This window comes from Pinus tabuliformis, chromosome Q (assembly GCF_031772625.1).
Source record: "Pinus tabuliformis cultivar Carrire ecotype Pingquan chromosome Q, CPIR1, whole genome shotgun sequence".
NCBI classification, from domain to species: Eukaryota; Viridiplantae; Streptophyta; class Pinopsida; order Pinales; family Pinaceae; genus Pinus; species Pinus tabuliformis.
The window spans coordinates 1330805766-1330949944 of NC_142296.1; the positions used below are offsets into that span (position 1 = coordinate 1330805766).

The 144179-nt window shown below is 36.9% G+C and overlaps 2 protein-coding genes across 2 annotated transcripts; one reads left to right on the top strand and one right to left on the bottom strand.

The window, feature by feature from the left end:
- The first annotated feature begins 7555 nt into the window (after positions 1-7555).
- On the top strand, positions 7556-112894 carry COP1 (Transducin/WD40 repeat-like superfamily protein). Its single transcript, XM_089386245.1, is given in 14 exon segments — positions 7556-7978; positions 22834-22911; positions 32749-32904; positions 44810-45169; positions 45716-45891; positions 46055-46120; positions 79767-79845; positions 79978-80133; positions 80326-80424; positions 80683-80787; positions 80877-81056; positions 111462-111572; positions 111659-112194; positions 112285-112894. Coding segments are annotated over 13 exon segments (2079 nt in total). The 5' UTR covers positions 7556-7633; the 3' UTR covers positions 111827-112194; positions 112285-112894.
- On the bottom strand, positions 33448-35331 carry LOC149224761 (uncharacterized). The gene is made up of 2 exons (XM_089386246.1): positions 35194-35331; positions 33448-35069 (listed from the first exon to the last, which is right to left on the bottom strand). The coding sequence occupies exons 1-2, from the start codon at positions 35319-35321 to the stop codon at positions 34586-34588; spliced, it is 612 nt and encodes a 203-aa protein (XP_089242372.1). The 5' UTR covers positions 35322-35331; the 3' UTR covers positions 33448-34585.
- Positions 112895-144179: the final 31285 nt, after the last annotated feature.

Here is a 144179-nt window from a genome sequence, read left to right on the forward strand (position 1 = left end):
TAATATTCCTTGGATAGTTGCAGGTGATTTCAATATGATAAAATCTCTTTCAGAAAAAAAAGGAGGCACTAGACAGCTAGGCAGAGATTCTGAAGCTTTCCAGGATTTCATTATGAACATGGGACTAGCAGATACAGAGACAATAAATGGAACCTTCACCTGGAACAACAGAAGGGGAGGGGCATCCCAAGTGGCGTCAAAACTTGATAGATTTATTGTTTTTGAGGAGCTCCTCCTAACAGGACCAGCCATCACAGCGTCCATTCTGCCCTTTGGAGGTTCGGATCATTGGCCAGTTCAGCTAGAAGCTACCTTTATGGGCACTCCGAGAAATAGGCCTTTCAGATTCGAAAATGCCTGGCTCTCGCACCCCAATTTTACCAGCAACATTGACAAATGGTGGAAGGAGGATTTGAACATTCAGGGTACTAAGATGTACATGCTTCAGCAAAGACTGAAATACCTTAAATTCAAACTCAAGAATTGGGACAAAGAGGAATTTGGAGATATCATCAAGGCCAAAATTGAAACTGAGCAAAAACTCGACGAAGTCAATTAGATTAATATCTTAGAGGGCTTCAATGAGGAAAGGCAAAAACTAACTAACACTTTGCAGGAAGAATGGGAGGATTATTGCCAACAAGAGGAAACTTTTTGGAGACAGAAATCCAGGATTCAAGGGATTAAAGAGGGAGAAAGAAATACCAAGTTCTTCCACAAATCCACTATGGCTCACAGGGTGCTTAATAGAATCACAAAAATTAAGGATTCTCAGGGTATTGAACTGGTCTCTCATAAGGATATGGAATCGAACCTAGTTCAACACTTTTCTAACATTGCAAAGGAGCCTGTGGAGGATAGACATAGGTACATTGCTCAGTTCACACAGTACATTCCCAAGTTGGTCATGAGAGAGGACAACCATAATCGCAACCGACCGGTATCGAAAGAGGAGGTCAGTGAGGTGATCAAGGAAATGCAAAGTGGAAAAGCAACAAGACTGGATGGTTTCAATGTGGATTTCTTCAAAGCCTACTGGAATACAGTCAAACAAGATATCCTTGAGGTTGTGGAAGACTCAACAAGAAATAAAAAGATTCTGAAAGCACTTAATGCTTTCTTCATAGCTTTAATCCCCAAAAAGGAAAATGCTATGACTCCGGATGGATTCAGGCCCATAGCCTTATGTAATGTGGTGTATAAAATCATCTCTAAAGTGATAGCCAATAGACTCAAGCCCCTGCTGCCTACCCTCATCTCGAAAGAGCAAACATGCTATGTGGAGGGAAGACAAATTCTCAACAACATCATCTAAGCATTTGAGGTGGTACACTCACTCAAAAGCAACAAGCAAGTAGGGATGATAATTTAGTTGGACCTTGCAAAAGCCTATGATAAACTCAGTTGGTCTTATATAAGAGCTATTCTTAAAGCCTATGGATTTGACCAAAACTGGATAAGATGGGTTATGGCACTAGTCACCACGACTAGCTTTTCCATTCTGCTCAATGGAGCTCCTTCAAAAACTTTCACACCTTCCAGAGGGCTCAGGCAAGGAGATCCGCTCTCACCTTTCCTCTTTGTCCTCATGATGGAAGGGCTAGGCAGGGCAATCAAAATGGCAAATGCTGAAGGTCAAATTCAGGGGATCAGGCTCACCCTGGACGGAGAGGCTAACACTCATCAACAATTTGTGGATGATACAACGTTGCAGGGCATATCTACAGTTAGAGGCAAGGGCAATCAAAGAAATCTTTGACAACTTTGCTATGGCCGCAGGTACAGAGGTAAGCCAAAGCAAGTCCAAAGTTTTTTTCTTTAACACTAATATTGCTATACAAAGAAACATTACCAGGATTCTTGGTTTTCAAAGGGAACAACTGCCTTCCAAATATCTTGGCATTCCTCTTACTAATAACCCTCTAAGCAAGAAAATATGGGAACCTATTTTGAATAAACTTCAGGACAAAATCAATAAATGGACATACAAAGCTCTAAACTTAGCAGGGCGACTTGTGCTCACTCAGGCGGTATTGCAGGCCATTCCCATCTTCATGTTTGCAGCTATCCCTGCTCCTCAAGGTATCAAGCAGTAGATAAGGAACATTCAAAGGGACTTTCTGTGGGGCAGAGGGGAAGAAAATAAAAAGTGGCCTTTAGTTGCCTGGGACAAGCTCTGCAAGCCTAAAAGCCATGGTGGCTTGGGGTTGCATGATCCGGAGACTCTTAGCAAAGCTTTGGGAGCTAAACTGTGGTGGCAATGGATTAAGGAGCCAAATGCCCCATGGGCCAAGATTTGGAAACAAAAGTACGCCAAATACTGGCAGGAAAAGGATCACATCAGAATGTCAGGACAAATTAGGGGTTCACACAGCTGGAACCTTGCTTGGGAGAACAAAAGCACTGTTCAACAACACTACTTCTGGGAAATCCGAGCAAGGGACCGAGCTCATTTCTGGGAGGATAGTTGGCAACAGGAACCCATCTTAAACAGGAATGACTGGGCAGCTCTCAAGAGAGACACAGACAACAAAGATCTCTTCTTGGTACAAGATTTCTGGGACCAGGGAAGTAATAATGGAAAATGGAGAAAGTGGAAGGATCTAAATTACAGTAATGAAAGTCCTTTGAAGGATATGGCTGATGCTCTCACCATGGACTTAGAGCAGAGACGGATTCTGGTCTCTTCCTCTCTCGACCAATTAATATGGGGGAAGAATAATGAAGGAAACTTTAACCTCAAAGAGGCAAAAAAGGCAATAACAGGTTTCAACTTTGTTAATACTGATATAGTCTGGAAGAAGCTTTGGCAAACCTCTCACTGGATGAAAATAAAGCTATTTATCTGGTTAGTGTACCAAAGAAAGATACTAACTTGGGAAAACCTCCTTAAGAAAGGCTTCATAGGACCTTCCAAATGTCACCTCTGTGGCTCACATGAGGAAACGATTGAGCACCTGCTCAACCTCTGCCCTTTTTCTGCCAGGGTATGGAACTGGGTGGCCTCAAGCTTCTGACAAACCGACAAGGACAATCTCAGTATCTCCAACACTTTGAAAAACTGGAGGAATAACTTCTCAGAGAATGAAATCATCAACAAAGCTTGGATGCTAGTTCCAGGCTTTGTCATTTGGAATGTTTGGAAAGAACGCAATAGGAGAATCTTCAGAAACAAAGCCAGCGGGCCACAACACATAATCAATCAGATCATGAACTAGCTCAAAGAAACGGTCAAAAGCTTGTTAAGGTCAATTCCCACTAACCCTCCTCTGCCTCACGAGGAGATCATTCTTCTCAATTTGGGTCTACAATCCATAATTCCTCAAGGAACTCGTAAGGAAGTAAGAACAATAAGCTCAGGGGCTAGCAGTTGGTAGCCCCCTCCACAGGGCTTCCTCAAAGTAAACATTGATGGAGCTTCTAAGGGTAATCCAGGGGAAGTGGGCTTTGGGGGGTCTATGTGAGATCAACAAGGGCATATAAAATTTATCTTCCATGGCCACTTGGAAAAGGGCACCAATAACATGGCTGAACTTTTGGCCTTGGAACAATGCTTGGAGATCATGGTGGAAGCTAATCTACAAAATGTTATAATTGAAGCAGATTCAGAACTGACCATCAGAGCAGCCAAGAGGATTCACAATGGAACTTCGCCAGATAAAGTGTCGAAGCACTGGAAGCTTATGCATATTTTTCATTGCATACATTCTCATCTGCAAACTCTTAAAACGATAAGATTTGTTCATGTCAGATGGAAGGCAAACATGCTTGCGGATCAGTTGGCCAATGAAGGGGTGGTCAATAAGAATAGGGATTCTCGGCATGCTTGGGAATAGGTACCTGTAGGTAAACTGAGAGAAGAGTGTCTATGCCTGGCAACCAATGATTGGGATCTGTGGTTGAACAGAACTGACCAAAGGGAGTTAGGAGACAGGGATGAGAATGGCATAACATAATTCGTCTACGTCTATGGCAACTTTCCACAATGATGTTTACTTTCAGATGAATGACGAAGATCATGAGATGGACACAGACACAGATCGGGCTGTCTGTGTGATTTTGGCTCAACGGCTCTCTGTTGGCGACTATAGACAGAAGGCTCAGAAAGACTGGTGGAATGGGCTGGACAGTCCGTGTTTGGCCAATGAGCGGACTGTTTTCTCTGCGAAACCATTGACTCAAAACCATAAATGGTTTATCGCGTGGGACTCAGATGGTATTCGCTATTTTGGCAAATGTGCGCGATTCCACTCAGAGGACACCACGTGGCAACGCGAAGCGAGTGAAAATTGTGCTCATCGTGTGATTAACACCCGAGCTTCTAGGCAGTGCGATATCCTCGCTGGCCATTGGATTGGGACATTGGTTTCGACGGCTGGGATTGGTCGGGCTGTTTGTCTCAGGGTCACGGACCTAATTTGGCCTTGTGGACCCATTCTAGAGTTGCTTTCAGGTCTAGGTGCTGGGGATAATGGGCTCCACTATGGGTCCCACTGTGGGCCCCTAACTTACCGCGATACCGCGAACACAAAACCCAAAAACCACAAGTGGTATATCGTGCGGGGCATGGGTGGTATCAGGTTTTGGGGCAGATGCATGCGATTCCATTCAGGGGTAACACGTGGCATGGAGAGGTGAGAGAAAACCACTCTCATCGCATGGTTAACCTCCTTGCTTCTTGTCTGCACGATATCCATGCTGGCCATTGGATCGGTACTCTGTTTTTGATGGCTCGGATGGATCAGGGCTTGTTGCTTGTTGGCTGATGGGTCGGGGCTTTTTACTCATAGGCGTGGTATGGTTCCTGCCGGTTGCCTGAGGGTTTCGCACCCGTTTTGTTAAGTGACCTCTTGTATTGTTGCAGGTGGGTTAGTTTATGGAATGCTCTATGCACCTTGTCTTGACTAGTAAGGTTGTTGTTTGCTTTAATTCTTGGTTTTGTCGCCCCTGCTGTCTGGGGCTCTTTGTAAATTATGTAATTTGCCCAGATTAATAGAAGGTTTGTCTCTTACTTATAAAAGAAAATGCGAAATCTTTAACACAATATTACTACTAGGACTCTAATACTATTGCAACAACTATACAAAATCCAACAAACACATTTGCGATATTCTATCACTTCCTATATCAATGTAGAGATATTTTTGAAAATGCAATCTAAGTTCTTCCTCTAAAGTCTTGCTACATTTGAGTCCATTCCTATGTTAATACAACTTCTTTAGATAAATGATCAACATTTGAGTTGAATTATATAATAGATGATCAACATTTGAGTTGAATTATATATATATATCATCGAAACTGTTTTTTACCTTCATAAATTGATTTCTAATTGGAACTAATATTAGTCTCAATTTTACATTTATTGCTTATCTAATCTATTAATAACTTAAAGTCTCCCAATAAATATTTTTCTATTGTTTTTTTCAAACAAATATAAAATGCCTAAAACTTAACTATTCCTTTACTAGCAACATATTTCAAAATAATATAATGTATTGATAAGAAACCTAAATGTTGGAAAACGTAATTCCTACTTGTCTCAGTTGTGACTTTATATGTAAAGGAGTCTATGCCTATTCCTTAGGGTTGTTATATCTAGATGTTTCTAGATTGGTGTGTGGTTGAGATATTCTCTCAACGAGGTGATTATGTGTCCAAGATAATCTACCTATATTGAGACAACACTAAATGTATTTATATGTAACCTTATTTAATGTGAAGATACAATATAGTTTGCAGTATCAAATTTTATATTGGTTATCTAATCTATTAATAACCTAAAGTCTCCCATTAAATATTTTTCTATTGCTTTTTTAATACAAATGTAAAATGCCTAAAACTTAACTATTTCTTTACTAGCATCATATTTCAAAATAATATAATGTGTTGATAAGAAACCTAAATCCAAAAGTTGAAAAAGATCTAAACTATTATAATGTCGCTTACAAAATGTAAACTTGCAAATCACAAGTTTTAATAATTAAAAAGTTTTAAGATCTTTAAACATGAATATTAAGGGAATTTTTATTTTAGATATAACAATTTTTGCTATCAATTAATTTTTACATAAGATACAAATATTAAGCAACAATATTGCATATTATATTTATCAATTTATGTCTTAAGTTTATAAAATATTTATTTTATAAATTTTATTGTGAGTTTTATTTACAACTTATATTAAATGCTATATAAATAATTTTTTTTATAAATATAAAAAAAATATTCATATATAGTTATAAAAGGCAACTGCTAACAAGCCTGCCATAGGGCATTAAATGCCTGGGGAAATGCAGGCTGGATAGCGCGCTAACACGCAAATTCCCATTTCTTATTTAGTGCCCAGTTTCTGAATTTGCGTGTTAGCGGGCTATCCAGCTTGCATCTCCTTGGGCATTTAATGCCCTATGGCAGGCTGGTTAGCCGGTGCCGTTATAAAAAAACTGGTTCAAAATAAATCATTTATTGTAATTATGACCATGATATTTAAGATTGATAAAGATGTTTTTGTCTTTTTATCAATAATTTTACCTTTTAAATTGATAAAAAATGTTTTTGTTTTTTCAGGTAAATGATATCTTATTACCAAAGTTAGTTTTACTTTATATACCATTTTAAATTTATTTTGTTTTTGTTTGGTTTATATACCATTTTTGAATGATAATTATTTTTCTAATTTTACTTACTATTTATATATAGCTTTATACTCTAATGCATGTTGCACTTTAGATATTTAACGTTTACCTTATTCTAGAAGTTTTCTAAATTAAAAAGAATTTATTTTTAATATATATATATATTTTAAATTTGTTTTAATGATAATTTTTTTAAATATATATTTTAAATTCTAAAATAAATGTAATTTAATTAGTGAAATGAGATTTGACATCACAACTTATATTCTGCATAAATAAAATGATTTTTGTCTTTACAAAATAAATAATTAAAATATAAATATTTTCATTTAATTAAAATACTATATTATAATATAAACATATTATTATGTAAAAATCACTTAAAATTAAAATAAATTCTTAATTATCTTATTATTAAATTATTTAAAATTAAGTATAATCCCAATTACTTTAATTATATTTTTAAGAAAATTAAAATTGACTTAAAATACCACTAGCATAATTAATTCACAATTTTATTGAGATACATTGCCTACTTAGCCTCTTCTAGTGAAATACACTACATCAAAGTTGCAAAGACTTTTCCTTCTTTGAGTTACAGTCCAAAAACATGTTAAATATGTTATTTCTGATTTAAAATAAAAATAAAAAATAAAAATTATGATGTGTAATTCTTATAAATAAAAAATACAAATATTGTATTTAGCAATATTATACAGTGGCTTAGATCAATTGGCATATCTCATCCTCGTGCGCATCCTCTCATTTTATAGAAAAAAAATAAAAAAGGAATGAACAGATCGTTGACGTTAACGTGTGACAATAGAGGCCTTGCATTTGTCAAAAACCAGGTGGTCGATTTCATTAACCTTGGTTACGCTGTTGGAACCGCAGTATATTATGGCAGGGTGGTCATAGATATCCGTCTAACCCTCGCTCAGCGGAAAGCGCTCGCCATGGCAATTCCACAGTGAAGAAGACCAGGTCAGGGAGCAATGGAGTCTGGGGCAGGAGGTTCAGTTGGGACTCGCGTGCCGTCTGCAAAGCCAGAGATGCTGCAGCAGCCACCGTATTCTAACAGTGATAATGATAATGATGTGGTGCGTGGAACTGCACCGGTCCCGTCTTCGAATCCCAATACTGTCTCGAAGTGGGAGCTGGACAAGGATTTTCTGTGCCCTATCTGCATGCAGACGATGAAGGATGCGTTCCTCACGGCTTGCGGCCACAGCTTCTGCTACATGTGCATCATGACGCATCTCAATAACAAGAGCAATTGCCCCTGCTGTAGCCTCTATCTCACAAACAATCAGCTCTTCCCCAATTTCTTGCTAAATAAGGTATTTAATATTAGTTCTTTTTATTAGATTCAGGATACTTTAGTCCTTATTTTTGAAGCTGGAAATGTTTGTCAAAGATGCAGAATTTAAAATCAAATTACTGATTGAGACTTTAGAAGTACAGGTAGTTAACAGCAATCTCTTTGTTAGATTGAGAACGTTCAAGTGCTTTTTTAAAGCTAGAAATGCTCGTTAAAAACGCAGAATTTAGATTCAAATTACTTATTGAAACCTTAGACATTCAGGCCCTGAAACGTGTGTTTGTTTCAGATTCTTGCAAAATTTTGTTTCAATTTTCATTTTTCTTCAGACTGGAAATCATCGCCAAACAAAGCTCGGAAGTTAATTGGAAACTGCGTGAAAATCGAAAATGCAGCAGACTTTAGTTGTCTTCGCTTACTATTTAAAGATTCATGCTGTTTTGCTATTTCTAGCTGGAAGCGACTGTTGATTGATGGAAAAAATCAGTTATAATTATGAGAACCTTTGACGTTGAAACCGCTGAAACTTGTGTTTTGGATTCTTGCAATTGTTTTTTGTTTTCATTTTGCCGTGTGAAGGTTGAAGACTGGAAATTATTATAAAACAATATCAAAATTTAACTGGAATTTGTTGCTAAAAACCGACAAATCCCGCATTTGTGTTTTCTGGTTTTCAGAAATGAAAATGTTGCCATTTTTTTTTTGGGGGGGGGGGGCAAGAAGACGCACAGAGAGAATAAGCGACAGAGGCACAAGGAGATGAGTTAATGTGGAACTTGTTAACCTCCTGAAAATACATATCTTATTTTGCATTTTTTGCCATGTTTTTCTCATCAGCACACAGGAAGCCCATGGAGCGCAGTGATTATTGCAGGTTTTGGGGGGAGACTTGGAGGCTATACACCTTGTTCTATCTTGCCAAAGAGTCCTTCCATTCATCATCCATGGGAACATTAAAGGTGTAGAGGTGGGAGGTGTTGTTGGTTTGGGGTTTTCTTTTGAAAGCATATTTCAGCATGAGGATCTATTTGGGAAAATCTGACATGTAGTTGGAAGCATGGCTACATGGCTAAGTTGCACGAAACGGGGAAACGGGGAAGCGACACGAAACGCGGAAGCGAAACGAAACGCGACCTCCCCGAATTTTGGAAACGGGGAAACGCGAATATATATAATAATATATATATATATATATATATATATATATATATATTAAAAACATTTAAAAATTATTAATATATATATGTGCAAGACTGCTGAATAGTGTGATGAGAGAATGAGAGGCACAGCTCTTTTATAACTTTAGAAACGCTTTCTAGAAGTGATTAGAAACCCTAAGCTAAACCCTAAACTAATAAAAAAAGTGTTTTTTTACAGGAAACGGGGCCCGTACGGCGTGGAAACGAGTTTCCGTCCGTACGGGCGCGTTTCCATCTCGGGAAACGCGCCCGTACGGACGGAAACTCGTTTCCACGCCGTACGGTACGGGGAAACCCGTTTCCGTTTCGTTTCCGTACGGAAACGGACCCCTGCCCAGCGTTTCCTGCTACTTAGCTACATGGCTTACATTACCTTTATTGCATCATTGATGGAGAACCTTCTTCCTAGGTTGAACTAGGGCCTAGGACAACATGGATGTAGGAGGTGAGCAAGAAGGGAGCCTTAGAAGAAGAAAGTCCTACCACAAGTTGGTTTGGAGGCTTTTTGAAGGAATATTTCAGATGAGGATATTAAAATTTCAGACAAGGTTCCATTTGGGTACATATGACATGAAGTTGGAATTATGTTTACATAGCTTACATTACCTTTGTTGTATCATTGACGAAGAACCTTGTTCCTAGGTTGAACCAAGGCCTAGGACCACATGGGAGGTGAGCAAGAAGGGAGCAGTAGAACATGAAATCCCTATCACAAAAAATGTCCAAGCCATGACTTATGGGGAGGTAAGGGTCAAACAAGGTCCAAAGGGGTAAACATCCTACCTAGTAGAAGGCTTGGATCATAACATGTGGCAAGGAAAGAGATTGAAGGAAAAACACTCTACCTTGAAGGAGGTCTAAGGTATGACATGTGGAATGGAGATAAGCTATAGGAGGAGCTTTTTGCTTACAATGAAGCCATGTGGTGCTAAAATTATTTGCATAGCAAAAATCGGTCACTTGATTAAGAGTGTTCAATTCCAAGGGTGAAAAGAATGATACTTCAGTTATTTAATTATGAACAATGTTGCGAACATCGGCATTGGGATAAGATCGTTAAAGGTCTGGAAAACCAAAAAATCATAAAAATCAGTAAATATTGGTAAAAATCGGCAAACATCGGGAAAATCAAGATACCATCAAAATATCGGTAAAACTCAACAAACATCAGCTAGGCCAAAAAATCATGATTTCGAGATAAAATCGGGATGTTATCGAGATGTTCGCAATATTGATCATGAATCCACCCTCTTAAAGAGGGATTTCCTCTTTGTGAGGGATCTAAAGTGTTCCAAAGGGTCTGCATGGGGGCATTACACATCATTGGATGTTGTTGTTCATATATTTGGAGGAATGACGCCAAGAAGAAGTTGACACATGCCAATTTTTTTTGACTAATTCAAATCTTGAAGGCAACTCTAAGAGGAGTGCTCTAACTTGAGGGTTTATAGCTCTCTTATTATTTCATTAATTATGGTTTGGTTTGAAAGATATAGATAGAGGGGAATTGTCATTTGTTAAAGGAATTCTACACCAAGCACTTAGTTGAAGATCTTTGAGGGGATTGGAGGAAAGATGATTTCAAGTGAGTTTTTCATATCTTTCTAATTGTCATGGTTGATTTGCTGATTGGAATTTACTTTTACAAATCGCTCATGTAATCTTTGAAGAAGGAAAATTTAAATACAACAAGAAGAGGTTAGGGTAGAGGTTTTACCTCCCTTATCTTTTGCTATAATTATTCTTCATTTTATGTTATTGTTGCTTTCTTTGCATATCGAGAGGCCCTTTCTTGTTCATGGTTGCATGCTATTACTTGGTTGTTTTGTATTTGTTGTGAGGTGCATCTTTGGAAGGGCTCTACTTCATTTTTTTGAATATGGAAGAAGATCCACGTGGTTAGAGCATATTGTTAATAGCTTAACTATTAGCCATGTCTTACAATCGTACTCAAACCCTATTGTTCGTTGGTCTTGACTCCATTTACCCATTTGGATATGCACAGGTCTTAATAAACTCCACCATCCATTTTATTCAAAGAAATCCAAGCAAAATTTTTTTCTAGGGTTTACCCCTTGTGCCAAAAAGGAACTAGCCTAGAGCAAGAAGTGTCGTTGAGATGACAATGAACAACCTTCCTTAAGTGCCCCTTGGGTTGCACTTGGTTAAGAGACTTTGTACTAGTTTGAGAAATAACAGAATTAAACCTGGATTCTAAACATACATGTCATTGTGTTACCCCTTAGTTTCACTTATAGAGTACCATATTTTTCGAGCATCTGAGCCCATCTCATGCATGTTTTGAGATTATGCCAATAGTAGAACTAAACTTGGATTCTAAACATACATGTCATTGTGTTACCCTTTAGTTTCACTTATAGAGTACCATATTTTTCAAGCATCTGAGCCTATTGCATGCATGTTTTGAGATGATGTCAAAGCCTAGGGTTTCGTCAGTCGCGCCATCATGATGATTGTATTATGTATCATGATTAACCAAAATTATGACTATTATATCTTATGTATTGTACTAGATCATGCTTAGCAATCTATGTAAAGTGTTTTTCTTATTTAGGTTTTTGTAGAGCGTTGTGGTTTGTCATGGCCCATCCTTTTAGTTCTCATTTCAAGATAGTCCTTACCCTTATGGCCCATACTAAGCACCTCTTGTAGGTTATTTATCACTAAGGTGGATGTGTGCAGGTGTTGAAGTGGATCTATTCACACACATGACTTAGGGAACCCCTAGGTTTCTTCACTTTACCCTTATGTAAAAGTGTTGCTAATGTTTTGTAAAGATTGTCATACCTAGAGAGCACATTTATTTTATGCCTATGCATGTTTATATTTGTTTATTTGTCACACTTTGGCCTAGGTGACTATTTCCTAGAAATCTGGGGACTCATGACATGTGTTTAGCACTTGAGATCATGTAGAACCACATCATGAGGGGTTTCTACATGTTCTTATCTAGAAAGACCTTAGGGTGTCAATTTTCACAATGCCCTAAACATTTGGGGGCTATTTTTCATGCACATGGACTGATCATGCCATGCCATGTCTGGTTCTATAAAGCGATCAACCACATCATCATTTTTGAAGGCATGACTCACTCTTCTAAAGGAGCTGCCCATGTTGGCGGTTGCATTACTTGATTGGTTGAGTATCTACTTGGCAAGTTCGGACTAGTTTGGCCTTCCTTGACTTGTGGGAGGTGGCTGGCATGAATTTGGGAGGAGGATGCACCTTGGAGACCTCACGCATGACTGTTTGGTGCTATTTTCAGTGAGTCACACCATTTTGGAGCTTTCCATGTGCCACATGTGTGGAATTTTCCTCATTTCTTCATAGTCGTTGGCCTATTTGGTGGATCGATTTTCATTGAAGGGGACGTTTGAGGTGGGTACCATGCATTGTGGAGGGACATTTGCCTCCCTCGATTCTACTTTGCTATTTTTGGTGGGATGCCTCTCTTTTGAGAGAATATTGTACACATGGCACTACTACTTCGATATTTTATTTATTTTTGACCTTTTCCTCATCATTAGTTGGAAGATAAGCTTATTTTATGATCTACTAGTTTAGATATAAGGAGAGAACATTATTGTAATGAGAGGGTTGTTGATCCTCCTATGTATATCAATGTTATTAGAACTAGATTGATCCTTGAATGGTCGACCCTAAAAATGTGAACTAGATTGGAACTAGAAAAAATCAGACCAAAAAATTAGTTCACCAAAATATACATAAAATATCCAAAATATACATAAATATATGCATTTGAAACATTATAGAAAACCATCCAAAGTTTCTCATTTATATAGCAAATAAGAGTGCATGTAACTAAAATAGCACCAAGTGCTGTACATCTCTAAACCAAAATACATCATTAAAGAGGCTACAAGTGGCTCTAAAGTCCAAAAAGAAATCATGCTACAACAAATAACTACATATCATCAAAGTCATTACCGATATTGGGACTGTCATTATCAGCATCACCTCTAAGCATTAAAATAACTAAGAAAGAACTTAACATGCCTAATCAATGATTTTGCTTGAGTGAAGGGTACATTTTTACTAGGGTGATGACAAAGGAGTTCAATAATCAGTACCACCAACATCGAGGTACATAGAGGTTTTGGTGCTCATGTTTAAATGACAGTTCCATATACTCATACATGATAGAATCTAGTGGAAACTTTGCAACATGGCCAATCCTAAAATATTGTAAACTATTAAGTTTAATAAATTCTGATTGGGATTTAAATTTTTACTTTCCTCATATGAAGTCCAATTAGGCTGGAACTACTTTGAAATATCTTGAAACAATTAATGATATTGTCAAAAATTTAAATAAAAAGACAAAAAATGAAAGATAAAAGGAGAACATAAACTTTTACTTCAAGAATTTAATATTACCATTAATTACTAGGGTGAGTGAAATGGACGGTGGGGGACCTATTACTGCAACATTTAGCACCTTAGTGCAAAGCCTCACTAAGAACTCTAGATTAGGAGCAACAATAGGATTTGTCACCATTGTCACCACTGTCAACCTAGCAACCATTCCCCTGCTATCGTATGGTCAAATACTATCCCCATAAGGGAGGCTTCTCCAACATATCCTACTAATTAGATAACCCAAGTGCTTCTATAAACTACACCTAAGGGTAAATGTGTTGAGAAATTAATGCAAGTAGATTAGGGTTTGTTTCCTCTTTCTTGATAATTACTTGTGAGTTATGTTGGCTTCTTTTACTTCTTTATCATCTTATCTTTCATCAATCAATTACCATATTATGTGTGTATGAAGATCACAAAAACACAAGACACAAGATGTACGCACTATGCAAGGGCAAAACCCCTCTCAAGGGGAAAACCTAGTAAAAAATTCTCTTCCTTCAATCTAGACAAAGTCCAAACCTTCCCTCCATAGCAAGTCAACCTTCCCAGATCTTCGACCCCTTTGCAACAACACTTCCACCCCAGCAACTTCGACTATGTAACAACTTACGACATTAGGCAACAACTGGCAGCAACAACACTTAGAAGAATTTGATCTCCCAAACTAGGGCATGGAACAGAGAGAGAGAGTAACTCCAAAAATTCGATTTCTTCCTTCTCCTTAAACTTGACTCAGGTCGTACTTCCTTTAGACTTCTTTGACCCACTTCACACTTCTCCAACTGCCTTAGAGATATCGAACTTGCTTGAGATGAGATGCTCCAAATGAATTCGACTTCCTTCTATTTATAGGCTTCAAGTGAGGTCGAATTGGTGTCCTTAGGCCGACTTGAAAATGAGGCTTACCTTGACCTTTCAATCTATCGTTTTCAAGTGCTAGATTGCGATCATAACCCCTTCTAGATTATGCTTGTGATTTGGACTAGGAAGTGAGATTGGAGTCAAAGAGACTAATTGGACCCATTCTAATCTAAGATAATTGTATTGATCTCCAAATCCAACCAGGAGCTATTTCCCTTAGAATACCTCCAACCATTGGGTCGATTATGATATTGGGTGGGATCTTGACCTTACTGAAGGAACCGCTGATAAGGGTTTGTCCAACAAAATGGATTTGATAAGCTCAATCACCAACAAAGAAAAGATGATGACTGGCGCACTAGTCTTCCTTTCCATGTGACTTGCAACCCCTTAATGGATTAACCTCCAAAGCTTTGTATGACCCAATGTTACTTGGGAGCGGGAGCGGGAGCGACCATTTTCAGAAGCTCCCGGTTTGGGAGCGAATCCCGGAGCGATTTTTTAAAAATATATATATTTTTTATATTTTTTAATTTTTGATACATATATGTCAACAAAAACATGTAGAATGATGAATTAGATATAAAAAACATAAAAAAGCATAGATTGAACCATATAACAACAATCATCTAGAAGTTATAATCTTCATCAACCACGTCCGCAAGTTAGTAACATAGTAACATACAACATATTGAGTCTCATGATTCATCAATCTTAAAGTTTCAAGCTTTCAAAATTCAATATATAACATTTATCATCATTGATCACCAAAGTTGTACTTGTAAGCTAAGTGTAACCATTACAACAAATAATATCTAACATGAAATGAAATGTTATAAAATGAAATGAAATGAAACAACTTTCAACTTTCATGAAGCATCATATTCATAATTCATTACTAATGAGTTATAATTGCCAACTTCAAACTTAAATTGTCATATATTGTTTAAAAAAATATCATAATAAATATGAAAGAGTCAATAGTTATAAAAGCTACTAGAAACTAGAAAAGAGAAGTAAATCTATTATCTATTTCTTATGCTTGGGCCTCTTGCCACCACGAGAAATGTCTAATTTTTTAGTCTTGTTGCAAAATCAGGATCTTTGTCATTAATATCACCCTCCAAGCATTAATATCCAGAGGTATCTTTGTCATTACCTTTGTATCTGTATAGGGATCTTTGTCATTAATATCACCCTCTAAGCATTAACATAAGATAGAAAAAGCATAGCATGTCAAGTCAAGATTTTGTTTGAGTGATGCGTACATTTTTAGAAGGGTCATGATAGAGGAGTTCGACAACCAATGTCACTAACATCAAGGTACATAGAGGGATTGGTACTCTTGATTAAATATGAGTTCCATACCCTAATACATGACAAAATTCAATGGAAACATTGCAATCCCCCAATCCTGAAATCCTGAAAAACTGATAAGTCTGCTGGATTTTGAATGAAATCTAAAATTCTACTTTCTCCATATGAAATCCAATGAGGACGAAACCACTCTCAAACATCCTGAGTCATTTCATGGTAATGTTAAAAATTTAAGTAAAATGATGAAAATGAAAATTAAAGAAAATGTCACTTTTACTTTAAGAATTTAACATTACCATGAATAGCATATCAATACTAGGGCCTAGACTTGATCATTAAGTTGCCCCACTCAAAAACTATTTGTTTCTTTCAAAAAAAATTGCATTTCGAACATTACTACAAAAAAAAAAATGCAAAAAAGGCAAAACGCTCTCGAAAAGGCAGGGAGCGAATTTTTTTTTAGGGAGCGCGCTCCCGACCCGCTCCCGAGTCGCTCCCGCCTGGAGCGCGGATCGGGAGCGGGAGCGAGGGGGGGGGACGCTCCCCCGCAACACTGGTATGACCTGATATACCTACAAATATCTTATGAAGCATGGTCTCTACAATAGCTAACAAGAAAAGTAATAGAAAATTCAACACACAAAAAATGTTTGCATCCAAAAATGATAGTTCTTATTATGGCATAATGATCTAAGAGTTCAACAATGTAAAAAATGGGAGGGACTAGCCTTATATAGTGCTTTTATAATGGCTAGTTGAAATCCTCTCCCAAAGAAATAATTAATTGACTTGTCATCCACAACCCAAAGACTAATTCATTTCATGAGAAAGTAATTTTCATTAACATATTTGCTTGCAAGAGGGGTTTGACTTGCTTGATTGATGAAAGCAACTAGCAAAAATGGTTGACTTGACTTGAATTGGCTCAATTTGGTTAGGAGGCTCAATTTGGTTGCAACAGAGGTCGCTCTACCTTCAAACGACTAGTTTATGTCATGATATGATCCAATGTTGCAATAGTTTGATCTTAACTACCTCAAGGTCCATTTTAAGGAGAAAACAACTAGTAGAGGGGTTCGACTTCCTTCATGAGGCCTGATCTTCAACACCTTTCAACTTTTTAACTTGAAGATTTGACTTTCCTTGAGCTCTTGATCTTCCTCAATGTTCACTTGACCATCGATGGCTAGTTTGACCTCCCAAACGACTAGTTTGACCTCACACGTGTGGAACATTAGCTTGCTTGGAGGGGTGGTTTGCTAGATCTCCAACACCCTTGCTAATTTTTGCTAAATTGAAGAATTTGACACATGGGTTTGTTCGTGGATGAATTTTTCCATAACTTTTGATGTAAAATTTTCACTTGCATGTCAAGTATGGACATTGTTTTGCCCCTCTTTACCCCCACATGCCAAAAGAGAGAGTACCAGTACAACCACCTTTGAGATGGAATATTTGCCTGATGCCTTCACTTTTTGCCAAAAGTTGTATGTGGCATGTCAAGTACATATTATTCTAGAAATTTTGAGCCTTTGTTGGTTTTTTAACCTTGAGACCCTCTACATTGGGATATGTGATTTGCCTCGATAAACATGAAATGTTGTGAGCTGTGAGACTGCCATGTTGAGAACTATAAATGAATACTATACGAAGGCCAAAGGAATGCATACAAACTCTATAACACATGGCCATGTTGAAAAGATAGGTGTACTCATGACATGTGTTGGAGTGACCTGGCATAGTGTGATCACCTCGACAAAACCAATGGCTCCCTTAAACCATGTGTCCAATTAGGTCCATATTAAGGTCTCCAACCCTATCCAGGATGAAAGGCCTTAAGAGTGTAGTCTAAAAGGACTAGGCATGGCCCACCATAATAGGCCTAGGATACCATAAGACATAACATCATGTGGTCCTCAAGGCTTTTGACTTGTATTCTTTGGAATTACATTGGTGTTGAGAAAACAAAAAATGGTTGTAGGTACCCTTGTTGAAATGAGGGGTAATAGGTCCTCTCAACTCATCATATGTAGGGGTCTTGTAGGTTAGGCCGACAATATCGACAACGCCAAACATTGGATGATAAAAAAAGGTTGTTCTGGGCAATACTAAAAGGAATGTCCCTTCATAGAAAACATTTACCCACAAGCTTATTAGCTTCTTGCTTCTCCTTTACCTTAATTATTGACTTGATTGAAGGTTGTACGCCATGTGTTTTTTCTAAGAACAAAAAATGATTAGGTCTCTGAGGGCATTGTGGAAGAAACTCCATCTCTTCTACCTCTTCCCTTCTAGGTGTTGGAAAATATAACTTGTTTCGGTCTTCATAATTGTTTATGTACTCAAATCATTATGTATATCTTATGTTACAAAAAAAGGAAGAAAGAAAAATATTATTTTTAAGCATGGGTTTCATGCTCCATTTTGATGATCTTCTAGGAAAAAAACATGTTCTTCATGCTTTTAGCATTTGTCATGTCAAAATAATATTTTTCTCGAGTCAAGACTGTCATTGTCATTTGTATAATACCTTATCGGGCAAGATGTAACATGGAAAAGATATTGATTTTGAGTCTAGAAAGTCCTAGAAACCTCCAAGCACAAGTCGGCCCAGGAAATGAGAAGTCAGCCTAAAATCAGGAATTCGAACCCCACACATGTATAAATAGAAGCAACATCGACCTCATTTGACACCAATTCAATCTCTCTCATCAAGAAGTTCGATTTGAAGTTGGGAGCATCAAGAAAGCTAGAGCGAAGGACAAGAAAGTAAGGAGTGTTGAAAATATTAGTGAGAAAAGGGTTATTTGATTTGTTCTTTAATCAAAGGAACCACTACAAGTTTCTCCTTGAGTATGCACGGGTTTCTATGAGTTAGGAGCTAATTCATAAAAATTAGGACGCATTAGTATGTGGTTAACTGATGTGTTGAAATTGAAAGTCGAGGTCTTGATTTTCTAGTGTGAGTTGATTGAGGAAAAACACAAGTGATTGAGTTTCAAGTGGTTGACTTGAAATAGGACGAGTTGCATGAGCTGTTAACTCATGCTAACTCAATCAATCACAAAATCATTCCTTAATTAGAAAACTCACAAATTTTAGCCTTTCGAATTTCCTTTAGAAGGAGGAATGAAGGCACATGTTTAATCATTGTTTTGGTGAGCACGAGTTGGTGAGACCAAGCAATGGGAAGAACGAGTTTTTGTGCGTGAAGATTTTGAGAGGAAGAGTGTGCAAGACAATCTTGTGCGCAGGTTGGTAAGAGGGTAGCAGAGATCAACAGTCTTGCAAAGATTACAAACTTAGATCAAGCAGGAAAGACAAGTGTGTCTTTCAGATTGAAACAATTGTATTTTGTAAGAGACCAATTGCTCAGTTTTTGCTCTCAATAAAACTCTCAAACAAGTAGAGGGTTTTCCCAGTTGGGTTCCCTAGAAAGTTTTGTGCCTTGATTATTTAGATGGTGTGTTTATTTCTGTTCGTATTCTACTGCAAAATTTAGTAGAGAAATTGTGTCTATATCAAAACAAAATAGTTTTCAGATTGTTCATATTAGCAGATAAAAAATTCGTGGATTTTCTACATGGTATTAGAGTTGGATCAGAATCAAGATAGCACATCCAAAATGCAAAACACATCAAGGAGACATTTGAAATAGGCCGCAGACGCTTGGAGCTCAGTGAAGAAGAGAAGGTGACTTGGTTTAGGTTGGTTTCTTATGACTGTTTGGGCAGATTCAAGAAGAGGAGCAGGGCCGAGGCTAGAAGGAGCAGTTCTGGGCAGTTTTGTGCCGAGTTGGAGGTTGGTTTTCTCATGTAAACAGGCCTGATCTATTCTGTGTGTGCCCTAGTTCAGGCCGAGTGCTGTAGGGGCAATTTTGATTGCTGGAAAGATCTTACAGGTGGCTGTAAGAGGGCAGAAAGATCAACGAGTAAAGGAGCCTGCCTAGAAGAGGAAGCCAGTGTTTGTGAGGAAATTTGGGCCAAGAACAGGGTTGTAGCAGTAGCTACAGGTAGTCCTAACCAGGGCTGAGAATCACAGAAGGAAAATGTAGGCCAAGGAGTAGAACAACTAGAGATATGTTGATTGGTGTTTCATGTTGATGTTTTGCTATGGGGATATTGTTCAGGTTGAACAATGTGTGCTTGGCATCTTAAGAGCAGTGAGGAGGACTGCTAGCAGGTGTCAAAAGGAGCCCTAAGTGAAAACCTGTGAAGGACTATTAGGTCTGCTAGGAGAGGCAGTTTTAGAGGCCCTAAGTACAGTTCTTGTGAAGGGCTACAAAATTGTTAGTGGGCAAGTTTTTAGAGAGCTCTCAAGGGAAGCAGGATGGCTTACCAAGGGTTTAGAGCAGATCACTGTCTAGAGGGAGCATCGAACTTCATAGCTTGGAAAGGGAGGATTATGATAGTGTTGGAAGATAATGGTGTGGGAGAATTCGTGAAGCAGGCTATCCCACCACCACAAGATGCCCAACAATTGGCCCAACATAATAAGAATGATATCAAGGCAAAGAGGATCATTCTAGAAGGGGTCAAAGATCATATAGTGCTTCTATCCATGAGAAGAAGATAATGTTTGAGATGTACGATACAATCCTGGAATTATATCAGAGTACCAGTGATCCCAGGGAGCTTGCTCTTACGGAGAAGTTCTATTCAACTTGTCTTGTATCCCAGTGGTTGCCTCTCCACGCTTATGTTTGTGTTTCTAAACTTTGTTACGTTGGCGTTGCTTTTCCAAATCACTGCCCTCTTGCCTTTCTATCATGCTTCCTTTACTACAATGGTGTTAAATCTTCCTCCATAAACCAATTCAATCCCTTTAATTGTCCTATTTATCTTAATATTCTAGTCTCTAGAGAGTCAATATCAATGATCTTTATAATTTGTGTTTACTAACCATCTGAATGTTGTTTCAATCATAGTTTTACTAGACTTAGAATCAAGAACAACTTGGTGACTCGAAAGAGCCAAGCATTTGACTCGGAAAATTGGGAAAACTCTAGAAAACTTGTACAAAACCCACTAGGTATGAAAATATAAACACATAAAAATATAAAGAAATACAAAAGCCCGGATTGGGAAAGCGGGGGGGTGGGGAGGCGCTTGAGAAAAAAATTGGAAAAAATCGGTGAGCAGAGTTTAACTTCTGATTAATTGTGAGTCCAACTTGTGCTGGCTGAGTAATCTTGATCAACCTTGAATTTTACTAGAGCCTAGCTTGAAAAACTCTCTTCTGATTTGATTCAAGTCAAACCTGCAATTCAAAGAGTTTAACTCGTTATTCTCACATTGGTTGGATGGCCAATATGCAAAAAAATGACAAATAATGATGTGGTTTTTCAAATATTGAATCTTGCTGCCAAATATTGATGATGGTATCTCTAACCTGAAATTCTCAGAGGCTGTCTGCAGGCAATTGTGTGGCCTTCAAGTGGTGCCTTAAAAGGTCTTTCCCATTGTGTTTGTTGGATTTGCTGAATGTTTTTTTGCCCCTGGTACAACTGTGTTATATGAATGTGGGATAACAGGGGTCTCCCCTCTCTGGGTTGAGTAGCCATGGTCCCCTATCTTGATTGGATGTTGATCTCTCCCACCATGAAAAATTAACAAAACATAGCAGAACCAATCGTATGTTATAAAAGAAAAATTGAAGCTACTGTTTAAGCTGCTTAGAAGTTCTTTCATTTCCTTACAATATACTGATCTAGATCTCTTTCCAATTTTTTGAGAAATGCATCATATATTACTTCATGGGTCAAAGTGTTAAATCATAGAACACAGAGTTACAACAATCAAACAACATGATTACAAGGAAATCCTTGTCTTGAAAATGCTAGCATATGAGCATGTGCCCCAATAGGAAGGGTTTCTCATTCAACATCTTTATGGACCGAAATAAATTTGATTTTAACAAGCAAAGATTCCTGCTGAAAAACCTTCCTTGCCCCTTAAGCTAAGGGGGAATGGCTCATCATGAAAGGTAGCCTTAGAATAGTATTTTCACAGAAAGGCAATAGCCTACAGCCAAATTGTGCGCCATAAAGAGTTGTGGCTATCCCTAATGCAAAAGTCCCCAAGGAGAGAACCTTTCCAAGAAAGTGGGGCAGCATAAAAAATTGAAATTTTACATGAAACCATGCCCGAAAGGTCTTGGCAGATGGGCATATCCAAAATACATGCTCAACCATTTTATCCCTACCACAAAGTGTGCATGAAACACCAATTATTATTGATAGCCATGCTGTGAACTCCTTTATGAAGATCTCTAAATTTCCACGTGATGTTGTTCCATACAATTTAAATTGATTTTTGGCATGATGACTACTTTCAGCATTGTATGCTTACGGTGCAGTTGAACCAAAACACTTCTTTATTTCCAGTTGAAACATACTTCATTTTATTGAACTCTTTAAACTTATCATGGTAGTGAAATGTTTGCTGGAAATTGTAAAATCTAAAGGCAAATCATGTCCAAAATTTAGGTTCCTTTCCTTTCCACCCTTCTCTTTCTATACCATTTCATGATTAAGTGAGGATAATGCAGTTTTATGTGCCTGTACAAGTTAAAAAAATTATCTTCCAGTTCCATTTCATGATTATGTGAGCATAATGCAGTTTTATGTACCTGCACAAGATAAAAAATAATATCTTTCAGTCCCCTTTCATGATTATCTGAACATAATTTTCTGGGAAAACCTTGTGTGGAATGGCACCCCTGGTAAATTATTGGCATAGGACTAGTGTTTCTAACCCATGGGGATTTGAACTAGGCATTTGCTGGCATGGAAGTAACCGAATGGCAGCAACATTGACCCCTCGGGCCACAGACATACTTTACACACATAGCTGTTTATAAAATCTCTAAAATTATTAATATCATAATATTCTAATATCTATGATCATGATGAACTCAATTTTGAAAGATTGAAGTTTATGGTGAATTAAGTGGTTCTGATTACATTCATGTTAGATGAATGCTTGAACAGAGAGAGTAAATTTAACTTTCTCATGATTTTCTTGTAGCTTTTGAAGAAGACATCTGCTTGAACAGAGAGAGTAAATTTAACTTTCTCATGATTTTCTTGTAGCTTTTGAAGAAGACATCTGCATGTCAAATGGCAAGCACTGCTTCGCCGGTAGAGAATCTCTGCTTGTCGCTACAACAGGTTACTGCCATTCCTGACTGTTTTTTAATTTCCATGATTGTATCTAAATATCTGAATCACATTTGTTGTCTGTTTATGGATTCTTGTTCTATCTCCATGCAATGTCTGATTTTGTTTGATACTTTGTAAATTGTCCGATATTGTCTTGAAGCATTTGAAGAATAATCAATTGTTTAAATAAGTCATTCATTCTTCTGGGGTTTCTTCCTAATTTTTTTTTTTTACATTTCGTGAAAAGTTGTTCGGACATGTTTATTCTAGTCTGGCATTAAACATTGTTATAAGTCTCCTTGGCATCAGGATTACTTGTGGTATGCCTTTCTCTATTTTGTTGCATTTTCCCTCTTATTGTGTGCTATATACATTTTTTTAGAGTCTAGAATCTAGATGACCTTATACTTGCATCAAGTGTCTTTGTACTTATATTTATTATTTGTGAGAGAAACTAATGCTAATGGTTAGCCTTGTGACTTGCCTAATACGACCAGTAAAGGTTTTCTTATCATGGCATACATCATTATAATAGTTTGCTGTTTTATTGACACAGTTTCTCACATGGAGGTTGGTATGCCACATAATGCATTGAAATGTGGCAGTATGCCTTGTTATAAATTTTCTTGGCATTATGACCTCTTTGGGTAGGGTTTGTTTTGTTTTCTTGCAACCCATCTCACTGTGTGCCAGGTAAATTTATTTAGACACTAGATGATCTGAGACTGAGGTCAAAATTTAAATGCTTCTGTGTTTTCTGTTTATCATGTTTTAGAGTAGCTACTGTTAATAGCTAGCTCTTAAGGTTTCGTTATCATTGCATATGCCATTAATGATGAAACATTATAAAAATTTGCTTCCTTTTTTTATATATTTTCTCAGTTGGAGGTTAGTGCATTCCTTTCTGCTTTCTTTTTAAAATGATTTTTTCTTTTCACTCCCATGTCTTCTTGCTGTGCAAAACTTTTCCTTTTTTTTACTAGAATGAAAAATTCCAACGAGTACTTCTTGGGGACTCCATTCTAATGGTCACATGCCCTAATTTTATATATTCAGCAGTCATTTCTGTTAATATTTGGATTCATTCCTACTAAGGAATCTGGATACAATCCATGAAAACAAATAATCCTTGCCATCATAATTGAGATCTAGCATTCACCAAGATCTGGAAGACTTGAGCCTTTGGGGGTGAAATTATCCCTTCTTCAAAATATTCAGTTTCAGTATGAATTAGAGTTTTCCCCATCATTAGCATTTAAAGGAGTGGCATAACTTTTCCAAGCTGTTAGCAAAAGTTTCTGTCATAAGGTTAGCTGACTGCTTTTACCTGAGTTCACAGAAGATAAGATAATTTTATTAATGTCTGAGAAATGACCACAAAAGTAGGTCAATGGGTCTGAAGAGTACAAACAGTATGAATACACTGTGGGAGTGCTAGGGCAACTCCTAGAAAATGCCAAAAATAATACAAAGAAAGAAACCTACATAAGTATAACATCAGAAAATATGTATAAGATCATGACAAAGCTACGATGGTACAAAACATTAAGTGAGTTTGTCCAGGGCTCGAAAGTTGGACAACCCAACCTAAGAACCTGTCAAGAGAGAGAGAGTGAGAGAGGGAGTTCAGATGATGAGACCAATGATGTGAAGAGCTCTTGAGTTTAATGGCCGAGGGCAGGGGGGGCGAATTAGAAATTGGCTTGTTGTCAAAGTCTTTTGGAACCGTTACCTACCACCTGTGGGTGATATCCATAGGGGAATTTTTTTCTCCTAGATGGTCGTCAGCCAACAGTCAGCAGCCCCTTGCAGCCAGTAGATAGCTTGATGTGCCACCGTCTCTGCTACCTGAGCTAGGCATTGTGCTCCCTCGCCCATCTGTTATGATTGTATGTTTGAAGGTGGCCTTCCAACCCCAAAGGTATGCCTTTCATTATGTAGTTGGGTATTTTGGCTTACTTATCATGGACACTTCTAGGCATGGATTAGTGTGGGGCTTTGGTGGAAAGAATGGACTTGGTTTGTACTCTTGTCTCCTTTGTCCAACTTGGTGGCTAACCTTGTATCCTAGTTCCGTGGAATCTCCTTTATTGGCTACTAGCTTTAGGAGTGCCACTACATGGGAAATCCTGATTTTGGTTGCGTGGTCCCACTTCCGAAACCATATACATCACTCCCCTCCGCTCATTATAACCCCCTTTTCATATTTTCCCCATCCGGGTCCACAAGGTGTTAGCCTCCCCCTCCCCGTGTCCACACTCTGGGTTTGGCCTGGAACGATGCCTTGGAGGTTGATGCAACTAAAAAGAAAGTAAAAAGCATAATTTGGTCACTATAAACAAGAAATGTACCACAAAATGCAAAAGATGGCTGAGACATACAAATTTAGCACGTGGGAAAAAGCCAACATGAGCTCTATCCCCTATCATTATGGCCATCACCCTAGTTCCTAGGGCCCCTATATGAGCCCCCCTACATCATTAAGGAACTCATGATTCTCCCAACCCCTAGTGGGCGATGAATTGCCCAACCTTAAGGGGGTATTCACTGCTATATCATGCACAACATGCTCTCATCCTCTAGAGCCATGAGCAATTATAAAAAGAAAAAATCAATAAAAGGCAAAAGCCATATGAAAAAGGGTGGAAAAACAAAGGCCATAGTAACTCATGTACCATAATTTCTCTCTTCTGCATCTATACACCCAAGTGTGGACTTCCCTTATCCTAGCTACCCTTGTACTGTGGCATGTGGCTTGGAGCCTTCCCCTGATGCCCAACTCCATTCCATCATTATATCACATGACACTTGCCACTTGATGGATGTACCATGGACCAATTACTCCCTTAGAGGTTGAAACCACCTAATAGGGTCCTTGATTAACCTCCTTCTTGAACTTGGGAGACACTTGTACATTCTAAAGCCCATTATGGAAGGGCGTGCCACTATGACGTGTCCACTTGGTTCCATGATTTGCAAGCTCATTTACTCAATTGCACTAATGATTTGTTGTACTGGAAGGTGAGGAGACGCACTGAATCTTATACAGGATTGCAGGTGGGTCTTCACCTTGGGGTTTGGTCTCCCTATACGAGGTCTAAGACCTCCAAAGGGTCATATAGGCATTTTTAGGGTGAGTGTTGAGAGCCATGGGCCTCCACTATAGTAGAGAGAAAATAGCCACCAAATGGGATCCTTCAGCTCCACTCATTGTTCGCTCGTGTTTCATTTATTTGACGATGATGATGCACTTGGACCACCTTGCCCAGCCAACTACACTTGCACCACACACTTGGCAGTTGTTCTAGGGCACAGATGATGATGTGTCTCACCATGGGAGACAAAGGGAGGGCTTGCATCATTGTTCCAACCCTTACAGATGGGATACATGCTTGTTTGATCCACTTGGAGACCCATGAGTATGTTTTTGTGCCCCCACAACCACTTGGGAGCACTGCAGGTCATTTGCTTGGAGATCAAGGGGCCATCCCCTTTGTCACTATATTTGGTTCCCTTCCACTCATTTTGGCACATATTGAACTCCATTTGGCTTTTCAATGGCCTTTCTAGCTACTTGTTTATCATTTCAGACCTCTTGAAAGGCTTATTTTTCATGTAATGGACCTATCTTGGTGGGCTTGTCACCAAATAATGTTATTTTGTGCATTATTTTATTATTAGGGGCATCGTTAGGCCTAATTGGGAAAATCAAATCCTTAGAGGATGATATATGTTGATGATAGGTTCATTCACTTCTCATCATCACTTGGATTTGGATCATTATTTCTTCTAGAATTTGGCCATAGCTATTGGAGGATGAATTGATAATCTTTGATGCATTTTGATATTTGGAAATCTTGTCTTGATCTTGGAGCTTCGATTTTCTCTCTTTGATGATTGGATATATTCGCTATACTTGTAAGTGCTCTTCATGGTATATCTCTCTATTTTATATAGTGCTCTTTCATTGTATATTTCTCTATTTTATGTCACATGTGTAACGTATGGAATTTTTGCTCATGGAATCTATGTTTCTACCCTAATTGAAGTGCGAATATGATTTTGTGAAGGTTTTGCATATGCTACATGTCTAATATGGTGAATGAATGTCCCTATGGTTTATTATCTAAGTAATTGCCTTGATAAGCCATCAAATTGCAGCAATAAGAAGTATAAATTTTCTTGGTAACCTAGTTGATGCCCTTAGGGCTATGTGAAGTTGCTGGGTAACTCCTTGATTGGGCATAAAATTCTCCATAGATAGAAATCTCATTGACTCCATTTTCCCAATAGACTAGGCACTAGTCTAATCCTTGGTGATCACTTCAATGAAAATCTTTTCACCTCCCTCTCTCTTTTTCTAAGCCCTAACCCTAGTGTCTCTTAGGGCATCACACAAAATCTATTGTAACCATCCATTTGGTGAGCGAGTTGGAGCACAAGCGTGCTGGGGTGTCCTCTAGGCCCTCACAAATTTTGAGAGAATTCCTGTGGCTAGATTTGGAATTATCTAAGAAGTTTTCCCCCTTATCCAAGCATTTGTCCTTTATCTTTTGAAGTAGCCCAAAGGACTATCACCCAAGTAGGATTAGGCACTAACAACATTTGTGTTGATCAAATTTTTTGAGAAACTTAATATTTTTACTTTTTTTTTTCTTTCTATTTTGTAAACCTTTTAAGGCAAGCCACTAGGGCATTTAGCTACCGCTAAGTGAGTTTAGGGCTCATATGGATGAGCGTTTGTGGAAATAGAGCCTAAGTCTTACCTTGAGGATCCTTCTAACTCAAAATCAAGCCTTTTGCATGGTAAAACTTCCCCTTGGAAGGTTGATGTCATCCTTCTCTAGACATTTTTTGTGCCCTAGAAACCCTAACCCTAGTAGGGCTTCAACTTGAGGCTTAATTGGAGGGTTTTCTTTGTTATTTTATTGATTCTACCTTTTAGTAAACCCTTTCTTTGACTCATATGTGCCTAGGTACTCCTTTGTTGCTACATATCAAAAAATCTTAGGTCATAAAGGCCTTTGCTAGTCTTGGTGCATAATATGCTTTTCCTTTATTAAAGAGTCTCGAGCCCTTTTCCATCATTGAAGTATCTCCACCTAGCCTATGCTTTTATCACCTTGAGCCATATAACATAGAATATCCTCTTAGGTGATAACTGGAAAGCCTCCCTTATGGTAAAATTCCACTAAATAGCAAGAAGAATATTGCTAAGGTAATAGCGGTAATCTACCTAATTGTTGCAACAAGGTCTAGCCCTTGTCTTGTGAGCCCCCTCACAAGGCTTGCTAGATTTTGAGGCATCAATACCCTAACAATTTGGGACAAATCAATAAGAATGAAGAGAAAGAAGGGTCTTATTGTAATCACTGAAAATCATGATTGTTCACAATGGCTTGAATGGGTTTCCAAGGGCTCTAAGGCTTAAAGTCTCAGAAGCTTTCAGACTAACTTTCTTCACCCCAGAACCATGAATTTATATGAGAAAATAGTGCTTATGGGTGCATGGTGGCTTCATCAGTTCCATACATTTGTTTAGGTCCCATGTCACCCTCTTAGGATTCCATATCATATGGAATTTTCTATATTTTTACATGTTTTCCATAGTGATAGCATGTTGCAAATTGGTAAAGTGCTTGCTAACTGCATGTGCTCTGTCATGCATTACATAGGGCCATGATTGGATCACATATTGTTTTAAGGCGAGGAGCAATTGAGTGATACTAATAACCATCGGCCATTGGACATATAGACAATGAGGAAAACAAAGATATTTGCTCAGATGCTTGAACTAGGGTTTAATCAACAAGTAGGAGTGATACAATGAACAAATTAAATTGTACCCATGATTTGGTATAAGAATACCCAAACTGAGGTAATGAAACATGCCCTCGACAATGCACCTATTCAACACATTTATGAAACCTAGTATTCTCTATGGTTATGAGGTTTGTGGAATGTATTGCTAGTTGGTTGGATAGGATTGGAGAGAGTCCAATGCATCATGCTCTAGCGTATAATCTGTTGCAAACAAAAGTTCCTCAAGTCATTATACATCTTGAGTTTGTTTCCCATCCCTTGCACCTTAAGAGCATTTCTAGGCTTGTCGGGGTTGTCTCCTTGTTTACATGATTTACACTTTGGGTGATTCAGCTATTGGATAGGAGAGGTATCCACATTTTCCCATCATTCCTTGGAGGAGATTGCCTCCATGGATCTCCTAGGGCGAAGGCAATGCTAGTTCTTCAATCCATTGACATCTCTTTCAAACATCTTCCTACCTTTATGGATGTCCCAAGTCACCTTCTACCTTCAAAAGGAGAGAAAATAAGGTGATCAAAGAAGACACATATCGATTATTCATTTAGGTGTTTTCGATGCCTTATTCCCCACGTAGTTTCTTGAAACTAAGAGGGCCTTCTTTGAACATTTTGTGCCATAAACTCTTCATTGCCTATCTAGACTATGTTTAGTGCCATTGGTTACATGGTCTTAAGATCTATGTGATCAATTGAGGGCCTATTCTCATTAGTTGCATTTTGAGTCTGATCACCATATCCCACATAGGGATAGGATATGTTGACTTTATCTTACTATAAGAAGCTGAGTTAGAGCTGCACTTCGTTTCTAGTTTGTTCCTTGTATTGTGAGATCCTTGAGAGATTTCACTATTCATTTTGAGATTTAGGAGAGTTCCTTGTTATCTTTCACAATATCCATACTAGACTTGTTTCTATCTATATCCAAAAGGCAGTCACTCATAGATGTTAGATTGCGGGAGATTTTAATTTATCTAAACCTAGTTCCACTAGATTTATCACTTCTTTCTTTTGTCTTGTTTGGGTGTTTTGGGGGGAACAAATATGCCTACAGATCCTCCAACAATGGATAGAGATGATGGTTGGTGTGATGGCGTCTGCTTTCCCATTCTGCCAGGATACAACCCACTTTCATTTAGCTAGCGAGACATGCCCACTCCCGTGGGTTTCGACTGCCTACCATCTTAGATTGAGCAGTCTGGTGTCTATGACTAAATATCTATTCTCGGCCTTGGATGTCAGAAGAGCTCTTTTGTGGAGCACACTAGCTCCAAAGATTACGCAAGCTAACCCACTTAGTCCTGACCATTCTCTGCAGGACATTATTAGACTTTGCATTGGTTACCTTCATAATATTTGATGATTGTCAAAAATCAAACTGTGGTGACAGATACTAATCTCTAAAATTTAACCTCAAACTAAAGATTGCTAAAGCTAAAAAGATGAACTTGTAGCAAATGTAATCTACAAACTCATACTGCTGGGAAATGAATGGCAAAGGCACTTATCTGGACACTCAAAACAACATCTGATTTTTCTTATTAATTCTGAAAACATGGACTAAAACTAAAGCTCAGAGCTCACACTCTCCAGTGTGAAAGACTTGTGTCCTGCTTCTCCCTTATAGCTAAGTTACCGGAAACTCCTGAAGAATTTTCCGGAAATGCGGAGCCTCGTTTTCGATACATAAACGGATACGATTCTTGTCGGAAACTCTGTAAAAACGTTTTTGTGCCGTTTCAAAAAATCGGAAACTTTAGATTTGGAATTGGATACGTTTCCAAGGGATTTAAATTTTTTTGGATCCGTTACGAAAATTGTGATCAGAATCCACTCTTAAAATGTTAAAAAGCTTGAAAATTTGTATAGCCATAAATAAATAATAAAAATGAAGAAATCAGATTTGCAAATAAACTCACTATAAACAGAGTCTCATAAAGTCTTTTCTAAATCTTTAGAAACAACGACACTCCATATATTTATCAAGGATTCTTACTAAGAAAAAGATAGATGTTCAAAAATGCAAATAAAAGGGTTTGATGAATGTCTTCGTAAAGAGATTTATTTGAGCGATTAATTTTCATTTTGGTTAAGGTTTTGTTAATTGTCATTGATTTTGCTCTTGATTTCATAAATCCCTCCAATATAACAAATCTTCTCTAGCCAATCTTGTGCCTGCATATAGTCATGAGACCAAGCTGACATTGAGAAGATTGAAATGTTCAAATAGGTCTTGATGGAATATCCCAATGATCCCATGGGCCTTTTAATTGTCATGCAAGGAAGATAGATATCATCTGCCATGCATGACACGTTCTTTGAAGGAGTTGGACCCGAAAGCACAAAGGCTGTAGCATTTCTGATTACATTATTAATGATGATGATAATATGTTGAATGTTATAATAATCATTAATGATGATGACAATGTTTATGTTGAATTGATGATGATGATTTGTTTATGTTGAATTCATGACGATGACTATGCATATTTAGATATAGGTTCTAGATTATAAAAGATGAATGGTAATATGAAATATATATATATATATATATATATATATATGCCGTTTCCTTGCCGTATCGTATCTTGATATTTTGAAAATTTGTCGTATCCGTTTCAAATCCCGTATCCGTATCCGTTCCCATATCCGTTTCAGTGCAACTTAGCTTTATAGACTAGGAAGAAGAGAGGTACCATGAATTTAGACACATGTGCAACAGCGCCACTGGAGGCACTGTAAATCCTAATTCTAGTGCACCCGCCTGCATGGATCACTGCGCCAAGTTAAGGTGCACCCTCGTAGAGATCTGTGCTTTTCACCTCAGCTGGAAAATCCTCATGCAAGAGCACTTTGCCTCACCTAGGGAACTGGATCTCTATCTTAGTGCATGCGAATCTAAATAAGACAAAACCAAATGAGTACTAAACTGCTAAATTTAGAAAAAGCTAGTGAAACTGGAAACATACTGAAGATGGCACATGCATGCTTAGACATGCATGCGCCCTTCATATCTCACTGTCCTCCATAAGAACTACAGCACCCTTGTCATTGCTGTATGGACTGCTGAAAGAAGAAAGAGGGTTATTCTGTACGGAACTCTGCTGGAAGAAGAAAGAGGGTTGTAGTGGGACCACTGTTCCAGCTACACAGTAACCCAACAGTGATGATGGAGATAGTTTCTCTTCTACTTCTCCGTTTGGTGCAGAGTAGTGGCACTCTTCTTTTCTCCTCTTTCTAGGACTTACCTTCTGGGTTAGCCCCTTTAAATTGTATTTTTATTTTGTATTTCTTTCTGCACCTAAGATTTATTGACAATCCTACATTGCTATTGAGACCTGTACTTTCTAGTGCCATTGACCTATCTTTTGGTCATTTGTGGAAATTAGTAACATCATTGTGTGTAGATATCCATCAGATTATGACCTCCTTTCTCCTTCAGGAGACTGCTATATGCCATGAGCTTTTTAAATTGTTATAGTTGTAAATTCCAAGATGAGCAAGTTCAGTTCCAATGTAGAAGGCACTTTGGTCTACTTGCCTATTCTAGCATTATCATTCAATAGGAAGTGGCCTGAGTCATTGATATTACTGAGTGTCTTTTTACCAGCCCATTCAGTGCTAATATCTTTTCTGAGGTTTATGTGAAACTGTAAATATTCATGAAATGCAACAATACCCAATTTCAAGGCGAGGCCATTTATGCGGCTTAATGTGATCATATGTAATTGACGATTAACATACTTGTTATATATTTTTTTACACTATTGTCCTTTCTCAGTGCATGCTATTAGTCTTGTGTATTCTGAGAGTTCCTCTTTTAATGGCTCTGATTAGTTTAGCAGAAATGTTTGTTTTTATGACTTACGTGCTTGCAGTATCTATGTTTCATAAGCTACTGAGAAATCTCTTCCCAAATAAATCATGTCTTGATTTGTTATCCAAAATGAAAACTTTTCCCTCTTATAAAAGCATATATTGGTCTGTCCAACTTTTAATTCACATTTTTTTCTTCTTCATACAGGGAGCAGAAGTCTCAGTGAAGGAGCTGGATTTTCTCTTGACTCTTCTTGCTGAGAAGAAGCGGAAGATGGAACAAGAGGAAGCTGAAACTAATATGGAGATACTCCTGGACTTCTTGCAACGATTGAGGCAGCAGAAACAGGCAGAGTTGAATGAGGTCCATAATGTTTTATAGGATGCTATATAGCAATACTGTAATAGTTTTTCTTAATTGTTATGTCCAGTTTCATTGTTCCACATGCTTGAAATATGCAACATCTTGGGAGTGTTTTAAAATAAAGAATGGACTGGATTGACTGATTGTTGGAGTCTGGACTATGGGGGTTCTGAAATATAAAACTTCTACTTATGCCAACTTCAAAGAATGATGACATTGGTAACAATGGAAAAAATATTTCAGTTAAATGTGCAGGCCCTCTCTTCAGCGCTCTTACACTCCAAGTACTTGAGGCCATTAAAGGGGCGTCTCTATATCTTATAAGCAGTATTCACAAGCCTAACGGGGCCTTATTGCAGAGATTGATGCCTATCAAGGAATTGATAATTCATTCCTTACACAAGTGCTGCTCAGATCAATGGTTGTATCACCACTGAAATTCATCCTGATTAGCAATTTGCTGCAATTGTGTATTTGGCCACAGTTTTAACTACATTGTAGTCATAGGCTAGTGTATATTTAAAACGAGCTCATAACTATCAAGATTAGTTACAATATATTCATCAACTATCAATCCATAGCAAAGTCATATGAGTATATATGTTATATTCAATGAGCATACTGCTTTGTTACTTGATGCCACATTGATTGCTGAATGAAGCACAGAACCACAGTGGACTCTTTTGGATGAAATTTTTTCTCTTTCTCTCAAATAGGAGTGGACATATGAAAGAAAGGCTGTGTGTGAAGGAGACACAAGAGTTCAAGGTTGTTGAAAAGGCAAATTTCTCATGGGAAAATTTATGGAAGAGGCTAAATAGCTGCCATTGTATTTTTGTGAAGTGGCAAGAATTAGCTTTTAACATTGGGGCTAATGTCTACTCTATTTGTACAGGAAAGCATAATGTTCTGCATTATTGTTTCCTTACCAGCAGGTTTTAAGTGTAGCCAGAATGGGATTGATGTTCTAAAAAATTCCTAGCTTTTGTGGGGCAAGCTGTGGTTGGCCTCTAATTCTTTGGTAGAATGCATAAGCAACTTCAAAAATACAATTGTAAAAAATTTTCATTTCCCACCCCGGTTTTCAGTTTCACCTTATTTCTCCAAAATAGTTAAATGTCTTTTCCCATATCCATATATTTAACAACTGAAAAATAAATTTTGCTGAAAACACAAATTCTGGAAATTTTACAGAATGCTGGAAAATGCAGAAATATAAAAATCAGCACATACAAACAACCATTTAACTCATTTAAACACAGTGATTTTTGGTCAAGGTGACCCTGGAAAAACCAGTGTTGCACACATCGCGATCGGGATTTAATCGGCGCCGGGAAAAAAGCGGAAAAAATCGTTAAAATCGGGAAAAAATCGGAAAAAAGCGGGAAAAAATCGTTTGGCACAAAAATATTCATTTTTTTTCAATTTTTTTCAATTTTTTTAATATCTAAACCATCTACAACATAAAATAAATACATTGACACATAAATATGATAAAAAAACTAATATATAAGATGTTTAATATCATTTCTAGCGCTAAAATCACACATAACATTGAATCATGTCCTGAATAGTAAGTCCTGAGTCCCAAGTCCAACTCAGCCTCAAAATATCAACAAAAAATATGATAATGTATCTCATCATGTCATAATGTCATATACAATAAAATGAAAGTCTAATCCTATTGATTTCCTCTGCCCCTCTTGCGAGAAAATGGCACAACTTTCTCTTTCCCTCTAGATGTAGAAGCTGGTGCCTGTGGTGGTGGAAATGGCAGTGGAGTCTGACGTGCTCTAGAAGCTGAAGAACTAGTAGTAGCAGCTACAGGAGGCTGAGGTGGATGGAGACCACGTCCTCTACTGGTGGTAGTGGTAGCCCGGGTAGCCCTGGTAGGCGGTGTCACCTCCTCCTCCTGCTCCTCCAACTCCTCCTCCTCCTGCTCCTGCTCCTGCTCCTGCTCCTCCTCCTCCTCCCCCTCATCCTGCACTAACCAATCCTCAGTGGGATCCATGAGAGGCCTCTCGGTCTCAACCCTCCATTCAGCAGTGGTGTCAATCCCATCCAATGAGATGGCTTCCGTATCAGGTGTCTTCTCTAGTTGTTTCACCCACAATCGAAGATTGTAGTAGACATAGACCATGTCATTAAGTCTATGGGACTCCAACCTGTACAAAGTTCATGAAATAATAAATTAATAATTAATATTATAAAAAAAATATTGTTTAAAACTTTAATGAATTCAAAAATTTATTTGGAAATTTGCAATATTTTAAATGTTTAAGTGTTAACCTATTGCGCTTCTTGTTGTGTATTTTTTCAAATACACTCCAATTGCGCTCACATCCCGAGGAGCTGCATGTTTGGCTGAGGATGCGTATGGCAAGATTTTGCAAAAGGGGTACTCTGCCACCATACATCTTCCACCATGCGTCTACAACAAAATTACAAATAAAATTTTAAATAAACATAAGAAAAAAATGGAATTTGAAGAAACAATGAAATTTGAAACAAAGTACATACTACAAACTAAAAAATACCTGGCATTTTAACCGTCCTATCAATGACAGCCATCTCAAAGCCAAATAAGCCACCTGACAACTTATATTGCTCAATTTGTCTAGAGATCTCCATACGTTCTTCTGAAGATCTCACCATCTTCTGGACACAGGTTAATAATCCTTCCATGACCTCAACATCAAAATTAAACCCACATGCATAAGAAAATGCAGGGTTCAGGAAAAGCCCAGCAGCATGAATGGGACGATGGAGTGTGTTGTTCCATCGCTCATCAATGACGTTCCATAGAAGGAGTTGTCTCTGGAACCCATCATCTCCCTTGTCATCATAGTAGGACCGAATGGCTTCTTTGGCCCTATCCATGGCTTCATACAAATAGCCCATTGCGGGCTTCTCACCATCAACCAACCGAAGAACCTTTACCAAAGGTTCTGTAACAGCGCACACCTCCTGCACTCCCGCCCAGAAGTCCTCCTGGTATGAAACTACTCTGCAGACGGCCTCTTCTTCTGGTTTGCGGCTCATTGACGAAGCACGCCACTCCTCTGAAAGAAACATTCTCTTCAAATCCCACATAGAATTCAAGAGGGATTGAAGAGATATGAAACTCGTCGCAAACCGTGTAATGGCGGGGCGCACCAACTCTTTGTTGTTGGTGCATTTTCTCATCAAGCTAAGCACAGATGTGTGATTGTAAATAAATTTTGTGATGCTTTTTGATGAGTCAACAACCTCTTTGACAAAGGGAATTTTCCCAATGTCCTCTAACATCAAATCAATACAATGGGCAGCACAAGGTGTCCAAAATAAAGCAGGATGCCTGTCCATAAGCATTCTACCAGCAGCAACATAATTTGCAGCATTGTCCGTTATGACTTGGACAACATTTTCTGCACCCACCTCCAAAATAAACACATCCAGCAAATCACATAAAGTTCTTGCATCTTTGATTTGATGAGTTGCATCAACAGATTTGATAAACATAGTCCCCAAGGGACAACTAACCAAGAAGTTTATAAGGGTTCTCCCCTTTTGGTCAGTCCAACCATCTGACATAACAGTGCATCCTGTTTGTGCCCATGATGCCCTAAAATCCTCCAATCTTTGGGTGCAGTCACGCTTTTCATCTTGAAGAAGCCGGCCTCTGAAATCATGAAGAGAAGGGAGTTTGTACCCCGGGCCAACACTGGCAATAGCATCAACAGTAGGTTGGAAAAATGGATTATTCCTTATAATGCTGAAAGGAATATCACTCCAGAGGAGAAATTTTGTCATCAACTTGTCAGCTTTTTCTTTTTCAGTTCTTTTTAGCATTGAACCAATAGTTGGTTGTGAACCAGGTGTGGTTCGAGGAACAAAATATGATGATGCAGCTACCGGATTGACTGACGCTGCAGTAGAACCTGTGCCACTTGGCCCACTTCCTTCAGCTGACCTTTTTAGTTGCCTTTTGAGTTCTTCTTTGGCGTCTCTAGTGTGCTCTAATTCTCCCAATGCTCTCATGGCTTTTTGGATAATTTCAGCATTTGTCTTTAGACAGGGCCCCACATCACGTCCAGGGATTTGTGCAAGGTGGAACTTCAACCTGTACACCCCCCCGAATATTTCCTTTCCACACAACTTGCAATACAAGTTTTGTCTATCATTCGGAGTTTTAGGGTCACCATATTCCCAGAAAGGATCCAATTTCCTTGGCATGTTTGTTTTTGAATTTTGAATTTGCAAACCTATGGAAAAATAAGGATTAGGAAATAGGAATTTAGGATTACATAAATGATAATAGTAAATACAAATTACAATTTAGCATTTGCAAAATTACAAGCTAATTATTTCCAAAATCCCAATTTCTAAACCCAAGTTACCCAACCAAATGCCAAAAAACAATGAAAAATAAAAAAAAATAAACAATGTTTAAAGAAAATGAGAAAATAAAAATAAAAAATTGGTTCTCATAGTCATAACAAATAACCCATCCCAAATCAATGAAAAATTTCCAAAAATTCTTTAAAAACAATGAAAAACAAAGTTTTTATAGAACCAAAACAAAAAAAAATTAATCTACATACCTGGTTTATGGACAAATTGGTGATCTTGGCTTGGATTCCTCCTAAAATCGCTTGGATTCGCTCCCAAATCCGACGGCAACCCTCTCCCTCACTTCTTCTCCTCCTCCTCCGCGCGGACTGCTGAATGAAATAAAAGAAAAATCGATTTTCTATATAAAACGCCCGCTGGCCGCGCCTCTGGCGATTTTAACATAAAAAATCGCGATTTTTTCAAAAAATCGCGATTTTTTCGATAAAAATCGTTATAAAAAAAAGTGGCGATTTTTATGTATAAAAATCGCGATTTGAATCGGCTAAATGAAAAAATCGCGCTTTTACGATAAAATCGCGATTTTATCACGATTTTAACAACACTGGGAAAAACCCCCTACAACTTTTGGGGAAAACCAATTCGAGAGCTCTTTCTTATTTCTGGAAAATGCCTTTTACAGTGAGAAATATTCAGCCAAAAATCAGCAAGTAAATTTTACAACTTATCTCATTTTCCGTGCCTCACAGCCAACTGGAAAAACTTGCCAACAGCAAAACAGAACAACAATAAATGCTGTATGGCCTCCTAGAAAAGCGTGCAAGCTGCCATTAAATGTGCTATACGGATTTCCTCGATTTGCGTGTAGAAAAAAATAGCAATACAGTTGTACGGATTTGCCTCAATTTGCGTGCCAAGGTACAACCACTTGCTGTACGGATTTCTGCTCCTCAATTTCTTTGCACTTGCTGTACGGATTTCTAGAAAATCGTGCCCAATATCTGCCTTTCACTATGTGCTCACTCAGCTGTACGGATTTGCTAAAACGCTGCCTTGGAATGTGTGCCAAGCTGCTGCCTCCTTCTCCTCCCTGTCCAGAAATCTCCCTTGCTCTCTTGCTCTCTCTCTCTCTCAATCTGCTCATGAAAGAATGAATGACCTTTTCCTCCTTTTCCTTCCTTAATCTAACCCTAAGTGACTTTTGGGTAATCCCTAAATCCAATGGCTGAAATAGATTGAAATCTAGGGCTGAGATTAAATGCTCATTTAAATCTCACTTTCTATTTTTTAATTCACCCCACTTTAATAAAGACCGACTTAGTCATTTATTTCCAAAGTCAATTTTCCTTTCTAATTTTACATTGACTTTATTAAAGTCACTTTAAAATTAGACTTTAGTAACTTTATCACTTAAGTCACTTTTAAATTAGATTTGACTTTATAAAAATTATAAAGTCACTTTATTAGACACTTTTCCCTAGGCCAAAGATCAAAGCTTTAGGGAACCACTTGTCCTCCGGTACCAAATTTCAACACTCCCTCTTACCGAGGAAGGTGTTCCTCACCACACCCATCTTGTCTCTGAAGTAGTCATGCTTGCCCCGTGGTAAGGCTTTGGTAAGAATATCTGCAACCTGCTCATCAGTGGGAATATACTCAAGCTTCACAGTGCCCTTCTAAACACAGTCTCTGATGAAATGATATTTGATCCCGATATGCTTTGACCTGTCATGAAATACTGGATTTTCCGTGAGTTTAATGCAACTCTGATTATCACAATAAATCACTGAAGGTCTCAATGGCTGACCAAATAAGCCAAACAACATCTTGCGAAGCCAGAGGGCCTCACAACTAGCTAGACTGGTTGCCATATACTCTGCTTCCACTGAACTCAATGCTACTGCTTGCTGCTTCCGGCTGAACCATGACACTACTGCCGAACCCAACCCAAAACAGCACCCTGAAGTGCTCTTCCTATCAAAAGCACAACCTGCCCAATCAGAATTAGTATAACCTGCCAATCTCACTCCATCCCCCTGCCTATAGTCCAAACCATAATCCACTGTCCCCTGCAAGTACCGCAAAATGTGTTTTGCAGCCACCCAATGAACCTTCCTATGCTCACACATAAACTGACTCATCGTGTTGACTGCAAAACAAATATCTGGTCTAGTGTTGACAAAATACATCAAGGAACCAATCAGTTGCCTGTACAATGTGGGATCCACCAACTCGGAATCCGAAGCATGAAGCTTCTTCTAGTTGGTAATCATCGGTGTCGACATGGGTTTACAATCCTCCATGTGAAATCTGCCAAGAATGTCCACAATATACTTCCCCTGCCCCAGGAAGAAATGCCCCTCCTCCTGCCATACCTCCAAACCCAAAAAGTAATGCATCAAGCCGATGTCCTTCATCTCAAACTTCGCTGCAAGATCTCTCTTGCAGTGCTCTATGAGTCTCTCTGCACCTATAATGACTAAGTCATCCACATACAACACCAGAATGAGAGGCTCCTCACCTATCACAATAAAGTAACGGTTCGGATCTGCCTCACTCTTTGTGAAACCCATCCCCTGCAAGTATGTATCTATCCTGGAGTACCAAGCTCTGGGAGCTTGCTTCAGTTCATAAAGGGCCTTCTTCAGTCTGCACACATGGGACTCCTTCCCATGCACCACAAAGCCCTGTGGCTGCTCAATGTACACCTCCTGTATGAAGCCATTGAGAAATGTAGTCTTCACATCCATTTGGTGGATCTTCCAACCCATCTCTGCTGCGCCTGCTATCAATATAATGGAGCGGATCGAAGTATATCGAGCCACGGGAGTGAAAGTCTCCTCATAATCAACTCCCTCAACCTGGGAGAACCCTCTAGCGACAAACCTCGCTTTGAATTTCTCAATGCTGCCATCTGCAGCATGCTTTACCTTGTAAAGCCATCTGGAAGTAACCACGGATTTGCCCTCAGACCTCAGCACCACCTCCCAAACATCATTCTTCATGATAGAAGAATACTCCTCCTGCATGGCCTCTTTCCAGACCTGCTGGCTAGCTGCCTCCTCATAGCTAGAAGGCTCAGAGTCAAGGATGTTGGTAACCATTGCCATATAGCTACAAAACCTCTCAGGTGGTCTACTCTCTCTGACCGACCTCTTAGGCTCAGCAACAGATGTGGCATCTCTCAAGGTGTCCTGAAGCCACTTGGGCTTCCTCTTCCCTGAGCGCACTTCTCCCATAGGATAATGAAACTCCTCCTCCTCATCATCATTAGGAGCCTGAACTCTTGACTGTCTGTCTGCTGTCCTCCTGCCTGCACCTGAACCTGTAGAAACTGAGGTACCCTAGTGAACTGCTCTGCATGCTGCCTGGAGCACCACCCCTCTGGCTCGGCGAGCCACTGCTCACTGACGGACCCGACATCCTCATAGATGTACCTTCGGATCCTCCTGATCCCTGCCCATTGGATCCTTGCGACTGACTCAACTGCTGCTGAGGGTCTGGCTGATCCAGATACTCACTCCCGTGACCTCCTAAAGGCCCTGTCCTCTTCGAACTTCACATCCCGCCTGACAACAACTTTCCTCTGTGCAGGAATGTAAATCCGAAAGGCCTTTGAGGTCTCACTGTAGCCCACAAAGATACCCTTCTTTGCGGTGGGCTCTAGTTTGGTACTCTTCTCTTTGGGTATGTAGGAGTATGTAATGCACCCAAAGATACAAAGATGACCAATATCAGGCTTCTTCCCAGAAAAAGCCTCCTCCAGAGTCATGTGCCCCAAGGCACGATGCGGACTCCTGTTTTGCAAATAAACAACTGTGTTGCAAGCCTCTGCCCATAAGAACAATGGCAACCCCTGATCATGTAACATGGCTTTGGCAGCCCCTACGATGGATCTGTTCTTCCTCTCCGCAACCCCGTTCTGCTGGGGGTTGTAAGGAACAATGAACTCCCTCCTAATGTCTACCTTCGCACAATAGTCAACAAACTCTCCAAGGGTGTACTCTCCCCCATTGTCCGACCTCAGGGACTTGATCTTCCGACCTGTCTGTGTCTCCACAAGAGCTCTAAACTCCTGAAACCGCTTGAAGACCTCACTCTTGGTCTTCAAGAAATAAATCCAGGTCCTCTTAGAGTGATCATTAATGAATAAAACATAGTACTCATATCCACTCAAGGAAACATGAGACATCCGACCGTTCACATCAGAATGAATCAAATCAAGTATCCCAGTCGCTCTGCTGTCACTGCTGGGAAAAGGGGATTTGGCAAACTTGCCCATTGCACATCCTCTGCAAGTATCAAAATGATCAGCACTGAAATCTGGCACACCTGTAGTGATCTCCCGTAAGGTCCTCAAGGCTCCATGATACATATGCCCCATCCTGCGGTGCCAAATCTCACACAGCTCAGAACTGCTAGCTCTGCTGTCGATACTACTGCTCAATGCCAAAAGGGGCTGGAATGCAAACTTGTACACGTTTGCATGGCGTACACCTATCACTCTAACTGAATCAGCTGGAGTGCCCCTGGGATACATCAACCCTTGTCCTCCCCTGAACAGTACCTCATATCCTCTGTCCTCTAAAGTTGAGACAGATATGAGGTTCTTCCTCATCCCTGGCACATAAAGAACATCTGACACCTTCAAGGAAGGTTTGGATTCTCTCTGAAATGTCAGTGTCCCCACCTCGACTGCTCTAACAACTCTGTCATCACCGAGTACTACCTCTATATCAGTGCCACTCTCTGAAAGCTCTGAGAAGTACTCACAGACTCCTGTCATGTGACGTGAAGCCCCACTGTCCACATACCAGATACCTGAAGATGCTCCGCTAATCAAGGGAAAAGCATGCTCCCTCTGAACCTGTGTGGCAGGTGATCTTGCACTAGAGGACTTACACGCAGTGAACGCAAACTCCCGGTCAAAACGATCTGCAAAGTCCTCAACCTCTGCTGAAGCTGCCATGCTCTGGTTCTTCCCCTTCTTCTTCTTCTTCTCCGGACACACAACTGCATAGTGTCCCATCTTTTGACAATTCCAACACTTCACCTTGGAATAGTCCTTCTGTGTGTTATCCTGTTTACCTTTACCTTTGCCTTTGCCCCCACCATTGCTTGTGGAAGCCTGCTTCTTCCCTTTGCCTTTCTTGCCTCCTGCCACCAGTGCTACATCCTCATCCTGCTCAGCTGGTTTGGCTGCCCCAAGCTGACCTTTCCTGATCTCTGTCTGAATGCAATCATCCCAAAACCTCTCCCATGTGGGAAGGGTCTCACGTGCATAAACCCCATCAGCAAAGTTCATCCATGAATGAGGGTGACCATTCACTGCAATCCGCACCAACTCAGTGGGTGGAATGACCTTTTCAATTGCTGCCAACTCATCTCTCACATTAGTAATCTTGGTGAGATATCCAGCTGCATTATCATTACCCATCTTAATAGTCTTCAGCTTCTCCTTCAGGACCATTTTCCGGTTCTCATTGGTACTCTGGTAGAGATTGGACAATGCTGTCCACATCTCATGGACATTTCTCTTTCCTCTCACATGAGGAATGCAATGGTCTTTGACTCCGTCTAGAATCAGTCTTTTACCATTGTTGTTCTTTTTATTATACTTAGCCAACTGAGTAGCATCAGTAGGCACAACAACAGGGTTCTGTGTGGTATGCACCATGATGTCTCAGACTTCTGCCTCCTCAAAGATACTCTGCATTCTCTCCTTCCAAACGCTGTAATTGCTATGCCCATCCAACCTATCCTCCACCTTCAATCCCAATGACATCCTGCTGTCCTAAAACTGAAAAATAGCACTGCTGTAGTAAGGATAAAACTGCTGTTTGTGAAAAATCAGCTTGCTGGAATTTTCTGAGTGAAAAATCAGTAGGCTGTAATTTTCCTCCTTGCTGTCCCAAACTGCACTTCAGCACTCAAGCTCTGATACCATGTAAAAAATTTTCATTTCCCACCCCAGTTTTCAGTTTCACTTTATTTCTCCAAAATAGTTAAATGCCCTTTCCCATATCCATACATTTAACAACTGAAAAATAAATTTGGCTGAAAACACAAATTCTGGAAATTTTACAGAATGCTGGAAAATGCAGAAATATAAAAATCAGCACATACAAACAGCGATTTAACTCATTTAAACACAGTGATTTTTGGTCAAGGTGACCCTGGAAAAACCCCCTACAACTCTTGGGGAAAACCAGTTCGAGAGCTCTTTCTTTTTTCTAGAAAATTCCTTTTATAGTGAGAAATATTCAGCAAAAGATCAGCGAGTAAATTTTACAACTTATCTCGTTTTCCGTACCTCACAGCCAACTGGTAAAACTTGCCAACAGCAAAATAGAACAACAATAAATGTTGTACGACCTCCTAGAAAAGCGTGCAAGCTGCCATTAAATACGTTGTATGGATTTCATCGATTTGCGTGTAGAAAAAAACCAGCAATACAGTTCTATGGATTTGCCTCGATTTGCGTGCCAAGGTACAGCCACTTGCTGTACGGATTTCTGCTCCTCGATTTCTGTGCACTTGCTGTACGGATTTCTAGAAAATCGTGCCCAATATCTGCCTTTCACTGTGTGCTCACTCAGCTGTACGGATTTGCTAAAATGCTGCCTTGGAATGTGTGCCAAGCCGCTGCCTCCTTCTCCTCCCTGTCCAGAAATCTCCCTTGCTCTCTTGCTCTCTCTCTCTCAATCTGCTCATGAAAGAATGAATGACCTTTTCCTCCTTTTCCTCCCTTAATCTAACCCTAAGTGACTTTTGGGTAATCCCTAAATCCAATGGCTGAAATAGATTGAGATCTAGGGCTGAGATTAAATGCTCATTTAAATCTCACTTTCTATTTTTTAATTTATCCCACTTTAATAAAGACCGACTTAGTCATTTATTTCCAAAGTCACTTTTCTTTTCTAATTTGACATTGACTTTATTAAAGTCACTTTAAAATTAAACTTTAGTAACTTTATTACTTAAAGTCACTTTTAAATTAGATTTGACTTTATAAAAATTATAAAATCACTTTAGGAGAAAAATTAAATTCTTTTGGACACTTTTCCCTAGGCCAAAGATCAAAGCCTTAGGGAACCATCTGTCCTCTGGTACCAAATTTCAACAACGATTTCTTTTTTATTATGATACTATAATCTTACTGCAATTAGTTAAAAAAGCATTGGAATTTTACCTCAAAAAGGTTTGAAATAACTCATAGTATTACAGATTGAAGAAGAATGGTGAAACAATGAATGGATTTTTATCCAATTTTTACCACACATTTATTATGTATTCTATTCTTATAAAATGGATTCTCATCTTATCATTGACATTTGCAAACTGCAACTACAAATTGCTTGCTATTAGTTTCCAATATCTGACGATGACTTCGTCTCATGACTTACATTTCATCTCCAATAGTCTCTGTAGGGATAAACTGTTCTGGATTCTCTTCCTTATATTTACAAAGTTTACCTAATGTGAAGTATCTTACTAATTAAAGTAATTTGATTTCAGAACTGCAAAATTGTTTTGATAACATATGCTTCACATATTTGTTATTTTTTGACAGGTGCAAGCTGATCTCCATTATATCAAGGATGACATATTAGCATTGGAGAAACGAAGACTGGAATTATCTAGAGCTAGAGAACGATATTCTAGGAAATTACATATGCTTTTAGATGAGCCAATGGACACTACATTAGGTCATGCTGCAATTGATGATGGAAATAATGTTCGCACAGCTTTTGTACGTGGTGGCCAAGGTGATGCTATGCCAGGGAAATTTCAGCAGAAAAAGGCTGAAATCAAAGCACAAGCTAGTTCTTAAGGGATGCAAAAGAGAGCTAATTTTTGTCATTTTGATTCCCAGGTTTTGCCTACTTTGTCAGGACTGACAATCGCAAGGAAAAGAAGAGTCCTTGCACAGGTAACTTAAATATCATGGTGGTTGTTAAAAGAAAGCTGGAATTGATGCTATAGATGCAGTTCATGCCTTTGTGATTGAGACTGTTGTCAATAATTTTCATTTTGTATTTTATAAGCTCAAAGATTTCAACTCTAATCTCTATCAGTTAATATAAATTGGAAGACGTGTTTTTAGTATTCTGATACAAAGATGATACATCTTAACATAATTTTTCAATTTTGCAGAGCACTGTTTTATTCTAATATGAATTTATTACTGGATTTTGCAAATTCTTCAAAATTCTTGATAAAAGGAAGTATAGCTTGTCCTTGTTCACATCATCGAATAGAAAATCAGAAGAGAGAGGGAGAGATCTTGAGGGGCAAATTTAAGTTTTGGGCTAAAATATATTTTATGGTTATGTATTTTCTTGTCTTGGGTGGACTATTCCAAGAAGACAATGACAGACAGTTTTCTATTGTTTTTCATGTTTACTAGTATTTTGTGTGGACAGAGATATTTTACCACTCTTTTAAAGTCCCATGCTATCTTTCTTTTTTCAAACAGTTCGATGATTTACAAGAGTGCTACTTGCAAAAAAGGCGACGCTGGGCCACTCAATTACGAAAACAATGTGATGGTGGCTTGCGAAAAGAAAGGGATGGGAACAGTATTAGTAGAGAAGGCTATCACGCAGGCCTCGAGGAATTCCAATCTATTCTCACAACATTTACTCGTTACAGGTTTTACTTTTTGTTTTTTCTGTATGCTGATAATTGTTCTTAGATCTCAATTTGACTGGCTCTGAATGTGGATTATTTGCCTATTAACTTTTTGTCATATTGATTGTCTCACTTAGTAATATTTTATTACCAATAATCCATATTTTCCTTGCGTATTTTGTAGCCGTTTGCGGGTCATTTCAGAACTTCGACACAGGGATCTTTTCCACTCTGCAAATATTGTATCGAGGTGGGTATTGTTGTCTATTGGGATAATATTTCTTGTGTTTAAGGGGCTTCCATTTTTCACTTATTGCTGACTGGTAAGTTTGTATCAAATTATCATGTCTTTTGCCATTGAAATAGTCGGTGGCCATGAGGACATAGGAATCTGTAAATTATCTATTGATATATTTTCTTGGCTGGTGTTTAGATTAGAATATCCTGAATTCTAAAAACAGGCATAATAATTAAGAATTAAGTTATTAGTAGCTACACTCTATGAAGAACCGAGATATTATACTGAACCATTTGTGATCAAGGGTGGGTTAACCTATCCTATCTCTGGTAGTACAGGATCACAGCGAAAGTCTCACAAGTGTAAGGAGGTCTCTTGTCCTATTTGTATAGACAAGACTCGAGGAAGTGGCAGGGGGGTGCTCTTGTCCTATTTGTATAGACAAGACTCGAGGAAGTGGCAGGGGGGTGCTCTTGTCCCATGTGTATAGACAAGACTCGAGGAAGTGGCAGGGGGTGCTTTAGCACTAAGCTATGGTTGATATCGTACAAGGATGCATTGGTTCACTCGTGCCTAATCAAGGAACCTCCACCCTTGGGGATGCATTGGTTCACTCTTGCCTAATCAAAGAACCTCCACCCTTGGAGGAATTTGAGATGGATAACTAATAGATTAGTTTAGGAGTTCATCTTCTTAAATGAAGCCTTTTTTATTGTCTTGGACATCTTCTTGAATGATGCTTTTCATATTGTCCTGGAATTTAACATTACGATGACTGCTATTTGAAAGTAGAATAATTGTGGTGCTTTGCAAAGATTTAGGTTGGATTTAATTTTCTCACAGGATGTTAAATCCACTAGTTTTAAGGCTTGGATTTGGATGAAATATTTTCAGAATGGCCCTTTTTGGAATTTCGATCACTGTTAGTTGAGCGAGGGTGTGGTGATTGCCTTATCTTCCTATTTGTAGAACTTTGTGGTGGTCTTGAGGATCCTTGTGTTTGGGTCATATTGATGGTTCAAGACTGTTTTCTAGGGTTTGTGTTGTCTGTACTCCCATGATAGGGGGTGCTTTAGTAGTAAGCCATGGGTCAAATCATATAAGGATGCATTTGTTCACTCTTCCCTAATCAATGGACCCCCCTTGCATGGGGAGTTTGAGATGGATAACTAATATAGTAGTTTAGGACTTCATCTTCTTGTATGAAGCTTTTCCCACAGTCTTGTAATGATCACATGATGACAGTTTCTAATTGAAAGTAGATTAATTATGGTGCTTTGTAGTGATTTAGATTAGATTTGATTTTTTAGCAAGATGTTAAATGCACAAGTCTTGAACTTTGAAACTCGGTGAACTATTTTCAAAATGGCCCTTTTAGAAATCATGATCATTGCTAGGGGTGATGATGTGTTGTTTTCCCAATCTTCCTATTTGCAAAACTTTGTGGTAGATCATGGTTCGGATCTTGAGGATCATTGTGTTTAGGTCACATTGATGTTTGGGGACTGTTGTCTCACAAAATGTCTAGGCACCACGACAACGACTCATATCTGGGGTTGTCACCCTAATCCCCAATCTCTTCGTTTAAATTGTCTCCCAATAGCAGACTAAGGGGGGTAGACCCCACAGAAATGGAATGAAGGAGCACTAGTTGGGAACCAACCAGTGCAGGAGACATAGTTAAGCAACCAAGTACTTGTTTTAGATTTAGCAAGACTTACATGATTTGATTAGATTTAAACAATTGATACCAGTGCCTTATGGAGTCAACTATCTTGCTAAGAAATTTAGGACCAAGTATAGGATGGACCACTGCTGCTAAAGAAAATGTTATTATGATGAAAAGAGATGCAAGATGCGATTAGCAAAGGGATGAGTGAGTAGTCTTGAGGTGAGATCGTTTAAAGCTCAAGTACTCAGTATTAACTTTATGACAAGAGTACTTAATGAAATAAAGAGACAATCTTATACAAAAGAAAGTGCCAAATACCTCAAGTGACAATAAGATACACAAGATAACCAAGATGACCACACGATATATGCTTTTAAAAAAAAATCACTAATATGCCAAAAAATTTATAATAACCGCAAGCCAATAATGATATTAATGTCAAGAAAGAGAACTAGAGCATTTATCCAATTTTTGCTTCAACGAAAATTCTTCAATAAGATAATCAACGCTCCCCTTAGACAATTAGGATTCTTCCAAGATAATGCTAAAGATAATTAGATTCAAACCATTCAATTATCTTCACATTACTCAATATTATGCAAATGGAGTAAATCACCTTCAATGCTACTTAGTTCAAAGAGAATTATATTTCAATGCAATTACCATTCACAAGTCAAGGCATGAGAAATGTTTTAGAAAGATAAATATTGACTATTCCCAACTTAAATGTGTTTTAGGGCAGCAAGCTTGTATATGTGCTTTTGAAGTAGGAAATCAAAAGATAATAGACACTTAGACTCAAAATCCAAAATCCAAAAAACCACTCAAATTTGTTGATGTAATCTTATGCAAACCACTGCCTTTACAAATGAAACAAAAACACTTATTTTCAAATATGATATCTATGACAACAGTTATGTTTTCAGAGAAAATAAGAGCACCAAAAAAGAAAAAAATATTTATGACAACAAAGAAATGCTTGTTGCAAACAAATATATCAGTCCTCTGAAAACTTGTGACAGTCACCTTCACAATGATGTTAGAGCACTTAATTTTTAGAAATTGTTTTTTAGGACAACAATAAGAAAAACTTTAGGACAACAACAAACAAATGTTATGACAACAACAATATGACAACGAAAACAATAAGCTTTCAATGCTATCTTTATGTAAAAAAATTACTGAAAATTTTCCAAACTTGCCCACACAAATTATCAAATTTTTTTAGCCTGTTATGATGTGATTTCTAGAATTATATCAGATCTGATATAGTTATTATAGTCAACAATTAAAATATGAAATAGGCTTAATGATGGATGCCCAATTCAAGAAATTAATTCCTTAATGTATTAGACAACGTAAGAATTGATTTTAGGCCAGCCCACATGAAATTTTGCCACTGTTATATTTTAGACTTAAGAAGCAGAATTATTCGGAGATAACAATCACCCAAAAATGTAGATCTAGGCCAAATTTTTGATACCCATCAAACAAAAGTGACTTATTAATGTATTTAGCAATTTTTTCAATTAATTTCAAGCCACTTGGATGTGTTTTTCACCACTATTAGAAAGGTATATGACTGTTGTAGCAAACAGGTAGGAAAAAGAGGGTTTAGAGATCAAACCCTTAGGCCCTAGGCTTTGAAGATCACTTGCTCAAGTTGCCAAAAAAATTTCAATACCTGAAAAATAGATTTTTACCAATTTTTTGCAAAAAACCACCAATGATAAGCTTTAGAAAATCTAAATATTCAGATTAGAAATGGAGCAAGGGGAATCTAGGGTCAATGAGGGTTAGCACTAGGCCAAATAGGGCTAGCGTTGGGCTAGGAGAAAGGCAGATCTGGGCTTGGGAGCCCCAAATCTTCAGACTTGTTGCAAAATCTTCAATGACTAGCCTTGCAAAAATTTTGGAAATTAGATCTTATTCTCTAGGGTCTAGATCTATCTTAAAAGCCAAAACTTTCCTCAAATAATCTCAGATCTGAAGCCTTTAATGAAAGATCTTATCGTTTCTTCCTTGCAAACAAAAGTTTGAGGCTAGATCTTGCCCTCCAGGGTCTAGATCTAGCTCAAATTTGAAAATTTCCTTAGCTGATTTCTCAGATCTATTCCTGCAAACAATCTTTGAGTCCAGATCTTGCTCTCTAGGGTCTAGATCTAGCTCAGATCTGAAGATTTCCTTGGCTGATTTCTCAGATCTATTTGAGGAAATTCGAATTTTTCATTTAATTGAATTTTAATCGACTCAAAATTTCCTCAAAAAATTGACTTTGATTTTACTACCAAGGCCCAAGGGTCTAAAATCTCCTGAAATTTTCAATATTCCCTTGGCCAGGGACCTCCAAAAATTAATTTCTCTGACCTGCGAATTTTTTAATTTGGAGAATTAATTTTTCCTAGGACACAAAATTAATTAAATTTCTGGCTTAGTATTTTAATTTATTTTTGCCAGAAAATTTAATTAATTAACTTAAATTTGACTCTAATTAATTAAATTTCTGGCTTAGGATTTTTTTAATTTATTTTTGCTAGAAAATTTAATTAATTGACACATGAGGGAAAACCCGTTTGTTATAGACCCTCAACATTTGCCCATTTCTACGACACAAAAAAGATAATCTAGTAGACCAAGTGGACTTGTAATAAAATAATTTAGCTAATTAGCTAAAATTATTCCCAAGTCACTTCTACAAAAACTCGATCTAAAATGTTAGGACTCGCCTAAGATCTTGACGACAAAATCACCCTAGCTTTGGGGTGAGGGTGGAGGGAAAAACTCTGTCGATCATTTGTGTCAAGAGACACAGATGAATCAATGAGACAAAAACCCTCTAAGAATGGAAATCGTCAACAAAACAATAGGTTTCCCTAGGCTGTTACATACAGACGTATCATATATTTACATTATACATATGCAAAATGGGTTGACATCTTTACAAAACTTCCGATTGATGATGAAATTTGAAAGGCACGAACACTCGAAAGCGATAGATCCCATTTGTGAAAAAAGGGGTGTACTGCTATGGGGTCGTTGACACAGAGTGGTCAACATGGACTATTTGCTAGGGTATCGTGTTGTCTATGCTTCCATCCTTAGTTTGCTATGTGGTCAACTTTGGGATTGGATAGCTTCACTTTTGCTTGTGGTTTGGGTTGTCCGCGGGTGAGTTTAATGTGGTTGAATGGGAAGGTGTTTGCGGCAGTGGCATGGTTTGTGCAATTAGTAGAGTTGAGAATTAAGCATGGTCTTGATACAAGGGCTATCCTAAGCTGTTTGATGCTAGTTGGAAACAAAAGGGTGTTGATTATGGTGGTTGGTTCACTTGGACCGATTACAAGCAAGGTTGAGACAAAGTTCAAGGTAGGTTGGATTGGGTCTATGGCTACAGGGATGGCATGTCATTTTTAGGCAAGCTTCCACTAGTTTATATGTTGATGGGTGTTATGGTTCAAATCATTTTCTTATTCAAATTGTGATCTTGATGGTTAACTCGTTGAATTGATACCTTAAACTTTGTTTAGGTTGAACTTGTCTTAGTTGAAGCTAGTGGATTTTTGTGTCCTAGTTTAGAGGGTCTGTGACTTTTCCCTTAGGTCAGTGGGAGAGCAAGGTCGACTTCTTTGGTGGGAGGTTGTTGTGTGTTGCATTGTCAATTTCATTAGAGGGTGGGGCATGGCGATGGCTCGTAAAAGGAGATGATGGGGCATGATGATGGATTGTGAGAGGTGTAGCTTAGACTTGAGGTATACATCTTACTTGAAGAGGATCTTCATAATGTGGTCCTTCAAGAGGATGTTGCACAATTGGAGATGGTTGTTGATAAGGGAGAGGGCAATAGTGCTAGGGGCACTTGAGACGTTTGTTCTTGATTGCATTGAATTCAAGAGGGGGATGAGGGTTCAAAATTCTACTTTGACCACTTGAAGAGAATAATGGCTGCTAATAACATTCTTGGTTTGTACAAGGTGTATGGATCTCTTGTAGAGGGTCCCATAGAGGTTAAACGTATGGTTGAGCTTCATTTTCAAGATATTTTTTCTCCTTATGCTTTAACAGAATACATGGTGGATGCTAGGAATGCTTGTTGTAGGCTTATTCCATACACCATTTCTAGTAGTGATCTGAATAGGTTGGATAAAGACTTCTCAAAAAGGAGTGTTTTGCAACTCTTAGGTTTATGCATAATGGGAAGCCTTTAGGTATGGATGTTCCTCGTGAATTTTACAAGGCTATGTAGGACACAATAGGGGATGAGGTTTGTTGTTTGGCAGTTGAAGTCTTCTCTTTTGGTAGTTTTTTTTGAATCTTTCAAGAAAGGCTTGATCAAGTTCATTCCCAAGAATGCTGATAGGAACAACAATGGGGGTTGTAGGCCCATTACATTGCTTATTGTTGCATACAAGATTATGGCTAAGGCAGTGGTTGTGAGGATCCCTTTTCTTGTATGGAAGGTAGTTCAAAAGGAACATACATGTTTGTTCAAGGGTGGTCTATTCTAGACATTGTGATCTCAACATGGGAGGCTCTGGACTAGGCTTGTGGAAATGGCTAGCGATCTCCTTTTCTTTGGATATTGATTTTGACAAAACATATGATTGGGTAAATTGGTCTTTCATCGTAGGGATGTTGACATGCCTAGGGTTTAAACTTTCAACCTAGGTGAATGGCCACTCTCACTAATGCATCAACATTTGTCATGGTTAATAATTTTTTGCCCCTTTGGATCTCGTTGCATCATTCTATTTGCTAGGGCTTCTCCTTGGCCCTATATTTGTATGTTTTAACGATAGATGCCTTAGGTTACTCGTTGGATGTTACACATCTTAAGGGTTAAGTGCGGTGCATCTTGCTCCTTGATGGCTTTTAGATGGTCAACAATCATCTTGTGGAGGATTCTCTCTTTTTTGCAAGGTTGAGCAAAGTTTGGTTGATGGTGCTCATGCTTGTTTGGACACTTTCTGTTTAGCTTCAGGTGTTGTGTTTAGGGACCACAAGATAATTTTTTGTTGTTGGTTAGGTTTGATTTTTCCCTTAACTAAATTCCTCCAATTTGGACCTATATTCAACCTAGGGTAATCATCAAATATTTGCGCATTGCAATTGCGGTGGGTCTGTTTTTGTTGTCAATTTCTTTAGAGTGAGCTTCATGTCTAACATTACAAGGACCTCTTATAGTTGTTGGATGCATCCTTTAATCCTAGCACATATTGTTGATTTCTGTAGCATCGGATGTGCTCTAGCCTCGAGATTTTGCAAAGAGGATAAGGCATTTGTATTCTCCAAGACCCCAAAATCGTTTGGGAAAATTCGACCTAGAGATGGTTTAATTAAAATACTTAATCATTTTTAATGTATTCCTAAGTCTAAACTTAGGAAATGTGATTAATTAAAGGGTATTAATTAAATCTGGTGTGAATTTTCTAGATAAAGACGAGGATCAACTCCCAGTTAATCTTAGCCCTTAATTATGTTTTAATCTTGGCTGTTGGTGCTCCAATGAGAGATTATAAGGAGGAGCTTGATGGGCACTTGGAGAACACATTGAGATAGTGAGATCTAGAGATAGAATTTCGCAAGAGTAGTAAAACTGAGTTGTCGGAGAGAGACCGAGTGATCTTCTTGCAGTGAGGGGCATGGATAGTAGACCAGAGGGGATTTTTCTAGTTCCGGGGAGTGCAAGGCAGTGAAGGCATCTAGAGGTTCAGAGAGGCAACACAATGCTTTAGAGGGAGAGTCCACAATTTTGCTGGGAACAGTCAAGATCTAGTGCCGGAAGCCGGGGCGTGAGACCGGAGGGCTAGGGAGTCAAGTTCTAGTCAACAAATCGATCAACAAGAAGGGTGACGCACTCCTAGAAGTTGTGATGCAGTAGTGTAGAGGCAACATGGGATTAGCCATCCAGAGCCTGGATCAGGGTCAGATCTCCAGTGACAGTGTGAGAATATTTCTCACTACCTCTTTGCCAGTTTATTCTCTATATCAAATTGCCAGTTTGGGCATCTAATGATTTTTACTAAGATTACTACTGCATAATGATTAAAACCCTTAGCTGCTGCACCGGTTTTCCCACATTGTTTTTTTTTGAGGAAGTTTGTCCAAAACAATGGTGTACTTGTGTGTATTTATTTCTCTCCTATGCAATATTTTGTTTCCGCAGTATTTTATGTTGTGAAGGCTGCAGTAAATTTTATTTGATGTTTACTGTGTAACACTGTAAATAACTTGATTAAGAAATTAGCAAGTAGGAGAAATTTAATCAGTTGCTGCAACAGGGATTCAGGTCTTCGAATCTTCACACATATATTATTACCATGTTGTTTGCCTAGCAGGGCTTACTTTTGGACACTGGAGTAGATTTTATAGTCATGCTTAGTTGAAGTATGGTGAAGAGAGGGACATTCCTCTAGTATTGTACGATATGTCTACTACGCTCAAGGATGAGGAGGGGCATGTTGAGAAATCGAAAAGGCAATGATTACAATGATTTCTCTTTACTTGATAACTGCTTGTGATGTCTTTTTACTTATTATCTTTATTACTTATTATTATGTGTGTGTATCATCAAACAACTATTGAAAACAAGAACAAGAACACAAAATACACGTTGCAAGCTAGGGCCAAAACCTCTCCAGTTGAGAGGAAAACCTACAAATCTCTTCTCTTGCTTGTAGATTCTTCAATTGACGAATTCCAAGACCTTAAGACTGAACTCAATATCTTCCAAGTCCAAGACCAAGCTCTCCAGATAATGTGCTAACCTTGATCCAGTCAAGCCCAGTCAAATCTCTTCCTGTAGCACTTCTTCGACCTCCACTGCAGATCTGAAATTTTGGTCTCCATTACAGATCTAAAATTTCAGCGTCCCCAGCAATTGTTGTTGCCACACGTGTGAGCTTCGATCTGCTTTTTGAGTCTTCCTTTGACCTTTGCTTGCCTCTCCTTGACTTTTGGAGCTTGAAGATGACCCTTGGTAACCTTCGCTTGAACTTCTTGCCTTCTTTTTTGTTGCAGAAACCCTAGTCCTCCTTAGCACGTACAAGAGAGAAATAACCTGAACAAAAGTCTCCTTCGTCCTCTTCCTTCTTTGCTGCCTTTTTCTTCCTCCTTTTCTAGAATGTGAGATAGATGGATGTGTCTCAAGGAGGTCGAGTTTCCTCCTATATATAGGCTCTTTAAGGTGGACTTGGCTCTTTCTTTTAGGCCGACTTTCTAGTTGCCAGGACGACTTGGTCTTGGAGGGTACTTTGACTCTTTAAATGAAAAAAATAATTTTCTTTACAAGTTACAATGTGCCCGAAGGGGTCTTCAACTTATGACAATGACTCTTTTGACATCTTGACCTAAGACAAACCCTAGAAGCACTCAATGGGTGCTTGACCTTTAAAATAAAAGACCTTGAGCATGAAACTTTTCTTTCATTTTACAATTTACAAGAATCAAAAGTACATTTCATATTTATGAAGACCAAACCTAGTTACACATTTTTCAACAGGGTGTGGTTTGATTAGTGTTGCCACTTAAAGCACATTCTTGCTACCAAGTGGTGGAAAGGTGCATAAATGGTGCTACTCCCTTGGTAGGTTTTGTTACAAAATAAGATGATGACAACATAGCATATTAACATGGTGTAGGGTTCTTTTGATTAGCGTGATGTCATTTCTTCCTCCTATCCATTTCAGGTTTTGGGCTTGGTTATTTTTAGGAGTATCTAGTCAATGTGGACATCATTTATCAAATAGTTAAGTTGAATTTAGACAACAATTGGGTAGGTTGGCATCTGGCCAGACACTCCATTTAGAGTTGGAGGTCACAAGGTACTTGTATTGTAGAGTTGCCTCACTTCCGCTTATAGTTTGAGTAGGAAGGGCATTGTTTTCTAGGGAGATTTGTGGGATATAGTTGCGCATTTCAATAAATATGGTGTTCTTTGTGACATGATTATGATTTTATCCTCCATGACGAACCATTGATTTTGGCATTGATAGGAGGTTCATTCTCTAGCTAGATCTGTTCAAAATTAACAATTAGATGTTAAGCTTGTTTTGGGGGATTGGAAGTGGAGTTTTGATTGGCCCATGCAGCAGTACGAGTCACAACGAATTTATTCGTTGTTGTATCAATGTCATTGATTCGCCCCAATGATAAATCCAAAATAGGTGTCACTTGATCTAGAACATAGGTGGGTGTGCTAGCTTAACAATGTTTTGTCCATTTGGATTTCTTATGAAAGCTAAGACTATTTGCTTGGATTTCCATCTCTACTAGGAGATACCCTCTAAGTCGCAGTTGACAAACAATGGGCTTTATGATGGTCTTTGCCCTATTTACCACCATTTGAAGATTGTGAATCACATATTTCAGGAGTGTTAGTTTTCTAAGAGGAGTTGGAAATACATTTAGGACCATTGTTTAGTCCTCTTTCAAGGCATGTTTCACTAGTGTTCCTATTTGAGTGGTGATTGCAGCTATCTGGTTTGCTCCTATATTGAGATGTGGCAGTGCTCAAGAGTTTTTGCATTATTTGGTTCCTATAAGATTAGGTGAGTTTATTTTTTTAGCATACAATTTACTATTTGTTTTCTTATTGTGCCATGTGGCGTGACAAGCTACATCATCAAGTAAGATTGTTGATTAAGGATGCTCAAGCTTTAGACTCCATAACATATTCATCTTAGTATTAGTAATCTAGTAGATTTATGGAAGAGGTTAGAAGCTCCATTGTATATTCCCTTGCACCTTTTGGTTCTCAGTTTCTAAATATTTTTCTGTAAATATCTATGTTGCATAGGGAGCCATATACCTCAAAAAACCTGTGTAGACTGTGTTTGTACGTTTTAGGGACTTGTGGACCCTTAGGAAACATCCCCATACTGCTGGGGACTTCCTCGAGGACTTGGGGACGTGCCAAGCATCCCCGAGATGTTCCGGGCAAATTTCAAAGATGTTGTAGACAAATTATAGGGATGTTCTCGACAAATTTTAGGGATTTTAGGTATATATATTTAATTTTGACAATCACGAACATCAATGATTGGATAATATGATCTTTTTTCGCATCCATTATTTTGTATTACATCGAATCTAAATTTTTGTCCAAGTTGCAACTCAAAACATGGGTTTTGTATGATGGGTTTCAGTTTGGGTTTCTTGTGATTTAGGTATTGTATTTTAGTGACAATGACAAGCAAAGCCTCCATGTCAAGAAACAATGAAATGAAACATTTCAAAGCCCTGATCCTTGTTGTTATTGTTCTTGTTCTTTCTCATTTTTCAGGTTATCTTAGCTTTTACATATTGTACATGGGTTTCCAAGTGTCATTCAAGTCCAATTTTTCCACCATCCCATCCTTAAGCATTGCGAAAATAACAAGATAATAGTGACTTGGATTGGGTATTAAATGTTTGAATAAAAATTCCCATTCAATTACCTTCTTAATCTGAAGTATGAATCTAATCTCTATACAAAGCCAAAGTATTTTATAGTGGTTTTCAACACAGTTGTAGAACTTTGGAAAACTTATTGAGAAGGGAATGCCATTTATTTTTAATATAGTCATCATTAACAAGAAATATGAGGGATAAAAACTACTATGGAGACAGTTCTTTGTCTCGTAGACCCTTCATGGACCTTATTGCAAATTGAAAATAGTTACACTTAAGTTTTCCAACGTTGAAGCTCATGCCTAGCAATCAAGAATGGAATGTCACGACTCTTGTTTAAATCGCGTGAGATGTTTCATAATTGGTAAGTGTAAGAGTTGTGCATAATACTATTTAGTATAGCTTGATATGCTTAAAAGCTTTAAGAAACTAAAAATGTTGATAGTGAATTCTAAACTTTTAATTATGCGGATAGGCATGTTTATTTTGGATTAGGGATTCCATAATTTTAATTTAATTATCAATAATTATTAGATGGATGGTAGGGATTTAACCTCCATAGAATATTCTTAATAGTATACACAAATCAAAGATTCAGATTTATTTCCAAATTAGTTATGCCTTTTTCCCCCTTAAATTAAATTCACGAATTAAAAAAAAATGTTTTATGAACAAGTGTCATATGAAATGAGTTATGGTTTTTGGTAGGTGGTATTGATACCATGGAATTGACCCATGGTATTGTAACAAAGTCTATTTACAAATTAAAAATCTCCATGATAAAATGGGGTGAATCTCCATGGTTAAGAATTTTTTTACATGTTTTTTTAAAATGTATGTGTTTAACTTGTATATCATTTCTTTTTATCATTAATAATAATAATTATTTTAAATAAAGTTATAATTTAGTTAATTCTTATGATTTTTTTTTAAATTTTTAGCAACTTTGAGTTGTATAATGAAGTAAGTGTTTTCATGCTTATTATGGATTGATGCCTATCGACGTTTACTGACCATTTAATTTATATGTTTGTGCTTGTGTGTGTATGTATGTATTATTTCCTTCACGAATCCATCGTCCCTTGAAAAGTTTAGGGGTACATTGTAGTTGTTTTGAGGATGTGTCTCTTCATTCTTGTTGTTCCTCCATGTGCAACATAGGTAAATGTAAGATGTTTTTTCCAAAAAATAAAAAGCTCACAATACTATTGTTATTCCTGAGATGCTATTCAAATTTAGCTCTAATAAGTTTATATATATATATATATATATTTTTTAAAAGTATCACAATTTACTTCATTTAATGAAACACTGTAACATTGGGTGTTGATATCCCAAGTGTGTTGAAGAATGTAACTAGGTTCGGTCTTCATAAATGTATTTAAGTTCCAATATAATGTATTTGTCAAAAGAAAGAAAATGAAATTTTATTATTATTAAAATTGACTTATTAAAGCATGAGTTTCATGCTTGGGTCAATTATTTTTAGGTCAAAGCCTCCATTGCAGGCTTCTAGGGTTTGTGTTAAGTGACTTTGTCCATATCATAATGTTAAGAACCCTTCTTAGGAATTATTTGTCAAGAAAGAAATTTATTTTATATTAAAATTAGTCTTTTAGACCTCCTCCACCAAGTCGGCCTCAAAACTGGACAAATCTTTCTAAAACTAGGCAACAAGATCACTATATAAAGGCAACAACTCGACCTCATTTGTCACTCACTCAACAAGTTTGATCTGCAACTTTCGGGGCTAGAAAAAGTGTGTATAAGAAGGATAACTAAGGAGAAGAAGGTCTCTCACAAGCATAAGAAGTCGAATTTTTCTCTCGTTCCCATACGTGTGAAGCTATGCAGTTGCTGGAAGGTGGTCGATATTCTGTAGTAACTAGGAGGTCGAAATTTTGTTGTTGGGGGTTGAAATTCTGTAACTGAGAAGTTGAATTTTTGGATTGTTGCTGAGCTGGAGTTGCTAGATAAGAAGATGTTGAAGAATGTAACTAGGTTCGGTCTTCATAATTGTATTTGAGTCATAATGAAATGTATTTATCAAAAGAAAGAAAATAAAATTTTATTACTATTATTATAACTTATTAAAGCATGGGTTTCATGCTTGGGTCATCATGTTTTAGGTCAAAGTCCCCATTGAGGACTTCTAGGTTTTATCTAGAGTCATTAGAGTCATTGTCCATTTTATGAGACCCTTCTTGGGCTTTTGAATCATGTAAAAAGGATTATTATTGAGTCGAATAAGTCATTTGTGACTTCCACACCAAGTCGGCCCTTACCTGATGAAGTCAGCCTACATTAGGGTAATTCGACCCACATAAGAGGTTATCTATAGAAGTGCAGTTCAATCCATTTACACACTTACTCAAGAAGTTTGATACACAAGGAGGAGAAAAAGTGCGAACTTCTTAGAGAAGAAGGAGAATTGCAAGAGGAGGACAAGATCGAAGTTTTGGGTTGTCACTCTCTTGTGCGAAGTTACGGGGCTACTGCTGGGGTCGAAGTTCTGCTTTTGGAGAGGTTGAAGTTCTATTACTGGAGAAGCCAAAGTTCTTCTAATGGAGAAGTCAAAGTTTTGCTGCAGGAGAGGTTGAAGTTCTGCTACTAGAGAGGTCGAAGTTTTGTTACTACAAGGTTGAAGTTGCTGCTGGAAGGCTATCATCTGAAGAGCAAGGAAGGGCTGACTTGGTGATTGGAGGAAGTCTGTGTCTAGGTCAAAGAGTCTTGGATTATCTCGTCTTGTCTTATGAAACTACTGAAGGAAGAGTTGTTGACTGGGTTTTCCCCTGTATAGGGGTTTTGCCCTGGTTGTCCCTACATCTGCTGTCCCCGATCTTCATTTTTTGTACTTGATAATTGCTTGATGAAACAAATATAAAAGAACATAAGAATGTTAATAAGAACACAAGAATATCACAAGTAATCACCATCATAAGAAAATCTTCATGCCTATATGATTTTCCAACAGAATAGACTACTATATCATCTTGGAAGGCTGGCTTGGTGGAGGAAGAAACTCTGTTGGTCTAGGGTCTTGGTCCATCTCAATCTGAATCACTGAAGGAAGAGTTCTTGATTGGATTTTCCCCTATGTAGGGTTTTTAGCCCTGGTTGTCTGCCTACATCTGGTGTCCTTGATCTTCATGATTTGCTTTTGATAATTGCTTGATGAAACAAAGATAAAGAAGAACATAAGAAAGTTAATAAGAACATAAGAATATCACAAGAAATTATCAACATAAGAAAATCTTATGCCTTTCTGATTTTCTAACATGGTATCAGAGCTAAAGTGAAAGAAGGAAGAAAAGGCAGGGTGAAGATCTATTGAAGAAAAGGATCAAGGAGAGGTCATTAAAGAGAACCATATAAGGAGATAAGTCTACCATCTATAGGAACAATGACAAACTCAATGAAGGGAGAAAACAAATTAGTAGGGGCCTCCAACTACAGGGCTTGGAAAAGAGAATAGATCTCATTCTCAAAAAAGGATAAAGTTTTGGATCTTGTTCAAGGAAAAGTCAAGAAGCCTACTGATGAATCAAGTAATGCAGATAAAGTAAAGTTTTGAGAACTTGAAATCGTGGCTATGAATCTAATAGTAGATGGGGTTAAGGATAACTTAATTCCATACAAATCAAACATAAATTCTGCTCAAGAAATGTATGAGGCTCTCTCCCAGTTATTCACAATCAAGAACATTGGTCAAATAGCAAGCCTTAAGAATGATCTAAGCACTGTTAAGATGACAAATGATGATATTGTTTCATCATACTTTATAAGGATATCTAGAATCAGGGATGAACTCCAAGCAATAGATGAAGTTGTCCCAGAAAGGAGCTCGTAATTACTTCCCTTTTAGGACTACCTAAATATTGAGTGCCTTTGCATTAGGACTCAACAATTGTAAGGATATGCTAACATTTTGAACAAATGTGGAATGCATGTAGTCAAGAAGAAGCCAAAATATCGATGGTAAACAACAAAAAGGAGAATGAAGAAGAAAATACCTCGAATGCTTATTCAGCTCATCACAAAAAGAAGGGAACCTTCAAGAAGTTTAAAGGACCAAAGAAGAAAATGGACCTATCCAAGGTTGAATGTTACAATTGCCACAAGATGGGACATTACTAGAGTCATTGTCTTGAGAATCCAAGGAATAAGAAGAGAGAAAGGGAACACACAAATGTTGTTGATGAAGGACCACCAAAGAAGAACAAGATGGAAGAATCCGAAGTCAAAGGCTTATTTGCTAGGGATTCTTAGGGACACTATCTCATGCATATTCTCCTATTCTAAGTTTTGAATTGTTTTCTTTTATGTTTTGATCTCTAAATTTGTAGGTCTAACATGTTGAGTTAAGACATTTTTGAATTATTTTTATTAGTTGTAAGTATCCCTCAAGATTGGATTAAGAGGGAGCCCTCACCATTTTACCAAAGATAAGTATCTTACTCCTTGTCTTATCTTTTATGTTTGGTTTCCCTCTTTTATCAAGATGTGTTTGTATTATATGCTAATAACCTTTCTTTTTATATTTTTGCTTGGCTAGGAAAGCTTGCTAATTGCTCAAGGGTTATGGAGAAGACCTCAAAGAATAGACTTGAAGCATGAAAGAAGTTCTATTGAAGGCCTTCAAACATTGATGTCCTATAAGGTTTGTCAAGGAAAACAACCAAGGTATGTCTTAGCCTATAAGCTATGTTACAAAGTTCTCTTCATATAAGGTACGATCATTCTTCCTTTAAATTTTGTTCTACATTGCTGACATTGTTATGTCCAGGGTTTTGAATCGTAAGAGATTTTTGTTTGGGTGATTAATCATTAGATTGTATCTACCCTCATTATATTTTGATGATTCGTAAGGAACCCTAAAAGGTTCTCTATAAAACCCCAACCTAAAGGTATGTCTATAGTTATGAAACCCTAGTCTACTTAGGGTTAATGATGAAGTCTAGAAATCCCATTCTCTTGTTTAGAGTCTTGGTACTGTTATAATAATAAAAACCCTAGTCCTTTAGGGTTTGCTGTTAATATTTAAAATAAACCCCTAGATCTTTAGGGTTTGGTAAATTAGGGTTTATAGGATAAGGTCATAGGTGTATATTCGTTTGTATGACCAAAACCCTAGTTTGAATAAAATCGCTGTATATCTAACTTTGATGTATTGATGTTTGTGTCCTAGGTTTACCTAGTAAATATTGATGAGAAATGCATCCTAGATATGTATATACGAGTATGATAACCTAATTGTTGTTGCTCATGTAAATTATAGGGTTTGTGACAAAGCCCTAGTAGAGATTGATATTCCAGGACGTGATGATATTGTTTTCGATATTGATTTAGTCTAGGTTTTGCATCAAACCTAAGTAAAGTCTAACATTGTTGAAACATTAGATGCATGGTAGGATTGCTATTAATTAATGATATGTAAGGCTTTGTGTATCTAAGATGGAATCAAGGGTTTGTAATGGATCATAGTAGAATCTATCATATATCTCTGAAAACAATATTGAGGCCCTAGATAGATTGAGACTGATCTAAGTTGTTTTATGTTCTAGTCTAGGGTTTGTAACAAAACCCTAGCAAAAAAGTTGACATTTAGAAGTATATGCCTCCTAACTAGGTTTAGGTATTTTATGTCTAATGTATTTGATTGTTTTGATGGTTCCATTATATTGACATAACTTTGATACTGTTAACTTCATGCTTCTATATATATATTTGGTTATACTTGCTATTAAAGTTTTGCAAGTACACATAATGTACGTATGAGTATGATCAAGATGACGTTGATGAAGTTATGAAAGGTTGAAGCATCTATGATGTTATGGAAGAAGAAAGTAGTTGATCTCCCTAAGTTAAGAAGGAGCCTGATAGAAGAAAGGGTACATCTCCCCAATTGAGAGGGAGGGCACATTAGGACAGTGAACACCTTGAATTAAAGAAAAATACCTGAGAAGAATTGAGAATGTATTTGGTGCTACTATGAAAAGAAGAAAGCTTCTGACAAAATTGTATATGGACGACTAGATGATACAAACAACATCCAAATGAATGAGGACCCCGATGGTTTGTGTTTACTTGCATGTTTGAAAGTTTATTGTTGATTGGGGTTTGTGTTTGTACATGTAAATCTCTCCATAAAAAGGTTGAACACTATGAAAGTATTCTTGGACAAATGAATATATCTAGTTTGATAGGGAGAGTTGAAGCATCTATAATGGTGGATGCTTGGGAGGACATCTGGCCGGCCTATGTGTGTTGATGTCTAGATCCCAAAGAGGGAGGGTGGTGTTGGTCTTGGAGCTCTGACCTTGGATACACACCTAGATCCTTGGGTTGATGGTTAGTTAGTAAGCCGGATGGTACCTAGACTAGCTGAAAGCTTTAGTCCATCTTAGTCCCACCCAAATAGATAACCTTGGTTAGGCATCTAGGCGGTGGCCTTGAGTGTGCTTAAACTCTTCGTAGTTCATATTGGAGATCTTCCATGTACCTTTGTATGGTTGTAAGTACGAATACCTCCCTAGTTAAGAGGGGGTGTTGAAGAATATAACTAGGTTCGGTCGTCATAAATATATTTAAGTTCCAATATAATGTATTTGTCAAAAGAAAGAAAATAAAATTTTATTATTATTAAAATTGACTTATTAAATCATGAGTTTCATGGTTGGGTAATTATTTTTAGGTCAAAGCCTCCATTGTAGGCTTCTAGGGTTTGTGTCAAGTGTCATGTCCATATCATAATGTAAAGAACCCTCCTTGGGAATTATTTGTCAAGAAAGAAATTTATTTTATATTAAAATTAGTCTTCTAGGCCTCCTCCACCAAGTCGGCCTAAAACTGGGTAGCAAAATCACTATATAAAGGCAGCAACTCGACCTCATTTGTCACTCACTCAACAAGTTCGATCTACAACTTTTGGGGCCAGAAAAAGTGTGAATTTCAAGGAAGAAGAGGAAGAAGGATAGCTAAGGAGAAGGAGGTCTCTCACAAGCATAAGAAGTCGAAATTTTCTCTCTCTTTCCCACACGTGTGAAGCTGTGTAGCTGCTGGAAGGGGGCCGAAATTCTGCAGTAACTAAGATCGAAATTCTGCTGTTGGGGGCCGAAATTTTGCAACTGGGAAGTCGAATTTCTGGATTTTTGGTGAGTTGGCGTTGCTGGATAAGAAGAGACTACTATATTATCTTGGAAGGCTGACTTGGTGGAGGAGAAAAGCTTGTTGGTTTAGGGTCTTGGTTCATCTCAATCTGAATTATTGAAGGAAGAGTTCTTGACTGGGTTTTCCACTATATAGGGGTTTTAGCCCTGGTTGTTCGCCTACATCTGGTGTCCCTAATCTTCATGATTTGCTTTTGATAATTGCTTGATGAAACAAAGATAAAGGAGAACATAAGAAAGTTAATAAGAACATAAGAATATCACAAGAAATTATCAACATAAGAAATTCTTTCTACCTTTGTGATTTTATAACAAATTGTCTGTTTAATAGTCTATCTATAATTTTATGTTCAGCTTGATAATATAGAAAGCTTGAGCAAGTTGGGATATTATATGTAGTTATCAAATATAGTAGCCTTTGGGATAATATTAATCTTTGCTAATTTTATGGCACATAGGAAGTTTGAAGGTTTGTGGTTTATAGGCCTAATTTGCATGAAATCTAGACAAATATAATGTGTGAAAATGGATGTGGATATTGGAGGGTAAACCTTAGTTTTAAGTGTGAGTAGTTCATCTGAGAGACAATAATACATAAGTAATATGTTAGTTTAGGGTTTGACAAATAATGGTATTAGAAGAGATAGTCTAGTAGTAGATTATGTATAATCAAGCTATAATAAAGTCTCTAGCTCTAGCACATGCCAACTAAATTTCACACTCATAATTTTTGCACTTATTGCCAATATATTGGAATTGTGGTGATAATATTGCCAAATCCAAAGTTGACATTACAATAGGCATTAATTGTATTGATAATTTGTTCCTTTTGAAATTATTGCATTACTTTCAATTTATTGTGGTAGTTTAAGTAATTATTGCGACAACATGGAAATTATCACTCTATCTTTGTCAGTTTTACCTTTATAACTAATTTCTTGGACATTTAACTCTCAATTTTTTATAGTGGAAAACTATTGTTTTCATTTCCCATGATTCATCTCGTGAGAGACATACTCTACTAGTTAATGGTAATGTTAAATTCTTATAGGATGTTTGAGCGTGGTTCTAGCCTCATTGAATTTTCATACGGAGAAAATAGATTTTTAGATCCCATTCAAAATTTAGTAAACAAATTTTCAGGATTGACAGGATTGCAACATTTCAACTAGATTTTGTCACGTGTGAGGGTATGGAACTAATATTTAATCAAGACCACTAAACCCTCTATGCACCTCAATGTTGGTTGCATTGATTGTTGAACTTCTATGTCATGACCCTAGTAAAAATGTACCCTCCACTCAACCACAATAACTCACTAGGCATCTTAAACTTTTTCTATGTTCTTTTAATGCTTAGAGGGTGATATTGATGACTGGGATCTTGATATAGGAAATGATTTTGCTATGTAGCTATTTGTTGTAGCATGATTTTCTTTTTTGGACTCTAAAGGCCATTTAGAGCCTCTTTTATGATATATTTTGGTTTTGAGATGGATTGCACTTTTGGTGTTATTTTGGTTATATGCACCTTGACTCGCTATATACATCAAAAACATTGCATATTCATGTATAATGGGTTTGGATTCATATGGAAGCACATGAAAATATGTGTTTTTCAAAATTTAAATGTTTTATGTATTTTTGGCCAACTGATCTTTTGGTTTGTTTTTGGTATGGATCGAGTTTTTAGGGTTGACTAGTCCAATTTTGATAACATTGTTGAGGATGTTGTGACCATTTTTCATCAAGTAATTAAGGGGAAATCCATTGTTTTAATTCCTTAAGATAAATATCATATTTCAATATTGATATCTAAGGTGCAACTTAACATCCTATAAATCTTATATATCAATTTTATTTTCATATTTATGCAGTAATGAGTGTGTTCGGTGTTGATGTTGCTTTAGAAGTTTAAAAGAGTGAAAGAATGATTATTTTTGTGTTTTCAAGTTTCCTGATAATTTTTATATTTTCCCTAATATCGTGATAATTCATATTTCGGTCCCGTTACTGCAAAATTTAGTAGGCCTAGTGCAAAGCCTCACTAGGCAATCTAGACCTCATGGCAACAAGAGATTGGCCACCACTTTCACCTCAGTGGCTTCTCTCCAACTATTTAGTGGTGAATTAAATCCCGCAAGGCAGGCTTCCCTATAAATTTCAACCAAGGATATTCAATAAAGAAGGATTAAAGGTGATACAAGGCCTAATGATTCAAGGAAAGTTATCAGTGAAGTCTAGGAATGCCAAGATAAGATTAACCAAAGTTCAAGTATTCTTTCCTAAGGCGCTCTAGATAAATTACCGAGTTGTTATAAGTTAGGGTTTTAGAGATATTCAATAATATGACATGTAGTGTCATCTAATAGCTAGAAGAAATAACACTTTAAGCATATATCAATAAAGGATTAAAGCTATCAAATAGGTAAGCAAGTTTTATGGTAGGCAAGTGAGCTTTTGTGGCTGAAACATGCATAAAACAACAATAAATAAGATGACATCATCCCTAATTATAGGGTTTTAGCATGCAATTAAAGCTAAATTTTGCTTTATCCAAATTATTAAATGCAGTCCCTATAAATAGGGCAATAACACAACAAAATAAAAGTGATATTAAATACAATTTCAAGAAAAATCCTAACCCTAACCCTAGATACCTAGAAATTAGAGAGAAGAGAGAAAGAATATATAATAAGAAGGGGCTGATCAACACCTACTAGAATAAAGCCTTGATATAGTTGGGCAATGGATTCCTTTAATGCAAAATCTATGATGAAGGCCTTGATAAAGAGGGCGAGAGAGTAAAAATTTCTACATAGAAATCCTAGCAACTTCCTTAAATTTGAGATTTTAAATTCTAGAGGGGCATATATCAAAGTTCTCTTGAAGGATTCAAGGAAATCAATTTTACATAATATGGAGAATCAAGATTTTAGGAAAAATATAGCAATTTTAATATGGCACACATGGAAAACCTAATTCATGTAATAGAGCATGCAAAATTGAAGAAAATCAACCATAGACTTACAACATTTCACAAGAATTTCTTCATTAAATCCAAGTAAGTCTCCTCATGCAAATTGCTCCTCCATCAGGCAATTTGCTCCATAAAATTACATTATGTCGAAGTAAAAGAGAACAATAGCTAGTGCAAACTTCTAAAGAGAGAGAAGTATGATGAATGATGATGGTGAATGAGACTCCCCTCTATTTACACGAGGACAATTAAGTCTCATTTCACTAATTTTACAAGGAAAAGCCCTCAAACAAGTTTACTTGAGTGTTCAACTAGGTCAAATGTCACAAGCCGACCTTGAGATAGCTCTAAAACATAATAAATGCATCAATTGAATGAGACAATGGTCCAGGAGTGCTCTTCACTCCTATAAATCCTCAAAGTGCATGTTTACATCTCGAAAGGGCATCTCCTCCACTTTGATGTCATCCAAAAAGAGGCCTACCTCACCCTTTGAAGGGATATAGGAGTGATGTGGCACCATCTACGGCAAGCCTTGACATCATGGAAGAATTTGGTAGCTGTCCCAAGTCATCTCAGTGATAACCATCCTCATTTGGGCTTTAGAACAAGGAATTGTCCATCAAATAGGGTCAAGGCCAACTTGGATGTGTCTTTGGTTCAACTGGGAGCATCATCAAGTAGTCTAACGCCAAAGCTCTGAAGCTCAACATTTCAGCATATATAGGCACATCAAGAGGTATAGAATCATGTAGAAGCTACACAAGGCCCAATGCTCATCTCTAGAGGGGCAACGTTAGGGCCATAGGATCATATTTGCTCTCAAAACAGGGTGAAGTCCCCCCTAGAAGGTGTTGAAAAGGAGTCAAGATATTCCTCAAGGGATCTCTGCTGCATGTGTGGTACTACCTTAACAAAACCTCTCAAGATCAAGTGAGATTAATGCCATTAAGGGCATAAAGCCATTAAAGCATCAAAATGGACCATATCGAATGCTAGGGGCACAAAATACTTCACACAAAACTCACCTTCAAATATCTGACTAGTTTAAGACTTGTAATTAAGTTACCTCACTTACATTAGGGATGATTAGGTCAACAATAGTGTTTCCAACTCCAAAGGGGAGTGACATGTCTTAGGTAGGCCCATCAATCCATATGTGTGTGTGTTAAGGTGGTCATGGAGTGTGAAGGACTTCAAAGAAGATGCCACAACCAGACTAGCTAATGGGGTCCAACATGCTTAGTGTAATGATGTAAGAAGGGAGCAGTCATGAAGGCATGAGTTACCCCTTTCCTCGGCTTGCTTTTTCCTCCCCTCGAGTGTGCCTTTTACTTTAATGATTTATCTTTCTTTGGTGCATAGCTTAGGAGCTGAAACTTGCTTGTGCTTTTCTAATACCAATAGCCCTAAAAGATGTAGCGGTTTTTTTCTCATTGGAATGGGACATTCAAGAATTCTTTTATTTTAGATGACGAATATAATGCTTGAGCAACTAGGTGATGGGTAATGAGGTGGTAGAGCTCATGCTAGGTTTTTTTCCCATGTTCTAAATAAGCCCTATTACCCACTACCTGTGGGTGACACCCATAGGAGAATTTTTTTCTCCTTGATGGTCCTCAGCCAACAACCAACAACCCCTTGCAGCGACCAAATAGCTCGATGTGCCACTATCTCCGCCACTTGAGCCAACCATGTGGTCCCTTGCCCATTTGTTTTGATTGTATGTTTGAAGGTGGGCCTTCCGACTCCAAAGGTATGGATTTTCATTGTGTAGTTGGGTAATTTCGTTTACTTATTATGGACACTTTTGGTCATGGATTGGTGGGGGGATTCAATAGAAAGAGTGAGCTAGGTCTGTCCTCTTGTCTTCTTTGCCCGATTTGGTGGTTAGCCTTGTATCCTAGTTCTGTGGGATCTCCTTACTGGATACTAGCTTTAGGGATGACACTACATGGGAAATATCGATTTTGGTTGCGTGATGCCGCTTCCCGACACCATATATATCGCTCCTCTCCACTCATTTTAATCCCATTCATCACTTTTCCCATGCAGGTCCACATTTGTCCATTGGGTCCTGTTGGCCACTTCGTGTCAATTACCCTATAGTAGTACACTTTTTCAAAAAGGGGATTCCATCATGTTCAAGCATTCAGATCATCCCGAATTCATCACCATTAGTCGTCAATTTGTCAGAGTTGTAAATCCATTCTGCAAAATGTTAATGTAAATGATGCTAGTAAGATCATATATGTATGTAACAACCTAGGTTACCCTATTATTTTGGTGACGATTTTCATCCCAGGAGGTTTTTCGTCTCATTGATTCATCTGTGTTCCTAAACGCAGATGATTGGCAAAGTTTTTCTCTTTGGCCTCAACCCAAAGCTAGGGTGAAATTTGTCATCAAGATCTTAGGTTAGTCCCAGTGTTTTAGTCGAGTCTTTTGTAAAAGTGATTTGGGAGTAATTTAAGCTAATTGGCTAAATAATATTATTACAAATCACTTGGTCTGCTAGATCATATTGAGTCACAAAATTGGGTAATAAATTGAGGGTCTATAACGAACGAGTGTTCCCCCTTTGAGGGTTGAAATTGTAATATCTCGATGTAAAAAATATTTTGGTGCATGGCCCCCTCATATTTAGATACCATGGCTAAAATATTAGAGGGTGGAAAAATTATTAATCCACTCATATGTCAATTAATTAAATTTTCTGGCAAAAATAAATTGAAATCTTAACCCGGAAATTTAATTAATTAGAGCAAAAATTAAAATCCTAGAGAAAGTAAATTCTCCAAGTGGAAAAATTCTTGGGTATCAAAGAAATTAATTTTTGGAGGTCTCACACCAAGGGAATATGGAAATTTCAAGAAAAATTGGACCCTTGGGCCTTGGTGGTTAAGTCAAAGTCATTTTTTTGAGGAAATTATCTCAAAATAATTATTTTTGAGCTAATTAAAAATGGTTTTTATGAAAAATTCGAAAATTCTTCAAAAATGAAGATTTTCGACAATGGAGATTAAAAGATGATCAAATATTTATCAGTGGTCGAGATTACTTTGACGAGACTCAAGCCAACTAGCCGTTATTTTCCACTTGGAGGATTCATCTATAAATTAGATGTCATTTGCTTCTCAAGACACATAAATTTTTTGAGAAGGCTCACACTCAAACTTTGTTACTGTAATATTTTTTTGGAATTAATAGAAAAGACTTTGGGGTTTATTCATGGTGGTGTTCCTCTTCTGTCTCTTGGTAATATTTTTCGGAATCATGTGGCTAACTGCTCTATTGAATTAAATTTTATAAATTTTTCGTTTCATTAGCTATCACTTGGATTATCTATTTGCACAGGTATCTTGCATTAGGTATTTGGTTTTAGAAAAACATTCTAATATGATAGATCTAGCAGGTATCTCTAGATCTTGAGGGTTTTTACATGTATCTAGCCCCTTTTTGAAGCTAAAAATTTAATCTTAAGTGTGCAAAGATCTAATTGAGATTCAGATCTTGGGCGTGAGGGGAAGTCTTCGGTTGGACCAACCAACTCCCAAATCCTAGAGACTTAAGAGGCTACTGTATTAAATTTCCAAGATCTATCTGACGATTGTTTGTTTTGCAGAGATCTTGATCATGGGTCAAAATAAAAATTTCTTATTTATTCATTTATCCCCAATAATATTGTGCTTATTCGATAGATCTGGCTAATAAGAGTTTGTTTCTATTGATCTGGGAGCGGAGTTGTACTCATACTCCTCAGATCCAATAGATTTGTGTATTATTTGTAGATATTTTGTATAGATCTTAGATCCGATAGTTTTGTAAATAATTTTAGCTTCTAACCCTTGTTTGTAGCTGGGGGTTTTGGGGATTGGGGTTTTATTTTAGTTCTTTGTATATATTGGGGTTTTTGGTTTTAAAATTTCATTTGTGCAAGTGGATTACAAAGCTAGATCTGAAGATTGTTAAAGGATATCAAGGGCTTCAGGCCTTGGAAATTTTTTTAGAGGGTTTCTAGAGGTGACCTAGGCATAGGAAGGCAAGATCCATCCTCTATTTACACCCCCAAGCCTAAAGCTCAAGATCTGGAAAAGACACCAAGATTCAAGAAGATTTTTCACCATTTGAAAAGAAAATTCAAATCTGAAGCAAATTTTAGTTTGTTTAGCAAGGGTTTTTCTTTTGTGATTTTTTTTTTTGATTTTAAGCCTTAGAGGCTGCCTATACCTCTACCGTGGTCCCTATCTTCCTTGCGGAATCCATTCTTAATCCTCAGCCGTCAAATCTACTCTTGTTTAGCCTGCCGCCAAGCCTCCTACACCCGTCTGCCTTCCGTTACCCTTTTCCCTGTCTGCCGTGAGCCCTAGGCTCTCCTTGGCACCTTTAAATCCTCAACACTGCCTCCCTCTCTTCCATAACCTCTGCGGCATCCCTTCTTCCAATGTTTAACTTAACACAACCCTTGTTTGGCCTGCTGTCAAGCCTCCTGGGCCCTTGTCAGCCCGCCACAACTTCTTTTGGCTTTGATATCTAGGCCGCAAGCCCTTCCATCCTCTTCCTTGCCCTCAGACCTGTTTGCGTGGCCTTTTAGGCCTTCCACCTTTGACTGCAGGCTTATCCAGCCCTAGCAGTGACCGATGTGGGGTCATTCTTTTGTTTGCTGGCTTGTAAAAGCCCTCATTCCTCACTGCTGTGACTTTAAGGCCTCAACGCAGCCCTCAAAGCCCTCATCTCTGCCTCTCTTAGGCCTCTGAACAATCATATAATTTCCGAATTTAGGCTTTTGTGATCCATATTTTGAATGTTGGGACATCTTTCGGTATTAATCACATCCATAGCTTTTTGTCGATGTGTTTCAAACCATCTAGTGTGGTTCATCATTAAGACAAGATGTAGAGTCAAATCATGACAACAGATTAAATAGTGATAGCGATCAAGAGAGTTAAATTTTATTTTATTTTTTTTAAATTTTATTTTATTTTTATTTTTTGACCGTTAAGAGTTTAACAGTAAAAAAAAAATCAACTCTCTTCATCACTATCACTATTTAATCTGTTGCCATGATCTGACTCTACATCTTGTCTTGATGCTGAACCACATTAGATGGTTTGAAACACATTGACAAAAAGCCCTGGATGTGATTAATACCGAAAGATGTCCCAACATTCAATCGTATAATTTTATGAACTGATTTTTCAAAAAATTTTGGGATAATTTTGGGGTCATAGAACTTCATGAGCTAATATTTTTTCTTCCAGCAGAGTTTGGATAAATTGCAGTGGTTGCAGGTATCTCAAGGCTTGGAGAATTTGTGGGCTAATTTCCAGCCTCCTTCTAGCTCTGGGACCCAATGGTTTGCATCATCTAACCTTCTTTACTCACTGTTTACCTACAACAAGCCAATCCTTTTCTGACAGTGAAAAGTATAATCTGAATCAACATAAAAATTTAAAATCATTCACATATTGTTAAATATATTGACATGTCACTTGGATGAGTTAAGTATTATTTCAATTGGTAAAGATTTGGTAAATTTGATGGCTGTTACATCTGCATCCTGAGGTCTGAAATACATTATTGACACAAGTATATTTCTCTTTGTTTTCTATCTGATCTAAGCAAAGAAAAGGATTTAGGCAAGTCTGGAATGTTTTGATGCTTGAACACAGTGCTCACTGTTATTTTAATTGCTAATGTCATAATCTAAGTCACTGAATATTCATGCTCTAATAAACTTGGTTGCTTAAGAGATCAGTTATTCACTGAAGTTATAAACTCATTTGTTGCCTAACTTGCTCGTTTGTGTCGTTCAAAGTCTGAGTGCAGAAGTGGTGTCAGTATTAGCATAGGATAAGAACCTAGTTGGGCAACTTGTTTTTCTTAATTGACTATGAGAGGCTAAATGTTGCATTGGCATATTGTATTGAAAGGGCATTTACAAACCTCATTGCTTCTTTGGAAAATTGCATTGGCATATCATTTGAATGACTGGGCAATTGTTGAAAGTAAATAAATGCTTTAATTTCCTTTCTTGCCATTTGGTTAAAAGTTAAAAGAGATTGTGGATCTTAGCTAATTAGAAACAAACATTTGGCATCTAAAGTTTTTGGCTTGAGAATTGGTGAATACAATATTGAGAATATTCGAAATAATCTCATTGGCTAAGTAATCAGGTGTTTTAATTGTTCATGATTTTATGATTCTGGCCATTGAAAGAGCTTACGGTTCCTTGGTAATTGTTCCTAAGAGATTGATTGAGTAGATTTCATCTTCATTACATTTTTCGATATCTATTGTTAGCAGTTTGGCATTTATTTTCATAGTTGGGATTGTCTCTTGAATATTGTTAATAAGTGTTTTTCGATATAACTTAAATTCATTCATAAACTAAGTATTTGAAAGTTGAAACATTAACAATTTCACTTGAGGAACCATTCTCTAATTTCACCTTGCATATCATCCTAAGCTAGTATTGCATCTTAAAACTTACCTCCAAGCATAAGCTTGGTTGATAGAGAGATAGGAACACCTTTTCATCTTTGCTTGAGAAGTCTAGTCTTTCTAGTATTTAAAATGGTGACCTTGCAGCGATTAGAGCCATAGTCTCTGCAGTGCCGGAGGCACCGAGTACGTTAGATTTCAAGGAGAGAGACCGTTAATTAGACCTTCGTGTGCTTCACCTTGACTTCTTTTTGCCACTTACTACAGAGTTTAGGCTCAATATAGATAAAGATCAAAGGTCATACTTAGACTAGACATTTAATTAAAATTGACCAAGATCATTGCATTTCACATAGGTCTTAGGAATTGCATTCCATATAGGATAGTAATGCATAAAAGCAGTAGTTGTCCATCCGTTACTTGGTTTCAAATTTATAAAGCAAGTGCGTTGACTCCATAAGGCACTGGTCTCAAATATATAAATCCAATCTAATCCTTAAAATCTTGCTAGATTTAACCAAGTGCTAGGCCACTCAACTGTGTCTCTTGGATTGGTTGGTTCCCAACTTGTCTTTCTTCATTTCATTTCTATAGGGTCTACCCTCGATAGCCTGCTGTTGGGAGATAGCTAGAACAGAGAGATTGGGGATCAGGGCGACATCCCCCAACTTGATTCGTTGTTGCGGTGCTTGTACAATTTGAGTGACAATAGGTCCACAAGGAGTTAGCTTCCTCCTCCCCTTGTCCACACTTTGGGTCGGGCCTGGAACGATGCCTTAAAGGTTGATGCAACTAAAAGAAAAGTAAAAGCGTAATTTGGCAACTCTCAATAGGAAATGTACCATAAAATGCAAAAGATGGTTGGGACATACACATTTAGCATGTGGGCAAAAGCCAAGCATGAACTCTACTCCTATCATTAGGGCCATCACCCTGGTTCCCAGGGTCCCTCATTTTGACCCCTTACATCATTAAGGAGCCCATGATTGTCCCAACCCTTGGTGGGCAATGAACTACCCCACCTTAAGGGGGTAATCATTGCTATATCCCACAGATCATGCTCTCATCCCCTAGAGCCCCAAGTAGTTTTAAAAGAAAAATCAATCAAAGGAAAAAGGTTAATGAAGAAGGGTGGAAAAACAAAGGCCGGGGTAACTCATGTACCATGGTTGCTCCCTCCTACATTAATACACCCAAGTGTGGGCTTCCCTTATTATGGCTACCCTTGTGTCGGAGCATGTGGCTTGGAGCCTTTCCCTAATGCCCCATTCCGTTCCACCATTATATCACATGCCACCTACCACTTGATGGACGCACCATGGACATGTCACCCCCCTTAGAGGTAGAAAGCACCTAATAAGGTCCTTGGTTAACCCCCTTATTGAGCTTGGAGAAACCTATACATGCTAAAGCCCACTATGGAAGGGCATGCCACTATGAAGTGTCCATTTGATTCCATGATTTGTAAGCCCTTCACTCGATTACTCTAATGATTTGTTGTATTGGAGGGCAAGGGGATGTGTTGGATCTTATACAAGATTGTAGGTGGGTCTCCATTTGGGATTTGTTCTCCCTATACTGGGTCCAAGCCCTTCAGAGGGCTGTATTGGCGCTTATATGGTGAGCGTTGAGAGCCATGGGCCTCCACCATAGCAGAGAGCAGATTGCCACTACATCGATCCATCGACACCATTAGTTCATTGCTCGTGTTCCACCTTTTGGATGAGGATGATGTACTTGGACCACTATGCCCAACCGGCTTCACACTTGCACCACACATTTGGCAGATGGTCCAGGGCCTAGATGAGGATTTGTATTGCCACAAGAAACAAAGGGAGGGCTTATGTCATCATTCTAGCCCTTACAGATGGGTCACAAACATTATCGATTCACTTGGAGACCCATGAGGATGTCATTGTGCCCCCACACCATTTGGGGACACCGCATTGGATAAGCTTGGATATCAAGGGCCCTCTCCCTTGATCAATATGTTTGGAGCCTATTCTCTCACATTAGCACACTTTGGACTCCACTTAGCCTCCTCAATGGCCCAACAACTCATTGTATTTACTATTTTGCTCTCTTAAGAGCCTTTATCTTTCTATTATAGAGCTATCTTGGTGGGCTTGTCACCAAGTCATGTCATTATTGTATATTATTATATTATTTGGGGCATATTTAGGCTAATTACGCTATTTGAACCCCCTTATGGATTGAATAAATTGATGTGAGGCTCATTCATTTCTCTCATCACATTTTTGGATTGGACTATCTCTTCTTGAGAACTCGGCTAGCATTTTGATTGATGAATTGAAAATCTAGTGCATTTCGATGTTTGGAAAAGCTTAATTTCTTGTCTTGGAGCTTCAATTTCTTTGCATTTTGAGGATTGGAATAATTTTGCTATACTTGTGAGTATCTTTTCATGCTTATTTGTAATTTTGTCTCATAAAATTGTCTATGGAATATTTTCGTTCATGAAGTTGGTGTAGCTCTTTTATCTTATGCGAAGTTGTTGGGCTTGTCTTTGTGAGGGATTTTTCATATGATCATTTGAAGTATGGTGAATTATTGTCCTAGAGGTACATGAATGTTCATGAATTGCCTTGATAAGTCATCGTTTGCAATATAAGGAAGTATACATTTCCCTTTGTAACCTAGTTGCTGCTTAGGGCAATACGAAGTTACTGGGGAACTCCTTGGTTGGAATTAACCCTACCTAAATGTTGATTTCATTTGACTCCATTCTCCCAATTGGCTAAGCACTGGTCCAGTCCAAAGGTGACTGCAAAAAGAAAATTCTTTTTCACCTCGTTCCTTCTTTTCTAAGCCCTAACCTAGAAGGCCATCTAGGGTATCACACAAATTCTACTGTAGCCATAAAAAATTGATGAAAATCGGTCTAGAGCTGCATTGGTGAGTCCTCTGGAGGTCCTCCAAATTTGAGGCTATTCCGACGGTGGAATCTCGACATATCCCAAGCCCTAGCTCGGAAACCATTTCCTTGGTTTGCCTTTCTTTAGTGGCTTTATTAAGGATCATTGCATTTAGCATTAAAGTCAAATCCCATCTCTTTGATCCTTTTCTTCTCCCTTACTTGGTCAAGATCCATTGTTTGAAGCTTCATTCTGAAACCTTGACCTCGTTTGGTCCCATTAGGGTTCTTTGTGGTCCCACAACTTTGTGTCTCAAATTACTCAAGGATTACATAGAAACCATTTCTCCTTTGGGATTCTTAGGTCTAGGGTAGCTCTTGTTAAGGGATATTCTACAAACCTAGGTCTAGGTATCTCCTGACCCTTTTTAGAGAGCTAATCACCTTGCTTTCAAAGCAAGTAAACCAATTATCTAAGCCTCTCTTGTGAATAGGCTTTAGGAATCACTCCACCTCCTATCATTGATATATCCACCCTCGTGATTCCTCTCACACTGAGATTCCTCCCATTTGTGAAAGTCCATAAAGAGCAGGGAGCTTTAGCTAAGGCGACAGTGGGCTATTGCTCCATTGTTGCCACTTGACCTAGTAGTTGTTTTATAGGATCCCCTTCTAGGACCCCTGCTAGTTTGAGCAGTAACAAGTCCCAACCATCTTTTGCATTGTACACTCTCTTTGTATTGTGGCTTTATATGCTTTTATCATTTTTTCAGCTGCATCAACCTTTTGGGCCCTGACTCATGGATGTGGATATAGGGTGCCCATCCCAATGACCAATGACTATCAACCCAAAGAATGGAGATGCATAATTAGGAGAGATGGAGAGTGGTAAGTATGGATTATGCTGGACATGTATCAATCAGTGACTTCCCAATAGTGCCCTTCCTAAACCATAAGGCCTCAAAGGAGGTCCTACTGGACTAAAGTCAAGGACAAACCTCCTAGGTGAAATGTGGGGAACAAGGATACAATTAGGATTGGTCAATCTTCCAGTTTGACCTATGATTCATATTAGTGTGCCCATAACATTAAATTAAAGCTCATGGTTGCTAAAATGGTTAGGGTACTGCTGATAAATGAGTCAATGACCTACCTTCCTCAGGAAGAATGCTAGATGGGTAAGAGCACTGACCGAAGCAATAGGTGGAGAACTCTAGCATAATGCTATCTGAATATTGTTATAGGGCTGATGGCTGGCTGGCTGTCAAATGAGGAGAATTTTTTCCCCCGTGGGTCACCCACTTTTGGTGGGTAACAGGACCCACGAGAAATTCCCGATAATGATAAATTTAACATTGGTTCTTACCCCGTCACACTGATCTCTCACAGAGGTAATATTCATACTTGGAACAGTCACCAACCATTTGATTTTGAGTCAAGTATGTGAATTGTGATTAGGAAGTTGATAGAACAGAAGCTTCCATGGTATGCAATTACTTGGGCTATCTCAGATGGAAATAGCAATCCAGAGATGCTGGTAAGAAATCAGATGTTGTTTGGTAAATTGCATGTATGCAAATATGAATCCTTTTTTTTTTCTAATTGTTCACTACTGAAGTATTATTCAGGTTGAATTCAAATTCTTTTCCTCTGGATCTGAACAGAAGATAATCTTTTGATTTTCGGACAAGCATCAAGTCGAATATATCACAAAGTCATAAAGAATATCACTGTTCCACCAAGTTTTTGAGATGCTGGGACACAGGAGTGGGAAAATGTGACCAGGGGATGTCTGGAGGTTGTTATGAATAAAATATAAATATATAAATAATAATAAGGAATAGTTAATTAAATAGTAATTAGTTAATCAAGGGGCATGTCCCTAAGGACATGACCATTCATGAAAGGGTACCTGCCTAGGCATATAATGCAGACCCTGATTTGTATTCAAATATTCTTATATATATAATTACTTGTCCTACAACAGATGCCCTTGTCTTCGAAGTATTTTGAAGATACTTGTGAAGAATGAACCTTGTTTGTTACATTGGTATCAGAGCATTCCTCTGAGTATATGAACTTTGTTCGTTATAGAGGCACCCTTGACTTATAGGAAGTGTCATGGGGGATGCTGGGTTGCCTTGGCATAGGGGACCACATTTCTAAAATCATAAAAAAAACACACATTTTAAAATACTCAATCATAAATGATACATATAAATGTCTTTTGCTCTGAAAAAATTGATATAGGAAGGGAACTTAGGTTGTCATTTTAGGGTTTTCTATTTTTGAAAACTTTCAAGTCAAAATTTTGGGTGCACCTGCATCTTGGATTTTGGAGTGGAGCCCACAATTGAGCACATTTCGTGGAGTTTCACTTTTCAGGGGACTGAAATGTTTTTCTGTTGTGGCAGCATGCTCCCGACCTTGGGGAGCATGTCCCCATGTAACACTGAAGATTCTTCAATCTTCCCTTAAAAAGTTATACAAACATCTAAAAACTGAGTCTTTAATAGGTTAATTTGGATGAAATTTTTTACTATAAACAACTCCTTTTTAAATAATAAATAATCTGAAGTCAGGTGTTTTATTCATCACTCTATATTAGTTTATATCATATTTCTCCCTTTGAGGAACTCCAACCACTTCACATTAAGAGCTAGAGCTTATGCATAATTTTCCCTCTTCCGACCAAAGCCATTAGGTGTTTGTCTGAAAATTGTTATTCCTATTGAAGACTTGATTTGCAAGGCCTATGTTTCCACCAAGTTGCACTCATGTGGGCAGAGAAGTCCATTTTTTGCTTAATGTCCTAATCTCCATAGGCTTTCTTATTTCATATGCAATTAAACTTCATTGTACATTTCTTTCTCCTAGTCAGATGAGCAGAAGAGTCAGCCTGTTTTCATTCTCAGATACTGGCACACGTGCACTGTCTCTTCTTGCTACTTAATTTTATCTATTGTACAGAATCCAGAGTTAGATAAGTTGGACCTATTCTTAATGGCATTCACGCTATAAAATGTTTAGACTTTGGATGTCTATATTGAGTAGTTGCATAAAATTTTCTCCTGATGTTAAGGTTAGATAACATTGGTTTTAACTTTTAATTGCTTGTCATATTTATCACAGCATTGAGTTTGATCGAGATGATGAACTATTTGCAACTGCCGGTGTTTCCAGGCGGATCAAAGTGTTTGACTTTGCAACAGTAATATTACTTTTCTTCGTATAGTTTACTGTAAATAATATAATGTCAACAATTTGGATCTTTTTAGAGTTGCTTCTATAGTATCACTTAAGGCTTCAAGGTATCAAAAGTATATTGGTTACCTATTTCCAGGTAGTGAATGAACCTGCAGATGTGCACTGTCCTGTTGTGGAGATGTCCACTCGATCTAAGCTAAGTTGCTTGAGCTGGAACAAGTATATCAAGTCTCAGATTGTCAGCAGCGATTATGAAGGCATTGTTACTGTCTGGGATGTAAATACTCGTCAGGTAAGTTCCAAGCAGATACTGTAGTTATATAAGATTTCTAGAGACCATGAGGTCATTGTTGTCTTCTAATATCTAGGTTGTCATTATTGGTGACATGTTTTCACTGGATTACAGAAGCACTGTAAAAATGACTTTTGGATAAATTTGAAATGGTTCATTAAAGCTAAAGGCTGAAATGTGCAACTTTTGCAGAGTGTCATGATGTATGAAGAACATGAAAAACGGGCATGGAGTGTGGATTTTTCACGCACAGAGCCGACCAGGCTCATCTCAGGGAGTGATGATGGAAAGGTTCGCTAAATTCCTTATAAAATTCTTTATAGTTTACATCAATGTATTTCTTTCTGATATGGATGGATGAGAGAATATGGAACTCATCTTACTATCAGTATGAATGTCAGGCTCATATGATCATTTTTCATGTACAAGGAGTTAGATTAACTGAAGCTTCTACCTTTTTCTTTGCACAATAATAAAGTATGGAAATCATTCTATTATAATCAGTAAAATTGTTGGACATAAATAAAATTATCTTATCTTATAAAACAGGTCAAGGTGTGGTGTACAACGCAAGAAACAAGTGTTCTCAATATTGACATGAAAGCAAATATTTGTTGTGTCAAGTACAATCCTGGATCAAGCTATTATGTTGCGGTAAATTTTCTTTTAAGGGTTTCTCTCAGAGGATTTAGATATAATGCCAATGAAGCATTCAGGTCTAAATGTGGAATTTCATTTTGTAGGTTGGTTCAGCAGATCATCACATTCATTATTATGACTTGAGGAACCCTAGTGTTCCATTATACGAATTTAATGGTCACAGGAAAACAGTTTCCTATGTTAAATTCATTTCAACAAATGAACTAGCTTCTGCATCTACAGACAGTACACTGCGCTTGTGGGATGTGAGGGATAATTGCCTTGTATGTAATCTTGTTCCCTTTTTGAGATATTAGTTCATAATTTGTGTATAGCCATATTCATTACATATATTATTCCATATTCCATTTTTTCATTGGATGCTTGATCAGTTTTACATGCTTTTATATGAATGGAAATTTACTTTCCTCATTTGACTAATTCCATGTGCTGCATACAGTGCTCTTTTGTGTTATATTCCTGCATTTCTTTTCTGTGGTGTATGCCACTAGTTTCTTCTTCCATTTTCGGTTAAGGATTATTTCCATTTTTTTTTTAATGCAGCATCACTACTAAACCCAACGTTATCGTTGTACCCAACATTGGTAAATTGCCTTAAACTGTTTCTTGTATTTGTGAGGTATTTCCACAATAATTGAGATAAGATAAGATATGATATGATAATTTTATTAATGTCCAATGAATGACCACAAAAGTGGATCAATGGGACTAGAGGATACATCCAGTACGAGTATATAATGTGGGAGTGCAAGTACAACTCCTAGAAAATGCCAAAGCCAAATCTAGGATAAAACTAGGATAAAATGAAGTAAAGACGGATACAACAATAGGACAGCCTCATAAACATGTATATAACCGGATCAAAGGCCTTGATGATGTAGAAGACTAAGTGAATAAGTCCAAGGCTGGAGGTCGATGATGTCAAGATTCAAGAATGCCCAAATCTGATAAACGACGACGAGGGGGGCGACATTGGCACTTGCTTGCTATTGGAGTACTCTTGATCCAACAAGGAGTCTGGTTGCACGATCTTGGGGGGATGTAGGAGCAAGGGATACTCCATTCTTTTTTAATGTAGCATCACTATACTAAACCCAACGTTATCTTTGTACCCAACATTGGTACAATTGCTTTAAACTTGTTCATGTATTTGTGAGGTATTTCCACAATAATTGAGATAAGATAATTTTATTAATGTGTAACGAAAAGTAGGTCAATAGGACTGGAGGATACATCCAGTACAAGTATAATGCGGGAGTGCCAACACAACTCCTAGAAAATGCCAAAGCTAAATCTAGGATAAAACTAGGATAAAATGAACTAAAGAATGATACAACAATAGGAGAACCTCATAAACATGTATATAACCGGATGAAAGGCCACAATGATGTAGAAGACTAAGTGAATAAGACTAGGGCTAGAGGTCGATGATGTCAAGATTGAAGAATGCATGAGTTTGGTAATCGATGACAAGGGGGGCGACAATGGTACTGGCTCTCCATCAGAGTACCCAAGATCCAACAAGGAGTTTGGCTGCACAATCCTGGGGGGGTGTAGGAGTGAGAGATACTCCTAGCATTCGAGGCCGGAAGAAATAACTAAGGAAAGAAGCTACTTAGGAACCTTTCAAAACTAATCCCTTTGATGCTCTGGGTGTAGGTGAATTGGCATGCTATTCGACATCTCCGCAATAGTCTCGAGGATACCAATTGGCCTCTCAAAGGGGGGGCGGAGGGAAGACCCGAGGTCTCACTGTTCTACTGTCTGAAATACTCTGAAACTCCACTTGTCATTTGTTGCTACGATTAACTAGATCAACCTTAAAGTATGATTTGATTGTCCAAGTCGTCCTCGAGTGAGGTGGGGTATGTAGGATCTAAGGTCCGTTTTTGAATATCTCCTTAATGAAGAGGGATATGCATCTCTGGTCAAGATATCAGAAGAAGGTAGTGAGGGATTCTCTTGAATCTATATAGAGGTAGTGTAGCGTCTTTTGATCTTGTAGTATAGGGGGAAAACTAAAAATTAGGTGTTGCTCTATCTTTGGTTCCTAAAGATGACACTCTTGGCAGATCTTATCAGATTGTGGTATATGGTGGTCAATCTACGCTCAAAGTTGATGAGAACTAATCCAAAGTTGGTCCAAAAAGATCTCGAGTGAGTGCATCCAATGTTTGTGCATGTATGGGGGCCTGACAATGTTTCCATCTTGTAACTCCACAAAATGCTCAAGGTAGAAGGACATCTTTAGGCCTAGTCCCATCACAGAGGAAGTCCAAGTGAATTGAATGTATAATCTGTAGATATCCTCTTTGATGGACTAGTTGAGTACCTATTTGGGTGGCACGAGATGAGACACATTTTTGCAAATATGGTGACCAACCATGTAGAGAGAACTAAGACAAACATATACAGGGAGGAAAGAACTCATTGGATTGGATGAAGCCAACAAGTTCTAATCTCCAGTGTAAAGACATGATTAGCCTTGGATTTTTTTTTGAACTAGATTTCATTAATATTAATATATTTTTACAGAGTGTATGCAGTTGAGTGCTATTCTAACAACAAGAAAACAATCGTCACAAAAAATAGGGCGCCACCAACCTAAGTATCAATCATGAGAAAACAACAAAATGCCACTTTATGTACCAAATGTGTATATTGTTATATTCCTATCATATATATCTACAAATTTCTAAAAAATGACATAAAAAAGTTACAAACTTCAAAGAATGGTATTCTAGCCACATGCATTTCATCATGATAGGGCATCATATGAATAGGGAACAAAGGGGCACAAGTTACAACCATTAGTTTTGAATTGTGGCCCAACCAATTGTTGGTGGGTCCTAATTGTATTCGCTGTGTCCAAGTGTATTCGTCATTGAGACCTTTGGGGGTTGGGTCAGTCTGAACTATTTACCTTCACTTTGTTCTGGGCGACACAAAACAAAGATAACAAGGTCAATATTAGGGTATTTGTCTTGCTAAGGCAGTTACCCTTTAAGTTCTACATAGACAATGATACATAGTTGCATGCAAGGAGAAGATTGAGATTGTTCAATATGTGTAATGAGATGCAAATGGGATACCTCATGAAAGTGAAGTCACTTTATTTAAATAGTAAATTAAAAGCAATATGATATATAGTACACTATACTATGACCATTATATTACATATACTTTCAACCCCCCAAAATTTAGGAAACATTGGGGTCCCAAACATAGGGGACTTTGTTCGAAATCCTAATATTTTTATAAAATATATGAGAAACAATGACAAGTGATAAATGTGAACATTGAAAACATGATATAAATATTCACATTTGCTTTAGGGGTTTGTTATTTTCATGTTTTAAAAAATTGACTTTCTTTTATGGGCATTGGGTAAAACAAGTGGGGCATTTTGGGAGTTCTCCAAAAGGAAAATGTTTTCCATCTCTTGGGGAATGCCTTCTTGCATCTCCCCAAATTTCCCCAAAAGGGGGATGTGGGAAAACGTCCTTCACTGAGTGTCCTTGTCCTAGAAACGCTGGAAGTGTGTGGATGCACCCCCCATTTAAGGGAGCGAGTCCCCACATATCACTAGTTATATATGAACCGACACCAAGTTTATCCAAAAAGTTTATAAACTTATTTGGATTGAGAGGCTTGGTGAAAACATAGCAATTTGCTCAATCACACACTATTGCTACTTTATTTCTCCACTCTCCACACACTATTTGATAGAATGACAAGGAGCCTCTACATGTTTTCTCCATGCATTAAACTCCAATGTTCTTCCCAACTTCAACACACTTTGGTTATAACAAGGAGCATAGTTGTGCTAGTTTCTTCTACTTGCAAATAAAGTCTTTAGGACCTTAGAGAAGTTGTTTGAGAATCTCCCCCTCCTAAATAGGGGACACTCGAGTTGGCTAGATGACTCATCCATGGGGAGAACCGGGGGGGGGGGGGGGTGGTTCTTTATCCACTTCGTTGCTTGTTGGAACCAAAATGGTGCATTTTTCTCTTCTTTGGGTACACTTTCCAGTAGACTTGGGACACCTGATCTGCTTTTCCTTATCCTTGTGAAAATTTCAATACTGAAATCCTATTGCAACAACTGGAATTATTTTTCTAGTTGTTAATTAATTTAACAATTTATCTGCTATGATAAAAACCACATAATTCACATTGCAACCTTCACAAATAAAACTGTGGAAAATAATAGCGTTGGAAATTGAGAAATATGCTAGCGCACATAAAATTAACACTGTTATTTTTGGACAAATGTCCCTGGAAAAACCCAACTTGGGAAAGCCGATGCAACAACTGAGAGTTTCTATTATTATGCAACACTGAGAAATTCTAAGTACAATCTAGAAGCCAAATACTAGCTTTCCTACAGAGAAAATATTGGAAAAAATATTTAGAGGGAAATTACCCTCACTCTGAGCAATCTCGACACTCAACAACCACTGAAAAGCAAGTCGTCCAACTGGGCTTGTGTAGGTTCTGCATCAACCTGAAGCTGCCTGCCACATGTGCTGCCCGAATCGTCTATTAATCAAGTAGTCCTACCTACTGTTGACTGGGAAAATGATTCTTTGGCACTCTCAGACTCCTTCTCGGCCTCTGGAACTGAAAACGTCTCCCCCTCAACAAAAATCGAATTGCCCTTTGAGAGTCAGCACTGCTCCCTGGAGAAACTTCGACCTTTCTTTGCAATGCACTTCACCAGATCTGGAAATATTCCTCCGTTTCACTGTCTCTACTTCCCTACTAAAGCTCAAACTCTTTTAGCACTACTGGCTCTTCTGGAAAATCAAACTCTTTAAGGAAATCAAACTCTCTGTGGTTCTCACAAGTGTGTTCTCCATCTACCCTTCAACTTATTCTTATAATCCTTTGTTGGGCCTCCAACAACCAAGATTAAAACTTAATCAAGGGCCTAGATTAATTTCCTATCAATCAATGTGAGTTTCTAGATGATTCACACCTTATCTCAATTAATTTTGATTAATTAACTAGATTTCCTAAGTTTAGACTTAGGAAATATTAAAATATATGCTAATAATCTAATTGAGACACTTCTAGGTGGAATTTCCAGAAAAGATTTTTGCGTTGTGTTTTAGCCTCTCCACAAAGTTTCGAGACTAGAACACCTCCGATGCTACAAAAACTAACACTCCCTCTTAGCGAGGAAGGTGTTCTCTCTAGTGTTGCACATTTTTCCACAACACTTTGTCTCTATACCACCCTCTATCACATTGCTAATGTTTGGCTATTGCCCACCAACCACTGCGCAACTCTGATGCTGCATTTGTGCTGCTGCGGACACTGCCATACTGTTGCTGACCCTGCATCTGCACTGCAACTCCCTCTCAACTGTTGCTGCTGCAATTGCAACTACTGCAATTGAGAAGCATCCTAAATACTAAATCAACTGTGTTTAATATGATGCATCTGTCTCTCCCGAGGCACGACTGCTACTAGCTACTGCACTTTCCATTGAAGAATCTGCATTGCACACCTGATTGCTACTAGTTTGCACAGTCACTCTGGGATCTGACTGCACACTGACATTGATCCATCCTGCTACTGAATATTGTGGGCCGCTGTAGCAAGGTAATGATCCATAAGGAGGACACCTCAAAGACCTTGCGCAAACTCCTGTAGTTCTGGACTACAGCTCCATGTCGCCCCACCTCACTCTTGGAGGTATGGCTGTGATCATAGCAAAGTCTTCCTCCAGCCTAGAGGACAACTTGTCTATCTTGGCTGACGTTGTCGCCTGGTCCTGCTTGACCTTTGACAGGTCCTTCTTTTTCTTCTTCTGCTCTCCCTGTCCTTGAATGGGACCCTTAGATGCTAGGGCCACATTCTCCTCTTCCTTCTCACTCTTCACGACCTTGTTGTTGATATCGTTGGTGGTGCTCTTTAGTAGAGCTCGCCTCAACTCGTGCTACAAATCGACCCACATCCTGTCCCAACCAGACAAAGTGTCTCTGCCCAAAATGCTTTCGACAAACACTTGCCAGTTCTCAGAGACATTGTTTAGTGTGAATCGTACAAGCTATGTGGGTTGTGGTGCCTCCCCAACTGTTGATAGGTGATCTTGGACCTCCTGAATTCGAGTGAGGAAGGGATCTATGCCTTCACCCTTCTGCATCCTGATGGTTCTCAGCTTCTCCTGGAGAAACATCTTCCGTTGCTCAGAAGAACTCTGATAGCGTGTGGAGAGAGCTACCCACATTTTTTGGTAGTATTCTTGCCAAAAATATGCAAGACTTTATGATCTTGGATTCCATCCAAAAACATCCGCTTCGCCTTCGCCATTTCTTTTCTATACTCCTTCAGCTGATTCGCATCCTAGGGTATTGCTACAACATTGTCCACATAGGCTTTTAGGCCATATTCATCTAGAAGGAAGGATATCCTAGCCTTCCAGATGACATAGTTGGAGGCTCCTTCCAACCTATCTTTATCTCTAAGACCAACTATGGCCATCTCTGAAACTGGTCGAAAATCTCCCTCTTTCCCTTTTCTTCGCTGTTAGAACTGCAATATGCACCCCTTGTTGGAGTGAGAAAATTTGCTCATGGTTATTGCCAATCTGCAATTGGAAAATCAAGTTTCTAAAGCTAGAAACCCCCTGAGAGAAATTTTCCCTCTATGTGTGCTCTTTCTCTTTCCACCCGACACAGATTCTGCTCTAGCAATTTGCCACAAAACTTTGTGTACAACAAAGGAATCTGCTCAGCGAAAATTTGAGCTACTGTTTCTCCCTCCCTCTGCTTGCTAGAATCACTATTCCGTGCAACTAGATTTTCTGCCACCCTACAATTGAAAATCGAATACTTGCCCAACAATTCGTATTGCTTGGCTAGGCATTGTGCAACACCAGAAAATTTCGGCCTGTTGCCCCCTCTGAATAACGAAATTTTATTCTTCTGCTTCTAAGCTTCCCAACTCCCTCTGAACAGTGAAATTTTCTTCTTTCGCTTTTGAGCTTCCCAGTTGATCAATTACTCTATCCCATGTGGAAATTTCAATACTGAAATCCTATTGCAACGACTGGAAATTATTTTTCTAATTGTTAATTAATTTAACAATTTATCAACTACAACAAATACCAAATAATTCACATTGTAACCTTTACAAATAAAATTGCGGAAAATAATAGCATTGGAAACTGAGAAATATGCTAGCACACATAAAATTAACACAATTATTTTTTGACAAATGTCCCCAGAAAAACCCAACTTGGGAAAACCAGTGCAACAACTGAGGGTTTTTATTATTATGCAACAGGGAGAAGTTCTAAGTACAATCTAGAAGCCGAATACTGGCTTTCCTGCAGAGAAAATACTGGCAAAAATATCTAGAGGGAAATTACCTTCACTCTGAGCAATCTAGACACTCAACAACCACTGAAAAGCAAGCCGTCCAACTAGGCATGCGCAGGCTCTGCGTCAACTTGAAGTTGCCTACCACACAGCCTGCCCGAATCGTCTGCTAATCAAACCGTCTTGCTTGCTGACTAGGAAAATGCTTCTCTGACACTCTGGGACTCCCTGACCTTTGGAACTGAAAACGTCTTCCCTCAGCGAAATTCTAACTACCCTTCGAGGGTCTGTGTTGCCTCCTGGAGAAACTTCAGCCTTTCTTTGCAATGCACTTCACCGGATCTGGAAATATTCCTCGGGCTCTTCCTCCCTGCCCCTCACTGTCTTTGCTTTCCTACTGAAGCTCGAACTCTTCCAGCACTGCTGATTCTTCTAAAAAAACGAACTCTCCAACGAAATCAAACTCTTTTTGGTTCTCACAAGTGTGTTATCCATCTACCCATCGACTTCTTCTTATAATACTCTGTTGGACCTCCAATGGCCAAGATTAAAACTCAATCAAGGCCCCATATTAATTTCCTATCGATCCATGTGAGTTTCTAGATGATTCATGCCTTATCTCAATTAATTCTGATTAATTAACTAGATTTCGTAAGTTTAGACTTAAGAAATATTAAAAGATAGGCTAATAATCTAATTGAGACACTTCTAGGTGGAATTTCCAGAAATGATTTATGGGTTATGGAGAACTCATGTGTTTTAGCCTCTCCACAAAGTTTTGAGACTAGAACACCTTCGATGCTACAAAAACTAACAATTCTAACCCATCTAAACCTTATGGGGACATGGCTCTTGATCTAGACAAGATATTCACCATTTTAATAGTGTGAGAGGCTTTTAAAGAGCGACATGCATTAATTGTGATGCCTTGTAAAATAGGGTTTCTACGGTCACTTACATCGAGCAAGCTAGATTCTTATTGGTTAAGTTTGTAGTAGTGCCCCCCTACCTTGTGATATTTACACTGCAACCTACTACTTACTATTAACTTCTTTACACTTTGCATAGATGTCGGTGAAATCAATATCAGAATAAAATTGGAAAGGGTTTGGAAAATGAAACGATTGTAAAAGTCAGGAAAATATTGGTAAAAATCAGCAAACATTGGAAAAATTACAAGTATACAAAAATATTCATTTTTATTTTTTTTAGCGTCTAAAGCATCGACAATGTCAAATAAGTGCATTTCCACATAAATATGAAAAGAACACTACTAGTAAATAAAATGTATAAAATGTATAAGATGTCTAGTGCTACATCACACATCAAAATGAGTCTTGAATCCTAAGTCCCGATTCAGTCTCAAAATATCAACAAAAAAATACTAAATATATCTCATCATCATGAGTCATCTACAATGAAATTAGATACATAAACCACTACCCAGTGATTTCCTCTACCCTTTTTACAACAAAAGGTAATGGCTTTTCCTTTAGAGGGAGAAGGCCTTGGGCCTGCCATTGGACTCCGACGTCCTTTAGAAGAAGAAATAGGAGGTAGACTTTGACATCCTCTATTGGAGACCATGCTTGGTGGTGCAACTCCACCTCTTGTTGCTCCTCCTCCTCCTCCTCCACCTCTCTCTCCCTTGCAATTGCTACCTCCTCTCCTAACCAGTTAGGAGTCAATTCCATGTTAGGCCTCTCAACCTCAACCCTCCATGCAGTAGTGGTGTCAATACCATCCAATTAGATGGCCTCCATGCTAACTACTTTCTAAAGTTACCTCACCCTCGAAGATTCTAGTAGATATATATGATGCTTAGCGTTGGGACTTCAATTTGTATGAGGGTCCTAAATTATAAAAATAATAAATTGTGATTTATAATGAATTCAAAAAAGTAAATTGAAAATTTTTAACCTATTGCGCTTATTGGTGTGCATTTTTTCAAATACACTCTAGTTGCACTTGCATCCAAAGGAGCTACACATTTGGTTGAGCACTTGAATGACAAGCTTTTGGAGATTAGGTACCTTGCTACCATAGCTTGTCCACCAAGCATTTACAACAAATAAGAGAAAAATAAGAAGAAACATTGAAATTTGAAAGTTAAAGCAAGGTATGAAGAGTCATTAAAATTTGAAAAAAACTGAACCTTACATGGCATTTTAGTCTTCCTATCCTGGATAGCCATGTCAAAGATAAATGTGCCACCTACCAGCTTGTATATATCCATTTCTTTAGAAAGCTACGCACATTGTTGCAGAGATGGAACCATATTCTAAACACAAGTGAAGAATTCATCCATCGCCATAGCATAAAATTTGAAACCAAAGGAGTAAGAAAATGCAGTGTTGAGGTAGATCCTTGCAACATGAATTAGACAACAGAGTGTATTGTTCCATCACTCATCAATCTCTCACAATATCAATTATTGTTTCTCAAACTCCTCATCCCCCTTATCCTCATAATAATTACATATGACTTATTTGTCCCTATCCATGGCCTTATGTAAGTAGCCCATTACAGGGTTTTGTCTCCATCACCTAACTGAAGAACTTTTACCAAAGGTTTAAAATGGCGCACACCTTCTCCACTCTGTTGAGAATTCAATAGGGCAATGAATATATTAATTCTCTTCAACTTGATATCTGTTTGTGTTACATTTTTACTTATTAGCTTTGTTCCTTGTTATTATAATGTGAGAAACATCAAACAACTACCAAAACGATAAGAATAGTGACACAATATATAGGCTGCAAGCCAGGGCCAAAACCCCTCCTCTTGAGGGGAAAACCCTTAAATCTCTTCTCTTATGGATATTTCATTGACGAATACCAAGACCTTATGACTCAGACCAATACCCTCCAAGATCAAGATAAACCACTTGAGATAACGTGAAAACCTTGTACTTGCCAAACCTAGGTAAATCTCTTCCAATTGCACCAACTCAGCCTCATGTTGCAAGAACTTTGACCTCCTACTGCAGATCTGAAATTTCGACTTCCTAGTAATTGCTGCAGCTGCTGCTGCCACACGTGGGAACTTCGATCTTCTTCCTAGAGCCTTCTTTTGTCCTTCACTTTCCTTTCCTTGTGACTTAGGGTTTGAGAGATACCCTTAGTAGCCTTCGCTTGCCTTCTTTCCTTCCTTCATTCGAAGATCAAACTAGATGAGATCCTTGCGCAGAAACTCTAGCTTTCTCTAGCACGTGAGAGAGAGAGAACTAGCCCAAAACACTTCATCCTTCTTCGACCTCTTCTTTGTCCTTCTTTTCGACCTCTTCTTCGTCCTCTTCTTCACATAGAATGAGAGATAAGTGAGTGAGTCTTTGGAGGACGAGTTCCTCTCCTTACATAGGCTTCTTTAAGGGGTAGACATGGCTCTTCAATTAGGCTGGCTTGATAGCTTCTAGGTCGACTTGATCTTGGAGGGTATTTCGACACTTTAAAGACAAAAGTAATTTTTCTTTACAAGTTACAATGTGCCCAATGGGGTCTTCAATATATGACAATGACTCTTTTGACTTCTAAACCTAGGACAAACCCTAGAAGCACCTAGTGGGTGCTTGACCTATAAAATAAAAGAACTTGAGCATGAAACCCATGCTCTAATAATAATAATTTCTTTTCATTTTATAATTTACAAAAGATACATTTCATACTTATGAAGACCGAACCTAGTTACACATTTTTCAACACTCCCTCTTAACTAGGGAGGTACTCATAAGAGGTACATGGCCATTCTCAATTTGAAGAGATCTCATAAAAAGAGTCGGATTGGTAACCCATCTGTCTAGCATCATGTTGACCAGCATTGTCACATAGCAAGGCCTTGACTAACAACTCTATCTCTCCACAAGATCAAAGCACAATGCTGGCGAGACCAATGATTTATGGACACTATCATCATTGTCTCTCAAGGTACATAGTCCGCTCGAGTGTTCACCGAGTATGACCTTCTTTGGACTATTCTTATCTTGGATAACCAGTCCTCAAAGAATATCGGTCCACAACTACTCTTGTCTTGGATGCCCTACCACATCCTCAAAGAGTATCGAATGCCATATGGTTACCCAATCCTCCATTCTTTCTTCCTAGGTGAAGACAAGAATGTAGTGTCTATCTCTCCCTCTCAATTAGGCAGGATACATCAACCAAGCCAAACTTGTCTCTCAAGTACACAAGCTTCTTGTTCGAAAGAGATTTTGTCAATCTTTCAACGACCTACTCATTAGTGGAGATATACTGTAGCTGCAACACACCATTTTGTACTAGCTCTTGAATATAGTGATACTTTTTGTTTATATGCTTTGTCTTTCCATGAAATACTGGGTCTTCAGACAAACATATACAACTGGTGTTATCACAAAGTATCACTGTAAGGTTCATCGGTCCTTCAAACAAGTCGGATAACAACTTCCTCAACCAGACCACTTCTCTACTTACTTCACAGGCTGCAACATATTCAACCTCAACTCTACTTAATGCAACTGTCTTGTTTCCTGCTCATCCATGAGATCATGGAGGATCCAAAACTGAAACATCCTCCAGTCGTGCTTCTACCTTCTTGTTCACTGCCTCCCCAGTTGGAATCCATATATCATATGAAGTGGACATTATTTCTTCTGCCATACTTCAGGCAATATTGAATGGTTCCTCATAGATATCTCAGAATATGCTTTGCTACTACCCAATGATCATGCCTTGGATCCACTTGGATTTGACTGAGAATATTTATTGCAAAACATGTCTGGTCGAGTATTCACTAAGTACATCAGAGAGCCAATTGGTTGTCTATATTTGGAAGGATCCACAGGGCTTGATTTAGAACTCCCTAGTCTCTTCAAGTTTGTGATCATCAGAGTGGTCATAGGTTTGCAGTCCATCATGTTAAACCTCTTCAACATCTTGATCACGTTCGTTCCTTGACCCAAATAAGTTTCATCAGGTCCTTGCTAGACTTCGAGTCCTAAATAGAAACGCATCAGCCCAAGATCCTTCATGTCAAATTCTGCTGCTAGTTGCTTCTTACATTCTTCAATTCGATCTTCTACACCTGTCAAGAGAGGATCATCTATATACAGAAGAATGATTACAGGGTCTCCATCTACAATCTTGATATAAAGGTTCGGATTAGCATAACTTTTTGTGAAGCCTATTCTTTGTAGGTATGCATCCATTCTAGCATACCATGCCCTTGGTGTTTGCTTGAGGCCATATAATGCTTTCTTCAATCTACAAACATATGCCTTCCTGTCTTTAACTTCAAATCCCAAGGGTTGCTCTATATAGACTTCTTCATCTATTGTGCCATTGAAAAAATTCTAATTCTATTGTGCCAAGATTTTGATCAGAGTGAATGAGATCCAAGATTTCTTTTGATCGTGAAGCACTGCTTCCAAATGGTCTCTTGGTATTCTTACCCAATGCACATCCCTTACATACTCCTTCATGATCTTCTTTTAGTTCAGGTATTCCATCTACTATGGAACTTAGAGTTGGAAGGATCTTGAAATGTAGATGACCAAATCTTCTATGCCAGAGTTCACATGGGTTAATTTCAACGTGAACTAGGGCTTGGGCTAAAGGAGATATCAGTCTGTAAAGTCTTCCTTCTCAAATGCCAATGACTTTAGCTTTTTCTATACTTGAGTCTTTACTCCATACAACAACCTTTCCATCAATGGAAGCTACTCTATTGCCCTTGTCTTCTAAGCTTGAAATTGAAAGTAAGTTCTTATGCAAACCTGGAACAGATAAAATGTTGTTGAAGTGGATGTTGCTTCCATTCTCCAACTTTATAGAGGTCGATCCAATACCCCTTACGGGATAGCTCTTGTCTTCTCCAAGTTCCACTGAATAAGTGGATTTACCTTTTGATAAGGTCTTCAATTGTTTGGGATGGCCAGTCATGTGTCTTGATGCATCGCTATCAATCACCCAAATGTTTTCATCTTGGAATGTGTTAGGGAGAGCCGAGAAGAGACCTTCATCCTTTTCCTTGATTGATGCCTTCTTTGAAGAAAATAAGAGACTCAATGCTTTCTTGAGATGGCTTGCTATCTTGGAACACTTCTTGATGAACTTCTTCACTGTAGAGGAGATCTTCATGATGCCCTTAGCTAACCTTAGCTCTGATACCATGTTGAGAATTCAATAGGGCAATGAATATGTTAATTCTCTTCATCTTGATAACTGTTTGTGTTACCTTTTTACTTATTAGCTTTGTTCCTTATTATTTTAATGTGAGAAACATCAAAATGCTACCAAAACAATAAGAACAATGACATAGTATGTAGGCTGCAAGCCATGGACAAAACCCCTCCTCTTGAGGGGAAAACCCTTAAATCTCTTCTCTTCTTTTGGATCTTTCAATTGCCGAATACGAAGACCTTATGACTCAAACCAATACCCTCCAAAATCAAGATCAACCACTTGAGATAATGTGCAAACCTTGTACTTTCCAAACCTAGGTAAATCCCTTCCAATTGCACCAACTCGACCTCCTGCTACAAGAACTTTGACCTCCTACTGCAAATCTGAAAATTTGACTTCCTAGTAATTGTTGCAACTGCTGCTACCACACGTGGGAACTTCGATCTTCTTCCTAGAGCCTTCTTATGTCCTTCGCTTGCCTTTCCTTATGACTTAGGGCTTGAGAGGTACCCTTAGTAGCCTACGCTTGCCTTCTTTCCTTCCTTTGTTCCAAGATCGAACTAGATGAGACCCTTGCGCAGAAACCCTAGTTTTCTCTAGCGCATGAGAGAGAGAGAACTAGCCCAAAACACTTTGTCCTTCTTCGACCTCTTCTTTGTCCTTTTCGACCTCTTCTTCTTCCTCTTATTCACATAGAATGAGAGATGAGTGAGTGAGTCTTTGGAGGACCAATTCCTCTCCTTATATAGGCTTCTTCAAGGGGTAGATGTGGCTCTTCAATTAGGACGACTTGATGGCTTCTAGGCCGACTTGATCTTGGAGGGTATTTCCACTTTAAAGACAAATAATTTTTCTTTACAAGTTACAATGTGCCCAATGGGGTCTTCAATATATGACAATGACTCTTTTGACTTCTAGACCTAGGACAAACCCTAGAAGCATTCAATGGGTGCTTGACCTATAAAATAAAAGAAATTGAGCATGAAATCCATGCTCCAATATTAATAATTTCTTTTCATTTTATAATTTACAAAAGATACATTTCTTACTTATGAAGACCTAACCTAGTTACACATTCTTCAACACACACCTGCCCAAAAGCTCTCTTGATATGAAACTAGTCTGTTTATGGCTTCTCCCTCTCGTCATGGCTGAAATATAAAGCATGCCACTCCTCTGAAAGAAATATTCTCTTCACATCCCACATAGAAGTCAAGAGAGATAGAATATAGATGGAGCTAGTGGTGAACCATGTAATGGAAAAACACATCAACTCCTTGTTATTGGTTAATCTTGTCATTAAGCTAGGCAAATATACATGATTGTATATAAATTTTGTTATGCACTTTTAAGATTCAACAATATCCCTGACATAATTTTTTTCCCTATATCCTCCAACATCAAATCAATAGTGTGCAACACAAGGTGTCCAAAACAGGTTAAGATACCTCTCCATAAGCAACTAGCCAGCAACAACATAATTTGTAGTGTTGTCCATTTTGACTTAGACAACATTATGTGGACCTATCTCTTGAATGAACACGTCCAACAACCTACAAAAAGATTGTGCATCTTTAATATGTGCAGATGCATCAACAAATTTTATAAACATTGTTCTCTTGGAACAATTAAACAAGAAGATAAGCAAGGTTCTACCTTTTTGATCAGTCCAACCATCCAACATTACAGTGCATCTAATGTGTTCCCATGATGCCTTAAACTCCTCCAATCTAGTAGTAAATCAACCTTTTCCTTTTGAAGAATAGGCCCTCTCAGCTGATCATAGGAAGGGGCTTTGTACCTTGGGCCAACAATAGCAATACCATCAACCATAGGCTGGTAGAATGGATTGTTCTTGGAAACGATGAGAGAAACGTGTCCTCACAGAAAATGCCTACCCACTAGCTTGTCAGCTGCTTCTCCTTTCTTTTAAGCGCTGATGTGATAGAAGGTTGTGCACTAGGTGTGGTTCTAGGAAGAAAATATGATGAAGTATATGAGGAGCTGGTCATTGTGGAAGGTGGTGCTGAAGAACCACTGTGACTTCCCCCCACTCCTCTTGCAATTTGACTTCTCATAGCTGCCCTGTTCTCTTTGGCTGCATCTTTATCTTGCAGTGCTTTGGTGGCAATATGAATGATTTTTGGACTTGCATTTAAGGAAACTCATACATCATTGTGCCAAAATTTGTGCAAGGTGGAGTTTCAATCAGGATATTCTTTGTCATATGCTTCCAAGTTCCCACACAACTTACAATTCAAATTTTGTGTATTGAACCCCCCCTGGGTTCAGCATAATGTTTGAAGGCTGAAAAAACAGAGAAATTTGGACCCTATGTGGGAATATGCTAGGACAAAATAATGAAAAAAATAATCAACATTTTTAGAATCAAGATTAAAAAAAAAAATTGCATGAAAGAAGACATTTAATAACAAAACAAATAGAGAAACAAACCTGCAAATTGCCAAATACACTAGCGGCTGTGGGAAGTTGGCAATTGGTTGAGAAACCCTCTCCACTCAATAAATTGATATTGGCAAAAATAAACCACTCTCTCCCCTTAGCAAAAACATGAAAAACGAATGGGTAATAGAAACCCTGAGAAAAATATGAAAAAAACAAAAGGGAAGGGCGGAAGTTGATGCCCATACCTGCAAGTGCACCCACGGTTGAGGGAAATTGTAATGTGCTAGGGCAATTTTTGCACTTAGGGTTTTTCCAGGAATCTAGGATTTCTTCAACATAGTTCCTTTATCTATCCAATAATGTAATAAACAATGCTTCCAACAATACCATAACTAATACATAAAATTATAGTCCTTAATTTACAGTAAATAATATTGTCCAACTGTCAGCAAGAAATTCTAAGCACAGAATTGTGTTCAACAGTAATTTAATATTTAAGCAAGATACCAACAGAATTTGACTGATAATCAAGTATTCAAATGACCTGTACTGTATAATGTATTATCGTAATCCACAATTTGCAATTCCTTGTAGAAGAGATATCCGGATGTCTTCAGGATGAAACCCTAACTCTGTCACAGGGAGGACCAAAAGGCTCTGGTCCGAGTTGCTCCAGGATGACAGTGGCTAGTCAGATTAAATTCTGCTCCCAAATCTATCTTAACTTTACTTGCAAATTTTCCCAGAAACTCCTCTGATTTAGCCACAGTGCCACTAATGTTTCAGACAACATGGATCTATCACAAGATTTGATCTCTCTTTGCTGGCCTCAGGAAGGGGTTGTTCTGCTTGAATTAATGCTCAGGATACCCTCTTTTATGCTCAGGAAGCCCTTATCTAGGCTTAGAAAATTCTCGTTGGTCTACCACAGATTTACTTGGTCTCAGGTTACCGTTTACTTCAGAACTCGTCACCTTTGCCTCAGGATGGTTCAATCTTCTGCCTCAAGACAGATCCAGATAGCCTCAGGAGAAATAATAGGATATCTTGCCTCAGTCTTCCCAACATGATTTACTGTCCTTCAGATAGACAAATTTTCCCTGTTGCCAGAACAATATAGAAAAAAATAAAAGACTAGGTAGGGTGGGATCACCTCCACCAAAACTAGTCAAAGGAGAAATAGGGTCTTAAAACCCTAAGAGCTTCAGGCTCAAACAAAACAGAGACAAATAATCCAATCTAATAATGCCTCAAATGAATCTAACCCTCTTGTATTTATAGATTTCCTTGGGGGAAATTTTCTCCTTAATTAATTGAGTGGGGCTCACAACAAACCCCAACTTTGGGCTTTTTTGCCCCAGCTGCCCCAAAACTTGCCCTGTTGCCCAAACATTGGGGATTTTGGGGTTTTCCCCTGTACCCAAGACTATAGCCTATGAGAATCGATAGGCTACTTTGTAAGGGACATTACAGTCCTCCCTTCCCGACATTGCTTGTCCTCAAGCAATGGCAAGTTTGGGTTCTGCAAAATCTACCTTTCTATTTTCTAGAAGGAGGACCTTTCTTGATTGGGCACCCTTGTCTTGTGAATTTATTGGAGAAGATTTTGTCCGGACAATACATGCAACCTATCATCATCTTCATGTTCATAATCAACTAACCCAATAGACTGTTCCCTGATCGCTGAAGAGTCCATGACATCTCTATTTCCAGTTTTTGTGTTTACTGATTGACTGCATGAAGCAGATGCGTGAGTGGTTACCAAGCTATTTCCATCAATACTGTCTACATTGAAGAGATCCCCTTCATTCTCAAGGGCATTGTTCTGCTTCATTGGTTCCGGAATGGTAGATATGTCACTAAAATCATTAGGAGGATGTTCACCACGATCTGTTCTTCTAGCTATAACATTTTGAGGAGGGTAATCTTTAAGAGATTGCTCATATTTCAGCTTCAGTTGCTGGGGGCTATTAACATAATGAATCCCTTCCAACTCGTGAGGATAGTTTCCAACTGCATATGAAATGAGAGACTTGAAAATTTTCTTGCGAATGTACTCAATAAGCTCAAGCACCATCGAATTAATACGGTTATAACAATTTCCATTAGCTGTAAGGGCTTGTATAACTGGATCAAAAGGGTCATTCTTCACTATATGATGATGAAGAAAATCCTCATTGCGCAAGAATCGAATGCCAACCAACACGATATTTCTCCTTTTTGTACGTCAAGCAAAGTACCTCTTCTATAACATTATTTAGAAAATAATACTTTATTCTATATGAATGGTGTCGAGCACAGAAACATAAGAGGTCATAGATGTTTGTTATAATCTTTAGCGCTATCAAAGACGTCCCTGGGCTGGTCCCCTCAATATGTGTAGCTTCTTTACCCATATATAAGCTCCCATGTGTAGGATATGCTGATGTGATAATACCTAACAATTGGTAAATGTACTTGTCAGAGAAATATCTAATACCATACCCCTTTGAGAACCCGACATTTTATAATTGTCCAAAATCATCCTGATAACTTCCAGAAACTGGCAGCTGTCCCTTCCCAATGTGGTCAAGAGGCAGATTAGGGCATGGCCTTCTTGATGTGTAGAAATGTGTAGCTTGGGAGGTACTCCCACAACCACTAGGGTATTGGGTTTGTGTGGAGTTGACCCAAAAATATGTGGTTTTGTGGGCAATGTGCTCAAGCAGTGGGTTTTGTACCCAAAGTTGTGGGCGCAAGACCAAGAGGAGAAATTAATAGTTTATTGATGGAAGGCATGAGGGGCACCCTTGATGGACTAAGGGGCATCCAGGGCTTTGATGGTGACCGCAAAGGTCAGATGAAAATAATTTTATTCCTTAAGAAAATATTGTTTAAGCATGTTGGTTTAGGTCGGCTTGGTTAAGAGATGTGACCGTTGGTGAAATGTTACTCCATCATGAACATTATAAGAAGGGATAGAAGTGAGATCATTTGGACACATCAAGCAAGCATCTTCTCTCAAGATATTTTGCCCAAGGAGAGCGAATACCTCAGGGACTTGCAGGCCTTAAAGGATGGACGAATTTGTGGATGGATGGTTCCTTTCAAGTTTGAAAAGGAGGTCGAATACGCCCAGGTTTGAGGACGGTTTGGTCTAAAGTTTGTGCCTTAGATAAAGGTCTGTTTGCGCAGGATTTGGACGTGTTTTCTGTGTTTCGTACCCTAGATTAGGGCTTCATCTATGCAGGTACAACCACCCTAAGATCTGTTCCATAAGTCTGGTATTGCGGCCTGTTTCTGTGCATGAAAAGAGGGCCGAGATCCTAAAAGAAGAGGACGTGTATCTCTAATTTAAGGCTGCATTCCTCAGGAAACTTGTGCAGCTGTCACAGGTGTAAAAGAGGCCGCAACCTACCTCAGATCGCAGTGGGAAGAGGGCAAAGTTGGGACAGAATGTAGGGCTGTCTTGAAGTGAAGGCTAGAGGGCAGAATCCTGGAGAAGAGTGTTGAAGGGATGTGTGTTTTGGTCTGTCCAATAAGGAGTTTGGGGCAGTGTGTTTGTAAGCCCTAGGGACTGTGGTTTGGTGTGTCAAAGTATTGTTGCGAGGGCTGTTCTATGTGTGCCCTAAGTACAGTATTTGGTGTGCCAAATCAGTGTTGAGTGGGCTGGTTGTTTGTAGCCCTAAATTCAGTGAATGCATGTGGCATATCCTTGATATGTGTGCTTGTAAGTGATGAGCTTGTGAACAGTGTTTGAGGCAGCAAACTATTGTGTTGTGGAAGACTTTGATAAGCCCTAAGTACAGTCCCTTTGTGGAGCAAGAGGTCCGTAAGTGGGCAGACTTGAAGACCTTATGTGCAGTGATCTTTGGAGCAGCAAAGCATTGCTAGAAGGCAGTTTGTTGGAGACCTAAGTTCAGTCATCTTGGAGCAGGAGTCATTGATAATGGCAGATTGGTCAGCTGGAGATGCCAGCATTCTAAAGTTGCAGAAGTACTTGTGAGCAGCAGAAGAGGTGGCAAAGGACCTGCCAGGTGTTCAAGGTATGTGGACTGCAAGGGTTGAGTTGAGCACTCCTTTAGCAAGTCAAGTGTATCTTGCTCAAGGGTAGATTGAGTGTCAAGTGTAGTTGTTCCCAATCCCTAGTTGTTCTTGTATCAGGGCTAATTATAAGGGCCATGATCCTTGGTACGGAGCCCTATGTTTGTTGTATTAAAGTTGTAATATAACAAGTTTTGGGTTGGAAAATCCTCTTTTGTACTACATTGATTCACTGTTGTACATTTTCCACTGTGCAAAGTGCTTTTGTTGTGGCATTTTAGTGTGTTTGTGATAATGTCTTAGACATAAACCTGATTCTGAAGTGCTGAGGAAAAATCAACATGATGAATCACAGATGTACGCAGAAGAGAAGCATCAAGTCACATTTGATGAACAAATTGCAGATTCCTGCTGAGACTATAAAATTCTTGGAAGAATAAAACCAAGTCTTTCTTTGCTTGATTGGAATGTCAGGTGTTTTTAACCTTACAAACATCTCATGCATGAAAACACTGTCTTCTTTGAGTGCAAACATGACTGCTGCATTATTTGAATATATAATTGAGATAATAGTTGTGAAAGTAACCTTATCCAAGATTCGTGGAAAATTGATATCCTTTATGTATATATCAGTAGCACAGTATTGAGCATCATCCAAAGATCTAGCATAATCAGGAAGAACTGCTGCTAATGACTGAAATTTCGAAAGCTTCAAATTGACATCTGGTGCCACCTCTGTGAGTTAACTTTCCATCAACTTTGCAACCATTGTAATTGGTGTGAGTGATGGAGAACCTATCAATTGGTCATCATCAACAGGGCAAGAAGAAGCACCTTCTGTTGACTGATTCAAAAAGAGAGTGGTCCAGAATTTGTTGAATACAACCAGCATCATAAAAGGGTTTCTACTGCATAAGAGTAATTAGGCATGAGAAGATCTTCCAGAATTGCCTGGTCCAACTGCATTCCTATTCCTTTTTCAACATTGTCTTTGCAATCAAGACTTGCATTTAGAATTATTGAAGCCCACAACAGCCCAAACAAAAACCTGGTGGATGCCACACCCTTTTGCATGGGCAATAAACTCTCAATAGCTTCAAGAAGAGGGTTTTGGTCATCTTCAGATGATGCAGAAGCCAAAGAAAGACTGAGAAACTGACTGCTATTTTCTTGAGTTCCTTGATGTCTATTAATTCCAGGGGGATATTGCTTTGTATATAGTGTTAGAGATCTAGCAATACACTCAGGTTTGACTCCTCCAGTTTCCATTGCTGAAATCAACCTCTTATACAGTTGCATGCTCAACACCGTGACATCTTCAGAGCACAATCTGGACTAGCATTTTTTGGTCTAGCTCCCTTACTGATTCCATTCCTCAAGACACTTCCTCCAAGACTTTGTATAGCTTCATGCTCCATCAATGGCCATCCAACTAATTTGGGGATCAGTGCAAGCTTTGATGCCTAGTGAAGCAACACATCTCTTACAATTTGTGATACCCCTGCATGTGAAAACACAACCTCACAGCTCTGAAGTGCCTTTTCTGGACTTGCTTCTGCCTTGTTATTGACAGGTTGATCTACATGATATAGAACAACTCCAAGGGCATCCAGTTCACCTTCATGTATCCCATTCTTATTATAATATCAACAGTACCTGTGATCATAGAGTTATTGGCACAAGATGCATCTTTCTTCTCATCATCGTGTGTGCTTGGAAACTCATGCCCTGTGGTGAAGTCCAATTGGTGCACAGTTTTGATGCTTGCTGGTTTAGAAGCAGATGGTACAACCATTGAAGCAATGCCATGCATATTTGCTGCTGAAGAATCCCACTACGATGCATTGCCCTCAGCCTTCATATTACCTTCTAAGATTATATATTGCTTGTTTCCTTCTCCCCCTCAAACAGGTGTTTTATGGCTGGATACTTATGAAGATCAGTGATTGGACTGAACCAAAATTCCTTCTAATCCTTCATGACTTCTTTAGGAAAAGTCACCACTCTGATTTGAAATAGTGCTGGTCACTTACCCACCAAACTAGATCTCATCGTAATCCCTCAAGTTGGCAGGACACACAACTTTGATACCACTGTAATGTGCTAGCCTCTGGGGCAATTTTTGCACTTACGGTTTTTCAGGAATCTAGAATTTCTTCAATAGAATTTCTTTAATTATCCAATAATGCAATGAACAATGCTTCCAACCATAACAAAACTAATACATGAAATTATAATCCTTAATTTACAGTAAATAATATTGCCCAACCATCAACAATAAATCCCAAGCACAGAATTGTGTTCAACAGTAATTTAATACTTAAGCAAGCTACCAACAGAATTTGACTAATAATCAAGTATTCAAGTGACCTGTATTGTATTATCTTAATCCACAATTTGTAATTTCTTGTAGAAGAGATATCCAGATGGCTTCAGAATGAAGCCCTACCTCTATTACAGGGAAGACCAAAAGGCTGGGGTCCGAGTTGTTCCAGGATGACAGCGGATGGTCAGATTGAATTTTTCTCCCAAATCTATCTTAACTTTACCTCCGAATTTGTCCAAAAAATCCTCCGATTTAGCCACAACGCCACTGTAATGTTCCAGACTAAGTTACCAGCATTCGGATAGGGATACAGATATGGATCCACCAGTTTTTTGAAAAGCCAAGATCCAGATTCAACAAGTACAAACAATATAAAATATTTTATAATTTTTAAAAATTAAATTTATATAAAAATAAAATTAAAACATATATTAATTTTTAAATATATAGTTTTTATATATAATACTTATTAAAATATTTAGTAAATGTATAATAACAGAATTTATATATTTTTTATAAACATTAATTAAATTTCTATAAAATAAAAAAATACAACTTTTTAAAATTTTAAATGTAAAACTTCTTATAATATTTTTAAAATAATTATTTGTTTAATAATATTAAGTTTAATGTATTATAATATTCAAACATTAATTACTAGTTACTGTATTTAAGTTAAATGACCACTAAAATTACTTATAGAACTTATTTTATGAAATTCACTTTTTTCACACTTGGAATAAACATTAAACTTAATTAGAATATCCAAATGCCCATAGCTTGTAATCTTGAATTAAAGTTTATAAGATGGTCAACAAGGAATAATTAATGAACAATAGCAGCCAACTCCCTTGTTAATTATTTGCTCCGCTGATTTTTCCATTATCTGGTGATTTGTCCGCTGAATTTTTCATTCCAGAATAATGCGCTGACATCAAATTTGGAATTTTGTGCTGACGTTGAACTGTTTTACACACGGACAGACGCTGGGCGGATCTTCGTCGATCCGGATCCGAATCCATCTCCGGTTCGGGGATCCACGGATCCAGCCGTTGGGCCTGACGGATCCGGCAACATAGGTTCCAGACAACATTGATCCATCATAGGCTTTGATCTGTCCTTTGCTGGCCTTAGGGAGGGTTCACTTTGCTTGAATTAATGCTCAGGATGCCCTCGTTTATGCTTAGGAAGCCCTCGTCTAGGCTTAGAAAACTCTCGCTGGTTTGCCACAGAATAACTTGGTCTTAGGTTACCGTTTACTTCAGAACTCATCACCTTTGCCTCAAGATGGTTCAATCTTCTGCCTCAGAACATATCCGAATATCCTCAGGAGAAAAAATCAGATATCTTGGCTCAGTCTTCCCAACATGATTTACTGTCTTTCAGATAGATAAATTTTCCCTGTTTCCAGAACAATATAGAAAAATAAAAAGAGAAGTGACTAGGTAGATCACCTCCACCGAAACTATTCCAAGGAGAAATGGGGTCTTAAAACCCTCAAAACCTCAGGCTCAAAGAAAGGAGAGACAAATAATCCAATCCAATGATGCCTCAAATGAATTTAACCCTCTTGTATATATATATTTCCTTGGGGGGATTTTCACCTTTATTAGTTGAGTCGGGTTCACAACAAACCCCAACTTTGGGCTTTTTTGCTCTAGCTGCCCCAAAACTTGCCCCCCTATTGCCCAAACATTGGGAACTTTGGGGTTTTCCCCTTTATTCATTACTATAGCCTTTGGGGATCGACAGGCTACTTTGTCCTTCTGAAGGTAATTATTTCATAGGGGACATTATAGAAATTGATCCCCACTTCAAAATATCACAGCGATGGCCAATTGAAATGACATTCTCCTCCACCTTTGCTCAAGAAACCTTGTTCTCCTCCTCTACTCTCCAAATGGTGCTCGCTGTTTGCAAAATGAGGAAAAAGAGACTGAAAAAGTAACTTAAATTGGCACTTGTACACACTATGATATTTTTGCTCATCTTGCAATATTTTCATGTTTTTTACGTTGTTTTCACAATTTTTTTGTGACCTAAAAAATCATCATGATGAAAAAATTGATTTTTTTCGCAATGTTTGCAATGTCGATTATAACACGAGAGGATTTGTGCGGTTACAAAGATTTATTTGTTAAAGGGGTTTGTTATGAATATAATATACAAAAAAATAATAAATATAAGAATAATCATAATAATGACTAATTAATTAATAATTAATTATTGAAGAGACATGTCCCAAAGGGAATGACTCTTCATAAAGGGGCATGTTGCCTAGTGTATAAGCAAGGCCCTCAATTCTTTATTCATACACATACCATAGTTACACGGGTACCGCTCCCAGGTATTGGAGCGCTCATAGTCCACGCTACCCCGCTCCTGGGAGCTTGGGAGCTGGTAGGAAACACTCCAAAATCGTCGGGAGTTTCAATGGGTACTTTGGAGCTTTTTAGGGGCTTCACTGCGACAAATTTTAACGTTTTAGGTACTTATTTTGAGCAAATTTTGATGTTTCGGGTACCTATTTTGAGCAAGGAAGGTACCATTTGTTTATTTTATAAGTGATACGTGCTAGGTCAGGGGAGTAGACTGCATGAACTCTGTAAAGCGATAGAGACATGGAGATGTAGCAAAGGTTTCAACAAAATATAGATAGTTGCCAGTCATTCCTTGGCAGCTTCTGTTGCAAATCTTGAATTTCAACAATTGCAAATAAGTCTACTCTCTTGAAGTCTATCTTGAAGCTTTAATGATAAGATTCAATGAATTACAGTGATGGTCAGAAAGAGAAAGAGTAGTGTGTGTTAATTTCATTTTATAAATTTCCAAACTTGAATTTCGAAGTTGAATATAATATAGCATTGCATGAAATCACATAATAATCGAGTAATAACAACGTTTTTTCCGGTTTGGGAGTTCCACATGTTTCTTTGCTGGGAAGGAATTTGATTGGCAAATTGTTGATGGATTAATATTTTGATTTTTTTGGCAGTGTTTCAAAGTTCAATCTTTTACATATTTCTTTGCAAGATGGAATTTGATTGGCAAGTTTTGGATGGAAATAAATAAATTATTTTATTTTTATTTTTAATATATTATATTATTTCCGCTCCCAACTTGATATTTCCTGTAAATTTGGGCAAAGCTTCTAGCTGTGCTGGATAATTGTTCACCATACTCAAAGTACTGGTGCACCGAAAATTGGTGCAACATAGACTTATACAATATATTCTTACATAAAAATATCACTGTCTGATTATGGATATTTATATATCCTAGATATTCTGAATATTCCGCTGTGTATACGATCCATATTCGTTACATTGGTATTAGAGTTGTGTTCTCCAATCCTGGCCTTTTGGTGATCAATTCTTCGTCAAGTTCATTGTCGTTCGATTGAGGATTTTTAGCCATACACGTATTTGGAGGTTTTCTTTTCTATCGTCAGGTATTTGGCCATTAAGAAAAAAGAAAAGAAAAGAAAAAAGAAAAAAGAAAAAAGAAAAAGAAAAGATTATATATATAAAGCAATTAAGAAAAATAGATTATTTGAAAATAAATATTAAAATAAACTAATTAATTAATTTTTTCTAAAGGAGTTAAAAAACAAAAATAATAAATCAACAACAATTTAAAAAGGGTTTAAAAAAAATTACTTGTGGCCGTCAGCCATTGTATGAAACCTCAGCTGCAGTCGTCACCCACTCTTGTCATGCTACGCTAGCTAATATACTTCCATTCCTTGCTCAACTATCTTTAGCCCATTGTTGGTTTTGCTCGAGCCACCCTTTCGTGTGCTGTCGCTGTACAATAGGTAAGGTCGTGACTCAGATCATTGCCATTTTTTCCAACATTGTAATAGTTGTCGAGGGGAGCCAAAAATATTTCTAAGGCGACCATTGCAAATGATGTAACTATTGCCATAATTGCCTTTTGCTATTTTATTAATCACCACATGAATTTTATTTGACGACTATGACCATATGGTTATACTGTTATAACAATTGGATATATAGTAAAGGAGCAAACATAGTGAGCCAATGCAATAATTATAAAGATTAAGGATTTAAGGATTTAATGTTTAATATTTGGGAGAAGCCTTAGTGTGCATAAAATAAATAAATAAATGGTATAATTGTAAGTCTAAAAAGGGTTAAGGTCAATGGTTTCAATAAAAAGGGAATTATAAAGAAAATATTTACATATTTAAGTGAATATTTAATAAGATAAAGGAATAAAAAAGAGGGAAAAAGATGAGTTCCACATGTAAGCCAACATTTTGGACTAAATGTCTATTTTGTGAAACGAAAAATTATGTATTGGTCGATTCTTAAAAAATGCAAAATTTGTTGTCCAGCATGTGGGAAATTATTTATTACAAAGGAAGATCAATGTAATACATAGGCACAAATAAAAATATTATAGGAAGAACTCACAAAATCTGAACAAAAAAACAAGGCATTGGAAAAGAAATATAAAGATCTCAAGGATTTATTTTACAAAAAATAAAAGAAAAGGACTGGGAAATTTTACATCTAAAGGACCATACTCAAATATTACTTGCGAAAGTCAAGAAGTCCAAAGGTACAAAGAAAAAATTAGAAGAAGAAAATGAATGGTTCGAGAAGAAATTCGATGAGAATCTATCAGAGAAGGAAGAAGAAAATTTGCGCTTAAAAAACCTTGATCAAAAGTTATTTGAACAAATCAGAGATCTAAAAAATGAGAAGCTTGAGTGTCATAATGAAGTTGAATCAAAAGTTGAAGAAATTCACGTTTAAAAATCATAATCAAAATCTACTTACTCAAGTTAAGAAACTTAAAGATGATAAGAAGTCATTGAAGAACAAATTTGAAGAACTTATCACAAAATAAGCATCAAAATCTTCAGACGTAGCAGTCCAAGCTGAAGAAAAGGGAATAAAAACAGATCCCATTAATCTCACAGTTCAGAGAAATCCAAATCCAATTGAAATGAAGACATACTCCGATGTTGTAGTGCAAACAATAGAAAGTCTAAGAGGAAATCCAACGATCAACTCAACAATATCAATATTTGAAGTAAATCAAGAAATTGCCAAAAGCATGATGAGGGAAAATTGTTGAAAAATATGTAACTAGGTTCAGTCTTCATAAATATGAAATGTATTTTTGATTCTTGTATTTTGTAAGCTGAAAGAAAATAATATTATTGTTATTTTTGGAGCATGGGTTTCATGCTCAAGGTCTTTTATTTTAGAGGTCAAGCACCCATTGAGTGCTTCTAGGGTTTGTCCTAGGTCAAGAAGTCAAAAGAGTCATTGTCATAAGTTGAAGACCCCATCAGGCACATTGTAACTTGTAAAGAAAATTATTTTTGTAATTAAAAGTGTCAAAATACCCTTCAAGACCAAGTCGGCCTGGCAACTGAGAAGTCAGCCTATTTTGAGGAGCCACGTCCACCTTAAGAAGCCTATATAAAGGAGGGAACTCGACCTCCTTGAGACACATTCACTTCACATCTCATTCAAGCAAAGGAGGAGTAGAAAAAGGCTAGCGAAGAAGGAAGAGGACGAAAGAAGAAGTTTCTAGGCTAATTCTATCTCACACGTGCAAAGAAGGAAGGCTAGGGTTTGTTGCTTCAAGGTCAAAATTCTCTATTTGCTGAAATAAGATCAAAGTTGTTGGAAGAAGGGCCTACTATGTCACCTTCTAGCCCTAGACAAGGAAGCCGAAAATTTCAGACCTGTAGTAGAGGTTGAAATTCTAAAGCTGGGGGTTGATTATGTGCTGCTAGAAGAAATTTGACTGGGTTTGACTTGGATAAAGGAAACACATCATCAGGAGAGGTCGAACTTGGTCTTGGAAAAGTATTGGTCTTGGTCTAGAGGTCTTGGATTCATCAATTGAAGAATCTATAAGAGAAGATATTTATGGGTTTTCCTCTCAAGTGGAGAGGTTTTGGCCTTGGCTTGCACCCTATATCCTGTGTACTTGTGTACTATTGTTCTTCTTGTTCTTGGTAATTGTTTGATGATAAACGAACACACACACACACACATATATATTTTCAACTGTGGTTCACGGTCATTGAGTGGTTGCTACATCCACAGGTAATAATCTGGGAAAATCCACCTGAAGGGATCTACCCATCGGCTTATTTGGTCGGGCCTAACCTTAAGGGTGTTGAGGAGATTTGACCTTGCGACCTCCCAATTGGCAAGGTACTTAACAACGGGAACTTGACCGAGTTATCCCCTGGGGCTGATGATAAACGAACATTGATAATAAGAGAAGTTAATAAGTAAGAAAAAGTAATAAGATATCACAAGCAGTTATCATAGAAAGAGAAATCATCCTAACTACTTCCCTATAGATGTCTCAACAAAAATCAGGTCACAAGAATCCTTGTAGACATCCTCATCATAAAAGCAGAGACCTTAATCGGTCAGTGTGTCAACATCATAAAAAAAGGAAACAACGAACTTATGTTCCGAAGACTATTGATGTCTGCACAATTTAGTCTTATGATAGAAATTCATCTGAAGTATCCAGTAACCGCAAGACTCCCTAGAAGATTGATTTAGCATGGTCAAATCCTTTCTTAGTTCAACAATTTTGTTCATCACTCAGAGGATCCTATCATCTTGTATCATCAAAGAAGACAACCTGAAGAATTTCGAAAGATGCAAATAGATTACAAGATAAAGAAACAGATGACACGCATTTTCAACGATAAGCTTTTGAGGACAAAGCTTTTCTAAAGGGGAAGGCAATGTTATGAATATAATATATAAAAACAATAAAAACAATAATAATCATAATAAAAATTAATTAAATGATAATTAATTATTGAAGAGACGTGTCCCAAAGGACATGACTATTTGTGAAGGGGCCTAGTATATAAGCAGGGCCCTCAGCTGTAACCATCCATATTCTTCATTCATACACTTATACAATATATTCTTATATAAAAATATTACTGTCCTATTATGGATATTAATATATTCCAGATATTCTGAATATTCCGTTGCATATGCGAACCCTGTTTGTTACAGGATCAAATGCCTGGGGATGTTGAATCAAGAGAGCAGCAACAAGGATAGGTTATTTACAAGGATGTTCATTTTGCTGATGCTTACTGCTGGTGGCTTCTGGTGATGGGGACAGTTTTAAAAAGTAAGCATGGTGGGGATTATACTAAACCTTTTTTTAGTCGATGCTTCCTGTGTACAATATAAGGGGCACCTTTCCCAACATGGGAATTTATTGCATGTAAGCAAGTGCCTGTCACAAGAAATAAAGTATCATTTGGCCAAACAACCATGAGTTGGGGGTGTATCTATTTTGCCAAATTTGCCCAAGACTTGCATGTGGCCCCACTAAGTGAGTCCCCTCACTTGTATGAATGAGATGGCCTATGTCAGATGATCATGTCACCTGGGGGATTCAAGACTTGGTGGGGTCAACCTGCTTTTACCAAACCAGGCAAGTCCCCATTGATAGGAATGATGTTGATTTTCATTGCATTATTTAAGCATATTTGGACCTACACGCATGGATGATTGTTCATGTGTGTCTTGTTTCTCAAGCTTGACCTTTGAAACAGTGTGTTAAATACCAATGTAAGCACGCTTATTTTTCCTTTTTTCTTTAAAGCTGCATCTTTAGATATCTTTTTTTTTTTCCAGTTTCTCCATTTCCAGGATTTTTGAAAAGACCTACTTATAAATCATTCCACTTTCAATTTTAGGTAACTTGGCAACACTGGTCCGATCATTTTGTTTTCTTCTAAACACGTTATTATTGTTTAATTCTGTAGTGTTTCCTTTAATATGCATCAGTTCTCTTTTAAAGATGACCCACAAAATTTCTAAAAACAGGGTTCGTAGATCATTAAAATTCAATACATACAGAAGGCTTCGACATTCATTTTGATTCAAGGTGGGTCAACTCCACCAAGCAATTGTGCTGGCTTTCTACAAAGCAGAGTATCTAATCCCTATCAATCCCTCGGTAATTTACAAATGGCACATGCAATTGAAATCTTTAGTGTCTTTTTCAGACTTCAGCCGTTATATAATTTAAATGCATGGAGCATCAACTCACATACATATATGGAAAAGTTAAAACATAAGGAGCAAGTGCCACTTGCTCTTGTGGATAGCAAGTCTTTTAAATTATTTCTATACAATTAGCACTTTAACAGGTTTGAGTTATTTGGAGAAAAAGATTACACAAATATTAAGGATTTATATTATAATATTTATTTTAGTGCCAATGCTTCAATAATAATGTGATACGGAGTGAGATTTTTTGTGCCTACAAATCTATGCTGATAAATTTATGTTGCTGTAGTTTTACAGGATTAGGGTTTTGTTGGACTTTAAGTTGTAGACTGTATTAAGCATTACAAATGGTTAAAATGATTTCATTCTTCAGGTACGGACATTTAAGGGGCACACTAATGAGAAGAACTTTGTGGGGCTTACAGTCAACTCTGAATACATAGCTTGTGGCAGTGAAACAAATGGGGTGTTTGTGTATCACAAGGTGTGCTGTAGTTTTGTTGGTTAACAAGATGCTCTACTATTGATTCTTTCACTTTCTCAAAATCTGATTAAGTGTTTGGATTTCAGGCTATTTCAAAGCCTGCTGCTTGGCATCAATTTGGAAGTCCAGATGTGGACGACAGTGACGATGATACATCACATTTCATAAGTGCTGTTTGTTGGAAGAGTGAGAGCCCTACAATGTTAGCTGCTAATAGCCAAGGAACAATTAAAGTTCTTGTACTTGCACCATGAATTTCAAGTTTCTCATATAATTCTTCATGGCCCTTCCTAGATAACAGAGTTGGAGAGAATTTTGAAATTTGTTAAATTAAGATTCTTTCTGGAAATTAGCTCTCTGGATTTCTTGCTGCCTGAGAATGTTGAGAAATGAGGTTGATGTGGATTATATGCGCAATTTTCAATCTACTCATATTTCTATAGTGCCATATGCTTGTCGGTTGTCATTGACCTCTAATAGAATAGCCAGAGTATCTTCCAGTAATGCGGCATGTTATTGCATGTGCTATATGCCCCTCTTAACACTAATCTGAAGGAATATCGGCCTCAATTTGGCAAGTTCTTTGGTCTGGGGCGAGCCTACTGGTGAAGTCTAAGACTATGTAAGCATCTTTTTTCTCATAAAGAGTATCCAATGCTTCCTTTTATTATATCCTTTCTGTATAAATAATTGAATTGCTTGTGAACTGCAGGAAGGCTAAATTTTTTAAGGGTGTCAGAACTCGAGGAAAGATTCAGGCGATGGAGAATGCCCAGGAGTAACATTTTGTACTGATGCTAAATGTATTATATCTTGGTCTTTTATCGTTCTTGGAATACTTGCCAGCTGTCATCACACATTTTTATGCTTGAACTACGAGGAATAGTGAAGCGTTGCCCCAACTTATGGGCTTCCCTCTTCAACTATTATTTTGTACTGATGCTAAGTGTATTATATCTTAGTCTTTTATCGTTCTTCAAAAACTCGCCTGTTGTCATCATACTTTTTTAGGCTTGAACTACGAGGAATAGTGAAGTGTTGCTCTAACTTGTGGGCTTCCCTCTTCAACTATTATTGGGATTTGCTTCTAGAGCCAAATAGTTGGACACTATCAGAGCTTAGAGAATTGTTTATATCCGTTCCCTGTAAAAGGTTGTATTTGAGGGCAGTCCGTGCCCCTTGTCAATACTTATGAGTTGCAGCTCATAGATTTTTTCAAGTCCCAAGATCAGCAATATGTAACTGAACATGAAATAAATATTGTAAAATTGTGTATTGGTAAATTTGTTGAAGAAATAACAAGTTCTTGGCATTTGTTATCACGATGGTATTTTATTCCATTGGATAGTGTTGCACTCGCATCAGCTAATCGATCAAATGGAATCCAGTGAAGGTTTGGAGGTATGGATTTATTGGAGGGCCTGAACGAGGTACGGATTTGATTTATATGAAGAAGTGTATGCGAGATAAGTAATCAAGTTTCAAACTTTAATATGTAGATTTTTCTCTCTATGATTGTTTATCAAATGTTACTGCATAGGCTATTGGATCTTGTGTTTGATATGCTCTGTAATTTTCAAGGGCCTATATTTTATTTTTATTATTTTAGGCAAAGTTGCTTTTACCATCGTAGGTCAATCTAAGATTTACTTCCTTTTATATTTTTACTGTTCAGCCATTCTTCCAGTTGTAACCATTTATTGTATTGATTTGTTTATTTGATCTCAATTTGCACAAGCAACTCTTAGCCACTTCTTACCACTTTTGTTAGGTAGTTTATCAAGGAATTCTTATCTAAGAGATGTGCTCATCTAATGAAATCATTCTTGAGTTTTGGGTTTCCTATACTTCATTTTATATGAGATTTAACTTTGGCATCTTCTAGGAGTTGTGTTTGCACTCCCACATTGTACTCGACTGGTTATATCCTTCTTTCCCGTTGACCTATTTATGGTTGTTTGTTGGATATTAATAAAATTATCTTATCTTATCGCCTTAGAAAAAACAATGCCTTGTATATACTTCAATGCTTTTGCTATTTTTTTATACCAATTAAACGTACTTATTTTATCAATTAATCATTTAACACAAAAATGTTTTCCTTGTTTATCTGTTCCACTAATGTTTTCACCCTACGTTTTTCATGTTGTATATGTAATTGTTGCCACTGATGAACGGCAGCAGCCAATCTTAGAGGAATGTTGGAAACCTCCAAGGGAAGGTTATATTAAGTTAATCTTCAGTGGAGCAGCTGTAGGTAATCCGGGAGGGACAGGATGTCGAGGTATATTATAGACTATGAGGGCAACACTATAGCTATTTATGTGGAGAGCAATGGAAAACATGGGGAAGGATTCCAGTAATCTGGCAGAGGCAAAAGCTTTAATCAGATGAATTAGAACAGGTCTAAAACTGGGAATATGGGATATTATAGGCGAGGAGGATTTTCAAACTATCATTGATGTGATGCAAGAGAATTTTGTCACACGAAATTGGAAGTTAAATAACCAATTCAAGTAGCTAAAAGAGGCAAAAGCTCAGGTTCTTGAAGTATAGTATCTCTTTATATGAAGAGAACAGCAAAGTAGCAGACTGATTAACCAAACGTTCTTCAGAACTGGTTGTGATCAATACACCATGGATCAATTAGGAATCAGACTGGTAAAAGTTACTAGCATCATGAATCAAGGGATGTTTGAACCCGAAACCGAATTAGTGATTAACACCACAATTGATCAAGTTGGTAAAAACTTTGGCCAATCAATTTTAATGAAGATCGATGCAAATATTCCCGCAATTAAGTTGGAGAAATTGTATGGGAGAATTGAACAAAAGAGAGTTGGCAAGGCAGAAGGACTACAAAATTCAAATTCTTGTTGGCTTACTGGAAGATGATGGAGGTTAGGCGCATTTGCGGCTTGCCATTGATTATCTCAAATCAAAACTGGAGAAGGCAGAATTGGACAATTTCACGCAAATGGATAAGGTGTTCTTCAAGAAACTTTCACGTCTGGGCATGCCTCCCGCATTCAAATCCGGAGAATATTACAGCACTTTGGAGAGAGAGGGACCATTCTAAAGAGTTATAGGTCTTCTTTCTCTGTTCTGGTTATATTTCCAGTAATTGTTCTCGACGTTGAAGATGGAAAATACTTCAAGTGTCATTATCTTGTTTCAGACTCTCGATTTTGATATGTATCAGAACAATAATTTTTTTGATACCATATTTTTATTGTCAATACAGTTCTATATTATCATCGTACAGGTGTAATTTGTTGGTCTATCATAGATGACCACCTATTTTGTGTTTACATTTATTTAGTTGTAGAATTAATGAGATCCAAAATGATGTAATATGTTTAGAGATGGCACATTGCAAAACATTGCGACCATTCTTTATGTTTTCTTTCTTTAATTTGAATGCGATGGCAAAAGGTAAAGAGGTCTTTTTTCTACTTTTCTCTAGTGATGACAGAAGGTAAAGAGGTAATTTTCCTACTTTTCTCTAGTTAATATCAAAGGAGTTGTAGGCTTTAATGCATATAACAAGGTTAGATTGCATTCTAAGGATTGAATTGCATGGTAAAGTTATTGTCCAAAGCATGTGGTAAGGTTGCAATGCTAGAAATGTGGGGGATATTTTATGGCTAGGTTGTGGGGCATAGTGGCACTACAAAGTTTAGGCTAGGTTGTGGGGTACAATGGCACTGCAAAGTTACAATAGGGTTTAAATGCAGCTTTGTGATGATTCGGTACCCAGGTTTTCATAACGGCTTGTAAATTTATGAGTGCCTGCTCAGCACAGCTCATCCACGTGATTTTGCATATTTTTGTAGTCTTTGGCCTCAGTTGGCTCTTGTTTTTGCAGCCATTTACTCTTTGGCCTTGATTATCTCCCATTAGTCTTGTCATTGACATTTTCCTTTGTACAATATTTGATGCCTGGGTTCTACAAGGGTAGGTTGTGGCGTGCCAGTATGCCACAAGGTTGGATATGAGATTATAAAATACCACAATCGGTAGGTTGTGGTGTGCCAATATACAGCAAGGTTAGATAGGAGATTATAAAATACTACAATTATAGGTTGTGGTGGAAATCAGATTGCACATGGGAGATACAAGCATTTGAAAGGATTGCGAGATTTTTTAATTGTATGTTTTACAAGGGTAAGTTGTGGTGTGCCCAGATTCCTCAAGGTTGGATTGGAGAGCATAAAAATATCTAAATGCTAAGTTGTAGTGGAAATCATATAACACATGGGTGTTACAAGAACATGAAAGGATTGTAACAAATTTATAATCCAAACAACTAATTGTGATAAATAACTTTAATGTAGTCATTTGATGAGATGGAATGATCTTTAGAAATGTCAACCTTGATGAAGGCCTCCAATAACTTTAACGTAGGCATTTGATGAGATGGAATGCTTTTTAGAAATGTGAACCTTGATGAAGGCCTCCAATCAATATTGGTTTAGTATCGTTTGCACCATTTAAGTTCCTTCCCTTCACTCCTTTTGACACAAAATTGACGTTGGAAGCCAATGTAATGTAATTAAATTGTTAACTGTTCTTTTCTATACCATGCGGTCTTTAAATAAATCTTTTCTTGTTGACAGTTTCTTTCAAAGTCTGAGAAACAGGGTTTTGGAGAATATAATTTCTTAATAGTTTCAATTAGTGATCCATAAAGTGATTTATTAGTAGTTTCAATTGTTGAGAACCAAAAAGAATATAGATTGAACTTGATTCCTCTATCTTGATAATTATTTGTGAATGTTAATCTTCTTTTTGTTACTTATTATGTCTTTTTCATCAAACAATTATACAATATTCAGTTTTCCAATAGAATATAAAGATCACAAAGAAGCAAGAGACACAAAAATTTAGGCTCCAAGCTAGGGCAAAATCCACAGGGGGAAAATCCAATAACAATCCTTCTCTTATAGAATCAGATCAAAATGAGACTTCAAGACCAAGACCCACCACTGCAATCAAAATGTCAAGTCCAACCCTCTTCCAAGTCTCCAAATTTGGTCAACTCTAGTCAAAGTCAACAAAAGTCAAACTGTCCAAATTCTGGTCAACGTACTGAAATTGCAGACCTGTGATAGGATGCCAAAATTAGGCCCTGTGGCAACCTCAGAATTTCGGCCTTGTGCACAGAATTATAATCTACACATGTGAGGTGCTTCTTGGTCAAACTTTAGTCAAACTTGGGAATTTTCTTCTTGTTTTTGACTTTGATTTTCTCTTTTGATTTGTCTTGACTCCTCTTTCTCGGTGATTTTAGATGTTTTGCTGTGAGCTGAATAGATGATCTCCAATAAGTTAAACTGGCTTTTTATATATCGCTATTCTAGGAGGTCGAATAGGTGGCTCTTGGAGGCCCAAACCGACTTGTCCTAACGAGGGCCAACTTTGACCATTTTGGTGTACTTTGACTTAATACTAAATTCAAAATTCTTTTTCTTATAGATGTCGAAATGGGACATGACTCATGTACATTATGTTTGACTCAAAATAATAATCTTTTTGACTCTGAGCATGAAGAACATGTTGACCAAAAATAGAATATAATAACGAATATAATCAATATAATAAATACATCAAAATACATTTGTGTTACATTATAAAGACTGAAAATATTTACATTTTCAACATCAATTAATGATGTGAGAATCCCAACTTTGTTTTTGCTCCTAACATTCTCCCCACCAAATGTCATTCCAAAATTATGAAAGTTTTTGATCAATACAGGTGCATATGCCCAATGAAGAAAATTGACTTTTACCTTTTAAAAAAATCTCAATTCAACTTTAGATATGTAAACGCAACTTGATTTTTTTTTCCAGAGCTAGTGTTGTTTTATTGTAGATATCAAACTTGAGAAAGATTCCTAGACTAGCAAGTGCAGGATGAATTATGGTGTGTTTAGGTTTGTATCATTGTGAAATAAATTCTCAGAGACATATGACTATTAAAAACCATATAACCAAATGATTAAATAAAATTGTTTATAGTTAAATTCTTTAAGATACTAACAAAATGTGTTTTTTTAACAATACATAAATTATCAACCTTAGATATTTGTCTATAACATCAAAACACTTTGTTTGATATTTGCACAACTTTTGTTGCTTATTTATTTGTTAAATGTAATGTTTCTGAAGTGTTTTAATAATGGTTTTTCCGGAGATTAATTTAAAATAGAGTGACATCGAGTTTCTATTAACTACTTTTTATAAAAATTATAAAAAAATAGCTATATAGTGACATGCCTCATTTTTAAGTCTTTGTTATTAATGCACTTATTTATATTTAATCTTTGGGAGCACTGTTTAGTTATTTGTAGCAATTTAAGGAACATTTAGGTGATGTGGTGAAATTGAAGAGGTGAAATTGAAGAGACAACTTTCAGCGATTAAAATGTTAGTAAGTTTTTTTAACATAAATGCTATCAAATTTAATGTTTATTTTATTTATTTTTGTGAAGTAGTAACTATTATTATTTGGAAAACTCTGAAGCACTTCTTCTCACTCAGAGGACTATACCTAGTGTAAGGTAATAGACTTCGAGGATTGTTGACCAGGGGATACCCCTCGTCAGCGATAAAAGTCTTTTTTACATAAGCACACTTGTCTTTCTTATTCTTCTTTATTTGTTCGATCTTCGGGAGCATTATTTAAATATTTTTAGCAATTTAATGAGTTTTACGTTGGCTAAGGCAAAATTTAAGAGAGCTTTGAGTAATCAAAATGTTAGTAAATTATTTTGATCTTCATCATTTACAAAAAATCTGTTGTTTAAACAAAGCATAAATGCTATCGATTTTTTCTTTTAATTTATATTTAATTTTTGTTTTTTTAACAAATAACAATTATTATTTTCCTTGGAATATAGATTCTCGGGAACTCCTATGTACTTACTTTCATTTTAAGAATGTTACTTAGAATAAGGTAAAAATTATAGACTTCGTGCATTGTTGAGATGGCACTACGGAAGGGCCTCAATTAGTCTTCTCATTGTTTGCAATTGTGAACCCTTTGGATTATGGATCAACTAACATTATCTATTTTATGATTTAATTTTAAATGCAAATGCAGTCTTACAGCTAAGCTAATCTAGTTTATGTTGGCTTGGAATAAGATGAGTAATATATATGGAGGAAATGGAAATAAATGCAAGTACTAAGCAATAAACAATTCATTCAATCATTAATTACATAAGTTTTCATAGCCAATAAAAAGCTTAGGTAAACCTATCATTAAAATTGAAAGGTATAATGCACTGGTAGCACAATTTAATAACAAAAACGAAAGCCCATAAACAAAATGAAAAAAAATTGCATCTAGATTTTAGACATCTATGGTTTATATCTTTTGACTTAGTTACTGGAGAACCCACAGTGAAAACCATTTTTCATCAATGTTTCAAATCCCAATAGGGATCCATCATCACGACTTTTTGAATGTTGATAGTAGAAGAGCTTAATTGAGAGATTTAGGTAAACCTATCATTAAAATTGAAAGGTATAATGCACTGGGAGCACAATTTAATAACAAAAACGAAAGCCCATAAACAAAATGAAAAGAAATTGCATCTAGATTTCAGACATCTATGGTTTATATCTTTTGACTTAGTTACTGGAGAACCCACAGTGAAAACCATTTTTCATCAATGTTTCAAATCCCAACAGGCATCCATCATCACGACTTTTTGAATGTTGATAGTAGAAGAGCTTAATTGAGAGATTTAAATAGTTATGAGGTGAGTTGATTTAAAGATGAAATGAAGGTCGGCATGGTTAATAATATTTATTATTATATTTTTTAGTTTTTATTATTATTAATTATTAATAGTAGTTAATGTTTAATTATTAATAGATCTTAATTAATAATTAATGATAGTTAATAGTTCTTAATAATTAATAATAGTTAATAGTTAATAATAATTAATAATAGTTAATAGTTATTAATTATTAATAATAGTTAATAGTCAATAATAATTAATAATAGTTATTATTATTGTTAACAATAATTAATAATTAATAATGGTTAATAGTTATCAATACTTAATAATAATTAATAATTAACAAAGAACACCTTATTAATAATTAATTATAAATAACAATAGTTATTATTAATATTATTAATTAATAATAGTTAATAATTAGTAATAGCTAATAGTTAATAATAGTTATTATTATTAATTTAATTAATTAATAGATCTTAATTATTAATTATTAGTTAATTAATTAATTAATAATAATTATTTGATCTTAATTCTTATTAATTATTTAATTAATAGATCTTAATTCTTAATAATTAATAGTTATTATCATAATTATTATTGTAAATTTTATAATTAAATAATAATAATAATTATTATTATCTTACTTAATAATTTTAAAAATTACTATTAAGAGTAAAAATAATAGAATAATAGAAATACTACTAGCTATTGGAATATCTAATCGTACTGAAATTCTAGAACATCATGAACGAGAAATAGTAGTTCAATCCAACACAACACTATAATTCTTTAGAAATTTGGCCAAGAAGGCTTCTTGATTAACATGAATTTCCATTACAATGCCAAGTAGAAAACGATTCCTTCTTATTATACATCTTATTCATACAAAAAAAAATGGAAAGTTGAAAGGTTTTAACTTCTTATCTCTTCATAACCTGGCCCAGTCTTCGGGTAGAGTTGAGCTCCCAACACCCTTCGATAGTCTTGACAACCGCCTTCAACATGTCACCCTTCTTCTGAAACAACTTGGGAGAGACTGCCATGATGACAAAAACACAGTTATTGGCTTCACAAACAATCTGCAAAGGAACCATTGGCACGTGCAGGATCGATTGGCCATATTGTAACACAGACATTGGTGTATATATGAGAAGTTGGATCGTTTGGAGGCATGGTTGGCTCACTTGGAGAAGCACATCAATTGCAAATTTAGTCCCCCTACATTTGCAGGCATTGGGTCGGACCATCCAACTCCTGTCAATTCGTGAGATCCAGGATGATCTTTGGTTGCATTCATATCCTCAAGACCTTTTAGTTTTTTGGTTTTGCTATCTTCTTCCGGCCAACAAATTTGGTAGGAGTGAAGTCATGAGATTACAAAGATCATGCTCATCATGATGTATATATATTTTGAATTAATGAATGTTTTTGACCCACAAAAAAATACTTCTTAGCTCCACATTCCCAACTCAACACTTGGAATCTTGCTCCTCTACATTTATTTTATTCCTTATGTGGTATTTTAAAGACTCATAAGCCTTATAAATTTCATGAGCATGGATAATTATATTGTTCTACTAGGGTACTATATTGAGCTAAGTTATGCTCTACTTTCTTTGAGCTTTTCTCTAACTTTACCAAGGAGGCATTTATTAAGCTAATCTTCCTAGCTGGAGTAGCTATAAACTCTCTGATCCTCACCTTACTAATACCAATACTTTTCAATATTGTATATGTCTCCAATGTTTAGTTTTCTTCCAAGGTGGACATCACTTCAACTTGTGGGACTAATCATCCCTAGTTTTGAAACTGGAAAAGTAACATTTGTGTGCAATTTTCTATACAACATGCTAAAGTTGTTCATCTTTCTTCAATTCTTATTCAACATCGTTACTCACTTTCTGACATGAATCCTTCCAACATTCTAACCTTATGCTATTATTAAAGACATCTTTATCATTCATCTTGGAAACCTTCATAGGATCATTTATGTAAGCCATTTTTTCAAAAACTCAAAACACTTTTGTTTCCTCTCCTTTCTTCCTTTTTATCTTGTACTCTGACAAAGAGGTCAAGTACTTCTTGACACTGGGTTTGGAAGTCTCACACCTTTTTGCAAAGAGTCCTTTGCACTAAATTGAGCTTAGTTTAAATTTCTAAAGCAGATTCTACACATTCAATATTGCTACTTTTATTTCCTTCAACTAGACTCCTTAGGAGTTTAATTACTATTATTTTTAAATAGTTTACCACTTCTTTGAACAATTTAACAGTATTAGAGTGGCTTGGGCTTTGACCACTTTTTGTTGAAGTTATTTCCATTCAATATGCTTCATCTAGATCTGTTATGATGGTTTTTATAGTTTCCACTAGATCGTTATCAGCAATGAGCTTCCTTTTCTTAGGGTTTGGAAGACAATGTATCTTTATTTCTTATTAAAAGGCAAATAATTTTAGTTGATCTACTTTAAAAGGGGGTGATTTGTTTGCATAAAGTGTTACAGATTTATACCCATGGGATATGGTATCGCTTCTCTCGTGATCATTTCAATTCATGACATTGTTGTGCTTCTTAGAGTTTGTGTTTGTTGGGTAGGTGATCACGCCTCCAATTTCTTAGTTTTCTTTGTTGCTTTGCCTCGAGCCTTATTTTTTAATGCTTCACCTTCAATTTATTTCCATAATGTCACAACTATTAATTTTATCCTTTTTGCTTCAGCCTCCACTACTGCTTAGCTTCTCAACTTTTTTTCTCTAGTTGCTTTCTCTTCTGTTATTCTTCTATTCCTTAAGTTTCATCTTTCATTCTTTCCTTATCATTAGTCTCTTGTTTTGCTTTTTGTTTCAAAATTTTCTATTATTTTAGCTTCGATTTCTACTTCACCTTTTTTTTTTGACTCAATTCACTACCTTGCTTCATCTCCAATGTTCTTCCTTTAGGTTTTATCTTTTACTTTGACTACTTTCTTTGCATTTCTTTCTAATCTATTTTTTTCCTTTTCTTCTTCTATTATCCTTTTCTTAGCTTCAATAAAGACTTCGGAAAACATCCCCACTTTAAGCCTCAAGATGCTTCTTGGGCTAGAGAGGGTAACCCTTAGACATCACAAACATAACTATTTGGTGTCACCTTACAAACAACTCTTTCATACAAACCCTAAGTCAATATTTCAATGAATACAAAATATTATAAGGTTGGAGGAATAATGCAAACTAGAGATAACATATCTTACAAGACGTTTAAACTAGCACCTTTCATTGGGCACATTTATCCCACATTATAGACATATTAAGAGTTGAACCCTACTAGGATAAGGTGCTGGTCTAATGGTCTAAGAGTGCGTTGATGACCATAAAACTTAATTTTATCTCTCTTTCTCTCTCCTAGATTGCTAGGGAAACCACTAGTGTTTTTAGGGCTGATTTGTGCATAAAAGTGTATCTTGAATGTATATGGGTGGCTCATAATTTGGGAATAGCCTCTATAAATTGTTTACAAGAAAAATATAACATAGGGCGTGATCTAATATACCTAAATAGGGAAAAAGTCACCCCCTTTTATCACTGTTTATGCATATATAACAGCTATAGAACTATTTTCCGTAGCCTAAACCTAACCTCTATCTGAAGGTCTTGCTCCTTTGTTGTTGAATATTATTTTTAGGCTGGCTGCAATATGACATTGAATGCCGTATTTTTGAATATCATCCAAACCCTAACTTATAGTAGCCTCTGTAGTGGTCTAGGCTAAGAGTACTTGAAGCCTAACATAGAAAATCTACGTCATCTTTGGCCTTACTAGTGCTCTATTCAACTTGAGACCTTTAAAAACTTATCACATTGAGCCCTAGTATCAGAGTATCTTCCAAGGTGATTTAAAGAAGCCTCCCTCATGGTTTATATCTCACTAAAGTGCAGGAGGAAGGTTGTTGAAGTGACAATGACAACCCTTCCTCTTTGTTGCGATAAGGTATGGTCCCTCACCCGGCTTTGCATAGGGCTTGTTAGATTTTGCAGCAACAATACACATTGCAAAATTTCTAAATATTAATATCCAACTTAGATTAATATACCCAACTTAGAAACTTCAAAATAAGTCAACGCAGGACACAACAGAATAAGATATATTAAACTAGAGATAACATATCTTACAAAACGTTTAAACTAGCACCTTTCATTGGGCACATTTATCCCACATTATAAACATATTAAGAGTTGAACCCTACTAGGATAAGGTGCTGGTCTAATGGTCTAAGAGTGCGTTGATGACCATAAAACTTAATTTTATCTCTCTTTCTCTCTCCTAGATTGCTAGGGAAACCGCTAGGGTTTTTAGGGCTGATTTGTGCATAAAAGTGTATCTTGAATGTATATGGGTGGCTCATAATTTGGGAATAGCCTCTATAAATTGTTTACAAGAAAAATATAACATAGGGCGTGATCTAATATACCTAAATAAGGAAAAAGTCACCCCCTTTTATCACTGTTTATGCATATATAACAGCTATGGAACTATTTTCCGTAGCCTAAACCTAACCTCTATCTGAAGGTCTTGCTCCTTTGTTGTTGAATATTAATTTTAGGCTGGATGCAATATGACATTGAATGCTGTATTTTTGAATATCATCCAAACCCTAACTTATAGTAGCCTCCATAGTGGTCCAGGCAGAGTACTTGAAGCCTAACATAGAAAATCTACGTCATATTTGGCCTTGCTAGTGCTCTATTCAACTTGAGACCTTTAAAAACTTATCACATTGAGCCCTAGTATCAGAGTATCTTCCAAGGTGATTTAAAGAAGCCTCCCTCGTGCTTTATATCTCACTAAAGTGCAGGAGGAAGGTTGTTGAAATGACAACCCTTCCTCTTTGTTGCGATAAGGTATGGTTCCTCACCCGGCTTTGCATAGGGCTTGTTAGATTTTGCAGCAACAATACACATTGCAAAATATCTAAATATTAATACCCAACTTAGATTAATATACCCAACTTAGAAACTTCAAAATAAGTCAACGCAGGACACAACAGAATAAGATATATTAGGACTAAATCATTGCTTGGCATACATTCAAAGAGACTTATAAAAATAACACTGGTAACATGCCTGCAACATTAATCTTCATAACTTGAACAAAATCATCCATGGGCTTGAAGACACTGGGAAGAAAAGTTATTGGTAGACAAAGAAAGATACAAAAACAGAGAGAAAAATAGAATGTGCAAAGGAGGTAATGAATCCGTTGGTTGGCTTCTTAAGCTGCAATTAATATAGCGGCCTTATGGGCTCTTGAATAGTTCAACCTCTTCGCTGCAAAACACTCCAAACCCTTCAAAGTACTTGATGTGGCCTTTTTATCCTTGTTTCTGTCCTAATTTCCAGCCTTCATTTGTTTAAAGATCATTGGATTTGAGGTGCCGGAAGAGAATTTGAAGGATTGGGCATCCAGTGAAATTGATTCCCAATAAAAAGGTGGTCCTGTAGGTTATACTGCTAGTTCTATTTTTTTCCCATAAATTAGTAACCCTTTTTATTGTCCTACATTTCACTTATGAAATTTACAAATTAGTGGTTAAACTTTGGCCTAAATACTATCTGTTATTCATTCTGTTTTTTCCGGATATAGATCCTCATCACCACAATGATAAATATACAACAATAGAGCCTTGAAAGAGCCATCTCTAATAACCTGGTATGGAGCTCTATATAAGAATCATCTTGATAAGTTTTCTCCATTCCCTAATTTGGAATAGATATAAAGCTTTTAATTTATAATCCTCTTCAATAGTTGCCACGAATGTCAAAATAAAATCTAATGAAAAAGGTGAGAATAAGCCATGACCCTTTGAGGTGGTTTGTAATGGTCTTGATTTCTCTATTGGGATGCTCATGCAGCTGACAAGACAACTATATGTTTGTCATAACCTTTGGTAAAAACCTCAATTATGTTCTTGTCCAAAGCAAGCTTATTCAATGTTAATATCCACTTTGTCACTCCAAAGTACATCCATTCAGACCATTTCTTTAATAGTTATCATCTGTTTTGTGATACTTTCTTGTTAATATAGATGGTGAAATGAGGAATGATATCAATTCCAGGATGATATTTATGGTCATCAACTAAATACATAATGATCTGAACTCATGCCGATTGCACTTGAACAAATGAAAAAAAATATCAATTGCATCAAAACCTTTTTGGAAGCGGCCAACCACTGTCATATGAGCTTTGACACAATTTAAATAAGAAGTTACCACTACTTACAGAACTAGTGGAACTTGATCTTAATAGATGCTAATGCTAATGCGCAAAACACTAGCCACACAAAATAGATTGAAGCAACAACTCAACCTGTATACTGTAATCCTCCACATAATTGCTATGCAGAAAATCTCCAAAAATAGGAACAATTTCCTTTTTTTTTTTTCATTTTACCACCACTATTTCCCCCTTCACAAAGTAATATTGTGATTTCTAACCAATAACATAAGTGATATGACTAGAATAATCGCAAGGACTAGTTTCACCATTCGAACAATTTGTTTTACTATAGCCATACTTTGCAGCGTCTCCCTTGTACGCAGATAGCCATAACGTTCTTCTTCACGATTGGGGGATGTGAGCAAGAAATAAACCAAGAAGATCCCTTGAACAAGTGCATATTGATTAGCTAAAACCACTCTCCACCTCTCCATTACCACCTTAATGGATGCTGGTACTACTATTAGAGCTAGAGATTATTGCATCTTCATGATCATCTTGGTAGCTACTACAACTAGAGATATTTTGACCTTGATGAGATAAAAATGTATCATGCAGATCTTGGAGACGAAAATACATATTGTTACTACCATATAGAAAACCTCCATGGATGTGGAAAATTGAAGAGGTGAACATTACTGATCCATGCAGCTACAAGGATTGTCATTCATTATAGAGGTGGTCATTCACTAAATCCCTCGGCCTCTGCCACACATAAAACACATAGAAAGTGAATTCAACCATATAAAAGACAAGAAACCCCTTGCTCCTAAGAAGATAATTGAAGCAGTCTTGAAGCATCCCACAATAAATTCTGAAAATCATACTCCATATTTCATATATCTCATGTACTTTAGGTCAATTAGAATGTGTACAAACATCAATATAGACTTTTCAGGCGCCATCAACCAATCCTCCTCTTCTGGACTACCCATGACATCCACAATCCTGGCCACTTCTTTGCAAACCTCCTTGGCGTCATCACATGAAGACCACAGTACTCATGACAAGAATATAGTAGATGTATACCGATTACTTGGAACCAGTATTTGTATCCTTTGATTGAACAAAAAAACACCTCTGTTTTCTGCCCTGTATTGGAAATAAAGACAAACCAAATTCAATTTCTTTCACAGGGCATCCCAATGCTCTAATTCCTCATCACGTCTTTCTATTTTTGTCTCTTCTTTTTTTAAGAAGGAAAAACCATTGATTTCTAGCTAAAACCAATTCATTGAGCGGTTGTTTCAACTTTCATCTTTATCTTGTTCAAGATTTGAGTATAATTGAGAATGAACTGAATCCCTACACTTAGTGTTACACTCCTATTCTTGAGAGCCTATTTTTTTTCCTATCCTATATATATATATCCTTTAGTGTCCAGAAGTCCATTGAAATGAAACCAGGTAGAAAACGAAGAAGAAAATTCCCTCTGAATTTCTGCAGAGAGGGGAGTGTGCTCTTGCAAAATCTTTTGGTAATGCTAAGCTCTTACTCTAACAATATTTGAGGGAGTTGTTTATAGTGCGATTTTTTGGAGTTTCTGTGTCTGAAAATTTAGTGGAAAAATTTAAGGTGAAATATTGATTTGTTTGATTTAAACTAGTTTTTTTGACTGTATATATAGATTCAGCACTATGAAAACCCCTAGAGCACTTCTAATGTGCAAGGTTTACCCATCAATCTTGTGATTTTAATGACTATTCAGAAGTTTAGAGAAATTAGACTGAAAAAATCTACTAAAAAAACTTCTAAAAAATCGCACTAAAAATAACTCCATATTAACTCTTATGCAATACAAGATCTATCCACAATCTTGGCTAGACTCATCAAGGCATAGGCAACAATTAATTAGCCTGACCATGGGGTTGTATATATAAGAAAGCCTTATTTCCTATGCTATACAATATTTAATGCACATTAGGACTGACCAACATACCGTATTTCTAATAGCTTCAAAAACGCTCAGCAATTTACTCGACTGACATTTTCTTGGTGAGTGCACCCATCTCAGCGGCCTCTCTCGTCTCCGGCAAAGTATATCTCTATTTCCGGTCCGTCGAAAACACATGCATCATATGGCCATGAGCATAGCCCTCCATGGCTCGCATTCCAGCAAATTTGAAATTTGAAATTTATTTTGTCTCCTCGGTAAATTCTCAGTCAGAGTCACAGGCTAGCTTATGCACTATGCGCTCCGGCACAGAAGTCATCCCCGCCTACCATGTGAAGAGGTTGAAGGAACATGTGGGCAAAGGCTCGTCCTCATCCTGCACTCCTCTTCTCCACACCACCAAAGCAGCGGGCTTTCACTGAATAAAATAAATAGCCCAAGTTCAAGCATGGTCGTGAGCAGTTTGATTATATTTGGCATAGTAAAAACCGGAGCAAGAACAGATCAGATATTAAACGAGCCATTCTGTCATTTATGTGATCGACTCTGGGTAGAAAATGAATGGGTGCACAGATATTTTTCATTTTTCATTTTTTGGTCATCTGTTTCCAATTTTAGTAATGTAAATATTTTGAATGGCAGTGTGTTACTTGCAGTTCGTTTTTTTTTACGAAATACATACATATCTGGAGCACTAAATATCTCACTGATCAGAAATTATATGTTTTTCTGGGTAAGATATGTTTCACTGGTTGGATTTCTTCTAGTCCGTGACTTTATGCATTCCAATAAGAGTTAAAATAGTTAACATAGTTTATGAATCTGCAATCAACATGAAGACATTTTTATATGCACACATCCAGAACTGACAAGGATATTGGTTGTCTTCTGGTTTCCTTGCTGGTAAGAATTCATGTTGAGTTTTGAATGCGCACATATTATCCATGTTTTTTTATTTTATCGTATGCTTTTTTATGTTATTTTAAACATTGAAAAAATCTAATGTAATTATCTGTTTTTATTTTTTTAAATCATCGCTACATTTTTGCAGTTCAAATTCCGAACATATTTTTCGTAATTTTTGTTGTATCGAAATAACCATGGCAGACCTATATCGACTATATTTTCACAACTCCATTTTGGATCTTTTGAATTAGATGTGAGATTATGAATTAGATGATCAATGTGATTTTATTTTTTAGATTGGGTATGAAAATTTTGAAATAAATAGTAAATATATTATTTGGTTTTGGTGAAAGTAAATGGCTTTAAGTTAAACATACCAATTGAATTTTAATTTGGTTATATCAATTGATAAACTATCTAAAATATCTAATAAAAAGAAAATAATTGTAATTCTTTTACAGTGAAAACAATTTAACCAAAAAAATTCAAATAAAAAAATAGAAACAATTTAACCAAAAAAATCAAATTAAAAAAAATTGTATTTTGAAAATTATTTTTTAATATTTAAAAAAAAAATCTATATTTAATAGCTATTCTTTTTTTGATAATATTATATTCTTAATTTATATTTTATTAATAATTATTTTTTAATAAAAAATAGAATAAATAGAATAAATAATATTTATAAGTTTTTAATTTTATTTCTAACTAAAAAAATTTAATAAATTATTCTTTAAAGAATAAACATTTATAACTAAACTTCTATAAATAAAAACATATTTTATTCCCTACTTTAATAATGGTTAATAATTATTTTATTTTTTAAATTTTACAATAATTCTTTGATATCTATTTTCTCCAATAGATTTAATATTTTTGTCGATAAAATAGGAACTTAAATCATAGATTCATTTACACAACATATTGTGCACCCTTGTCATCTTGATTGCTCATATTTATTGTTATTATCATAATCCCTTCAAATTATGGTTTTAAATATTGTGTCTAAGAAAAAGGTCCTTCAAACATGTTTCATTAAATCAATTCAAATTGAGGTTCAAATTTTCTCACTATGGCATCATGGAGTTGCAAGATATGCTTGAATTGTAGCATTGATTATCCCCACAAATCCCTAGTTATATTCCTAATCCCCTTGATTTCCTCATAATATTGAACTTGAGTGCTAGAAAAGGCTAGCTACTCCATGTGATATAAAAGTTGTTTACTTTACTCCATGTATGTTTTCACCAATTGCACATAATCTCAAGCAAGAAAATCACAAAGCACCAACCTATTATGCAAAAATCAACCAAAATTCACAACCTCACAAATCAAAAAGACAATGGACACAACTCATAAAACGACTAAAATAACAAAACCAAATTATGTAACTAGTGAAAAACCCACTGCTTTATTAATGGAAGAATATTAAAATTATAAAAATAAAAACGATAAATAAAGAACCATGAATTTTATTTCCTTAGACCCAAAAGTGCACAATATTATCCTAGAACTACTAAAACAAATTTCAATTCACAAATTACAAAATTCATGTCAAATAATGTTGATTTAATAAAATATCATTGATTTTTTAATATATAATGTTGATTTAATAAAGTATCATTGATTTTTTAATATACGAAGCATGAATGGTAGCTAACTACACCTCACAACTGCTTGACTTACATATAAATGAGTGTAAGAAATACATACTTAGATCTTGTTCAAATATCACCTAATATTCTACAACAACTATGGACAACTCACTTGTTTACTTAATAAAATTTAGCCAATAAATACATACAAACATATAAACCACCATGTATAATAAAAGAAGGTTGTGTTATGGAAAATATCATTTGAGCTTAAGCAATGGTGAGCCAATATCCATAGGTAAGTTGCTAGCATATATTCTTTTATGAGAAGACAAACAAACAACAAGAAAGAAAATATTAGAGTTGGAATGTAAGAAGCCAAACATTTGGAATGAACACACATAATGCATCCCTTAGTGAGGAGTTTGTTTCACTACAACCTTTCAACTAAATTAGAGTTCAAGATAAGATGCATATTTTTGTAAATTAGGAAAATCACTTGGTATGACGTCTAGGATGCCTCATTTTCCTAGATTAGGAAAATCCCTTGGTCTAATATCTTTGATACCGATTTCTTTGTACAATTAGTTGTTTACCTCCTAATTAAGTGATTTTTATTACTTCCTAATTGAGTGATTTTCTTAGGACAATCTATTTCCAAGGACAAAAATTAAAAAGAGATTCTAGCTTGGTCAAAAGAGATGTTAGTTAAGTCAAAACATCCTAACTTGTGACCTTGCTAATATTGATTTTTCATAGGTCTTCTAAACTAATAATTACTTCTAATGATCTAATATTTTTAATAGTTTTCAATCATCATTAAGAAATTACACATAAGACATAATTAGTAACATTTATGAAAGTAGGATATAAAGAGACAACCAAACAAGAGACACCAATATTTTTACTGTCAGAAAACCCACCGGGGGAAAAACCCATCAACCTTTTCCTTAGAGAAATTGTTTAGTTGAATAAGAGATACATCTAGTAAAAAAAAGAAGTCATACTGACCATAACCAAATCCAACGCTGATCTGGTCAAACAGAGATACGTATCATCATAAATTCAAGTCAACTTTGTGACAAGAATATTTCGGCCTTCCTCAGAAATTTGATCTGCCTCAAAAGTACTTGGTTTGCTCAAAGATTCAATGTTATGCCACATAGAGAAGCCTTCCATAGAGTTTTATCCATCTTCCTCGGGAATTCACCCTTCTGCCACAGATAATAAATTTGTCTAGAAATTCCATTATCTCGGAGAATTAACCTCAATCTATTACCTTTAGATAGCCTTCCATGAGTATAGAAGATAAGAGAGTTGTTGAAAATTCGTCTTACTGTAGATGAACAAAATAACAAGTGATCCAAATTCTTCTTACCAAGTGATGAGGTCGAATGGGAATATAGTAGATATTGAATGAACCCAAGTGGTGTTTCTACAAGGTAGGACAACATGTCCTTCTTGGAGGGTTGACTTTACATTTAGAGGCTAAAATTCAAAATTTATCTTTTGAAGCCAACATGAAGAACATGGATTGAATTAATTATTACATTTATTTGAAAGGCTAAAACATTAATTATAAAGGCCGACCATAGCTACAACATTAGACAATCCCTCTTAGTTAGGGAGGTATTCCTAATGGCTATCCAGATTTTCTCTTGTTGACAAATTTCTCCAAGAAAAGGTTATAACAATTCACATCATCTAATTACCATAATATTGGTTAGCAACTCTTGACCTATGGTAAATAAACAACATTAACTAGTCACCATAACATTAGTCATTACCCTTAACCATAATTCTCGTTGATATCTTTGACACATGGTGCATTATTTAACATCAACTAGGTTTTTAGATGAATTTGTTAGAAAGCTAGAGAAGGAGGCAGAGACAGTGAAGGGCAGGGACAGTGAGGCTGCAGCTAGTTTTCCAGATCTGGCGAGTGCATTGCAAAGAGCCAAAGATAACCATGGTGAGGCTGACACAGGGGCTGTACAAAAGCCTCTAGAGGTAGTTTTATTCCACTGGGGGAAATCACGTTTCAGTTCTAGAGCCCGGAAAGTCATTCCAGAGGCCAGGAGAGAGATTTTTCCAATCAACATCAGGCCAGATGGCTTGAGGAGAAGTTGATTTAGGGTAAGTGTGGGAAGAGACTACACAAGGGTGATGCAAGCATACACATAACAGTTTAGACAACTCACTTGGAACTGCAGTTAGAGCCCAAATTTTCCTGTGGGGTGAGGAAAATTCCTCACTAGATTTTTTGCCAGTATTTTTCTCTGTAGGATTTCTAGATTTCAACGTTCAAATTGTACTTAGAATTTCTCAATATTGCATAATAATAAAAAACCTCAGTTGCTGCACCGATTTTCCCAAGTTGGGTTTTTCCAGGGACATTTGCCCAAAAATAACTGTGTTAATTTTTATGTGTGTGTTAGAATTTTCTTAGTTTCCAGTGCTATTATTTGCTGTAATTTTTATTTGTTAAGGTTGAAGTTTGAATTATTTGGTATTTGTCCTAACAAATAAATTGTTATTTCTAGTTGTTGCAATAGGATTTTAGAATTGAAATTCTCACATGGTAATAGAGCATGATTAATCAACTAGGAAGCTCAGATTCAATGAAAGAAGAGAATTTCGTTGTTCGGAGGGAGAAATAGGCTAAAATTCTCAGAGGCTGTGCAATGCCTAGCCACACAGTATGAATTGTTGGGCACGAGTACAATTTTCAATTGCAGGGTGGCAGAAAATTCGAGTTGCCTATGATAGTGATTCTAGCACGCAGAGGGAGAAACAACAAATCATCTTTTTTTTGCTGAGAAGATTCCTTGGTTGGACGCAGAGGGCTTTGTAGCAATTTTAAATTGCATAATAAAAATCGAGTAGAAGAGAAAAGCACACACAAAGATAAATTTCTTGTAGAAGGTTTCTATCCAAGAAATTTGAATTTCCTAGTTGCAGATTGGCAGTAGCTATGAGTAGATCTTACCACTCCAGATGAGAGTACGAGTAGCAGATTCAGCAGCCAAGAAGAGGAATAGGGAGTTTCCATATTAAATCTAGAGATGGACACAATTGGGCTCAAATATCGAGACAGATTGGATGGTGCCTCCAACTATGTCATTTGGAAGGCCAAAATGTCCTTTCTCCTTGACTAGCATGGTTTTAAGACCTATGTAGAGAACATGGTGGTAATACCCTAGGATTTTGATCAACTCAAGGAGTACAGAAAGCAAATGGTGAAGGTGAAGAGGATGATTTTGGATGGAGTTTGAGATCATTTGGTCTCACATGTGGTAGACAAAGGTATGACCAAGGAGATGTGGGATGCTCTTTCTGAGCTATTTGAGAGTCCTTTTGAGTAGCGGAAGATGTTTCTAGTCTTTAGGATGCAGAAGAGTGAGAGCACAGATGGATTCCTCACGAAAATTCAGGAAGTCTAAGATCAACTTGCAGTCATTGGGGAGGCACCCCAACCCACAAAGATTTTACGGATGTCATTGAATAGTGCCTCAAAGGACTGGAAGGTATTTTTCTAGAGTATATTAGGAAAAGACACGTTGCCTAAATGGGACATGATGTGGTCCGACCTACAGTAGGAGAAGTTGAGGTGGGATCTAGTAAAGAGTACCAACAGTGGAAGTAACAACTAGGGCGTAAAAGTTGAGAAGGAAGAAGAAAATTTGGCCCTAGCATCCAAGGGTCCCATTCAGGGGTAGGGGAAAAGAAGAAGAAGTAGAACTTGTCAAAGGTCAAATGCTTCAGATGTGGCTAGTTTGGTCACTACAGTACCTAGTGTCCTCTCAGGAATAAGGAAAACCAGGAGAAGCAGGACTAGGTAGTAGCGTCCGCGGAGATTGATAAGTTATCCTCTAGGTTAGAGGAAGAGTTTTCCATGTGCATAACTATACCTCTAGGAGTGAGCTGGGGCAACATGGAACTGTCGCCCCAGAGTTGTAGAAGACAGAAAGGTTCCATTGAGGAGTCCACCTCACGGATCATTACCTGGGTACGGGGGCCCACAATACTTAGTAGCATGATGGATCAATGTCAAAGTTGCAGTGAGATACCCGAGTGACAATTGCATACTAGTTGTAGTCAGGTGTTGAGGAGCGTAGAGAAGTGTTGACATCAGCTCAAAGTCAATAGAAACGTAGATTTTTCAATAGATAGTGCAAATGTCATTAGTATTCAAGAATCAGGAGATAGATGCAATAGACAATTGATTCAATATTTTTGATGTTTCTCAGTTGCAATGGTTACAGTTGTAGTAGCAACAAATGACAGGGAAATGGAGTGCAAATGCAGAGTTGGCAGAAGTACAACAATTTCAGTAGTAGCAGGGATGCAACATCATAGTTTCACAGTGGTTGGTGGGTAGTGGCAGGTAGTGATAATGGACAAACATCAACAACATGACAAAGGGTGATACAGAGATAAGGTGTTTTAGCAGCAGTGGTGCAACACTAGAACACCTTCCTCACTAAGAGGTAGTGTTTCTTTTTGTAGAATCGGAGGTGTTTGTTGGATTAGGGGGTCCTAACCTAGGTTCAGAGTTAGTTGTGTCAACCAAAAAAACCCTACACTACTGGCCTTTTTGGCAACAACCCAGCTGCAGTCTCACCCGAAGCAGCATGGGGGGGATGCAAGAACAATTTTTCTGCATCCAGAGATTAGTGTGATGTCTTCTAGTGCCTTGGATCTGCCTCTGTGCAGATCGATAAACTTCTAGGGCACGTCACTACAACTCAGTTAAAGCGGCCTTCAGACCTTCGCGAAGGTCCACGATCAGTCCTTGCGGACCCTTAACAGTCGATTTACCTACTTACGCACATCAAAAAGTAACCCTAGATTGGAGTTCACGTAGATCTACTTTATTTGTTAGAAAACATAAGAGAAATGATCTGAAACTTCACGGAAGTGGCTAAGCATTCATTTCATACTTTACTAAGACAAATTCAATAAATTCGCGTAGCCTTCAATCAATATTTCATAAAACATGTCATTCATTGACAACATATAACATAAATAGATGCAAACGGAAATACTCAGTAATTCTTTGGAAAACTGTCATTATTGATCTTTAATTCACTGCTTACAGACTCAAACTACCCTGCGCACGTAGCTAGAGGGGTCCGTGCACTCAGCTGCGGACTCTACCAGGCCTCTGTGCACTCAACCACGGAGCCTTCCCTTCTCCTACCTATGCGCAGGAAGCAGAGCCTTCCTGCCTTAGTCCATTCCCAACACTCTTTAATGAACCCAAATCTCTATCAAAAACTTGTCCTAAGACTCGCTAAGACTCGACTATTTATATAATTTTCCATATAATGCCATGGTCCGCAGACCATGGATGAATCTCAAAACTAACTCAAAACTTAAAACAAGGGGCTAACCCCCTTTGACTCTTATTCATCTGCTCGCCCTGCTTCCAAATATCACAGAGACTTTACATATTTTACAAAACTATATACAAAATTTGGGTTAACTAACCACAAACTGACCCAGGGGACCCCATCCCAATAGTGTTCTAGTCTCGAAACTTGGTGGAGAGGCTAAAACACATGAGATCTCCATAACCCAGAAATTGTTCCTGGAAATTCCACCTAGAATTGTCTCAATTGGATTATTGGTCAATTTTAAAATTTTTTCTAAGTCTAAACTTAGGGAAAGGGGTTAATTAATCAAAATTAATTGAGATAAGGTGCGAATCATCTAGAAGCTCACACGCATTGACTAGGAAATAATTTGGGCCCTTGATTAAGTTTTAATCTTGGTTGTTGGAGGTCCAACAAAATATTATGATACGCCAATGGGTAAATAGAGAACACACTTGTGGAGTTCAATTTCCTTGGTAGTTTGATTTCTAGAGAGAAACAATAGTTGCTGGAAAGGCAGAGAAGGAAGTAGAGACAGTGAGGGGTAGGGACAATGAGGCCGAAGGAGGTTTTCTAGATCTGGCGAGTGCATCGCAGGGAGACAGAGACAACCACAGTGAGGCTGACGCAAGGGATGCGCAGAAGCTTCTAGAGGTAATTCGATTTTGCTGGGGAAAAATCAAGTTTTAGTTCTAGAGGCCGAAAAGTCTTTCCAGAGGCCATGAGAGACATTTTCCCAATCAACAACAGACTAGATGGATTGAGGATAAGTTAATTTAGGCTGAGTTTGGGAAGAGAACATGCAAGGGTGATGTAGGATTGCACATAGCAGTTTGGAGAGATCACTTGGAATTGCAGTCGGAGCCTGAATTTTCCTGTGGGGTGAGGAAAATTCCTCACTAGATTTTTCCAGTATTTTTCTGTGTAGGATTGTCAGTTTTCGACATCCACATTGTAGTTAGAATCTCTCACTATTGTATAATAATAAAAAATGGTCAGTTGTTGCACCGGTTTTCCCAAGTTGGGATTTTCCGAGGACATCTGTCTAGAAATAATTGTGTTAACTTTTCTGTGTGTGTGCTATAATTTTCTCAGTTTCCAGTGCTAATATTTTCTGCAATTTTTATTTGTGAAGGTTGCAGTGTGAATTAATTGGTATTTTTTGTAGAAAATAAATTATTAATAATTTCCAGTTACTAAAATAGGATTTCGGAATTGAAATTTTCACAACCTAGCCAGTCAAGACCACATCTCCATGTCCTCAATTGAACCCTCTGCTCCATGTTTTAGAAAATTTCTCATCTCTCTGTGAGTTGCTTCATTGTGCACACTCTGATCCACTGTCCCATCAAAGTAGCTCTGAAAGCATGTTGACTTTTCCACGATACTTCAACTACAGGTCTATGTCTAAAATCATGATCATAAACACACTGAAATACCACAACACTAGCACTTTGCACAATGGAAAATACACAACTGTGAATCAATCTAGTACACATGACATGCTTAGGTTAATACAAAGGAACTAATCCAAAATCCTATGATTCTCTTTCTAACATATGGTTTAAGAAATAAAACATTGGTGAGGGATCCCTAAAATCAATCCTTTATCTATGAGCATGGGTCTTTTCACATGAGCATAGATGATAATCTACAATGATATATTACATAATGCCTTCCATCTTCTTGTCTTTTCAAAGCACCATTGCCACCACTTCTTCTTGTTCTTGGGCCTATCTGATAGAATCTTTTGGTTGAGTGTAGGTAGTTTGCAGTGCCTTGGAAACTCTAGAGAAAATTTCATAGATTTTGTGAATGTAACTTTATTCATGGTTAAGCTTTCAACTACTCATGGACTCTCAAAGGACGTGGAATCAAATATAATGAGGATAGAGGATAATTTGTAGGCTATACATCTTTATTTACATGTAAGTCAATGTTCAAAGCTCTCATTGTAGTTCTAATTTGTTGTACTTTCCTCATTTTGTGGCAAACATGATCTCTAATGCTCTTAACTTATTTGAATATCACCTCATACCTAGGAGAAATATTTCAATTGTGTGATTGTTTATTCCATAGATATTTTTAGGATGGTTACCTCATCCCTATAGGGAACTAAGGAGTCATTTATGCTTTAAAAAATAACCTAATGAACATGAGATAACTCGAATGAATATGGACTAGGTCATGTCCCAATAGCACTGCATTTTCCAATATCATGGTTACCTAATTGAGGCAATGACTATAATACTAATTCATCTAGTCAACAATGCAAAGAAATATTGGGCCAATGATACTTTATCTAGCTATACCACGAGAGATTGTAATAGGGAGGTTGGGTGGGTGTGACATCATTGACAAGAGGGAATTAAAGAAGACATAACACTACCATATTGAAGGAAAACACATTGTGGGATGGTCAATGAATTGAGATAATATCTAATGTCCCATTCCTTCTTATATTGTGTCACCTTTGACAATCCTTCAATCCTATTTTAAGCTATACTTAAGAAAATATGTTAGGATTTTAGAGACTTGTGAGTTATTTATGTTCAACTTGGTCCACTATGTATATAGGAAATGCATTTTTTTAATGCTCTTTAATGATTGTATAATGTAGTAGTCATGATTATGTTGTAGAGATAAAGTGATATGAATGTTCATATACAATTAGATATTATTGAAACTTATCTATGAACTAACACTCAATTGGTCAACAAACTCTATTGAAAAAGTACAAAGATTTATTTGTTGATAGTAAACTACGAACAATTCCTATGTAAATCATTTTGTTTTTGTGCTAATACTTCTTAAAGTGAATGCTTTGGATACTAAGATGGAGTTTTCCCGTCATTAAGGTTTTTAGCCTTGTAAACACTAGTGTGTTGATGTTTGATTTCTCTATGTGAGTGATTGTTGTAAGGCATTCAACTTGAGTGGATAAACCAAATTTATCAAAGAAACCTCACATTTGTAAACACTATAATGTGGCAAAAGTTTGATTTCATTCTAAATCATGGAGAGTGCATGCTAGATTGCGACAAGATGAATATATTGTAAAATAACACAAGGAAAGAAATTTAAATGTTATAGATATAGAATATGTTAAAAGTGCTTAACTATAAGGTAAATTGAGTACATATGCATATTTTACAAGAGTATGGAAATTCCAATTTAAGCATGTTGTTAATCACAAAAATCCAAGGATAAACATTTATAGTACATATACTTCTATTATAAAAATACGAGATGAAAATAAAGCATTGAAAAATAAATGTCAATACATAATTATGTTTTTGTAATTGGATAATTATGAATAAAATAAAATTATTATTAATATTTTAGTTATGTTATGTTACTTGTCACTACCACCAAGGGTGTCACAGTCACTATCATAAGGAGATATGCAATTACTACCATTAGGCACTACACAGTCACTATATCTATCAACTACGCAATGTTTGTTTCTAAAGGTTGCACAAACATTGTCATCAATAACTACACAAGCGCTAAATTCGATGGGTATACATTGACTGTTAGGCTTGCTAGGAAGGAGTGTGTTATGTTGCAAGCTAGGCATATGAAAGCAAGTGGATTCGATACTTAAAATCTTAGAGGAACACTTGAGCACTTAGACAACATGATCGATCATGAAGTGACTATGAACAACTTAAAACAACAGATCACAAGATCCTAAGGAGGCTCCAAAATTTGGATGTAGGTAAAATTTTGAAGGGTGTTGGTTGCAGCGAAAACAAGTAGAAGGAAAATTTTTGGTTTCCATTCAAAATAATTGAATGATGTGAGGATCACTAATGGGGGCTTATCCATTCTCTACCAGTGCTAAAATAATTTGTCTCATGCAAAGAAAAATATGTGCTTCATCTTACAAGTTTCTCTTGTGCTCTAATACCATATAAAATTGTTAGGTAACATGCACATGAAAATCTAGTTGCAAAGAAGAAACAATAATTACAAGCTTGAGACTAAAGAGAATGAATGCATTTGAATTGTTTCAAAGAATGAATGAATGCCATATAAATATGATTCTTCATGAGAGAGCTAATGCACACTAAGTTGGCCTTCTAGTACATGCACATAGGTAATCACTAATAAAAAATACATGCCTTCTTCGTGATGCATAGAAAGAGGCATACATATAAGATGAGGACTTTAAAGACGTGTTTCAATTACTACAAGGCCACATTTGAATAGAAGAAAGTCACAGTAACGCTAACTATCATCTCTAGAATGGGTTGTTTTATAAGTTAAAAATGTTTGGATACTTTCTTTTCACGTAGGTGGTTAAACATATCTGGTTTCTGATGAGGAAGATTGAAACCACCTATCGAGGACAATGGTTAAGCTATGACTGGATGGATGTTGTATTTTGTTTTGATGATATTTTGAGGAAATAAAAAAATTGAACTTACAAAAAAAAATCTAATAGAAAATAATCAAATAAAATTTCATGAATTGAAGGAGGGGCAGGGATGTTTCACCATTTTTGGGGAAAAAACACTACTTTTTCAACTCTCATTTTCAACTTATTTCCCTATGATTTTTCGAGCGAGAGAACTCGTTCGATGTGGAATTTAAGTTTGCATCCAAGGAATACTAATGTTGCATACTTTCAATGGACCCTACTACACGAAAAATGTGAAATACAGGAAAAAAATGTCATTGCAATCACATTTATCATGTATTTCAATTTTTTGGTGTAGTAGCATCCATTGAAAGTATACAACATGGGTACTCCTTGGATGCAAAATTAGATTATACATCCAACTAATTCTCCCGCTTTTAATTTCCATTGTTCTAATAGTTGGGCTAGATCCAGTCCTTTGTGCTCCACTATTTTGTTCAGATCTGGGTCTTCTATCCCTACCTTACTTGGAGTCATATCCAAGACCTCATCTGGTTGTCGAGATGAGTTTAGATCTCCTTCCAATACGAGGGGTTGAGCAGGTGATTTCATACTTTCCTCATTTGTGGGGAGAGCGATTTTTGCTTGTTCCTTTTCGTGAGATTCCTGCTCATGATGAGTCTTTATTTCCTCCTGATATGATTCCTCAACCAGAACTTCATAGAGATTATTAGATTATGTCTTTCCTCCTGAGCTTCTTTGTTGTTGTTTCTTCTTTACTTTCCCCCTAGTGCCCAATTTTGTGAAGCCTTCCACATATCTTTCTGGACATGTTTTTGTTTGCTTTATCTTGGAATTAAGAGGGAATTCTCTAAAGAGGTGTTCATGTTCATGGCATTGTTAGCATCTGAACAAGATATGCTCGTAGTCAATACTCAGAGTCCATATATCATCCTGGAATTTGAGCATTAGAGCCTCTGGAAGGGCTCCTAAAAGATCCATTTCCACACATATCCTAGCGTACATTATGTATTTTCCCTGTTGGGTTGCCTCTGAGAGTTTTAGAAAACGCCCCAACGAGTTACCTATGGATTCAATGGTTTTTGGGAGCCAATAATCTAGGGGTAGAAAATATAGCTTGATCCACACTAGAATAGAGGTAAAAGTTTCTTGTTCTGGGGTGAATTTCTCCTTCCAGGGTCACACATATAGTCCTGTCGATGACAGAAAGTAACGTCCCCCCATAAAGATCCTATCCATGTCTTCAAGGTTAGCAAATACAATCATTAAAAAGCCTTTTGACCCTAAGTGAAGATCAAATTACCCATTGGGCTTCCAAATGTAATTAATATAGGTGCATAGAAGTTTCTCATTGGGTCAGATCCTTATAAATTTTCATATTAATGCATATGTCTTCATGTGGTCCATGTGAGCTTGGGTTTGCGAATCCATTAAACCCACCTTTGGCATCATTTTTTACTTAGGTCTACATCCCCTGTTTTGGCCTGACTATGCAAGAAGACGGTCTTCCTTTGCAACTTTTCTTTTCCTTGCATAAGGATTTGTATTGTTTGACTTTGTATTTTCCATTGTTTCCTGATTGGTACCTATACTAGTCCCTCCTGATTATTATAAAACTTTCTAGTCTCCCCATTGATGCCTTTCCTCCTCTCAATAAGAATTTTAGGGTAGGAGGAGGCAAAGCTCCCCCCTCCAGAAGCTGCCATGCAAATTCAGACCCTTAAAATAATTGGTTTTCCCACTGTTCACCTACCAGTAATCCAACCTTATTTTATTATTTTATAATATCCCTTAGGAGACCCATTTTGGACCTTAAAATTTCTTTAATGGGGTCGAATGTAAATGTTTGTCTAGATCTAAATGAACTAGTCAATCTAAGCAATTACATTATCATCAAATATTATAATCTCAAGTAGCCAACATGTATTGTAAATTTCATTTGTTGATGTGTTCTTTTTGGAAGGCTTTTATCTCCAAATACCTAGGTTTTATTAAAGTTAGCTATATTCCTCTTTAGGGGATAATTTTGATACATTTGAGCTTAGCTACTTCTAAAGCTGGAGGAATCTATGAATTGTAACACCCAATTTACAAATGTGATTTAGGCACAAATCTTGCCTTAATACAAATAGTCTCATTATTGTTAAAAAACCCCATGAATTGAAATTACTCTATTTCAATGTTTAGGTTTCTATGTATTAATTTGCTCAAAGTTTAACATAACACTTTAATCCACTAATGAGGCATGTATAATTAACACTTTAATTCACTCTTGAGATGTCCATGCCCTAATTTTGCACAATGATAAACATAACAATGTAAACTAAATTTAAATGTTTAGTTGTATATACATTAATTGGTATAATGCCTCACATAACTATTTATTGTCACTAAAATATATATGATGTGTTATTAATTTTATTTTATATATATAATTAACTAAAAAAAATCTATTTGAATTTTGTATTATGAAATATTTTCAGCTTTGGTTTCTTTATCATTTATTATGAAGATAAATTGATGATGATGTGGTTTTGTATCTTATGAGATTTACAAGTTAGCAATTTTGTTGCATATAAATGTAGAAGACATATTTTTTTACAAGTAATATATGCCTAAAGAAAATTTCAAAATAAATAAAATTTTTCAAATAAAATGCAAAAATTGTAATTCATATGTAAGTTTCTATGAATAATAATAATAAACCAACATAAATTGTAATTCGTATGTAAGTTTCTATGAATAATAATAATAAACAAACATGTATTCACTTCTTATAATAAGTAATCCTCAATAAAAATTAACAATTAAATTATGTTAGGGCTAATTACATTTATTAAAAATAATTGTTTAATTTAAAGTTTTTATAAAATCCTATAAAACAAATATTATATCCAATATAAATTACAGAGCACTGCAATTTTAACTAGTGAATTTTCCATGCACAATATGATAAATGGATAATAATACTAATAATTCAATAGGTGTTTTCACATTTTATCCATATTTATTCATTTTTTAATTGCAAAGTTTTTAATTTAATTGCAGTGTTTTTCAAATATAAATTCTTTAATATCATTTAAAAAAAATATTTAAATATAAATTTTATTATTTGGAATGACTATTTTTTTAATATATTTTTAATTCACTTACTTTATTAACCATTATTAAAATAGTGAATATATTTTTCTTATTTGTAAGTCAAAATATATTTATAAGTTTAGTTATAAATGTTTATTCGTTAAAGAATAATTTATTAATTTTATTTCTTTGAAAATTAGAAATAAAATAAAAAACTTATAAATATTATTCATTCTATTTTTTATTACCAAAATGATTATTGATAAAATATAATATTATTAAAAAAGAATGGCCATGAAATATATAATTTTTTAAAAATAATAAAAAATAATTTTCAAAATACATTTTTTTAAATTTATTTTTTGGTTAAATTGTTTCCAAATTTTTTATTTGATATTTTTTCTTTAAATTGTTTCCACTTTTAGTATAATTGTAAAAGAATTACAATTATTTTCTTTTCATTAGATATTTTAGGTAGCTTATTAAGTGATGCTCTCAAATTAAAATTCAATTGGTATGTTAAACTTAAAATTCATTTACTTCCATCAAAGCCAAATAATATATTTACTATTTATTTCAAAATTTTCTTACCCCATCTAAGAAATTAAATCAGGTTTTCAAAATATTCCTTTCCCCTTGCAACTTGATATTCCTCTCTTCATAGAGGACTTTCACCATCTCTGTCATATCAAAGAAAGTCTTTCTGAGGGTCTTCTCATCTTCTGTCATGTTTGTAGGTTCTCCTTCATGAAACATGATCTCTGGAGTCTCAAATGCAACTCGAGGCTGAATTTGTGTTGGATATTGTGGAAACCTCTCTTCTTCCCCTTGACCCAACTTCAGGGCTTCCAACCAGCTTCCCTTCTCCTCTTTTGAGTTTTAACCTTGTAAGCATGGCATAAACTTGCAAATAGTTAAATCCTTCTTTCACAAGCAAACCTATTGCTCTAATACCAAAATGATCTGATTTAGAATATTAGATTTTTGTGCTAAGATCCTCTTCAGATTAGAAACAAAATTCTTTCATTGTGCTTAAGGATTCATGAATTTTTGCAAGTGAAATGATGAATTTTTATGTTAATTTTATGAGCAATCTAACATAAATAAGAGACTAAACAACATTATAAACATGTACAGAACAACATCAAAAACACATTACAATAGGAACATGATAAAGGAGTTCACCCCTCTTGGGCTACGTCACCTTGGTCCAACTTCCAATGGCTTGTGCCTCTCTATTATGCTCAAAAGTGTAAAAAGATGTGTTTACAATGCTCAAATGCTTCTACAACCTGCTCCAATGAGTCCAAAATGTTAAAAAATGGTACCCCAACCTCTTTCTGCATCCAAT

Excerpts from the sequence above, each read along its gene's own strand:
- LOC149224761 (XM_089386246.1), bottom strand. The coding sequence starts at position 35,321 with ATGTATGGTGGCAGAGTACCCCTTTTGCAAAATCTTGCCATACGCATC. Across the intron at positions 35,070-35,193 it reads CACAACAAGAAGCGCAATAG|GTTGGAGTCCCATAGACTTA; the intron begins GTTAACACTTAA and ends AACTTTGTACAG.